At 46.9% G+C, this 105,041-nt stretch overlaps 1 protein-coding gene across 2 annotated transcripts; it reads left to right on the top strand.

Annotated features, from left to right (window-relative positions):
• Positions 1-38,490: 38,490 nt before the first annotated feature.
• On the top strand, positions 38,491-99,846 carry BUB1B (BUB1 mitotic checkpoint serine/threonine kinase B). 2 transcript variants are annotated; one of them, XM_075530868.1, is made up of 23 exons: positions 38,491-38,654; positions 42,397-42,543; positions 48,220-48,279; positions 49,339-49,483; positions 50,965-51,161; positions 56,326-56,495; positions 58,606-58,820; positions 58,966-59,057; positions 71,762-71,991; positions 76,813-76,925; positions 77,333-77,448; positions 77,892-77,941; positions 79,648-79,708; positions 79,795-79,900; positions 80,730-80,986; positions 82,111-82,241; positions 82,797-82,937; positions 87,963-88,063; positions 93,218-93,367; positions 94,079-94,221; positions 96,897-97,068; positions 97,959-98,065; positions 99,352-99,846. In XM_075530868.1, exons 1-23 carry the CDS (start codon positions 38,632-38,634, stop codon positions 99,548-99,550), a joined length of 3,126 nt encoding a protein of 1,041 aa, XP_075386983.1. In that variant the 5' UTR covers positions 38,491-38,631; the 3' UTR covers positions 99,551-99,846. The 2 variants fall into 2 exon arrangements, with proteins under 2 accessions (XP_075386983.1, XP_075386984.1); XM_075530869.1 differs by having other exon boundaries at positions 77,336-77,448.
• The last annotated feature ends 5,195 nt before the right edge of the window (positions 99,847-105,041 follow it).

Raw genomic sequence — 105,041 nt, forward strand, 5'->3', positions numbered from 1 at the left:
TGAAAGTTCTCCCCATGGGGTTTTCAGTGGCTGGTTTTCCCAAAGCCGACCACCCACCCATCCTTTCTTCTAAGGTGCCTCCAAGTAGACTTGAGTCTCCGACTTTCGGACTATAAACTGAGCATATTAACTGCACCTCCCTGGGTCTCCTGCATAAAGCAAACCAGATGAAACACTCAGGCCAGGGGCCGCAAAATACGATGTTAGACCGAGGAGTGTGTTCCTGGGAGCAGGGGCAGGCTGGATGGTTGGATTGTGGGCTGCATACTGGGATTTAGGAGGGGTGGCCACGGGCAGGGAGGCTTAGGTCAGATTACAGGTCAATCCGGAATGCCAGGTTGAGGAATCTATACTTTATTCAGGAGGCATTTATAGACTTTGAATGACTTCACCAAGCCCAATTATTTAGGAACAGGTCAGCGAAGAGTCCAGCAATCAGTGAGAGAGCCAGTTCTGCAGCAGGCTAGGTGAGCAATGCTGAGGTCTCAGCCTACTAGGGGCGGGTGTGGGGGGGTGGGGACCAGTGACACTTTGACCAGCATGTGGCTCTCTCTGGGTGGGAGACTGTGACAAATCTGGGTTAAGTGGGTCTGAGAGCCTCAGCCCAGAAGAGCCTGGAGTCTCCTTTGTCCTACCCATTCTTTCCCTCAGACCCTCAGAGGGCACCTGAAAGGGCAGACAGACTGGGGGCTGTGCTGGCTAGAGTAAGAAAGTGCTGTCAAGAAAGGTCAGAGAAGAGGGAAAGGGCAAGAGGGAGATTCAGGTTTAGCCAACAACCTGCCCACTCCACCCACCCTCCCTGGGAGTTGATAGACATCCAGCACGAGGTGCTTGAGCCAAAGGGAAGGACATTATTTTACCCAGAGGTTTGACCAAGGGTAGTGTCAGAACCGGTCAGGGTGACCTTGAACTCATGCCACCTATAGTGGGGAGATGAGACCAAACCCAGCCTCCTTGTGGGAGTTTGGAGAGCCATCCACCATTTGCCAAGTGCACACGTCCTGTCCTGCCCCCCTCTCTCTTTGATTCTTTTCTTCTGATTGGTGTTCCTCTTGGGCCATGGTCTCAAGCTGGCCAGTAGAACCTGGGGACACTACTAAGGGTCAAGAGTGGAACTGGTGAGTTGCCAAAACCGCATGGTATTGGTACAATGACAGATGCTCAGACCAATGGAAAAGAACTGAAACCCCAGAAATAAAATCATCAGCTGACAGACAACTGATCTTTGATAAGGGCCCCTAAAATATCAAATAGGAAGCAGATGCCCTCTTTAACAAGTGGTGCTGGAAAAAATAGATATTTACCTGCAGAAAAATGAAGCAAGACCCTTATCTCACTCCATGCACAAGAATAAACTCAAGGTGGATCACAGACCTTGAAGTTAAACCCCAAATTATTAGGGCCATCAATGAGGGAATTGGGGCCAACTTGAGAACTTTGGCACAGGGAATACACAGGCTATCATAAATAGGGAAGGACACAAACACAGAGGAGGAACAAATTGACAAATGGGATATACTGAAGATAAAACACCTGTGTACATAGAAAGAATTCACCAAGAGAGTAATAAGAGAGTCCACAGACTGGGAAAACATCGTTAGCAATGACACATCATAGAAAGGCCTTATTACTAAAATCTACAATACTCTGCTAGCCTACAAAAAGAAAAAAACTAATTGCCCACTTGAGAGGTGGGCAAAGGACTTAAACAGAAGTTTCACAGGGGCAGAAATCCGAATGGTCAATAAACATAAGAGGAAATGTTCCCAATTTTTAGCCATAAGAGAAATGCAAATTAAAACAACAATGAGGTACCACCTGACACCTTCAAAGGTAGCCCAATTCAAAAAATCAGAAAGCAACAAGTGTTGGAGGGGCTGTGGGGAGACAGGAACTCTCATCCACTGCTGGTGGACCTGTAAGTATGTACAGCCACTATGGAAATCGATCTGGCGATATCTACAACAGATGGAAATCGAGTTACCATATGACCCAGCAATCCCCCTACTGGGCATATACCCAGAAGAGGCAAGAAACAAACCAAGGCCAGACATCTGCGCCAATGTTCACTGCGACACAGTTCACAATTGCAAGGAGTTGGAAGCAACCCAAATTTCCATCAACTGACAATTGGATTAAAAAACAATGGTATATACATACAATGGAGTACTATGCATCACTGAAAAGCAGTGATGAACGTATGAGGCACCTAGCGGCATGGGAAGAACTGGAGGAAATCATGCTAAGCGAAGTAAGTCAGGCACAAAAGGACAAGTACAACATGAGCCCGCTGAGGTAAGTATTTTTAAAAAATGCAAAAGGGGCATAGGGAAAAAGCTACTGTATACAAACATTCTTGGGGTGAGGACCATGTAGTATGGCAGGGACCAGATCAAATTCAGGGATGCACATGGTAGGCAACTGGGGAGGAGGTGAGGAAAGGAAAAAAAAAAAGGATGAAAATAAGGAAGAAATGGGGGCATGGGGCACTAATCCATCCAAGGGGAGGGTATTGTTTATATCTCCACAGGGAAAGAGAGAGCAGACTTCAACCCAGTGCCTCAAGGTGTGAATGCAACATTCTGGGCAGGCCGTAGAGTAGGGAACCAGTGGAGAGGTCTGGGAGGCTGGCCCCAGTACCAAATACTAAGTGGATGCCTGCCCTTCCCCCCAGAAGAATTTATTTCAAAGCATGACATTGAATCTGCAGCTTCGGGAGAGGGACATACCTGATCAGTGCACACAGGAGCAGATGAAAGGGGAGTAGGAGAGAGTGGAGCACATCTTGGCCCACCAGCCCCTGAGGACGATGACCCCAATTAGAACAGCCAGTCCACAGAGAGGAGCACATGGCCAGCCCCACTATGATACATGATGTCCCTCACTGACCATGGCCCTGCAAGGGACAGCACCAGAGACACAGTGTGGGGATTGTGCTGGACCTGATCCCACCACACCTAAGCAAAGCACTGGGGGAGTACAGCAGAACAGCAAGGGAATGGAGCGGTGAGGTCCCCAGGGAATGCTGAAGGTAGACTTTGGGGCCAGGGTGTGGTGCTCCAACAGACTGAACTGGAAAACACTCCAGAAGGCCAACAGACGATCCTTGAACTAACTACAAGCTTTTCTTTCTTGTTGTGTTTTGGTTTTGTTTTGTTCTTTGTCAGTGGTTTGTTGATGTATATTGTTGTTTGGTTGTGCTCTGTCTTGTTTTTGTGCATGATATTATCTCCGCAGGTCTGTCTAAGTAAGATAGGCTGGATGAACAAGCTGTAGAAAAACAATGGGAAATGGGATAGGGGGAGGTGGAGCGTAAGGAAGTGGTGTTAACAAACCCAGGGACAAGGGAACAAGGGATCCAAATTAGTGGTGAGGTGGGTATGGAAGGCCTGGTAGGGCATGATCAAGGGTAATGTAATGAAGAGGTATTGCTGAAACCCAGGTGGGGATGGAGCATGATAGTGGGACAGGAGGAAAGTCAAGGGAAATAGAGGAAAAAGCTGGGAGGCAAAGGGCATTTATAGAGTTCTAGACAAAGACATGTACATGCAAATATATATATGAGGATGGGGAATTAGATCTATGTGCCTATATTTATAGGTTTAGTATTAAGGTGGCGGAAGGACATTGGGGCTCTACTCAAGTACTCCCTCAATGCATGAATACTTTATTAAATTGGCATTCTATGATGCTCACCCTCCTGACACAACTGCTGAAGACAAAGTGGGTGAATAAGCAAATGTGGTGAAGAAAGCTGATGGTGCCTGGCTATCAAAAGAGATAGTGTCTAGGGCCTTAAAGGCTTGAAAATAAACAAGCAGCCATCTAGCTCAGAAGCAACAAAGCCCACATGGAAGAAGCACACCAGCCTGTGTGATCACGTGGTTCCGAAGGGGTCAGTTATCAGGCATCAAAGAACAAAATATCATATTATTGGGTACATACCTCCATGATACCATCGCTGAGGACAAATGGGCACATAAGCAAATGTGGCAAAGAAAGCTGATGGTGGCCAGCTATCAAAAGAGATAGCATCTGGGGTCTTAAAGTCTTGAAGGTAAACAAGCAGCCATCTAGCTCAGAAGCAACAAAGCCCACATGGAAGAAGCACACCAGCCTGTGCAATCACGAGGTGTCAAAGGGATCAGGTATAAGGCATCATCAGAACAAAAAAATCTTACCATAGTGAAGGAAGGGGGAAGTGCAGAGTGGAGACCCAAAGCCCATTTGTAGGCCAATGGAGATCCCCTTGCAGAGGGGTTTTGGGGAGGAGATGAGTCAGTCAGGGTGTGATGCAGCACCAATGAAGAATACAGCTTTCCTCTAGTTCCTAAATGCTTCCTCCCCACAACTATCATGATCCAAATTCTACCTTGAAAGTCTGGATAGAGCAGAGGATGTACACTGGTGCAGATAGGAGCTGGAGGCACAGGGAATCCAGAGTGGATGATATCTTCAGGACCAGGGGTGAGAGCAGCGATACTAGGAGGGTAGAGGGAGAGGGGTTTGGAAAGAGGGAACCGATTACAAGGATCTACATGTGACCTCCTCCCTGGGGGACAGACAACAGAAAAGTGGGTGAAGGGCGACATCGGACAGGACAAGATATGACAAAATAATAATTTATAAATTATCAAGGGCTCATGAGAGAGGAGGAGCGGGGAGGGAGGGGGAAAAAAGAGAACCTGATGCAAAGGGCTTAAGTGGAGAGCAAATGCTTTGAAAATGATCAGGGCAATGAATGTATAGATGTGCTTTACACAATTGATATATGTATGGATTGTGATAAGAGTTGTATGAGCCCCTAATAAAACGTTTAAAAAAATTAAAATGAAAAAAAGAGTGGAACTGATGAGTAAACATGAGCCACATCTGTCCTCCAGGGCAACACAGGACCCTAACTCTACTGATCCCCCCAAACTCTGCTTGGTCGAAACCTTGCTATTGTTAGGTGCCAACAGGTTGGTTCTGACTCACTCTGCCCAGTCCCACAAGGTAGAATTGGGTTTTCAAAGCTATAAAACTGCTAAACCTACTGCCATCCAGCTGAGTCTGACTCACAGTGACCCTCTGGGACAGAGCAGAACTGCTCAAAGGTGATCAATCCTGGCCAGAGGCCACTGTCCCATCTTTCTTCTGCAAAGCAGCTGGTAGGTTTGAACTGCCAAACTTTCAGGTTATCACTTAATCCACTATACCAACTGGTAAAGCTCGCTGTTCTCAAGTTGCTGCTGACTCAGTGACCCCCGAGTGAGGTGAGAACTGCCCCCTTCGGATTTCAGTGACTGTGGCTGTTGGCGGGAGTGGAAAGTCTGGTGAGATAGTTAGAGTTTATTCCTCTCCAGGAGCAGCGGGGGTCTCCAACTGCCGACCTTTCAGACTGAAGCCCAAGGAGTCACTGCTACACCCCCAGGGCTCGTGGTCCAGTAGGGTTTTTACCTGGTGTCCTCACCCACCATGCTCTCTAGGGCCCTCTGCTTATCATCTGAGAACCCCTAAGTCTGGGCTAAATTGTTCTCTCTCTCTCTCTCTCTCTCTCTCTCTCTCTCTCTCTCTCTCTCTCTCTCTCTCTCTCTCTCTGTAAGGCATGGCTTCATTGCACACAGAATTTCCTAAAGGAGTCCATACCCTATAAAAGATTCCGAATCACAATTCCAGGGGAAGGAGCACAGCCCACTGGTGGCTGGGGCAGCAGAGGCCAGCTCAGTGGGCTGAGGAGCTTGCGCCATAGAGAGCCGCTGCCTCCAGTGACTTTGTTTGAAAGACCCCCCTCTCCCAAACCGGTGCCCTCCGGCTGATTGTGCAGAACACCCCATGCTGGCTTGGCCTCCTGTGCCCTCCACCTCTAAGGTCACAGAGCAGACCCAGTCTTAGGAGCAGAGCAAGGAGGAGGTTGTCGGGGATCAAGGGGTCAGGGAGGTCAGGAGATGCAGTCTCCATGTCTCATCACATCAAAGTAGACCCCTCCCTCAGTGCCCCTTCTCCCCCTTCAGCCACAGGGCACACTCAGCAGTACCCAGCCCTGCTGCGTGGGAGACCTGAACCTTTACCTTAGGAGCCGGCTTACTCGGCTTTCCACCGGGTCAGCGCAAATGCGCATTGCAGCAACTGTGAGGTTGGAGCACCCTGCCCCACTACCCTCCTTCCCTCCCCCTGCCCCAGTTTGCTTTCTCCTCCCTGACTGATGCTAGCTAGCTCTGGAAAGATGTTCCCCAGAGACAGGCCAAGTTGCTCTGAAGGGCGTCTGTCCTGCCCGAGGCCTGAGAGAGAGGGGCCTTCCCCTGCACCCTGGGGGGACAACCTAAAGAGCTAAGGGGAGGCTGATTCCAGCAGGAGAGCAAGCCCAACTCCCTTAGAAAGTAGGGCGGCCAGCTCGGAGCCCTCTCCATTGTTTCACCTGGCGATAGGATTTCTCCAGGACAAGAGTGCCCTCTGAAATGGAGGTAACTGGATCACTGGGAAGGGAGGGTTATTTGAAAGAAAAAAAACCCAACTCAGCTGACAGCAGAATAATAGGAATTGCCCTGCAGGGCGCCCTGGGGTTACCCAGGTTTGTAACTCAATCCCTAGGGAGGGCTGGATTGGAAACTGATTTCTGAGTGAGGTGGGAGTCTTAGGGAGGGACCCCGCACTACTCTGCCCCCTGACTCTTTCTGCCAAGTGGGCTCCTGACCCTAAGACAGACCAAGCCCGCAAAGAACGTGGGCGCTCTTCCCGACGGGCTTGCGCTGAGGCAGTGACTGGAGCTCTTCCTGCATCATTCTTTCTAGTGGGAAATGGGCGAGGGAGGCCAAGGACTAACACCGTTCCTGAGCTGCACTGAGCGTGTGTGTACACAGAGCACAAGAGGCTTCCGCTAATGGGGAAAGCAAGGGGAGAGAAGATGACGCCCTACTTGCCAATCATGGATCAGCAGGCTGCTGATAGACAAAGTCGAAAAGAAAGAGGAAGTCAGGCGGCCCGGCGGCCCAATGGTTAAGTGCTTAGCTCCTAACTGGAAGGTTGGAGGTTTGCTCCCAGCAGCAGCTCCGTGGTTCCGACTCATAGCCACCCTGCTCACCACAGGAGGACACACCGACCCGTCCTGCGCCGTCCTCACACATGCTCCCGTGCCGGGTCCCCTCGGGGCAGCCACTGTGTCCGTCCACCTGGTGAAAGGCCTACAGGCAGGTCCGAGTCAGAATGGACTTGACCGCACTCAGCAACACAGAGAACGTGCTGGAGGGAATCCAGAGATCTGGGCGTCTAGGGGGCTAACCGAGAACAAAGCCAGCCCCTAAAACCGAGAGAACCTAGAGCTCATGTGCAAATTGATATTCCGTGTGAGTTCCGTTTGCGGGGAGATGCTTGGTAAACATCTGCTGACGGGATGTACGTTTCCACGTCAGAACTATGAACGGCTCTGTACGGGAGGGTGGGGGGAGAGCCACAATGGAGGTTGTAGCAAACGTCCTGTTCGCCCGCGGATGCCTGCTCCTGAGGGCGCCTGGCCTCCCTTCTCCTGGAAGGCGAGGGTGATGCCGTGGACCCATTTGCTTTTCAGCGACCTGTCTGAAGTTGTGGCAGACATATAGTTAACACGACAGCACCACCCCAACGTTCTCCTCCTGTCCAGTTCAGGGACATTGACTGCTTACCGCCGTGTGTGACCCATTTCCAGCATTTTTCCGTCACGCTTTTCAGAAGCCATCTACTCTTTGGTACCCTCAGCACATCCCCTTCCACAGCCTTGGCGCATGAGGGCACTCACTACGTCTGTGGGGGCGAATTTACAGAAAACTACAAGAAACAAGGCCTTTACCTCCTTCTCCCCAGCTCCCAAGCGCTCGGGGCTCATCATGCCCCACCCACGGCCAAGAAGATAGCTCTATTCTGACTAAGGGGGGATAAGCCCAACGCAAAAATGTGCTCTTTACCCTTGTGTTCCTGGGCAAATGCACATTGGTGTGTTAGTACCCACGTCTCAGTGATTTCCGACTGAAGCCAGAGAAGCATCAAAGGCAGCGAGAAAACCTGCCACCCGGGAGAGCTGAGGTCGCGTCACGGCTGGACCACAAGTCCCCCAGGGCCTGAACCAGGTCCAGGTGCTCAAGATGCATGTGGGCTGAGAAGGTGAGTTGAGTTAGTCACCCCTTAGCCACCCCTGTCCCAGCGTGACAGTGAATCAAAGCATTCCGGTAGAATCGAAAAGCATACCTTGTCTCTCCCCACAAGTGTGATCCAGTCTCCTTTCTGGCCTGAAACCCCATCCAAAAGTGGAATGGGGGAGGGTGCCTCACTGGCGATGAGAGAGGGGCGTAACCATCCAGGTATGACCCACCATGTGCTTTGCTGCCCGGAACGGGCTAGAGGCGCAGATACAATCCCTGGGAGGGTCCTTGAGCATATGGGCACCCTCTCCTCCCAAACACATGCCCTCCCCTACATATTCACACCTAAGTTCAAGAAGAAGCTGGGCATGGGAAGAAGGTATGGCAGGAAGACGCCGAGACCCGAGAAGCCAAGGAGAACTAGCCTTCCCAGGAGGATGAGTGCCCCACCCCTCAGAATGGTCTTGATTTTCCTCTCCCAGAGGCACCCTGGGAATAGCTGACACTCACTCCTTCCCTGTCCACCCAAGCATGCAGGTGGAATCGAACGGGCTCTAGACCAGACATCGAGACCTAGCTCTGCCACCAAGAGATGGCTTCCCCCACTCACATTCCTGCCCTTCTGCCTGTGGACTTAAAAGTGGCCAACAGAGCGGCTAACAAGAACAAGGTCATCATTGGAAGCACCTGCTGGCTGGCACAAAGCCAGGGCTCACATTCCCTACATCTACAGCCTTCAAGGCATACCTCGTCCCTCCCCACAAGGGTGACCCAGTCTTCCTCTCTGGCCAAACCCCATCCAAAAACACACTGTCCCCTTGCCTCCGAGAAGGCTTGGTGGCACAGTGGCTAAGGGCTGGCTGCAAACCCCCAGTGGCTCTGCAGGAGAAAGGACCTGGCGTCACCTGCCTCTGCGAAAACCTCGCAATCTAGAGAATCCTCTTTTTGTCATGTAGGGTCCACTCCACAGCACCTAACAGCAATGACAGTGTCTGTCCCCAGAACAGGAAGGTCAGGCCAGAAGCACCCTAGCGAGGCAAATTCCAGACTCTCAGTTGCAAACCCCTCCCATCACCACCACCACCACCACCTGCGCCCAAGTGATTGCATCACCCTCAGGAAGCAGCTGAACGGCCTAGCATCAGCTCTGGGGCCCATTTTCAGTTCCTACTTCTTTCCTTGCTTGCAGCCTACTGCCCTGTCTCCTAGCCCCCTGTTCTGGTCCTGCGGCCTTAGGCTGACATGCATGGTTGGACAAAGGCCTGTGGTCTTGACACTTGGAGGGTAGGATAGGTTGAATTGTGGCCTCCCCCTCCCCCACCCCACACACACAATAGGCGTTAGCTTGGCTGGGCCTGATTCTCTGTGGTTTGGCTGTTACGTAATGATGCAATTGTCCTCTGATGGGATCAGCCAATATGCAACGATATGTCAGGTGAGATGTACCATCCTTGCTCAGGTCGCAGACCAATGTAAGAGGAATTTCCCCTTGGGTGCGGCCTGTCCCACCTTGGTCTTACAAGAGATAAAAGGAGAGGGAGTCAGCAGAGAGGGAGAGACCTGGCGACTACCAAGAAAGAAAACCTGGGAGCAGAGCATGTCATTTGGACCCAAGGTCCCTGTGCTTGGACTCGCCTACACCCAGGGAAAGACTGGTGCCAAGACACAGGGAGACCTCTAAGAAATGTCCAGGCCCACAGATCTTCCCCTATAGCTGGTGCCATTAATGAGGACGTCTCATCTCCTAAACTGGTGATGAAAAAGGCAACTTGTTAAAGCTGCCCACCAGAGCTACTTCTGTTACAGCACCGTAAGACTGAGCCAGATGGATTTGTATGGGACCATCAGAGTTGCTCATCCTTTGTTTGGAGGGCTGCCAGATGGGAGAAGAAGCGGTCTGTCAGGCTGTAGGGACTTTCCAGTCAGGGAACATGCAGAGATCCTGTGAGCTCAGAGGAAACGTTCTCTGGGATGTGGGAGACACCAGAGTGAGGGCATCCCAGACAACCAACATTACCTTGTAACTGCTTTCAAGGTAAGTGCCCACAGGTCTGGGCTGCTGTTCCCTCCAGCTGTTAGGTGTCAGGAAGGGGAGGAAAGCCTGCCCACATGGTCAGATGCCTCCGGTCTGCTGTCCAGAACACACTGTGACAGACTTTACTCCCCTCCCATCACCATGGAATCTTCTGAAGCTGGGGATCGATCCTCACCCTGTGGTTCCTCTTCTGCCACCCAGGTTCCTTGTCTTTCACTGCCTGCCAGCTTCCTTTTGTTCTCTGCTCTTTACAGCGCTGTTTTTTATAGCCTTCCTCTCTCTTCAGACCCTGGCTTCCTCCTGCATTTGCTACCCTTCTCTGGCCTCACCTGGGGCCATGGTAGAAAGTCAGCTCGTAGCTGACTGGCCATCTTTTCCGCCTTTGGATGAAAGTCACCCTCGTTTACTGGGATCATCCCCATTGGAAGTGACATTCCCCATGGCCCAATGAGTGGAGTTGCCATTGGATCTTCTCTCCGGATGAGATCTGGATGAAACCTTGGAATGGTGTCTGGGTCTTTCCGGGCTCTGAGGCTGCTCTGTGCTTGGCTACCCTGACCTATTCTTCGCCAGGCATTGTGAGACCCATGGCAGCCTTAAAAGACTAAGCCTGGTTTACTTGGTTTAGGGACATGCCAAGCTAGAAAGTCAAATGGATATGCACAGGGTCATTCTGGCCTCTCCCCTAGAATAAATCCTAAGGAATGAAGGAGGATCCCAAGGATTCGGAACGTCCCTCCACCCCCATCCCCCTTCACCTGAAATCAATCAGATCAAGGTATGATATTGATTTCAGGTTTCGTGGATCCCTGTTATGGACTGAATTGTGTCCTCCCAAATCTGTGTTGGAATCCTAACCCCTATGGATGTCTTTCCATTTGGGAATAGAGTTTTCTTTGCTATGTTAACGAAGGCATGTCAGCGTAGGGTATGCCCTAAACCTAGTCACTCCGAGGTTGTAAAAAGAGCACATCAGACACAGGGACAAGCACGAGAAAAGGGACACTAGCCACCACATGAAGATGTCCATGGAACCAAGAGCTGAGGCAGGGGAACAACCCCAGGGCTGATAGCCGCGCTCTTCCCTGGAACCAGCTCCCAGTAGCCAGTCCTCCAGGCCTCTAACCCAAGGAAACAGGTTTCCATCAAGACAACCCCCAAAGATCATCTGAGGCTATGTGAAGTTGTGATAAAAAAAAATCCAGTGATCAAGATCAATTCCAGATTTCAAAATTATCAAAAACTCCCAGAAAGCTCCCTCCCCCATCTTTCACGATGTTTCTGTCACTTTCACTGTGTCTATTATATTAGAGCAAACTACCTTTATTTCCCTTCCTTGGGAAGTCTCCACCTGATATGGGGCCTGGCTTTTGCAGGTTTTACTCTAATTTCGTGTTTAATTTCTTGAGGAACGAGTGTTGTTTGGCTTTACTATTTCCGAATCAGCTTGATGGGTTGGGCTTTTGGTTTAATGACTAATGATGCTTAGCATCTTTCCACCTACTTACTGTCCATTGGTATCTTTTTTGGAAAAAAAAGAAAACATTCAAATCCTTTGCCCATCGATCTTATGTCTTTTACTGCCAGTTGAAAGTTCTCTATATTCTGGATACGAGTCTTATCAGATATAAACTTGCAACTCTCTCCTCCCATTTTGTGGGTTTCTGTGTCACTTTCTCATTGGCCACTAATCATTTTTAATTTTGCTGACATCCAGTTGATTTGTCTGTCTTCTTGTGTCCCTGTGCTTTCTGTACCCTATCTGAGAAGACTTTGTTTCACCAAAGGCCATGAAGACTTCCTCGTGTGCTTCTGTCTACCAGGTTCAGTGTGTTGGCTCCTACCTTTCAGTCTGGTACGCATTGTAAGCGAACTTTTGCGTATGGTACAAGGGAGGGGTCCAACTTCTTTTCATTTGTGTTTGGATAGCCAGCTGTCTCCATTCCATCTTTTGGAGAGATGCTTCTTTCCCCTACCGAACGAACCTGGCACCTTTGCTGAAAATCACGTCACCATAAAGGATGGGTTTCTTTCTGGACTCTCCAGTTCTGTTTCTTTCATCTGCATGTCTCTCCTTATGTAAGCAGATGGTCACATCCTTCCCCCTGGGAGCATCTGGTGGGTTCGAACTGCTGGCCTTGAGGTTAGCAACTGAGTGTTAACCACTGAGCCTATAGTCTTTAAGGGAAATGCGATTTACAGAAAAGGACGAATTCGAAGTAACAAGTGCAAACCAATGTGTAGCAAAGTACCACAACATAAGGTATGCTCAGTCTTGCTCAATTAAATCAGTATTGATTAAGCACTCACTGTGTGCTAAGAGGCCCTGGTGATGCTGCTGGGTAGGTAACGGATTGCTAACCACGGGGCTGGTGGTTCAAACTCAGACAACTCTGTGGGAGAAAGATGCAGTTGTCTGCTCCTGCCAAGCTTTGCAGCCTTGGACCCTGATAGGGTCACTATGAGTCCAGATCTGCTCCATAGCAGTGGGTTGGGTTTACTTTGGTTTTCTTTCATTATATGCTAAGTATTACGGTCTAAGAAGATAAAATCTGCTGCATCCAACTGATCTTGGTCATCCCTCCCTTTCTAGACAGTGTCCCTAGAGCAGTGGTTCTCAACCTTCCTAATGCCACCACCCTTTATGGTTATGGTGACCCCCTCCCAACCATAAAATTATTTTTATTGCTACTTCATCACTGTAATTTTACTACTGTTATGAATTGGGTGACCCCTGTGAAAGGGCCAGTTGACTCCAAAAGGGGTCGCGACCCACAGGTTGAGAACCGCTACCCTAGAGTCAGTTCTCTCTCCTCTTCCACTCTAGTCGTTGTCTGGGAGCCATCGAAGGAGCCTGGGCTTCTTAGAGTGTTCACCAACAGGCCTACAATCATACTACAGAGTCAGTGAAAGAAGCCAGGTCATGAAGTAAGAACAACGCTATGGAGTTAGACTAGTAGGAGTTCAAAGTTCAGCACTGGTGCCTGCGGGTGACTTGGGAACGGTGAATCAACCTCTCTGAACTTAGCTGTGTCACCTGTCCAGTGGAGATACCAAATGGTATTCGTGTGTTGGAATGTAGAAGTTGTAATAAGCTATACAAAGCAGATGGTAGGGTGCTTTGGGGAGTCTCTGAGTGGTACGACAATGAACACACTTGGCTACTAAGCTAAAGGTTGGAGGTTCAATTCCACTCAGAAGTGCCTGGGAAGAAAACCCTGGCGACCTGAATCTGAATTATCAGCAATTGAGAATCTGTTAGATCTCTCGGGGGAGAGATAGACCTCGGTCCTTGGCTCCACGCAGGAAAGAATTCATGCTGAAGCCTGGGTTGTGATCCCAGTGGGCTTATAGCGAACAGAAGCAGTTTCAGGTTCTACAGTGAATGGAACACAAGCCAGACAGAGGCCGCAGAACAGTTGCGGGACCATAGCCTGGTCGCTCCAGACTGCAGTGTGTCTGTGCTACACCGTGTAGCAGCCGCTGGGAAACAGAGCACCAGAGCAAAATCTTTTCACTGGGAAGCGTGGTCGACAATACTGGTCAACCCCATTGGCTGGATCAAATTCATCTGGAATTAGATGGTCCAATCCAGGTGTAACTCCCACCTAGGTGTACCACCACTTCCTGGCCAGAAGCTCGAACCTGTGAGCATGCGCAATGGATGCCCCAGTCCTTATGCTGGCTACCTAACAAATCTATGGAGAACATTTCTGCTGTGATACACCCCCCACACACATATATATGATTTATTTTGTTTTGAGAGTCAAAGAGCCACAAGCATAATTTATTAAGAGTGGACAATGCAAGCATTCACTCTGCCCCTGTTGAGGGTTTTTTTAAAAAAATAATTTTATTGGGGGCTCTTACAGTTCTTTTTTTAAAAATCGTTTTATTGGAGGCTCGTACAACTCTTATCACAAATCCATAATACATTCGTTGTGTCAAACATCATCATTCTCAAGACATTGGCTTTCTACTTGAGTCCTTGGTATCAGCTCCTCATTTTCCCCCTCCGTCCCCGCTCACCCCCAGGAACCCTTGATGATTTATAAATGATTGTTGTTTTGTCAGTCTGACACTGTCCGACGTCTTTCTGCTGCCCGTCCCCAGAGAGGAGGTCACGTATAGATCTGCTGCAACCCACGAGTAACACTTGTCACCTGGGACTTTCTTTCTTTTTAAAAATATATTTTATTGTACTTTGGTGAGAGTTTACATAGCAAACTGGGATCTCATTAAACAATTTCTATACATGTTGTTAAATGATATTGGCTATATTTTTTCACCTTATATCAACATTCTTTTTTTTTAAGTGGCTTTCCTGATAGAGTCGTATTCACAAATCATCCACCTCCATATTGTATAGACATCATCACAATCAGTTCTCCCCTCCCCGATGGGCTTTCTTTCTTTCTCTTTTTTTTAATGTAAATTTTATTTTATTGGGGGCTCTTGTAGCCCTTATCACAATCCATACATATATCTATTTTTTTCAAACATCTTTTTTTTTTCTTTAAAAATTTTTTTTAAACATATCTTTACAATATGTCGCCATTATCATTTCCAAAACATTTCTTTCTACTTGGGGTTTTATTTCTTTGGCGTGCTTTGGCCCATGATAAGTGCTTGACAAATGACGGTGATTACTATGTGTTCAGCGCTGTGTGACAATGACAAGACAGGGAGATGACGTCCACAGGAAGAACGGGACCAAACCTGACCCAGCTTTCAGAAGGTGCACGTTCTAACTGGGTTGTCGAGCCTGGCACACACAAAATCCCTGTAGCATGTATCAAACCACACATCGCTTCTCTATAAATCACACAGAAGATCACACAGGGAATAAATGAGGAGTCCTGGAGGCACCGTGATTAAGCACTCAGCTGGCAACCACAAGGTGGGCTGTTCTACCCACTGGGAAGCTCCATGGGAGAAGGCCTGGTGATCCGTTTCTGTAAAGATGACGGTGGAGGAAACCCTATGGGACAGCACTACTCTGTCATCTAGAAGTACTGCAGGGGGCTGGGCTCAAGTTAAGGACACAACAGCAGGAATAGAGAAGACTACCTGGAAGAAGGAGCCCGGATGGAGCAGTGGGTTTAGTGTTAGGCTGCTCACTCCAAGGTTGGTGGTTCAAGCCCACTAAAAGCCAAACCAAACTCACTGCCATCGAAGCTATGCCAATGCATAGCAATCCTATAGGATAGGGTTTCACTGCCCTTGTGAGTTTCTGAGATTGTAACCCTTTATGGGAGTAAAAAGCCCAGTCTTTCTCCTTTAGAGCAACTGGTGAGTTTGAACTGCTGACCTTGCAGTCAGAAGCCAGGTCCCCCTCTAGACCGACTGGATCAGAAATTCTGAGGGCGGGGCCTCTGTGGTTTTAAGAGGCCTTCCCGGTGATCTGGAGGCAGTGGCTCTCCACCTTGGCTACACATTAGAATTACCAGGGGGTCTGTTAAAACCATGTAGCCCCCCTCACCTAGACCAATGAGAATCTCTAGGGGATAAAATCCCCCTATTCAAACCACCAAACTCACTGCCATCAAGTCGATGCCAACTCACAGCGACCCCGTGAGTTTCCGAGACCATAACCCTTAACAGGAGTAGAAACCCACAAGCTTAGTATCCCAATGTATATCCACTATCCTACCAGCGCGCCTATTAGCCTTTATCCCACCAGTAGACTTTTTAAATGTCTCCCCAGGTTATTCAAGTGTATAATTTAAGCTTTCAGATTAAAGTTATAGGTAGTGTGTATTAACAATAAGAAAAGAAGATTCAAACTTCAAAGCTAGTAAATGTATTACTGTAGGTATGGAAGATGTCCAAAAATACTTTTTCCGTAGTGTCTCCCCCGCCCCCACCCCCTGCCCACTGCCCTAGGAGAAGAGATGCACAGGCCGAAACAGCCTCCTTCCCAACCCGAGGTTGAGCTAAGGGTCATGGAGGACCCCAGCCTGCCCTTCTCCTTAGCTGGACTCCATCCCAGGGAAAAGAGGCTGGAAAAGGGAGCCTGATATTAATTTTTTAAAGGTCACTTTATTGGGGGCTCTTACAGCTCTGATAACAATCCAAACATCAACTGTATCCAGCATATTTGTACATGTTGCCATAATAATTTTCTAAACATTTACTTTCTATTTGAGCCCTTGCTATCAGCTCCTGTTTTCCCTCCTTCCCCCACCCTCCCACCCTCGTGAGCCCTTGATAAATTATAAATTATTATTATTTCTGTTATTTGTTCCCCTTGGAGGGTGTTATACGTTGATCATTGTGATCGGTTCCCCCCTTCCTCCCCCTGATATTCATTTTTAGTAACTCCATGTTATGTTCCCTCAGGAGGATGAGTGTCATGTTTACTCATGAGCAGAGAAAATCCTTCATCAACTCTGGTCATGCACCCCCGGAGCCGGGTCTGTGTGGTCCCCACATCCACAGCATGCCTGCCACACCTTTATGCATCCTAGATGCCTGCAAAATTCCAGGCAAGTCTCAGACAGAAAGAGAACCTGGCATGGAGTTTAACCAAGTCGGGGGTGAAGTGGAAGCCAGAGTCCCGGTGAAGTTACCAAGAGACCTCTGCATAAGTGGTTGTGTTGGAGGAAGTCTCTGGTAGCAGTGGATTTTGTCTCCCAGCTACACCACAGGTGGGGAGAACAGCCATTGGGCTGGGCTTGTCAGGAAGCAAGAGTGTCTCTCTACACCCTCCTGGTTTAGTGGGGTGAGAGAAAAGCGAGGTTTTAAATTCTCAGACACAGGTAGAAATCTTACCATGCTTATCATGAGCTACTTGAATGGTCTGGGCCCCAGTTAGTCATTCGCTTCTAAACATCGGGGATTAAATAAGATTAAAAAGGTGCAAAGACTCAGCATGGTGCCGGCCCTGGAGATAGTTAGGAAATGTGAGTTTCCCTTCTCTTCCTGAAAGGGGAAGGAGTAGCCGGGTACGATGGGTCAGCTGCCTGTGCAGAGCCTGTGTGACACCCAGTGTCCCGGCCACCCTGTGTCTGCGTCTGTGTCTGTCAGAAGTATTGCTAACACTGGATAAGGTTTACCCATGAACCTCTTCTCTGACAGCTCTCCAGCCAAGGCGCCAGCAAGCTTGTGGTTCAATCCACTTTCAGTTTCAATCTACCTTCCCAGCACAGATCTTGGATGCCTACATAACAGAACAGACAGTTTAGTTTCGTTCTGAAATTATGATTACACAGAAAACCGTGAAAACCCTGTGACCCCCTGCTTTACCCCCCAGGGTAGACGGCCTCTAGCAGACGGTTCTACTCACCGTGAGAGATTGGGGTTTTCTTCTCAACTCTCATTTTTAGGTTCTTGGTTCCCCATTCTACTGCGAGGTCTAGGGTTGAATTTTTCTATAAAAAAGGATAGGGAAGTCAAGGGAAACCTGCTGTGTTCTTAAAAAAGGAAACCATCCCAGTCTTTCATGGTCTCTAGCCGCCTAGATCGCGCAGGTAAACCGCACATAGCCAACCTGGGGTTCGGAGCAAAATTAACACCGGGCCTCCTAGGACAGCCACAGATGTTGTGCTTCTTTGCATAATTTGCACGCCATGAGCAGCAAGCATGTGCAGTGAATTAATTAGGGCGTCCCGTGGTGACTGTGTTTAATGGCACGGGACAAGCCTGGTCTGGGGGACCGTTCAGAAGTGAGGCCCATGCCACAGAGGCCTGATGTCCTCCACTTATGGCGCTGCCTGCCCACGCCCTCGTCTTTCCCCTCCAGACCAGGGGAGACAGTGGCTTGCTCCCAGGTGGGCCTGTAACCCAGATCCCCCTCAGGCTATGAAGGCTCCCCAGCCTGGAAGGAGAGGGCTGGTCTCCAGGGGGCTCTGTGGGGCTCGGTGAGCTCAGGGGGCACGGTGGAGCCTATAAGGAAATCAACAAGAAAGGTGGGTGAAGGGGGTGTGGGAGTGTGGGGGGCTTGGCTGGCATTGAGTATACCCGCCAGTAAAACACCCCATCTGGTTAACAAGTGGCCAATCTAGCTCAGAAGCAACAAAGCCCACATGGAAGAAGCACCAGCCTGTGCGATCACAAGGTGTCAAAGGGATCAGGTATAAGGCATCATCATCAAAAAAATCTTACCATAGTGAATGAAGGGGAAGTGCAGAGTGGAGACCCAAAGCTCATTTGTCGGCCACTGGAGATCCCCTCACAGAGGGGTCTAGGGGAGGAGATGAGTCAGTCAGGGAGCAATGTAGCCCCGATGAAGAATACAGCTTTCCCCCAGTTCCTAAATGCTTCCTCCCCCCACCCCCCCAACTACCATGATCCGAATTCTACCTTGCAAGTCTGGATAGAGCAGAGGATGTACACTGGTGCAGATAGGAGCTGGAGGCACAGGGAATTCAGGGTGCACAATACCTTCAGGACCAGGGGTGTGAGGGGCGATACTTGGAGAGTAGAGGGTGAGTGGGTTGGAAAGGGGGAACCGATTACAAGGATCTACATGTGACCTCCTCCCTGGGGGACGGACAACAGAAAAGGGAGTGAAGGGAGACGCCGGATAGGGCAAGATATGACAAAATAATAATTTATAAATTATCAAGGGCTCATAAGGGAGAGGGGAGCGGGGAGGGAGGGGAAAATGAGGACCTAATGCAAAGGGCTTAAGTGGAGAGCAAATGCTTTGAAAATGATGAGGGCAAAGAATGTACAGCTGTGCTTTACACAATTTATGTATGTATATGTATGGATTGTTATAAGAGTTGTATGAGCCCCTAATAAAATGTTTAAAAAAAAAAACCCCATCCAAGTTGTTTCCTTCCATCTGCAAAGCCTTTTGTTCTGCCCATCGCAGACCAGCCTGGCTGCTGGACAGTCAGCCCGACTCTTCCAGAGTTTGCATTTCAACTGGCTCTGGGCTTCTAATGGGCGTTCAGCAGGAGCTCTGGCCCAGAGAGCGGGCAGGGCCTGGAGGAAGTCGGAGGGGACAGCACAGTGGCAGTAGGCACAGCTGGGCCAGGAGCTTGAGCAGTGAGGGGGAAGGAAGTCAGGCCTGCCCTGACCTCTGCCCCAAATCTACACTCAGGGAGTTAGTTCTATGCTATTTAACCTTTGAGTCACCTGATTGTGGGGGAGGGGCGGAGCCTAACAGTGGGCAAACCCCCTGGATCCCACATGACCTTCAGGACAGTCATTGCAATGTCACTGCTGAGGGAATGCACCCCCAAGGCGGCAGTTTCCGTGGGGCCCCACAGCTGGAGCATCCAGCAGGCAGGCTGGGATGCAGTCTTCCTAGGGACAGCCTGGGAGAAGGAGGTGTGGCCGCCTGGGGCAGCACTCCCCCAGAAGCACCTCCCTCAGCCCAGTGGGGTTCCTTGCTGAGACCAAGGCCCTGGACTGCAGCCTGCCCGCCTTCCCCTTCACCACCCAGCCCTCCGGCCCCCCTCCCCCACAGTGGGGGTTTAGCACAGACAGGTTCACGTGCAGGCATGGGACAGTGTGTACCTCTCATAGGTTACCAAACTGGACTCACGAATGTCCTTATCTGACAAAAAAAACACTATTATTACCCCTACCCCCACCCACCTGGCGATACAGGTGCCTGAAGGAGGGCAGGACATAGTACTGAAGAGGGTTGGGGCAGAAGCAGCTGGGTGAGAGTGGTGGATGTGGACACTAGGGCAGCACGTGCGGCCTTGAGGGGACAGGCAGGTCCCCTGGGCACCCAGGGAGGCAGCAGCCAGAGGGTTGGAGTCTCTGCTGGAGCGCAGGGGCGTGATCTTGGAGGCGCAGGGCATGGTGGGTGGGGCTGTGCTGAGGGGACCCCAGTCTGGTGGTGGTGGGAGGGCCACCTGAGGCATGGACTGGATGGGCTCCGTGGACTGGCCTGTGACACCTGTGGAAGGGCTGGAGGCCCCCCACTTACCCTCACCCAGCACACAGCACCAGGAGAAAGTAGGAAGATGGCCTGGTAGGAGCAGGGGACCCCACGTGGGAGTGTGTGTGTGTGTGTAGGAGTCAGGGGAGGAGAGCCCCCTGGGGGTACATGTCAGAGCTTGAAAGTCCCCAGGAACAACCAGGAGGAAATCAGCAGGCGCCTTAGCCTGGAGCTGGTGGGAGGGAGGGAGGCCCAGAGGGAGTGGGTGCAAGAAATGAATGGGCTTGCCCAGAGTACAAGAGAGACAGGCAGTCCAGGTTGTCCAGACCTGAAGGGAAGGGGTCCCAGGAAAGAGAGGACAGATGTCCAGAGAGGAGGGAGGAGGTTGCGGTAACCCCAACATGGAGGACTGCATGGGAGGCAGGGGTCTGGGACAAGGAGAACACTGTGAAGCCAGGAGAATTGGAAACCACAGCTCAAGCCCGGGCAGGCTGTGGCCTGTGGGAGGCTCTTCTGCCTGCTCTGCCTGGTCACTGGTGAAGCTGTGTCTGCCGAGAGGCTGCAGGTAAGGAAATGAGGTAAGTTTTACAGGCTGCTCTTATCCCACAGTGACTGGGCCTTTGGAACCTAGCCTGTGGATTAGTGTGCTCGTCTGGGTTGACTAGAGAAACAAATTCATAGGCACTCATACGTGTATTTAAGAAAGAGCTTTCTATCAAAGAACAATTGTATATTGAGAAAATATTCCAGTCCAGTTCAGATCAAGTCTGTCAGTCCAATATATTAACCCTTATGTCTGATACGAGTCCATAAATTCCTCTTTAGACTCATGCAACACATGCAATGACGCCGAAGGCAGGGAGATCACAGGCCGGTGGGTGGAAAGTCTTGGGGATCCAGTGACGGTGGAAGCATCTCGGCGGGTCTCTACGTCTTCTTCGTCAGCTCTCTGCGTGTCTCAGCAGCAGGAATGCGAAGCAGAGAGAATGGGACTGGCCTCCAGTGAGCTCTTTGTCTCCCCTGGGCCTCTAAATGAGGTCATCAAGCTGCAAGCTGATTGACAGGCTAGACTCCACCCCTGCACTCAAGTTGACAGGAGATGATGTCACTCCCCCAGTCAGCGAGGAGTGGGTGCCCTCGCAGTGTTGTGAGGAACTCGGCTTGTGCTGGTGCAGTGGGCCGCTGACCAAAAAGTCAGTGGTTCGAACCAGCCGCTCCTCACAACACTGGATCAAGATGGGGTAGCCGGCTTCCAGATGGATGCCAGCTTTGAAAAGGAGCGCTAATGGCCGCTCAGCTGTGTCCCGTGGGTCTTCACGGATCGGCATCAGCTGGGCAATAATAGGATCTAGCGGTTGCTAGACGCTAGGGCTGCTTTTCTGCATGATTTATCCACAGACCTCCAAAAATGACACTCCAGACTTGCCTTCCCGCAGGAAAAGGCCCCACTCCCTGCCTTTGTCTAGGAAGGAGCCACGGGTCTTCCTTCTAGATTCATTTGCTACTTTCTAAGGTGGGTGTAGAAGAAGTGCCTTCAGCCGCCTCTATGTAGAAGAACTGAACATGACAGCCACGCCGACGAGGACAGAGGGTCCTCTGGGAGCCTGCAGTCCTCAGCTTCCACTGTGACACCCAGGGGACAGTGCTCAGGGTCTCTGCATGGCTGAAACTGAACGGCAGAGCAGAGTCTTACCCGAAGCAACGAGGCGTGGCGTTCTCCCCACGTTGTCCATTTTTGTCCCGTACCCTCCCCATCACAGACATTTGGCCACAAGTTCAGGCTCTCTAAGACTTCCGGAACGAAAACTTCCCGGGAGCAGACAGCTTCCTCTTTCTCCCAAGGAGCAGTTGGTGGGTTTGAACTGCCGCCCTTGTGGTTAGCAGCCCGATGCTTAATTTGCCATTGGTTATTCACTTCTTATTTTAGATGGATTAATCACAACCCTTGGCCTATAATGTTCTGTTCTCTCTTCAGTGATCCAGGCATGGCCCAATTTCACGTTTATTTATGATTATTTGGTTAAAAGATAATGTAACAAACCCACTAGAACTTGAACATAGGTAGTACCTACATTCCTTCTGGGCCTCTCCTTCACCCTGTGTGTTAAAACCATGGCATGGGGGCATCAGACTTCCTCCACCTCATGGAAGAAAACAGAGAATCATCACCAGCATCGATTCAAAGCTGATTCCTGCTCCCCCTTCCAGCCTCTTTACCATTTCTGACACTAGCTATCCATCCTATAGCACCCTCTGCTTCTCAGCGAGAGTTGCTCATTTGTAGCAATGGCCACACAGAACCCAGACGATGTTCGTGTTAGGGTGCTCATTAGGGACGTCATCATTTAGAATTCAGGCTCAGGAATGACTCAAGCTACAGTTCTTCAATCAGGGCCACTTCTTCACAGCCTGCACACAAGCCTCTCTTTGGCCCTCAGCATCTCCAGTATCTCTCAGCCCCTTGGACTCTGTTCTGTTCTGCTGGGGCAAGTGGTACAAAGCTTTTTAGCGTTGCCAACAAGTGCCCAAGTGCACCCGACTCTGACAGTATGCTTCGGTTGAAGACGTCCTCTATTGCTCCCCGCTCCGTGGATCAGCAAGTCTCTGTCTGCCCAGAGATGCTGGGACGCTCTCAGCTCTCTTGCTCTGTGGGTAGACACACCCACTGTTCCTTCCTTGCTCTGTCGTCTGGGAAACCCCACCACACCGTTTCCTGTCTGTCTCCTGGTTCTGCAGCTACCCTTTCTCTGTTGCCTAGCACCATCTCTGGTTCTCTCTTTTCTCTCTGTCTCTCTCTCTGTCTCTCTCCCTTTCCCTCTCTCTCTCTCCTAGACCTAGGAGGTTTCCATTGTCTGCCTCTGAAGGGTGGTTTATTTTAAGCCTAGCTTATTTTATACCTGAGGACACTGCAAAACTGTGGGGGTGGGGGAGGGGTGTGCCCCTTGAAGACCATGTTGCCCAATCTCCATGGTGAGCCTTCAGCACTTCATTTACATAGCCATGGTGTGGGAGGCACTCAGATTATGGCTGGAACCGGAACTGTCCCACTACTCACCCCACCCCGTTGATGACCCCTGAGGTTTCTGAGGTAGTCACACCTACTGCAGCATTAATTCACCAGGCCTCTGGGTTTTAACTGTTGGAATTTGTTTGTGCTCTGAGAGGCCTGAACGTCGGTCAGAGATGCTGCTTCACAGCTGCAGCCACCAACTTGCAGCGAAGTCACAGTGCCCACAACATATTCCGTGTTATTTTTAATTTCATCTAAGCCAGAGTTTCTCAACCTTGACTACACGGTCAGTGTGAATTGGCTAACTCTTCATTGTGGGAAGCCGTTCCACCCACTGCACCGGTGTTTAGCTGTCTCCCTGGTTTCTCCCCACGAGATGCCAGTAGCACCTGCAGGTTCTCCGCATCCCCATTGTGACCATCAAAAAATGTCTCCTGGGGGCAAAAATCGCCCTACTTGAAACCTACTGCTCTAAACAAATATTCAGGACTATTCAGTTCAACCAGTTCTGCAGATAATATGGCTCAAATAAGAGTCCTCTGTGATGCAGTGAATTATTTAATGCGGCCTTCCAGTTAGAGACTGTGACTCCCACATAATGATCAGGTGGGATTATGCAAATAAGGTACCTGTGGATGACCAAAAGGAGTGGACCCCTTGCTGCTAATGCAAATAAGGTGTATGGAACCTGTTGAGGTTATGAGTCAGCCTGAATGGGCCATCGTTTTCCCCCCAGTGGGTCTGCAGTTATGTAATTGCGCAATGTGATGGTTACATAATGTTATTATCCTCTTTTTGTTAGGGACCTCTTTGCTTATGGTGATGGTCCCATTTGGGAGTTGTCTGTCGTGTTAATGAGTCAGATTTGATTATGGTGGGGTGTATCCTGAATCCCGTCTTTACTCATGGGAGTGACTCTCCACGATCTTACTCAAGTGAGAAAGTAGTCTATCGGATGTATGTGAACCTCCAGGTCGGGCTCATCAATCTGTGATGCATCGTTCCTGGAACTTGAGCCTCATAGCCGACTGTCTTGCTAGGTTTCTGGGTTGGGTTTACCTTGGTTCTTTGCTTCGCGGCACTGAGGGAACTCACACAGCAGAAACACTTTTGTGATCCGAGTGAATTTTTATGGAGGAAAGGGAAAGTTTCAGCTGTTACAGTCTCCAAAGGGCACGTGCTATTTCTGGAAAGTGTGCCAGGCCGCTCAGAAGCCGTGCTGGGGTTCACCACCTGGCACGAAAAGCCACGTGGGAAGAATACAGGAAAGGTGAGCAGAAACCCCCACGTGCAGAACTGGGGACTCCCCGGAGACCAAGGAGGCATGCCGGGCTGTGTTCCCTGCCTTTATTCCATCCTGCCCCACTGGTGGGGGGTGGTGTGGTTGAGGGAGTTGACTGACTCCATGGGCGGAGTTAAGCACACCTGCGTGATGTCAGGTGCCTAGGTAGCTTTAGGCTTAGGTTTCACCTGCACGGGGTTTAGTTTGCACATGCCCAGTTCTTGATTTCCCCGTAGGTGTCCAATGGTTGCCTGATTTCTTTCCAATTTCATTGTTGTGGCCCTTTGCAGGCATCAAAGAGTCAGCCTCCTTTCATCCCTAATCTAGGTACCAAATCGCCCCAGCTGATTCACAAGCTTCTGCAGCCTTATGTAAACCAGCAGCCTGTCATCTGACCTGTGTGCATTTAGGTTCACCAGCCCTTGTTGTCATGTGGTTCTGGGGAAGGCCCCGGCTTGACACCTCACCCAAGGGGTCAGGGCTCACCAGCTTCCACAGTGGCATGAGCCCTTTCCTCAATGGTTTGTCACTCCTGTGTGAGGCTCCTGGAATACTGGAACCTGAGTAAGAGAGGAGGGGGAGATGATGGTGGAGTGATGCAGCAGTTTGGCAAAGCTGGATATTTGGGACATTGCCAATCTCCACCTCCTGGGAACAAGCTTTGCGCTTGTCTTTTAAAAATAAATGATGTGCGCACCTTCCCAAACAGAAAGCAATCACAAAGTGTGCCCATTGATGCTGTGGAGACATGCGACGAAAAGCGTGGTCCTCCAATCAGCTTATTGCCCATCCAGAGTCTCGGGGTCCCCCCCCCCAGACCTACTGAATGAGGGTCTGCACTTCAACAAGACCCCTGAGTGACTCCCTGGCACCAGTAGGTTTGAGAAGCCCCGCTGCGGAGCTTACACAAAGAGTAGTGAACACACAACTGTGTTAAAGTGGATCCAGATGGAGGGTTTCTCAAGGCCACTGCTGGCATTGGGGTAGCAGAGTCGGCTGGTGTGTGTGGCTGTGCCACCTTGCAGTCAGCCTTGAGACACTCCTGTTAAGTGTCCGCAGTCCCCAGTCCCCAAGATGACCAGAAACACGCTCAAAGTGTGTCCAGATGCCTCTGGGGGTGGTCCCTGCCAAGGGGCTTTCCTGCAGTGTGGAGGGTGCTCTTGGTAGATTTCTGGGGTGGTTTACCTCCGTTCTTGCTTCTCAACACTGAACGAATTCACACGACAGAAACACTTTTGTAATCCAAGTAACTTTTATGAGGGAAAGGGAACTTTCAGGTATGCAGGCTCAGAAAGTACACAATATTCCTACAAAGTGCGCAAGGCTGTATGGTGGGGGGGGGGGCTGTGGGAAAGTTGGGGACTGAAAATGGAGCATAAGAAACCATGTGAAAAGAACTCCGTAACCGGAGCGGAAACTACCACGTGTGTGGAACCAAGAGCAGGAAGTCCCCAGAGGCCCCGGGAATGTGGCCCTGAAAGGGTCGGCAGGCACGCACAGCTCCATGCACCCACGAGAGATTCCCACCTTCCTCTTGCGGAGCGCACCTGAGAGGGAGGCCTGAGAGGGCTTGGGGCTGGCGCCTGTGTGCCTCACCCTCTGACCTGCAAGGGAACGCTGGAACCAGAGAGGGACTGATGGCCTGCCCTCAGGCTGCTTTTACCCCCTCCTTTCCCTACTGGCTGGGGAGGTGTGGTTGAGGGTGTTAGTCGATCTTATTGGCTGAGTTTAGATGCACCTGTATGATGTCATGTGCCCAGCATTGTGTGTGGGCTCAGGTTGCCCTTTACCTGGGCCTGGATGACTTGCGACTTGGGTTTGAATATGCCTAGCTTTGGATTTTCCCATCGGTGTCTAATTAGTGTGCCTGATTTCTTTCCAACCCTTTTACTGTGGTCCTGCGAGTGAATTTCTGCTAGGGCAGACATTTGGGGAAGCCAACTCCCCTTCATCCCTAATGTGGCTATCTTTCCCTTTCACCTTGTGTGACCTTGGGTGTGGAAGAGTTTGACAGACAACCTCCGTCTGCATGTGGGTCCAGGAGGGGAGGAAAGATGCAGAAGTTCAAACGCCCCAGTGCTCTTCTGAAAGGACAAACGCCAGGACCACGAGCCTGGGGTATCCCGGGCAATAGGAGCACTAGGAGCACAAGGAGTGGAGCCTTGAAAGGCAGGAACCATATCCTCTGGGAAAGATGGGAGCCGACTCAACCAGTCAGACCAGCCGGGCACTTCCACCAGCTCCTGGCAGCTTCCCTGGCTTGGTCAAGATAAAGCAAACAAAGGCAAACAGCTTGGCATCCCAGAGCTGTGCCTGAGGTGAGGAAGGGAATGCATCCAGGTAGGCGAAGTGCCCATGCTGGGCTCTGTCCCTCCCCTCCCACATCTCACCTGGATCTACCCGCCCTTCCCAGCAGCAGGAGGGGTAGGTGGCTCTGCAGCATGGAAATGTGAGAGCTCAGTGGGAGAAGCCCCAGCTTCCACACCAGAGCTGGCAACCTGCCCTGCACCGGGGAACAGAGGGGCTGGGCGCTGCCGGCTCAGCTCCCTGAGCCAGCAGCACCCCCTGCCAGGTCCCCACACCTCTCCAGGCCCCTGTCTTAGCATCACCTGCCTTTCCTCTGACACCCTGTGTATGTGCACCTCCCTTCCTTAAGCCAGGAAAGTCTCTCCCTACTTCGAGCCAACTCAGACTTTAAGATCCCTCTGAGTAGCACTTTCAGACCTGAGGGAGGGCTGTTTCCTACTTTTTGAATTCCTCTCACTCCTGGCAAGGAGTCTTTGGAGGGCTCCAGTGGGAACTAAAGGTTGGCAATTAGACTGCACCCAGGGGTGCCTCAGAAGAAAGGCCTGGAGTTCCACTGAAGCCCCACGGAGCACAGGTCTACTCTGAAACACACACGTGGGAACGGACTGAACCCCAGGCACACTCCGAGGTTATCACTCAGGCGCTGTCTCGTGCGGATTGCTCTTCCCGAGCCGAGCCGTTGTCAAAGGACCCGGCACCCAACAAGGTGTGCCTCTGGATGAAGAAGGAAGGACAGCTGGAGTCCATGCCCAGCAAGGGCCTGTGCTGACTTGTCTCTTCCATGCCTTCCTTCTGTTCTGTGAGTCAGGCAACAACATGGATGGAGCACAGGGCCTGGGAATGGAATGAAAATCAGGAACAAATTGATATGCCCTAGTAGCACTGCCAAGGGAAGCGTTGGGCTGCTAACCATGAGGGCAGGTGGTTCAAATCCACCGGCCCCTCCCTGGGAGAAAGACGAGTCTCTCTGTGCCCATCAAGATTCACCACCTTGGAAACCCTATATCGGGTCGCCAATGAGTTGGAATTGACTCGATGGCAGCGGGTCTGGCTTTGGGGGGTATGGTTCTTAGCCTGTAGGGAGGGAAAGAACACACATCAGAGCTTTGGATTGGGAGAAGGGCGTCTGTTGGTCTGATGTCTACAGTGGAGGAAACCACAGCGCAGGGGATGGGAGAGACACGTCTCTTTTAAACCTGTCCGTGAGCAGGGGTCACTGGTAGTTGGTGTCCTGGGCCTAGGTCTATTCCAGCACATGCCTCACAGTTGGCAGGAGCCAGTCTCTCAAAGACCGCAGCTCCCCGTAAGAAAGCCCATCTGGCAAACCTCGCCACTTCTTTTCTCAGAATGCCCATCTCTTTCTATAACGCCTCGCAGGGCACAAAACAGGAAGTCTGAAGTTGGCATTCTTCTACTTCTTTGTATCTTCACGGAATGCTGGTGGCACAAAAACAGTGAAGTGTTCACCTACTAACCCACGCCCAGTGGTTTGAACCCATTCAGTGGCTTTGCGTAAGAAAGGCCTGGCAACCTGTTTCTGTAAAGATTACAGCCTAGAAATCCCTATGGGGCAGTTCTACTCTACCACACCAAGCCAGCAAGAGTTGGAAACAATTCAGCGGTGTCTTCCATCTTCTGCCTCCCCGCACTAGGACGTGATCCTTTCAGCTCTGCCTGTCGCTGGGTTCTCATCTCCCTGCTTTAGCTTGAGAGCCTGTGTTGGAAGAAGCAATAGTTGAAACTCCCCAGAAGAAATTATGTTCTGAACACCTACATGGAGAAGGGAAGCATGCATGACTCTTAAGAGGCCCAGGTCTTAGTCTTGTCATTTTCCAGCCCACTGGGGAAGGTTGGGATTCTGGAATGTAAAGAGTTGCTCTAGAAGGGTCGCAAACAGGGGATTCCACTTGTCTTCCATCTCAGAGTTGCCTTCAAAGGGGAAGAATACTGGCCAGTCCTGCGTAGGACCCACAAGTCCACACAAGACCCCAAAGAAAAAGACGGGGAAGGAATGGAAGTAAGAAGAGAGGCCCAGGAGGTTGTCGTCGGTGACTGTTAACTTTATTTGGCTGTGATTCTCAATGGTTTGGCCAGCCGCTAACCTGGCTGCTGTTCCAGAGTGTCAGATGAAGTAATATAAATTCCTTCCACGGGGGAACCTGATGGGATCGAGCAAGTAGGCGAGGCAGAGGTGAAAGTGTGGCAGTCCTCCAAAGTGGAACTAGATATCCTGGCGGCGCTTGTCCTCTCTCTTCACCTGACCCACAAATCTTGGGACAAAAGCCTGCGGAAGGCTCGTGCCAGCTGCCTGACCTCTGGACTTTGGACCCACCAGCCCCACAATTAGGTGGCACACCATTGGAGTGAAATAATCTCCCTCCTTACATGTATGCATTTTAATGTGTGTCTGTGTGTGTGTGCTGGCTTTGATCCTCTAGAGAACCCAAACGAGGACTATGTCTCACTGCTTTTAAAAAACGATCATGTATTTTCTTTCCATTGTTGAGACTATGCACCCCAGAACATACACCAAGTCAACGGCTTTTAGATGTGCAATTCAGTGACATGAATTACATTATGTCACATGTATTAGATTACAGCCTTTGAGTTGCATAACCCTTTTTACTCTCCTTTCCTGAGTTGCCCCCCACTCCCAGGAACACAAAGCACACGAGGTGTGTAACTAATCGGTTTGTATCTAACCTCTTCAGTTGTTATAATCAATTTGATCTCCTTTAAATCGATCCTAAGAGAGCTCAATGCTCCAGGCTGACATCCTTTACTAAATTAAGCTGAACTATAGTTTGGTTTTAGGAAGACTTTGGGGACATTTTTGGTTTAAGTTTTAGAGATGATCTCCAGGCAATAGTTTCAATAGTTCACTCAGCTTTCATGGCTCCACAGTTTCTGAATTCCTGAGAACTTGAAATTATGTTTTTCATTTATCCCCGTCTTAGTGTCATACAGAATCTCTGATCAAAATGTCCAGTCCTGGTACCTGGGCACCGTCCAGTTCTTCGGGTCTCATGGCAAAGGGGGCAGTGGTGCACGGAGGCGATTCGCCACACACTGCACCTCCTCCTCGTGTTCCTGACCCTCCTCCTTCCTCTGTGTCTCCTGGCTGCTAGAGACCAACGACTGTACCTTGAATGGCCACTTGCAAGCTTTGAAGGCCCCAGGCACTAGGCTATAAATGAGGAGCTAGAACAGAAGCAGGAAACATGTTATTAGACCAATTAACTGGGGATATTCGGTGACTCTAGACTTCCAAACCGAGGAACTAAATCCCTTTGAGGTGTTTGGTTCTACGTAAGCAAGCTCAGAAGCTACTCTCTTCTTGTCCTGGTGGTAAACACATCTATCACACCACCTCACTGAATTCTTCCCGGAGTTTTCCTACACCTCGCTGGGACCAGCTTTTCCATCGGCAAATCACAAGTCTTGGAGCTTAGTTTATGCATGCCGGCAGACAAAATTGCTTCCAATCCTCCCTCCCCTTCCCAGCCTTGGTGCCTCTGTCCTCTGGCCTTTTCTTGGAAGAGCCGTGCTGAGTGCAGATCTGTAGGAATGCCTCCCAGGACGGGCCCCTCAGAATATGTCAGAAGCAAACTTTGCAGTCAGTCTGCAGCAGGTCCCAGGAGGCAATTTCTGCGAGAGAGAAGACACATGGCTGCTGGAGAAGTGTTGGGGGCCCTGACATAGACACCCCAGACATTCGATCGCACTGTTAGCTTCGCTGTAGTATTTGGCTCCCCTAGGACCCACTCCCACCACTGTTCTCGCCTCCTGGAATCAGTATAAACAAGGCCTCACCGCTGTGGAGTCGCATGAACCCCGGGATGAAAATCCCACTGGCTCTCCAGGCCCAGAGACCTGCAGTCTCGTGGCCAACACACTAGTGATTTGCATGGCTTTGCACAAAGCTGCCCCGCTGGGCAGGTAAGAGTTTACAGCTTTTCAAGGTTTCCTTCTAGTTGGACAGAGAGGGAAAAGGCTCCCCGGCAGGTAGGCAGGCAGGCACTTAGCCCAAGAGCGTACAGCATTCCCACTGGACCATCCCCCAAGTCACCTGGGCATTCTCCAGGGTCTGGCTCTCGTGCTTGCCAACCTGTCTATTTCCCTGCGGTTACCACCTGGCCTCTGCTATGCACTTTCCTTCCTGCTCCCACCCTGTGACTGAGTGGAGACATGTCACCTTTGCTTGCACCTGCTGTGAGGATGCTGATGTCCAGGCCCAGGGCTGCCTCCCATTGCTCTCAGAATGGCCAGTTCTTGAGATACTGGAACTGGGCATAAAAACCATGCTGCTGGAGGCTGGCACCAGGCATAACCGGTTCCTGCAGCCTCTGCCTGCTGACGCTCTCCACAAGCTAGGGCAAGGGCCACTGTCCAAGGCAGTATCCATCCGATGCCCCAATGTCTGTGGGTTAAACCCTCCTACTCCCCCACTCCTCCAAAGTCAACACATTTGCCTGCTGGGAGCCTCTCCTGCTAGTGAGTTCCCGGGGCGGGCAGCTCGACACGTTAAAATGAGTGATAGCTCTCACACCGATGATGCCGGAGACACTGAGTTGCTCTTCGAGATGTTTACTAAGCATTAAGCATGCATGAGATGTTTATTAAGCATTAAAAGTGATGGAGTTCCTTAATGTAGAACTGAGGTCTGGAACACCCAGAGCACTGGGCCTTGAAGTCAGTCGCAGGCGGTCCTCGGAGCATGCTCTGCTCTTCTTCAACGGGTGCTTTCCTGGCGTTTGGCCCACTGCCCGTGCGAAGTGAGCACAGCACACATCCCTGAGAACGTGCCAAAACTTTCTCCAAAACTCTGCTCGGAATAAGGGCAAAAGAACCTAACTTCGTACCGGTGACAGATCTTCCTTACTTCCACATTTTACCTTGTTTCTTAAACACCCTGTCCTAGAACACTTTCTGTCCCCAGCCTCTGGTGCGTTCTGACCTTGAAGTTCCTCGCTGCCAGATGGATGCAGGGTGATAACCAGCATCTCCCCTTCAGGCCGGGTGTTTCTGGGCCAGGCCAATGTTTGAGAGGGCCAAGGAGAAATCGGGGCTTTCTGCAGAAGAGCAGAAGCGTGGTCCAGAAAGGAGCTTCCGTGCAGTTGAAGAGTGAGTTCTTCAGTCCCCAGTTAGCCACAGCGATTGCTGCGAGATGCAGCCAGGCAGCAGGCCAGCCCAGGGCTAATGCATCTTCTCACCCTTCACCTCCTTCCCTCCTGGCAACATGACTTGGTTTGACTCAGTAAGTCTCCTTGTCATTGGTTCTTGACTCAGAACACCTCATCGCTGGTAAATTTCAGATGTCTCTGATGCTCTAATTGGCTGCTCTGTTGCTAGGGCCTAAAGGCCAACATAGAGATGCTCCTCTTCCAGATGTGGTCTCCATCTGACCCTGAATGCCCCCCTTCTTCAGCCACCCCCCCTTGGCCCCCCCTCCCCCGGCTAGTCCCTCCCTCCTCCTGTGGTTGCACAGTAAACAAGCAGTCAGCCCCAGAGTTCCCAGGGGAGCAGGGGTTTTCATCTTTGGAGTGCTTGCCCGCCTGAGCTGCATTTTGTATAATCCGTCAATGCAAACTGGGGGAGAGCAGGCTTTGCACAATCCAGAACACACACATCTCTCCAGGATGCACACGAGGTCACGGGCTTCCTGAAGACGCATCCCTCTAATGAGCCACGGACCTAGAGAGGGATGACTTTGCATATAAGGCACATGGGTGAAACTGGGGGGTGGGGGGGAAGGATGCTGCTAGACCAGCCACAAGTGGCTGCCAATTGTCACTGTCATTGGAATCCCACCTTTAGGTGGGTTCCTTGCTTTCTTCTGCGACCTGCTGTTAAAATACACAGAGCCTTGAAAGGGCGATATATTGAGTACCACAACCCAGAATCTGCTAGAAATGACCCTGTATGAAATAGTCCTATCAAATGAGTTTATATCAACCCACTTGAGAGCCTTAGTGGGGCTGTGGGCTAGGTAACGGGCTACCTGGAGTTAGGTTTGAAACCACGTGTGTTACAGTCTCAGAGGCCCACAGAGGTAGCTTTACTGTCCTATCTATGGGGTCACCAGAAGTCGGCATCAACCCCGTGGCAGTGAGTTATGGGTCAAAATCGACTCAGTCGCGGTAGACCTGGAGTCTAGGTAGTGGGATCCCAGGTGCCCAGTAGTCGGTAAAATGTTGAGGGGGAATAGGAAAGCAGGCAGTGAGAACCCCCCAGTCACCCCAGGGAAAAGCGGTTGCGGTCTGCTTCCATACCCTGTCTTATAAAACTCACTTCCATCAAGTCTGTGTGCAGTAGAAAGCGCCTTCTTTCTCTCACAGAGCAGCTGATGGTCTTGAACAGGCCTTGCAGTTACCACCCAGCCATCACCATGACACCACCAGGATATAGCTGCAGTCAACTCGGGCATGAAAGGTTTGGTTGGGCGTGGTCTTAGGTAGAATGAATATGGCTTCCCAAAGATGCCCAAGTCCCTATGCGCTGAAGCAGTGAATGTGTTTCCTTGCATGACTAAAGGAGCATTGTGGAGGTGATTAAGATTCAGGACCTTGAAGTGAAAAGGTGATCCTGCATGATACAGGGGAGCCCAATCTAATCACCTGGATCCCTAAAAGGAGAGAACGGTGCCATGCTGCTGTCAGAGAAAGAACTGACCTCAGAAGCAGACACGTGTGACATTACAGTAGTTGGCTTCAAATATGGAGAAAGGGACCATACGCCAAGAAATGCCCCAACCCAAATGCACTGCCATCGAGTCATCTCCGACGTCAGTAAGGAAATGAGCCCCACAAACTTCTAATCTGCCATGCGTCCGTCCGGCTGTTGCAGTAAGGAGCCCTAATGGAGTAGTGGTTACACACTGGGCTGTAGTCTGATAGGTCGGCAGTTTGAAACCACTGATGGGGCTTTCTACTCCCGTATAAAGTTGCATAGTACAGTCTTGGAGATTCACAGGGAGCACTCTATCCTGTGAGTTGTTGTTTTGGGCTGTTTCTATGACCTACGGAGATGCATGTGCTAGCAGAATGGAACTGCTCCCTAGGGTGGCCGGCACCGAGATCTGTGCAGAAGCAGTTCACCCATTGGTTTCTTCTGCCTTTCTTCCTGTTGACACTTCTGCACCCTTTTGTGTTACCAGCTGAGTGCAAGCCAGTGAAGTTCTTTGCAGCACCCCGGGACTTTAGATCGCTCTGGGTTTGTTTGGTATTTAATTAACAAGACAAAACCGGTACACCTCTGCTTTTGGTATCTTCAGGGTTGAGCTAGTTAAGGTTGATTGTCTCAATCTGGCCGATAAACACATGTGGGGTTAATTGAAGGACAGAGCGCTAAATGGCTCAGTGAGCTTCACCTTTCTAGTTCTCGGGTTTCTCGCTCTCTGCTGGTCGGACCAGGGTGCAGCTGCCTTAGTCAGTTCCCTGCTTTAGCTGGCAAGGCTCACTTCCTGGGAGACATCCCTGAGGGGAAGCCACATGGACCTACCCCAGTGCAGCCCTGGGTGCTAGAGCAACTGAATGGAGACCCCTGCCAGTGCTGAGATGCTTACACATTCACTGATTTGGCTTTCCTCCTGCACTTGGCATCATTGCACGTGTTTTGTGAAATGGAGGAGGGCTTTGTAGATTGACATTGAGCATATGGGCTAATGTTGGACTTGTGGGCTTGGACAGCACTGGGTTGAGATGCTTTCTTAATGTACACTTACCCTTTATATAAAACTCTCTCTTATACATATGAGTTTCTGTGGATGTTTCCCTAGTCTACCCAGACTAACATGGGAGCAGCAGTCAAGAGACAGAACAATGCATTGCGTTGGGTCAATCTGCTGTATAAGAACTTTTTTAAGTGTTGAAAGGCAAGGATGTTACTTCGAGGACTACAGTGCACCTGACCCAAGCCATGGTATTTTTTCTTGCCCCAGACCGATAGGAAAGTTGGGCACTGAATAAGGAAGACAAGAAGCATCAATGCATTTGAAAGGTGGGGCTGGTGAGGAATATTGAAAGTAACATGGACTGTCAAAAGAGCAAACCAATCTGTCTTGGAATGCTCCTTAGGGCAAGGGTGGTGAGACTTCATCTCACAGACTTTGGACAAGTGGTGAGGAGAGACCAGTTTCCTGGAGAGAGACACCAGGCTTGGTAAAGCAGGGGGCAATGAAAACGAGGAGGATCCTGGGCAACACTATTGACATAGTGCAGTGGGTCTCAACTTTCCTAATGCGGCCACCCTTTCATACAGTTCCTCATGTTGTGGTGACCCCCGCCCCAACCATAAAATTATTTTCGTTGCTACTGCAAAACTGTCATTTTGCTACTGTTATGAATCAGGCAACCCCTGTGAAAGGGACCCCACAAAGGGATCGTGACGCACAAGTTGAGGACTGCTGACACTGTGGTTACAACAATAGGCTCAAACATGGAACAGTTGTGAGGCTGGTATGGGACCACTCGGTGTTTGTTCTGCTGTACATGAGGTCGCTGTGCATCACACTGGACTCTATGGCACTCAACAGCAAGAACAGCACGGCGTCTTGATGGCCTAGTGGGTTAGGTGTTGAGTTGATAACTGCAAGGCCAGTGGTTCAAACCTGCCAGATGATCTCAGGAAGAAGATGAGGCGGTCTGCTCGCATAAAGGCTCACAGCTTCAGAAACCCTACAGAGGGCTTGCTAGGAATCGGAATCAACTTGATGCCAAGGTGTTTATTTTGTTTTAGGGACTCTTTTAATAAACATAGCAAGGTAACCTAGCATCGCAGAAATGAGGTTAAGCCCCACACGTCTATTTCCCAGGAACATCTATTAGCATCTTAGCACCTGATGTAGAAAACACAGCCTTTGGAATATGAACATCTTCAGTGTGATCCTGCTCATGTTTTTAGTATGGCAGTTAGTGGTAGAGAGAGAGAGTGGCACATTGGGCAGGTTTGATGGGCAAGCATGGGGTATAATGAGGTAAGACCGGGTGAAGGCACCCAATGGGGAGAGGAACGAACAGAGAGGAGGCGGACTAAACTTCAGCTCCTACCCAGCTCGTACGGTTGTGCTAATAATTTGTGCTAATCCGGTTGTGCTAATAGTAAGCACAATGCTCCTTGTGCTTCAGATTCACCATCTTCTCGAGAAAAGTTCCCAGACATCCTTCTTGCTTCCAGACTGGCTCAGAAGCTTCTCCTATGAGCTTCCATGGCCCCTGAACTTCTTTATCCCTGGCTGAGGTGCTCTCAAACTCCCTGCCATCAAGCCAAGTTCGACTCCTGCGGACCCTGTAAGATAGAACAGAACTGCCCCTGTGGGTTTCCAAGGCTGTAACTCTTTTCAGGAGCAGAAAGCCTCATCTTTTCCCAGAGGAGCAGCTGGTGGTTTCAAACTGTTGACTTACGGTTAGCAGCCCAATGAGTGTTTCATGACACCACCAGGGCTCCTCTTTCAACTATCAATGTGTATAAACTTAATCTTGACCTTCCTGCCACAGGTGGCTGCTGTTGAAACCCATGTCAACATCTGGGCCCTAGGATGGTTGCCAGCCACAGTCCAGCCTAACAAGAACACACATTCCAAATAAGAACACAGAGCATCATATATGATGACACAAGGTAGGGGCTCAGGCTGATTATGTTCTGTGTTGTACAGTTTACTTGGTGGGTGGGATGGGGAGGGAACCGGACTAGGTTACAAGAAAGACTGAGAACAAAAGAACAAGTACTACAGTTCTAAGATGGTTTGTAGGTGTTCTGGTAGTGTAGTGGGTTACACATTGGGCGTCTAACCACAAGGTTGGTGGTTCAAACCCACCAGTTGCTCCTCTGTAGAAAGACGAGGCTCTCTGTTCCCGATAAGATTTACATTAGAAACCCTCAGGGACATTTCTACCCTGCCCTGTAGGGTGGCTATGAATCAGAATCAACTTGGCAGCAGTGAGTTTGGTTTGAAAATGGTGGGTAGGAGTGGTAAAAATGGGAAAATAGAGAAGTGGTGGATGTGAACAGACCCTTCTGAAGAAAAGATATGAGGTACTGGTCAGTATTACAAGGCAAGGGAAAATGTAAGACAGGGAGAATCTCACTACATCTCCCATAGCCAGGAAGGCTTCCTGCATGGAAGGAGGATTTGGAAGGAAAGAGGAATCAGTTTCCTATGGTGGATGAAGCCCTCAGATGAAGCCTGGAGTTTGGGCCTAGAGTCCGAGTTTCCCAAAGTGGGAGATACCGCTCCCAGAGGAGCCACAAAAACATACCTGCCACCTTCTCCTAGATAATGGGCCTTAGCGTAGCATACATCTTTTTCACTGCAGGTGGGGCAGTGGGTGGGGCCTATGGATGGCGAAGAGGAGCCCGGGTCATGCTAATCACACGGTCAGTAGTTTGCAACCGCTGGTCACTCCATGAGAGAGATGAGGTTTTCTCTTCTGTAAAGAATTACAGTCTCAGAAGCCCACGGGGGATCGTTCTACCACGCCCTAAAGGGTCCCTCTGAGTTGGAATTGACTCGATGGCAGTGTTTGGTTTTGGTGTTGATGCTGTTGATTTTTGAAGCAGAAGTTGAGTAACTTTTTTTTTTTCTGTAAAGGGCCTGGTGGGCCAAATAAGTTTGGGAACCTATGTCCTACACCAGGACTTGGGGATCTTTTTTTCTGCCAAGGGTCATTTGGATGTTTATATCAGAATTTGGGGGCCATACAAAATAACCAACTTAAAAAAGTTAGCCTGTGATATTTGGTCATTTAATTAACTCACTCCTAATGTGATGGTTGGAATTGCTTGTTTTTGATGATTATGTGATATTAGCTGGTTATCAATGTTCCCTAGTCCTGGCTTAGCCTATCAAAGCCTGGATCCACCAACTCTTGTGATTGGTTCAGGGAGGAGGAGAGAATCAGGTGAGACCTGAGGCTGAGTCTGAATCTGGGAAGATTAAGAACTGACTCTTCCACTCCATGAGAATGACAGTACACCATAGGAAGGAGAAAGGGGAGAGATGGAGTCATCCGGTCCTGGGTTAAACGCCATTTGAAATATTTTATTTATAAGATTTCAGTACATATTACAAAATATGTACTGAATATTTTAGTACAAGAATCTTACAAAATATTCTTGTAAATACTTTATTTACAAGATTTACAAATTTACCTTAAATTTCCTTTTTTGAGCGAAAATGGGTTTCTAGTCATCAGCAATCAAGAGTCCTGAGGATGCAGAGGAAGGAGCAGGTTGGAAACCAAGGGTGGGGAAGTCATGGACACCCACTCCCAGTTATGCACTCTGGGAACTACCGCCTCGCCCCCCATCCCGATGGTCATAGAGGACGACTCCTAGGTACCTCTCCTCCTCCCCCAAAATTGAATAGAATTGTGATTGAGGAGACATAAACGCCCACGGAGCCATTGGCGTGTATTTTCTGCCTGCGGACCGTGGAGAAAGGAACACTAGGCCGTATCACCAACCACTTTATAGATGAGGAAAACCGAGGGTCCGAGATGCTATGTGACTTGCTTAAGATTGCTCGTTTGTTAGGACAGGGCAGAATCTAAATCTAGCTTTTCTCAATTCAGGGCTGGGCAGCAAAGTGCTGCGTCAGAGTGGCCTGAGAACCCAGGTGACGCAGCCGAGTTACAGCCTAGCCAGGCATCCCAGAAAAAGGGTCAGGCCGAAGAAACTACACTCAAAATAATATGGAAATCATCGTACTGAAAAGCGTCCCTCCATGAGTTCGGGCCTAGAGCCAGACGCAGAAAGAGGGTATGGCTGGCCTGACGCCAGCAGCCCCCAGGAACTACAGCTCCCACTAGGCACCGCGATAGCCTGGGCGGAGCTGAGAATAAACTACAAGTCCCAGCATGCCTTGAGCGAAGCGCAAGCGCGGAGGCGCGGAGGGGCGTGGTCACGTCGTTCGCGCGGGGCCGTTAAATTTGAAAGTCAGCGGCTAGCCTTGGCTGCGTGTGAGGGCGTTGTTTGCAAGCTTCTGTCCGAAAGCACCGTCTGGTCTCTTGCGCAGAAGGAAGGAGAAGGAGGAGGCGGCCAGCGGCCTTGAGCCAGGGATGCAGGATGGCGGCGAAGAGGGATGGAAGGTCAGTACGGAGGGTGGCTGTTGCGGGACTCCAGGGGCCGGGGGTGAGGAGAAAGCGGCCGCCCGGAGTAGCCGGAGGGAGAAGCTGCACGCCAGGCAGGCCCCGCGGGGCCGCCCCTGCGCTCCTCGGCAGAAGACGCTGGGTGAGCCGGGAGTTTAGCGGGCAGGTGGGACTCCAGCCCCGAGGCCGGGAGACCCCCGCGGGGCGCAGGTGGGGATTTGCCGCGTGCTCGGTGCCTGGCTCCCTGCCCAGCCGTTTGCTCGCTGTTTGACCTTGGGCGTGCCCTCCTCGGAGAGCAACCTCGGGGAATTACAGGTAGTTGCGTAGTAACTGCTTCCAAACCGGAGCTCCCCAAATGGCAAGGCGCTGTGCCTATAGGAACAACGCAGTGAGGCACTGGAAAAAGCTCATCGCTCCGTGTTTTATGTATAGAACAGCCAAAGCCAAACCCCACAGCCGCCAAGTCGATTCCCACTCGCAGTGACCTGGCGGTCTTTGCGGGAGCCGATAGCTAGCCTCGCCTTTCCCCTGTGGACCGGTTGGCAGTGCAGCGCTTAACCCAGTGCGGTACCAGAGCCCCATCCGAGGAGGCCTCAAACCATTTGTGGAAAATGAGTTGGAAAGATAATGAAAATTTCCCGCGAAGTTTTTGAAGCGTCTCTCTATAAGGAACCTTGGTGGCACCGCGGATTAAGCATGTGGCCCCTTCCCAGCAGGCCGTGGTTCTAACCCACCAGCCGCTCAGCCGCTCAGCGGAGGAAAGAGGAGGCTGCCTGCTCTCATACAGACTTACTGTCTTGGAAATCCCCCGGAACAGTTCCGCTCTGCCCTCTAGGTCCTGTGAGCCCGAATCAATTCCATAACTGGATTTGCCATTTGTGTGTACGCACACATGTACACATACTTCTATGAAGGGACTTCACAAAATCCATGGAAAAGTGGAATTGAGAGATAATGGTCTGTTTCCATGAACTTGTGAAGAGAGAGACTGTGTGTGTGTGTGTGTGTGTGTGTGTGTTTGGAATTGCTTGCCTTTTTATTCTGTAGCCCACGTGCCTAAATCAATGCAATGAATATTTTAGTACTGTGTGTGTGTGTGTGTGTGTGTGTGTGTGTTTGGAATTGCTTGCCTTTTTATTCTGTAGCCCACGTGCCTAAATCAATGCAATGAATATTTTAGTACTGTGTGTGTGTGTGTGTGTGTGTGTGTGTGTTTGGAATTGCTTGCCTTTTTATTCTGTAGCCCACGTGCCTAAATCAATGCAATGAATATTTTAGTCACTGTTAATGCAGTCAGTCAACAAAAGACCTATAAGTCCCTGGCCTTAAGTTCTGGGTGGAATGAGGGTAAAGAAGATAATAAAATCAATAAAAGTTAGATGATAGTACTAGAAACTAACCAAAAAGCTAAGAAGGTAAGGAAGGGATGTTGGAGGTGGAGGGGTGCAATTTTAGAAAGATGTGAACAGGAGGCTTCAATGAGAAGGTGGTGGTTGGCTCACGGCTCAGAAGCTCAAGAGTCATCGTTAGCCCTGTGAGGAGGTTTCATCCTGTCACCCTCCTGTCACCCGATGTCATTGTGAGTTGAAATCTTGCCACCACCCAAAAACAAATCGTGACATAGACATTCTTTCACGTGCTGGTTGGCTATTTGAGTATCCTCTTTGGTGACACGTCCGTTCCGGGCCTTTCCCTTGTTTCACTGGGTTACTTTGTCTTTTTGTTGTTAAGTGGGAAAAGTTTTTAATCTACGTTGGATCTTCAGCCCTTATCAGATATGTGAGGGGGCTTCAAAACGTTGGTGGAATTAAAAGAATTATGGAACTTTACCACAAACTTCTGAGGCCTCGATGTAATGGCATGAAGCCACTTCTGACCTCCTCTGCCTCCCAGGGTCAGACCCGCCCCGCCCTCCAGCCTCCATGACCAATTCGGAGACCAGTTGCCCCCCTATCAGCCCTCTTTACTTTTCACCTGGGTTCTCTAGTTCATTGAAAGGACTACACAGAGCTTAGAGGTGCTGCTCACAATTACAGGGAAGTTGACAGGTTACAGTTAGGTGAGAAATGCTCAGGATACAGGTGTATTCTCTGCTCCTGTCTTCAAGTTGGCCTCTGGTCCGCAGCCTCTTTGCCTGGCCTCTGCCCTGCTTTGGCAGCATTACAAACCTCTTTTAGGGCTGCCAAAAAAATGCCCAAAGGGCATGCTACTGCACTACCACCCTCAACCTGCAGGCACTCAGCTCCAGGCCAGGGTCAGCAGACCCATCTCCTCATTAACTTCACTTTCCCTGTGACCTGGGAAGGCCACAGTTCTGTCTCATACTCTGGCTCCTGGTTCTGTTGCTGCTGCTGTTCTGGTGCCACTCCTCTGGTGTCCCCACTGCCTCGTGCACCCCAGAGGTTCAATGTGTCAGAATCTCTGGGTCCAAAGGAGCACTGCACACCTGGCTCTTTTGCTGGTAGTGAGACTTCTACCTTCTGCTTCTGAGACAGTTCATTTTATACTCATCCGGGTGACAATTACAATTAGCCCTGTAAGCAATCACAGCCGAATCAAAATCCCGACCTTAACCAGATCCATCAAGAAACACGGTGGCCATTTTGTGGTGGGAGTACCAAAGGCTGTAGCTATGAGTCATATTAAATAATTGGGTGCATTGCAAGCCTCCTTTATGGTTCCCGCAAGTTTCTCCCAATCTGTAGGTTATCTTTTCACTTTCTGATGAAGTCTTGTGCTTGAAAAAAAGAACTTAATTTTTAAGAGATAACATTTGTCAATGTCTTTTGCTTTTAAATGGAATAAATCCATAATTAAGCCCCTATATGTTAGTTACTGTCTTGCAGAAAATTTGTGGCTTTCATCTCTACTAAGTTCACACATACTCTTCGCTCTGCTTTGTTTCCAAGAGCCATGCTTACAGGCCTTTGTCGGTTTGTGTTTTGCCCGCAGAGATAACATCTTTGTCAGAAGCAGGCGTCTGCCTGACCCCTACCCGACCCCCCAGAGCTGTGAGATACAGACTGCTAACAGGTTGGCTCTGCCTCGGTCACCCTGGTGTCCGCAGGATGGGCGCCACTGGATTTTCAGTAGCTGATTTTCCAGAAGTCGACCACTAGGTCTTTTTCCAAGGAGCCTCTGAGTAGATTTGAAGCTGTACCTTTTGTTTGGTGTGCAGTTGAGTGTGGTAACTGTTTGCATCACCCAGGGCCCCCAAAGTACAGAGTCCATGCCCTTAATGATGTTTGCCCACCCAAAAATAGTTTTTGTGGGGTGCTCTCATTGTGTCTGATGGAATTTGTGGGGCCAGCTGTGACCAGTGAACTGTACTATTGCCGCCTCCTCTGGACTATTTACAGATGTCAGATTTCAGTTGCAACTTGGGGTACTAGTCTGACCAACGCTTGCACTAATTTAAAATTAAGCCACATGATGCTTTCCCTGGTAGGTGTAGCTGTTGCCTTTTGGTGTGTTTTACCAAATTTATTATACTTTTTCCTTTTTTTTCTTAATGTCCTAATCTTTAGTTTGATCGTCCTATCCCCAAGACCTTTACCAAGTTCTCTCTTTCACCCAACAGTACCACAGCCACCAACTTGGACAAACAGGCTCAGAAGCTGAAGAGTATATGGATTTGACCCACATCATGAATAGTCACCTATCTGAAATTGTCTTTAATAATCGACTGCTGTAATAATACCGGTGTTGGTATAAGATATGCTTTTTATTTCGCTCTTCACAGTGAAGCCATGTCTTTGGAGGGAGAAGAATGGGAGCTGAGTAAAGAAAATGTCCAGCCCTTGAAGCAGGGCCGGATCATGTCTACACTGCAGGGAGCGCTGGCCCAGCACGACTCTGCTTGCAGCACCACTCTTCAGCAGCAGAAGCGGTGTGTAGACGGCCGGGGCCCAACTGTCGGTAATGTAGATGTGGGCCAATGCAAGATGCCGCAATGGTGCGCTTCAGAAATGGGTCACATGAGGATCTTTTCTTCATACTACAGCTATCTTAGATTTTCTTAGATTTGATTAAGAGCAAGAGCTATAGGAATTAATTTCACTGTGGAGAGCTAAACCTTGTATCAAAAGAAATGCATCTTAATATAAGAAACAGTAATAACCATGGTAAAGCAACTCATTCTCTGGACTCCCAAGCTGACTTAACTCTTGTAGTAAACTTCCTTGGATTCTGAGTTTTGAGGAAGAGTAGATTTGTAATCTTTTAAAAAAATTATTTTATTGGACGCTCATACAATTCTTATCACAATCCATACACAACCATTTCCCCCCTCTCTTCCCATTACCCCCTCCCTCATGAACCCTTCATAATTCATAAATTATTATTTTATCATATCTTACACTGTACGACGTCTCCCTTCACCCACTTTTCTGTTGTCTATCCTCAGGGAGGTTATATGTAGATCCTTAAGATTGATTCCCCCTTTCTACCCCACCTTCCCTCCACCCTCGCGATATCCCCACTCTCAGCACTGGTCCTGAAGGGATCATCTGCCCTGGATTCCCTGTGTTTCCAGTTTCTATCTGTACCAATGTACATGCTCTGGTCTAGCTAGATTTGTAAGGTAGAATTGGGATCATGATAGTGGGGGGAGGAAGCATTTAAGAACTAGAAGAAAGTTGTATGTTTCATTGTTGCTACCCTGCGCCCTGACTGGCTCATCTCCTCCCCGCCAACCCTTCAGTAAGGGGGTGTCCAGTTGCCTACAGATAGGCTTTGGGTCTCCACTCTGCACTCACCCTCATTTACAATGATATGATGTTTTGTTCTTTGATGCCTGATACCTGGTCCTTTCTACACTTCATGGTCACACAGGCTGGTGTGCTTCTTCCATGTGGGCTTTGTTGCTTCTGAGCAAGATGGTTGGTTGTTTACCTTCAAGTCTTTAAGACCCCAGACGCTATATCTTTTGATAGCTGGGCACCATCAGCTTTCTTCACCACATTTGCTTATGCACATATTTGTCTTCAGTGATCTTGTCAGGAAGGTGTGCATTATGGAATGCCAATTTAATAGAACAGTGTTCTTGCATTGAGTAAGTACTTGAGTGGAGGCCCAATGTCCATCTCCTGCCTTAATACTAAACCTAGATCTATTTCCCCACCATCCCATTTAACTATGTTTACATATGTACATGCTTATATTTAGACCTCTATAAATACCCTTTGTCACCTAGTTCTCTCCTCTATTTCCTTTTACTTTCCTTTTGTCCAACTATCGTGCTCAGCCTTCATCTGGGTCTCAGTAATTTCTCTTGGTTACATTGCCCTTGCTGAATCCCTACCAGGCCTCTCTCACCCTCCTTGCCACTAATTTTGGATCACTTATTGCTCCCCTGTCCCGGGGTTGGTCAACACCATCTTCTAAGCCCCGCCTCCCCCTTGCCCATGCCCCCGCCCCCCAACCATCCGTCCTGATGTTTTCTCCTCCAGACTGTTCAGCCTCTTATGTAGCTAGATCTGCATATGTAATAGTGTGCACCAAAAAACACGGCATAGCAAGACAAAGTGACAAAAGAGAACACAATGATGACAACAAAAAAGAAAACCAATGACCCTTAAAAGAATAAATTGATTTTTTTAAAAAGAAAAATATTACAAAAGAAAGAAAAACCTGTAAATAGATCAATGTCTGATTATTAAAAAAATTATTTTTTTACCTCTAGGCACGTCCTCCAGTCAAGTCCGATGGGGTGCCATGCCCTGGCCCCAGAGTCTGTCCTTTGCACTCCCTCGGGAGCTCCCCTGTTCCTCTGCCGCAGGCCTTTAGTGTTTTGCCTTGGTGTCTCGGGGTCAGTCCAGGCTGATCCCAGCACTGAGTCTCTAGTGTGCCGCATAAGGCCATGGGTCAGTGAGGGATGGCGTGTCTCATAGTGGGATCAGCCATATGGTCCACTCTGTGCATTGGCTGTTCAGAGCAGGGATATCGTCCTGCAGGCCTGGTGGGCCAGGATGTGCTCCACTCTCTCTTCCTCCCTATTCATTTGCTCTGTGTGCTCTGATCAGATACGTCCCTCTCCCCTAGCTGCAGCTTCAGTGGCTTCCTCTAAAGTAAATTCTTCTGGGGGGAGGGGCAGTTGTCCACATACCTGGTATAGTGTAGATCTGTAATCTTTTATGTGTACTCAATTAGTAACTTCCTAGGAAAGCCCCACCCCTGCAACTTTTCATCTTTTTGAAATGTTTGTAAAAATGCATATAACAGCCATTTCTGTGGAGTCAATCCAGACTCAGTGACCCAGTAGTACTGCCTGGAGGGATTCTAAGACTGTAAATCCTGTAAGGGCAGACGGCCTCTTTTACCTGAAGAGCGGCATGTGAGTTTGAACTGCCGACCCTGTGGTTAGCAGCCCAACTTGTACCCCATTGCACCAGGGTTTCATACAGCTGTTGCCAATTCCCAGAAAAACATATGCCAATTCAGACGTTTCTACATGTACAATTCAGGGACATTGATTACATTCTTCTGCTTTGCGACCATTCTTAGCCGCCTTTGTCTCCCCTGCTAACATAAAGTCACCATCCCCTGAGGTTCCTATCTCATCTTCAAGTTGCTCTTGCCACTCTAATTTAGGAGTGTGTTCTTGAGAATACCTCCCCACCCCACCCATAATTGTGGCCGCCAAAGAAAATGTAAATGTTAGGGAAACTGGATTGATGTAAGATAATTTTTCAATAATTTAACTAACAAACTTCTCTGGAGAAAGGCTGAAAAAAATGCTTAGAATTTGGACCTATAGAACTTGCCCTCTTGTGCTTAATACATGTTTTGATAAAAATGCCTCTCTTTTAAAAAATAAAGGAGCATTATCTACCCTCAATCTCTGCCATCATGGGCAAGTGACATCCTGCTTGATTATAACAGTGATCACCGTTGTCCATCTCATGGGGCTTTTAAAAGGCATGGAGTTGTGTTTGTTTTTCTCAGAGTGGCTTTCTCAACTGCTCTCCTGGTTTCCGCGACATTATGTTTCCCCACTTCTCTAACTGCTTCCTTTTCAGTGTTAGTTCATGCAGCGTTTTATCTAATTCTCTGCTCTCTGCCTTCGGTTCTTCCACATTCAGATTTCCCACAGTTGTTCCAATACAGTTTATAGCTCTTCCTTGTGTTTCAGACCTGTAACTTACACTTATTAAATGATGACAGATGCATTCTTTCTTTTCTCTCATAAATGACCTTCCTTTTTCTACATCTCCCTTTTGGTACCAAAGCTCACCTGGAATTAATTTACTCACTGCTCTTACACCCTAATTATTTTATTTAGTTGGTTACTAAGAGCTGAGGGTGATTTTTAAAATATATATATCATTTAAATGGAGTAAAATGCTCAGATTTTTAAGTGTCCTTGTTAACCAGTTTTGACAAGTTCTGTTTCTCTAGAAGTGCTCTCTTTCCAGTCAGTCCCCTCCCTGGCTCTTATGAAGCAGCCACTGGATATGTTAGGTTTTATTCCTTTCGTTGCTTTTTTATAGATCCACTCACCAATTGGTGGACATTTAGATTTTTTTCCAGTTTAGGGCTGTTGTGAATATAGTAAATGTGAACATTCTTGCATAAGATTTCTTTATGGACATATTTTTATTGCTTTTGGGTAAATTTACATTAGAGCAAGAAATCGACTCAATGGCAGTGTGTTTAGTTTTTATATTAATTGCCTAGTGATACTATAACAGAAATACCACAAATGGGTGGGTAGTGAGCTATAAGGAACATGTATTTAGTTTCCACAGTTCAGGAGGCTAACTGTCCAAATTTCGGGTACGGCGCTGAGGGAGGCCCTTCCTTGTCTGCTCAGCTTCGAGTTGTTGGTTCCTGTTGGGTCTACTCCAATTCAGGCAATCCTATCCATGCACAACAGGACAGACTCCTGCCGCTCTCATGATTGGTTGCAGATAAGACGGTTGTGATCCTTAGGATTCCCATTGGCTGATGTTAGAAGTCGCTTACCAGGTCTGTCTTCCGAGTCCGTCGTAGTTGGAATGCTGCTCACCATCCAAGCAGCACACATTCCCCATTGACAGACTGCTGGTGGCTACGCATGAGGTGCATCGGCTGGAGAGCCGCTCGGTCCGCCTGTCTACAGCTAATGCCCCGTAGCAGTCCCTGGTGTTCCTGCTTTCCTCTTTCCCCAGTGTAAGTCTCTGGATTTAGAAGTCATCCTACTCTGGAATGTACCATGACACAGCAGAAAAATCCCCTTTCTAAACACAGGTTCAGTGGGCTACAGTCAACACATTTTGGGGGTGGGGGACAAACACTCCATAACAACGTGCAGGCTTCTCCATCTGCTTCCCTTTATCCCCTCTTCCTGACTTGTTGGTTTTCTCACGTTCCTCTGGATAAACTCTCTGACCTTCCCTAGTCAGTTGATGCCATACTTGTTTCCCTCTCTGGGAGAGCTCCCTTTCCTTCTGTGAACGTCCTCACTGGTCACTTTTGGCTACTGTAATGCACTGTATTTCTTTGTATTGTTAAATGTTCCCTTGTTTATTTTATTAGAATAGGGGTTTCTTTTTATCAAAAATTAAATTCTTTTAATATCAAACATAGCCCCTTACTATTGAGCATTTATTCAGATTGTAGTTGATTACCCCAGTACTCACCCTCAGTTCTAACTTGTCGATCTTAACTTAGTCTTAGCCCTCTGCTGTTTCCTGAGTCTTTACAAAGTCAGATTTTACATTTTCCTGTAGGCACTCCCCAAGTGGTATACGGTCTTACTAGTTCTTGACTAATCAAAGCACTATTTGAAGCCGTTTTACATTTAACATGGATCAGATTTGAATGCCATAGATACAATTCTTAGCCCTATTTTACAGGTGAAGAACCAGTCTAAGGAGGTTGTGCAGTGTTCCTCACCTAGTGATTGGTGGAGCTGGGGTGTGGACATAGAATCTTGTCCCAGAGCTTTTGACTGCTGGACAGCACTGCCTTCCTGTATGTTGTCTTTGAACTCTCTTATCCCATTCCCCATGTGTGGGCCTCCTTGGCTAACCTGGTTACTCAATAACAGAATCCTAACAATTTCTGTTGTTTTTTCCTTGTTTTGTAAAACCTTAAACTCTAGGGCAGTTATCTAGAATGATAAAACCCAAACCAAATCCACTACCATAAAGTCGATTCTGGCTCCTATCAACTCTGTCCAGGGCTTCTGAGGCTGTCAATCTTTGCATCATCCTCCCAGAGAACCTCCGACCACGCAGTTAGTCGTACAACATTTACTCAACAACGCCACCAGGGCTCTACAAAAATACCGTGCTGTCTGGGTTGGTACTCAAGGGCAACAACATCAAAACCCATTGCTGTCGGGCTGATTCTGACTCACAGCAACTCTCTGTACGGTTTTTGAGCAGGTTAATCTTCGTGGCAGCAGAAATCCTCATCTTTTCCTATTGGATTGGTTGGTGGGTTTGAACTGCCAACCTTTCTATGAGTAGTCCAATGCTTACCCGAAAATTGATAATGAATGAGTTAAAGTTGAGGTGGTCTGTGTTCATGTGGCTTTTGTCATTGTTGCATATGTTAACATTTTCTGCTTAATTTTCAGGGCATTTGAATCTGAAATTAGATTTTACACTGGAAATGACCCTCTAGATGTTTGGGATAGGTGAGTCTTTTTACCTGATAAGGGCAATAGAAACTTAGCACATGAGTTCTTGTGGCCCTGCTTCTCAAACTGTGATGGATGCACAGAGCAACTTGTCAGAGTAGTGAGGGGGCATCATGGGGGCACCCTGATCGGATCAAATTCACTGCCATCGAACCAATTCCAACTCAGAGCAGGCTTAATGACCCGGGACTGTGGCTCTTTGGGAGTAGAAAGGAGCGGCTGGTGGTTTAGAACCGCTGACTTTGTGTGTGCAGCCCAATACGTAACCCACCAAGGCTCCTTTTGTGGGACGAGCCCTAGAATCGTAGTGTATCTTCCTGAGGTGTTGGAGTGAGGAATTTTGAATTCGTGGTGTGGAATTTTGACTCGCACCGTTCCTCTCCCATCCTCAGTAATCTGCCAGAGACTTTGGACAAGTTGGAAGGATGCAGGTGCAGAGCATTTCACCGAACATGCTTCTATAACGTTCAGATATGTGTTGCTGAACATCTCTGTGGACAAAGTCCAACAGTATGGATAGCCATAATCCCATAAGTGTTTTATTTTTATTTATTTAAGGGAAAGTAGCTCTCCTTTTGTTTATGATTTCTATTTGATGGTTTTAAAGACCCCAAACCCAGACTGTTGTAGCTCTGGACCACAACTAGGATATAGATATGACAGGACTTGGGGGCGGGCTCTCAGGCTTTGTGTACCGTGCACGCAGGTGGGCGGGCGGGCAGGACTGGGTGCGTTCCTTTTTTTCACTCACGTCCTCTTGCTCTGGACCCATTGCCGCCGCTGCCGCCGGTGCCTTTTCCTCCAGTAGTGGCGGCAGCTGCAACCAGGACATTCAGAAGCAGGTTCCCATAAGGTCTTCAGAGTGTGTTTGCAAAACACTGTAGTCCAAATCATAGAATGTCCTATCTCATAAAGTATTGTGGACATAAAGCAACACATAACTGTATTTAAAACTTTTAGATATTTCTGCTTATGAAAATCCAGAATGGGCCTTTGAGTCAAGAATAAAGTACATGTTCAAATGTAAAATACTCGTTTCTTTTTCTTCTCATTCAGATACATTAACTGGACAGAGCAGAACTATCCTCAAGGGGGGAAAGAGAGTAACATGTCAGTATTACTAGAAAGAGCCGTGGAAGCACTACAAGGAGAAAAACGATATTATAGCGATCCTCGATTTCTCAATCTCTGGCTGAAATTGGTGAGTCTCTCAAGTGCCATCTGAGTTTAAAATCGTAAATCAAGATATTTTCTCTAAAGGTATCTGGTGCCATTTAAAAAAGAAGGAGAAGGCCAAACCTGAGCCATTTAGTAAACATTTGATATTTATTAAATTGATTCTAATTTAAAGATGGAATTGAATAGGACACAATTTTTTTTTATCCCTTTAAGCTTGACCTCAGCTCTATCTGTCTTTCCATGCAGCACATTTGTTGATAACTGGTCCATGCAGTGGTACTGGTGGAGGGTGTGCGGGTGCCAACAGATGGCAGTACTACCTTTGGGGAAGAGTCTCAATAGGTGACGCAGGTATTTTAACTGAGCAGAATAGAACTCCCGAGGGGGACGGAGAGTAACAGGCTAAGAGACGTAGTAGGCCATTTCTGTCCTTACAGGTTTTCCGCCCTAGCACATACGCCAGGCAGAAGGCTGCTACAAGACCGTAGAAACCTTTAAACAAAAATTCAAAATATGGAACTATGCCCTCCATCTAGGTCTTATATAGATTTTCAGTATTTTTAGCACTTCTGAAGAATTCAGAAACTTACACCATATCAAAGTGACGAATTAGACTCCAATCGAGTTGTTTTAAGATATTCATTGAGTGTGGGAATTGAACAGGACTGTCAAGTGTGTGGGGTAAGGTTTCCTAGTGAAATTGTCATAGATTGAGGATTCCTTGGTACCACTGAAGGATGAGTGAGTCAGGGGAGGCTGCCAAGGAAGTCCTTGGTACTCTTTCTTGGACTTTCCCTCACCAATGCCGTTGTCAGTTTTCTTAAAGCTTCTTCCAAGGAAAATCCTATGATCATTCTGTCGTGATTATCCCTTTGGACTCCCCCCAAACAGTCATCCTTACCTTCTAAGCTGACCTCCCTGCCCCGACTTTAACTGGCTCAGCAGATCGATCCCCTCGGAAACCATTGGTTTTGACGGCATCCAAATGAAATTCTGACAAGTGTCTCACTGAGAAAGTGTGCCTGCAGCCATCCTCTGATCACGGAGACATGTGTGAACACATTTTTTTTGGAATAAACCCATGTATGTCTGAGCTGGTATCTTAATAGCAATACTTTTTTACCTACCCTGTACCTAGCCTAACAGGTGAATGCAAAATTGTTAGCTAGCTCGGCATTGAAGACCTGTACGTTGTTTGCTCCAGATCAGTATCTTGACTGTACCTGTGTGTACTTTCCGCCTTCTCATCTTTGCTTAGGCCAGTTTCTCTGCCTTCCCATCCTCCACCCACTGAAAATCTGTTACTCCATCCAGGCCAAACTCAAATCAAATATCACTCTTCTTGGATTCTTTGCTCCGTTTCCTTTTCTCACAAAGGAAGCTCACGCGTGTCTTATTTTTAGCTCCTCTCAGTGTATATTTTCTTCAGGGCAGGAACTACATGCAGTATCTCAGTAAGTGCATTGAAACTGATGAACTATTTAACTTTTGACTTTGTTACAGGGGAATTTATGCAACGAACCGTTGGATATGTACAGTTATTTACACAGCCAAGGGATTGGTGTCTCACTTGCTCAGCTCTACATCTCATGGGCTGAAGTCTATGAAGCCAGAGAAAACTTTAAGAAAGCAGACGCGAAATTTCAGGAAGGGCTTCAACGGAAGGCTGAACCACTGGAAAGGCTACAATCCCATCACCGGTAAACAACTCTGAATTAGTAGTAATAAGTAGTCCTCTTTGCATCTGATTAAAATGCTGTTTAATGCATTAGCATGTGTCCATAAATACTATTCCAGTTTCTAAGAAGACATTTTCAGTGTTTTACTTAACATACAGGAAGATGCAGTCTCCGGTGTCCGCGTGTGGGCGTTAACAAGTAAATAGAGTTGTGGAACCATCACATTCAGGACGGGGGACTGTTCCCTCCCTCTTTGAAAGTGTTGTCTCGCGCTATCTCCTTAGTAGTTAGCATCTGCTCTCACCATCAAACCCTGGCAACTACTGATTTCTTCTCCAACCTTGTAGTTAAGTAACATTCTGATTTTTCCACAATGTCACTTAAGTGGAGTCATACAGTAAGTAGCTTCGGGGGCTAACATAATAAGTTTCAGATTCCGTCATAAGTAGTTTGTATCAATAGTCTGTTCCTTTTGCTTACCAAGTAATATTTCATCGTAGGATTATACTACTCATGAGTTTATCCATTTGTGAGTTCCCAGATGTAATCATTAGGAATAAAAATGCTATAAAATATTCATGTACAGGGCGCTGTGAGGACACAGGAGTTGTCTTGGGTAAATCCATAGGCGTGGGATAGCTCGTTTATGTGGTAGGCATATGTTTGCCTTTATCAGAACTGTCCCTTGAGGGCACGTACCGTTTTGCACTCCCTTCAACAGTGGATGACTGCAGCTGCACTTGGTCTTCTCAGCTCTGTGGGTTTGAAAGGCATTCGAATAGGTCTGTAATACACAAGGGGCTTCCAAGATTTGTGCACAATGGGATTTTTCCACAAGCTCTTTGAAGCCTCCTCATACTCTAAATAGAGCCTTTTGTCAGAGAAGTGATTTGCAAATATCTCCTTCCAGTCAATGGCGTATCTTATTCTCTTGTCAAACTCAAAACTCACTGCCATCAAGTTGATCTTGACTCACGTGACCTTTTATGGACCAAAAGTTTTCATTATTATTAAAAAGTGAATTTAGCAGGCATCTTTTGTGACTGTGTTCTTGTACCTGAGGAATCTTTGTGTACTGGAAGGCCCCAGATTCTCTCTCCCCTGTTTCGTCTTGAAGTGTTACAGTTTGTGTTACATTTAGATTTATGATTTGTTTTATATAAGGCACGTGCACCCTTTCCCACTCCCTTCATGAGGGGAGGAAATAGACTCAAATTCAGCATCAGCCCAAGGCTGACTCCTGACACCCGCTGTCCCGCCTGCAGCACTCTGTACTTCTGTGCTGGGTTGTTAAATGGTGCAGGGCCCACACAGAGAGCCCAGACCATGCACACGGTCAGGGAGTTTCTTAGGGAAATCACAGGTTACAGCTTGCGATGAGACTCAGGAAACGTGTACACAAAGTGTCCCTTCTTCCGTGCAGAAGAGCTCGCAGGTTCTCTTGGCGCCACACTTTTCCCTGGTTTGTTTGGCAAGTGTTACAAAATCCTCCGGCTCTGCTAATAAGTGCCCAGAGCACCTCACTGCCAGGAACCTCCTTCCTGAAAGCTACGGCTCTGTGCTCCCTGGCTGGGAAACACACCACACCACATCACACCACACCACCGGTGACCCTGTTCCTGGTGCTGCTTGCGCCGTTTCTCTGCCTGTGCTCACCACACTGCCCCTGAAGCTGTCTCCTGGGTTTGGCAAGTTTTCAGCTTGTGGATGCCGGGCTCAAAGACTGTCTGCTCGCCATGCCTCTTTTTTATGTTAATGAGGTATCCTCTTGCTCTGATCTGGGATTGGCTCTCGGAAGCCCGGTGGGAGGACCAAACTCACCAATCACCCACTAGGATTTCATTCTCTATTTGCATGGTTTCACCCTAACAGGTTCCTTTGTGCCTTATTTGCATAAACAGCAAACTCCAATTCCTTTGGTGGGCTACAAACACATTATTCACATAGTCCTATCTAATCTGTGGCGGGCACAAAACCTTGCACGGCTGGTAAACGATTGCCATCTAGTCAATTCCCACTGACAGGGATCCCATGTGACAGAAATGACAGAGTAGAACTGCCCCGTGGGGTTTCTGAGACTAGCTCTTTACAGGAGCAGGTAGCCTCATTTTCCTCCTGCAGAGTAGCTGGTGGATTTGAACCACCCACTTTGTGGTTAGCAACCCAGTAACTAACCCTTTGTGCCAACAGTGCTCCTTCACATGACTAAAGGACCGTGTGAAGGCATCTCAGCATGGGTCAGGGTCCATTTGTGGTGGTGGGTTTTGCATATAAATTTCTAACTGTGCCACTGCTATTTGTTGAAAGACTAAATCTTTGCACCTTTGTTAAAATTCAGTTGGCCCAATTTATGTAGGCTTATTTCTACATTATTTTGTTCTGTTAATCTTTGTGTGTCTCTTTTAGTGTATACTATATTACTATAATTTTATTGTAAATTTTGAAATTGGGTAATTAAATCTTGCAACTTTTAGCTTTTCTTTTTTAGCAATTCTAGTTATGTTTAGAATCGATTGAGATTTTGACTAGGATTCTGCTGAACCTATGGATAAATTTGGGAAGAATTATAATTCTTGAATGTATAGATAGAGGAGTGATGGTGGTGTAGTGGGTGTTTGTTCAAAACCACTGGCTGCCTGCCCCTCAGGGGAAAGAGGAGGCTTTCAAATCCTGCAGAGTCAGGCTCCGAAATCCACACAGCAGTTCTTCCATGTCCTACCTGCTCACAATGAGTTGGCAACTACTCCAAGACAGTGAGTTGCGCGAGCAGGTGAAACCAGCCTTTTATATGTGTCATCTCTGTTCTTTGTTCTCTTCATTCCTTCAGTCAAGTTCCCTTCTAACATCATTCCCTTCAGCCTAAAGAGCTTCTCCAGCCATTGCTTTTTCAGTTACTCTCTGCTGTCAGATTCTCTTAGTTTTTCTTCATCTGAGACTATTTGCTGCTGGAGGAGGTTTTCATTGGGTATAGAATTCTGGGCCAACACATTGTTTTAGCACTTCTAAGGTTTCACAATCTTTTGACCTCCATGTTTTCTGATGAGAAATTTGCAATCATTTGAATGGTGTTGGCTTTTTTCTGTGTTTAAGACTTAATTTGTAATTTGTCCTGCAGTTTGATTACGACGGGTCTAGATATGATTTCCTTTACATTTATTCAGTTTTAGGTTTCCTTGGCTTCTGAAATTTGTAAAGTTTAAATTTCACCAAACTTGAAATGTTTTTAGTCATTGAAAAATGTTTTCTTACACCTATCTCTTAACCTACTTCTAGGACTGTAGTGCCTCAGGTATTAGGCCTTTTGATATTGTTCCTTGAGTTCTTGAAGCTCTCGGTTTATTTAAATAGTAATAATTTTTCCCCTTCCCGTCTTTGGTTTCCATTATTTGTGTGCTGCTTTGAGTATTATTGTTATGTAACTGAGATATCACACAGGTCAATAGTTCTGCCGTTCCTTTGAGCTATGCGCTCACCACCACAGTCAACTTTGGAACATATTTTTCTGTTTGTTCTCAGCTCCTCACTTCTCCCCCTCCCTTGCCGTGTCCCTAGGAAACCATGAACCCAGTTACTGTTTCTGTCGATTTCAGCCCATTTATATTGATGTTTTTATGTTAACTTACTCATTTCTCTGCCTTCTTTGTGATGCTGAATCTGTCCAGTTAGTATTTTATATCAGCTATGATAGCTCTCAGGTTTAAAATGTTCATTGCATTCTTTTTTGTTTTCTGTTTTACTACTGAGAACATCTATCTTCCATGGATTTCAAGTGTCTCCCTTTCCCTCACCGGGCATTGGTTGAGATTCCCACAACAAAACCCATTCCCAGCACGCCAGTTCTAACTCATCCCAAGACTTAACATTTTTAATTGGCGCAAACAGCCTCTTATTTCTTCCTCAGAGTGGTTGGTGGGTTCGAACTGCCAGTCTTGAGGTTAGCAGTTGAATTTCAGCATTTGAATCATCTTGTGGTTGGCAACTGTTGATTGTCTTTTTCATTGAGAATTGTTCACATTTCCTTGGTTCTTGGTGTGTCAAATAATTTTGCCTCATATCCTGAACTTGTGGATATTTTGTTTTGACAGTGTGAGTTCTGTTGCTAGTCTCTGGAGAATGTGGGTGCTGTCCACTTAACCTGGAGATGTCACATGTTCTTTCTTGCTTTACATAGGTTACACTGTCAGGTCAATTAAAAATACTTTTCTAGGTTGTTTGGGCCTGTGACGTATGTGTCCTAATCAGGTTAGGGATGAGTCTGGGACTTGGGCAGGGGTTCCTCATGGGTTAGTTTTCACAGCCTTTTCTCTGCGGACCCAGGACTTGGGCCAGCTCGTACCCAGAAGTAGGAGACGTCTTCTTCAGCTCATTCCTCGGCAGTGGTCCTCTCACCCTATTGCTCCCGGAGTCCCCCATTTCCAGCCCTTTGGCCAGAGAAACGAGGCTCCTCCAGAGCTGGAGCCCCATGCCCTTGCAGCAGTCTAAGACCGTGAGAGACAAGGGAGAAAGAACAACAAACCAGACAGGAAGCCCAGCCTGACTTGGTTTGCTTCTTTAAGCTTTGACTCTTTCCCACACTCTACCTATTTTGTTTGTTTTTTAGAGTTCTCAATGAGGTGGTTTGTTTTTGTTTTTGGGTCTGAAAGTTTAAATTTTGACAGTGGTGGGAGAAAGTAAGTTTCCCATCAAAACATAGTGGGAAAAACTCTGATCTTAATAAATTATATAATCTTAGCCATCCTAATTGGATCTTCGAATCAACCTAATGGCAAAACTCGGAGAATTAATCATTGATTACTAGATCAAATTTAAACACTTGACAACATTGCCATCAAGCCCATTCTGACGCATGGTGGCCTCACGGGACAGAGGAGGACTGTGGTACAGGCTTCTTCAAGGAAGCGCACCGCCCCTCTCCCCTCGGGTGCAGCTGATGGGGAGGGAAACCTTTTGGTTGACAGTCAAGCAAGTGTTTTGATCATAGACATTGAAAAAGGGGCTAAAATGATTCTAGCCAGACGTGCTCTGATTTCAAGATAAATATATTTTCCCCTGAGAATAAAAACTTTGTTTAGGGTATTTATTTTCCTTGTCCTGCTTTTTTGTGTTTTGTCTGTTTGCACAAACTAGAAAATTTAAATCCAGCGACTACTAGTCATGTCACCAACAGTGAATTCTTTTATTTTAGACGCTTCCAGGCGCGAGTATCTCGACAGACTCTGTTGACACTTGAGAAAGAAGAGGAGGAGGAAAGTGCTGGGTCTTCTGCACCACAACGAAGCACTCTGGCTGACTTAAGGAGCAAGGGGCAAAGGACAGCAAGGGCGCCTATCAACCGTGTAGGGACTGCTCTCAGGGGTGAGTGTGGGCAAGTGGAAACTCAGTCGCAGGTGGTAGACAAGTTAGAAGATGGGCTAACTCTAAATCTATCTATCTATCTATCTACATATATATATATATATATATATATATATATATATATATATATGGGTACTGACCTAGTTTTCTGGGTAGTAGGTAGCAAAAAGAAGAACGTCTAAGGATAGCTAAGTTACGATGTTCAGTAAAACCAAAATGTGTCAGCAAAACCTGGCTTTTAGGAAGTATCAACATTTTCTGGGATTACGGGTTGTAAATAAGTAACATTATGATAGATATGTAGTATTTAAAGAATGTTAAAAAGCAAAGTTGTCCCTTGATGACTGACCCAACCCATTGCATTTTGGTATTTTCAATAGCTTTGTATGCATTTGAAAGCTAGATAATGTATTAGTCTGGGTTCTGTGGACAAACAAAACCAGTGAGACACACACACACATTTTAAAAATGGTTTACACAGTTGTAGATTTAGGCAACTAAATTATTTAGTCCAGGTCTAAGTCCAAGAGTCAGGTGTTAAGCTGGAGGCCTTTCCTGACTCATAAGCTTTGAGGGTCAGTGAACCTCAATTAAGCTTGTCAGGAACACCACAGGTTGGTGGCTGTAGAGGCAGATGAACCCAAGATCAACAGTTCATGTTTGTGACTGAAAAGGAGGACAAATCCAAGGTTGGCTGGTCAGAGAGTTGCTGCAGATAGCTCCTAGAATTAGAAGGCAATATGGCAAGCCATTTGGTTCAAGTCCAAAGAACCAGAGATTGATGAGCCAGATGTAGGCTCCAGACCCAGCAAAAAGCAAGCAAGTGTGCCCACATTGTCCACTTGCACAGTAAATAGATCACACTCCCAAGACGATGTCTTTTCAGTTGCTTCAAGGACTGTGACCTGGGTAAGGGGGTTGCTTTCCATGGCTACTCACAGCACATCTCATTGTGGAGTTGATTATATTGTGTTGGGATAAGGGATTACTGCTAGGCCTTACCTGCCAAACCACTGGGAATCCTGGCCCAGCTAAATTGACACAAAACCTAATAATCACATGGATTCTGGAAGGAAGACTGAAGAAGATTTGATGACTTTGAATTATGGGATGAGCAATATTGAGTGGATTGCCATAAAAATGAACAGATTTGTCTTGCAAGATGTACAGCCAGTATACTGTGCTCCTTAGAAGCAAGGCTATTGAGACCGTCTCACATACTTTGGACATGTTATCAGGAGGGAACTCATCCTTGGAGAAAGACATCATGTTTGGTAAAGCAGAAAGAGAGTGAGACCCTCAACAAGATGGAGTGACACAGTGGCTGGGCAGTAGCCGTGAGGGTATTGTTCACTGGTACTTGGATAGGGAGGGTCACCACGAGCTGGGATCAGTCTCAGGGACTCTGACAACAACAATTCAAAGAAGACACGGAAGAATATAGTAGGTATTCACCAGAGGGAGGCTTACATGCACCAGTGCCCCAGAGAATGGTGGTAACATGGTTAGGAATTTCTTGTGCCTTTGGGGACCAAAAGTTGAACTCTTGATATACCCAAAGATGATCAGCAATAAACTAGTTAATTAGATTTTTAACTAAATAGACATTTTTTGTCTCTTCCTCCTTTTCTGGTGTCAGTCTATTTTGGGACCTAGATTGATTAACTGCTGAGTCTGCAGTTAAGCAATCGAGAGTATACAATCCTGAGGGACATTTTATCCGTTTCATGGTGAAGCCCCAGAACAGACAGCACTTCTATTAACTACATTGAGAGAAAATCTTACACTGGCAGGTGGAGACTTGGATTAGGTTAGTTTCTGATAAAAATGGAAAATATTAAAATGATGACTGAAAAAGATGTAGAATTTTTTGGGAAATCTTTTCATAACCTTGGAGGGAGGGGTAGAGAAAGGGAAAGGTAGTGCTAGAGTTAAAGTAAATAACGGAATGGGTAAAACATGGACTAATTGGTCGTTTAAGAGGTTTTTAAAAAAAGTTATTAAAAATTTTCTTTGATTCTGTGGTAGTTGTTCTTGACTCAGGGAAGAATAAATATAACTTAACTGGTTGATAATTAAAGTTTTTATTTGAAGTTTTTACTCCTTTTAGCCTCGAGCCAGAACAGAGGACTCCAAATTGCAGCTCCTCAACAGATGCTTACTAATTCTAGAATTACTGTTTTCGATGAAAATGCTGATGTGGCTTCTAGAGCAGAGTTGTCTAAGCCTGCAGTCCAGCCGTGGGGGGCGCCTCCTGTGCCCAGGGCCAAAGAGAATGAGCTGCAGGCCGGCCCGTGGAACACAGGCAGACCCTTGGAGCAGAGGGTGAGTACGCCCAGACCCATGTGCTTGCCAGCATAGCCAAACTGCAGGCATGGAGTACGTCTCTTAATGCCTCTTGAAATGTTAGACCAGCTCTGTGGATTGAGAACGTCCGACCGTGGTGATTCTGATTTTCTTATTGTCACAGCCTCGTGGCAGTACAGCTTTCGGGGCAGCTGTGGCCTCTGCGCTTCCCAGTTTTACCCCATATGTGGAAGAGACTACACAACAACCAGTTATGTGAGTGTGATTACTAAATAATTCAAAAGTAGAAGCATTTTCTTTTTCTCTTTGACCATGAGGATTAAAAAAATTTTTTTTTATTAGGGGCTCATACAACTCTTATCACAATCCATACATCAATTGTGTAGAGCACATTTGTACATTCTCATCGTTCTCAAAACCTTTGCTCTCCACCTAAGCCCCTGGCATCAGCGCCTCATTTTTTCTCCTCCCTCATGAGCCCTTGATAATTTATAAATGATTATTTGTCATGTCTTGCTCTGTCCGACGCCTCCCAGAAAGTGGGAATTCTCTAAGCGTGAGCAGGAGTGCCTACCCGAGTTCCGAAGAGTGCTTTCTTTTTCACTGGTGTGAGAGTAGCCAGACAAAGTTTGTTTCCTTTATGTCTGCGTTCCTTTGAGTTTTCCAGGATTGAAATAGTCTAAGACTGTCACTGTGCGCCACCTTTGTTACTGACAATAATTAGAAATTGTCGTTGTTTCCCTCTCATCCAGCTCTTTCATTTTGGACCTTGCCCCTCTCCTCTTCCCCGTGTGTATTTTTATTTGTAAGGAAACAGGATTCAGGTCACTCTCTAGATTCAGGCTAATATATGACACTGCTGAGTTCTACCCGTTTGGATTCTGCGTGCCAGTGTAAGGGATTTTTAGGAGCGTTGGGGGTGTCGTGGTTACGACTTGCACAGCTGTGTCCGTCATCGGCACTTTGAAACCGCCAGCAGCTCCGAGGGAGAGACTGGGATTTCTGCTTCGCTAAGCAGGGGCAGTCTGGTCGCCCGCGGTGCGGCGTCATTGGCTCCACGCAGTGACTGGTTTGGTTTGGTGTGTAAGTTTCTTGGTCACTCTTGCAGAGCCCCCTACGTGTGAAGTGGAGTGCAGGGGAGTACAAAGGGAGGTTCTGAACAAGCCTGTCTTGAGAAGAGCTCAGCCAGCAGGATTGCCTCCGGAAATTTGTGGGCATACTTATGGATACTCTTTTTGCTGGCCTTCCTAATTATTTTGCCAAAATAGGAATTGTATAAGAAATCCGCAACGAGTGTATAAGGGTGCTTTGCTCAATTGATATATGTATGGATTGTGATCAGAGTTGTCAGTTGTGATAAGATTGTTAATAAGAGCCCCAATAAAAAGATTTACTAATTAAAAAAAAGAAATCAGGTGTTGAACACAGTGAGCTTTATTTCTGTTTTATGTAGACTATATTCCTGGTATTTTCGACCTCTTTGTAGTGTTTTTCTTTAGATTGTGCTTGCTTTTCCTTTTTTTAAATCACTGGGGACGCGCGCAGCTCTTAATCACAATCCATACATCCATTCGTTGTATCAACCACATGTGTGCATTTGTTGCCATCGTCTTTCTCAAAACATTTGCTTTCTATTTGAGCCTTTGGTATTAGCTCTTCATTTTCCCCCCTCCCCTCATTAACTCTTGGTAATTTATAAATTATTATTATAATTTTCATATCTTACACTGACCGATGTCTCTCATCACCCACTTTTCTGTTGTCTTCCCCCCCAGGTAGGGGTTATATGTAGATCATTGTGATCAGCTGTCACCTTTTCCCCCACCTTCCCCTTATCCTCCTGGTATCACTACTCTCATTATTGGTCCTGAGGGGTTTATCTGTCCTGGATTCCCTGTGTTTCCAGTATCTATCTGTACCCGCGTACATGCTCCGGTCTAGCCAGATTTGTAGGGTAGAATTGGGATCATGATAGTGGAAGGGAGGAAGGATTGTGCTTTTCTTAATGATGTTTCGAAGCTCTTCATAGATAAGAAAATTAGCCAAAATCTATGATATAAATTGACACTATTTTCCCCTGGTCACTTTTCTTTTGACTTTGAATAGTGGTCACCATTATGTGTTAAACTCTTGTGTCGTCAGATTGTGTGGTCATTTGTGCCTTCTGTGTCCCCTTTGTTCTTTGCTGGGTTGATCCTAGCCTAACAACTTCCCTATTTACAGTAAAAAATGGTGTGGGGGCAGCACCTGAGTCCATCTAACGTCATAGGGGACAGGTGTCGAGATCAACAGCATCAGCCACTCAAGACGTGCCTCCACCCTCCAGCCATATTCCCAGTTCTTACCCCAATTTCCTCTCGGTAGCACTTTCTGCTTCTCTGCTGCTGCAAGAGTTCATTACAGTGATGACAGAACTCACAGGTGGTACTTGCAGTTTGGGAAACACCAGGTTACAATTCAGAATCAGTAACTACTCAGGATGCACTTCCTCAGTCAGGACAGCCTGGGTTGTAGGTTTGCCCAGGGCCCGTGCCCCTTTAGTCTTTGCCCTGCTCAGGCTAGTGTTGTGAAACGATTTTAGCCCAAAGGCACCTTACTCTGCCAGTTAACCTTGACCCTAAGGCATTGGGCTCTCGTTCTCTGGGTTGGCAAACTCAACTCCACCCGGTGTCTGACGACACTCTGCTAGCAAGCCCTCTGCCAGAAGACGTTCGGCTCTCAATGTGTTGGTTCTGCTCTGGCTGGTTCTCTTTTTCCTGCTTCTCACTACTTCTCACCATCTCTGATGTCACAACTCCTGGTTTCTAGCTCCTGGATCAGCAGTTCTCAACCTGTGGGTCGTGACCCCTTTGGGGGTGTGTGTCAAATGACCCTTTCACAGGGGTCTCCCAATTCATAACAAAATTACAGTTATGAAGTAGCAACGAAAGTAGTTTTATGATTAAAGTTTTATGTATTAAAGGGTCGCGGCATTAGGAAGTTTGAGAACCACTGACCTGCATGGAGGAGGTTCTCAGCTTAAAGACCCAGGGTCCAAAAGACACTCTCCACACCTGGCTCTTCTTTCTTGGTGATTGTCAGGTCCTCCTCTCCACCTCTAGGACGGCTCATATATGAGCAAACTGGCCAATCCCCTCCTTAGCCTCCCAGCCATCCACCTTATTTGCATGGGTCTATCCCCCAAAAAGGACCACGTCCCTTATTTGCATTATTAGCAAGCTATCCAGTCCCCACAATCCAGTCAGCCACAGACTTTTCACATCTGAGAGCCCTGCCATCCATTTGGTGGGAGTTACAAAGGCCATATCTCTCTAGTAACTGACTGCACCACACCTGTCTTCCAGTTTTACCCTTCCCCACCCATCCTCCATGCATCTCTGTAATGCAAACGTGAGCATCACTTCCCTGATCAGCTAGTGCTGCCTCATAAGCCTTAGAATAACTCTAAGCTTCTTCACCCTAATTATAGCACCCTTCCTGATTCGACCTCTTCTCCCCTCTATGGAGTCACACTGCGCTAGTCTTAATTTCCGAACTTGTCTACAGTCATCTCTCAGCTCTTCCCCTGGCTAATTCTTGAGGGACGTTATCCCTTCCAGGAGAACTTTTGTGAAGCGAAGCATTTCCTGTCATTCCTCACTTATCCAGAGCCCCTCCATCCGTTCCGCCTTAGCTGTGCTTCTGTGTTCTGTATCACTGTTTGCCTCCTGTCCCGGCCCTGCTTGTTCCTTCCCATCCCCTTCCTCCCCACCAGAGAGCAGCCTCCTTTGGATGGCGACTGTGCCTTCCAGCTCCAACGTAGTACCTAGCAGAGAGCAGGCATTCAATTAAGTACTTTCAATTAAATACATGTTCGTTGCATGATGATATGGATGAACTTGTAAAACGAACTACTTCTGGAAATAAATTTTGTGTAGTGAAGTTGCAGAGAGTATTTAAATAACTAATTAAATACACAACTTAATTTGGATGCCAAGAAGCATGCCTGTTTCGTTATCCTTAATTTGAAGTTGTTTCTTACAGATTTTTAAACTGAATTTTTTATTTTTAAATGTTTAATTGTGATTTAGGTGGAAATGTACAGAGTCAGTTAGTGTTCCATTCAACAATTCGTACATATTTTGTTACATGAAATCATTGCTAGACATGCCCACAGTGCAGCGACACTCAGCCCACTTCCTCCCCTTGTTTCTCATTTCCATTTGCCTGTCCTGTGCCTTCCTGCCGTGGCTCTGGCCAGACGTTTCCTTTTGACGTCATTGATTGATCTAAGTGGTGTCTGCCATGACCTGTTACTGTTCACCTTACAAGGGTGAGTTCACTTTCAGGCTTGCAGGGGGACTTGGTGCCAGAGCCTCAGCAGTCCCACCAGTCTCTCTCAGACCAGTAAGCCTGGTCTGTTGAAATTTTGTGTGTTCTTCCCTCTCTAATCAGGACTTTCTATTGTCGTCCCTTTCGGAGCAGTTAGATGTGGTAGCTGGGTCTCTGAGTGTTGAGGCTGGTGTTTGTTTGGTCCATGATTATTTTATTTAGGATTAATTTTATATTTATGGGAAAGTTGCGAAGTTAAAATAAGAGAATTTCTTATACCCTCTATCTGTTTTTCCTTAATGTTAACATTTTACGTAAGTGTGATGTATTTGTCATGCTTAGAAACTAACTACTAAGAAATTGACATCAACGCAATGCTATGAACTAAAGTCTAGACTTCATTTGGATTTCACTAGTTTTTCTACCTGGGTTCTTTCTCTGGTCTTCGTTGAGGCAAATGGAAGAAATGATGTAAAAGAGCTCAACAGAAAATTTCAGAGGGTAGTTCAAGAAGACAAAGTAAAGCATTGTAATGAAATGAACAAAGACCTAGAGTTAGAAAAGGAAACACTGCTCAGCATATTTTAAACTGAAAGAACGTTAACAATTCAAGCCTCAAGTTGCAGCATTGAAAGATTTATGGGCAAAATACTGAATGATGTAGGAAACATCAAAAGAAGATGGAAAGAGTACACAGAGTCACTCTACCAAAAAGGAGCTGACAGTCGGCCATTTCAAGAGGTAGCATGTGAACCGGAACCATGAGGAAGAGATCGACATACACTGAAAGCCTTAGTGAGATGCAAGGGTCCACGGACTGATGAGATTCCAGTTGAAGTGTTTCAACAAGCTGATGAAGCACTAGAAGCACTCACTGGTCCACACCAAGAAATTTGGAAAACAACTCCCTGGCTGACTGGGAGAGATCCGTAGTTGTGTCCATTCCAAAGAAAGGTGACCCAACAGAATGCACAAACTAGAATGATATCATTGATATAGCACATGCAAATAATAATTTGTTTAAGATCACCCAACAAACGGATGCAGCAGTCCATTGACAGGAGCTGCCAGAGGTCCAGGCCAGATTCAAAAGAGGACGTACAACAAGGGCTGTCACTGCTGATGTCAGATGAATCTTGGCTCAAAGCAGAGAATACCAGAAAGCTGCTTATTGGGCTTATTGACTTGATAAGGCATTCAACTTTGCAGATCATAAGGAACTATGGATAGCCTCGAGAAGAGCGGGGTTCCAGAGCACTTGTTGCGCTCATGTGGAACCTGCATGTACATGGACCAAGAGGCAGTCGTGAGAACAGAATAAGGCCGTACTTAATGATTTAAAATCGGGAAAGCTGTATGTCAGGATTTTATGCTCTCACCTTACTTAGTCACCCTCTATGCTCAGCAAATCATCAGACAAGCTGGCTTGTGTGAAGAAGAATGTGGTTTCAGGAAAGGAGGAAGGCTTATTTGATGTGCAGATGACACAACCTTGGTTGCTGAAAGTGAGGAGGACTTGAAGCACTTGCTGATGAAGATCAAGGATTGCAGTCTTCAGTACGGATTACAACTCTGTAGAGAAAACAAAAATCCTCACAACTGGACCAACAGGCAACATTGTAATAAATGGAGGAAAGATGGAAATTGTCACTCATCCTTTGGGATCCACAATCAATGCTATGCAGATGATGCATTGCATGGGGTACATCTGCTGCACAAAGACCCCCTTAAAGTGTTGAAGGTCAAGGAGGTCTCTTTAGGACTAAGATGTGCTTGACCCAAGCCGTGGCATTTTCAGTTGTCTCGTAAGCACGTGGAAGGGCATCATGCTTGGTCAGGTAGAAGAACAGTGAAAAAGCAAGGCCCTGACAAGATGGATTGACACACTAGTTGCAGCAGTGGGTTCACACATAGGAACCCTTATATGAAACTGGAAGCACAGGGCCCGGCTTTGTTCCAGTCTGTTGTACATAGGGTCTCTGAGTTGAACCGACTCAACCGCACCTGACAATACCACATCGCATTTCGCAAGCTGAATTTCCTTTATACATATTCCCTCTTTTTATTTGTTTGTTTTAGCTCTTTGTTAATTGGTTGAAGATTCGACTCAATAACTCATCCACATTGTTGCATGTCATTTGTTATAAGTCCTACAGTGTGACACCACTCATCCCACTTACACCCTGTCTCCTGTTTCCATTCTTCCCACCCCCCCCCCCCAACTCTTCCTGCCTGTTTGAACTTTGTCCTGGGCAAGTGCTCCTTTCTCAGGTGTTCCAATGAGTATACACCTGCCCAGTGCTCGTGGTCACCATGCAGACTAGGCCATGGTTTAGCTGAAAATAAGCCACAGGTGTGAGTGAGTTAGGTTCTCCTAAAAGGTGACCACAAGCCATCATCTCAGTGTCTCCATAACTTTTTTCTTTTAAAATCATTTTACTGGGGGCTCTTACAGCTCTTATAACATTCCATACCTCAATTGTATCAAGCATATTTGTACATATGTTGCCATCATCATTTTCTAAACATTTTCTTTGTACTTGGGTCCTTGGTATCAGATTTCTTGGTATCCCTCCCACCCTTGACCACTTGATAAACTATAGTTTTCATATCTTACACTTACCTCTGTCTCCCTTCACCCATGTTTCTGTTGTTCATTCCCCTGGGGAGGGGATTATGCATCGATCATTGCAATCAGTTCCCCCTTCCTCTCCCCACCTTCACCCTACCCTCTTGGTATCGCTACTCCCAGTTCTGTTACTGAGGGGGTTATCTGACTTGGATTCCGTATGTCGTGAGGTCTTATCTGTACCAATGTACATGCTCAGGTCCATCCAGACTGAAAGGCAGCCGTGGGGTGTTATGATAGTGCAGGGTGAGGAAGCCTCAAGGAACCAGAGGACTATTGTGTGTTTCATCCATGCTATGCTGCCCCCTGGTTGACTCATCTCTTCCTTGTGAGCCTTCTGTGAGCGGATGTCCTGTTGTCAATAGATGGGTTTGGGGTCTCAACAACGACCCCCCTGGTTCTCAACAATGTGTTTTCTTTGGGGTCTTCTGTTACCTGACTTCTGACACTCATGATCACACAGGCTGGTGTGCTTCTTTCATGTGGGCTTGTTGTTTCTGTGCTGGATGACTGCTTGTTTAATTTCAAGCCTTTAAGACCCCAGATACTATGTCTTTTGATAGCCGGGTACCATCCACTTTCTTCATCACATTTGCTTATGCACCCAGTGTGTCTTCAGCAATCATGCTGGGAGGGTGAGCAACACAGAATGCCAGGTTGTTAGAACAAAGTGTTCTTTTGTTGAGAGAGGCCTTAATCAGAGGCCCAAAGTCTGCCCACTTCCTCAATGTATTGTCATATATTACACACACACACACCCATATATACTCATGTATAAGCCGAGTTCTTCAACACATTTTAAAAAATCATTTTATTGGAGGCTCATACAACTCTTATCACAATTCATACATACATCCATTGTCAGCACATTTTTACTGCAGTTTTTGTGGTGCCTCAGCTGATATTTGGGTCGGCATATACTCAACTGTATATTGCCAATACCAATTTTTATTAATTACTGTATTTACATAAGTGCACACCTATGTTTATACCTCATCTATATCTTTGCTTCTTAGATCTTCTGTTTCCTTTTACCTTTCTCCTGTCCCACCATCATACCCGCCCTTCTTCTGTCTCTTAGTAATTCCTCTCAGCTAGATTGCTGTTGCTCCAACACCACCAGGATCTCTATGATCTCTATGTCCTCCTTGTTGCTGCTTTTAATTCCCTAGTTGTTCCCCTGTCCGTGGTGTTGTTTGCGCACCGCTCCTTTGTCCCTGCTCCTCCCCTCCCACGCAGGCCCTTCTTGGGCTTGTTTCCCAGGCCTATCTTTTATTGGTAGGCCAAACAACAGTAACAGACAAAACAAAAAGAAAACAAAAGATTGAATCCAAAAAGGAAAAAGCTTAGATAATTCCAGGTCTGTCCACTGACCTTTATGACTATCGTCCCCACTGGTCCTGGGGAGTTCCGGGAGCTGCCCCTCTTAGCCTGAAGTCTATTTTTAGGGCTCCTCAGGGGTTTTGTGGCTTGGCTTTGCCCCCGTTGCTGGTCTTTTATGTTCCCTTCTTGATCTGCCCTCCTGTGGGGGTGATCAGACCAGACACACTCCCCGCCATGTGTCCACAGTATAGTCCTCTCTCATGGTGTGCTCCAGCGAGAGGACCGCCCTACAGTCCTCTCTATGTCTCACCAGCTCCGTGCAGGGACGTCATCCTCAGGGATTGGCGTGTCAGTATGGGGTCTGGTCCCTCGCTCTTTTTCCTACTTGGTTTGCTTCTGTATGGATGTAGAAGGCCGGCCCCTCTCCCCAACCTGTAGGTTTAGTGTTGCTCTCTGTAGCACTTTTTTTTTAAGGCGGTTGGGGAGGTGGGTATCAATTTGGCTCTGACTGGGGCCGCCCTGTAGACCTTTCTTGATCATGAGTTGCTCCATGTGGTTACATTGTCCTCAAGGTTTGGTGCGCCATAGTGGGGTCTGCACTCACACTCCCATTTTGGTGGAGACATCAGCAATATTCCCCCTCTTGAGTAGATTGGTGCCTTACTCCCCCAATACCATTTCTTCCTTTTTTCCCCTCCCTTCCCCCCGCCCTTCCCCTTCTTTATGTTGGAATGATAGGTACATCCTTGGGTTTGGTCTGTGTGGTAATCAGTGTTTTTAGTGAGGCATAATACTCCATTGTGTGTATGTGTCAGAGTTTTCTGATCCCCACGTCTACCGATGGAGATGTGGGTGGTTTCCAATTCTCAGAGATTGTCAGTTGCGCCACAGTGCATATCGGAGCTCACGACTGGTCTTGGTCTGTATCTTACCTCTTCTTCTGGGTCTGTGCCTAGTAGAGGGATTGCTGGGTCGTAAGGTAACTCAATTTCCATTTGCTTTAAATATCGCCAGATGGCTTTCCACAGCGGCTGTACATAGCTACACGACCACCAGCAGTGGAGGAGAGTTCCTATCTGGCCACATCCCCTCCAACATTTGTTGCGCTCTGATGTGGGCTTTCCTCAAGGGTGGTATCTCATATTGTTTTAATTTGCATTTCTCTGATGGGTAATGATCAGGAGCATTTTCTCATATGTTTATTGGCCATTCAGGTCTCCTCCCCAGTGAAACTTCTGTTCAGGTTTTTGTCCACTTCCTCAAGGGTTAACTGGTTTCATCTTTTTGCAGGCTAGTAGATTTTAGCAATAAGCCCTTTGTCTGTTGTCTTGTTAAAAGTCCTCTCCCACTCCGGGCTGTCTCATACTCTTGGTGAAGTCTTTTGACACACACAGGTGTTTTATCTTTAGTATATCCCACTTGTAGATTTCAGCTTCATCTGTATGTGTGTGTGCCCTTTCTTATTGCAGCTAGCCTATGTATTCCCTGGGCAAAGGTTCTTAGGTTTGTCCCGATTCCTTCCTTGGTGGTCCTGATTATTTGGGGTTTTACTCTAGATCTGTGATCCACTTTGAGTTTGTCCTTGTGCATGGGGTGAGGTAAGGGTTTTGTTTCATTTTTCTTTGGTGGGTATCCGTTGTTTCCAGCACCACTTGTTAAGGAGGGTCTCTACCTCCCACTTGATGCTTTTTGGGTCCTTGTTGAAGATCAGTTGTCTATATGGTAATGGTTTTATTTCTGCGTGGTCTGTTCTTTTCCATTGGTCTGAGTATTTGTCATTATTCCAGTACTGTGCTATTTTGACCACTGTAGCTGTACAGGAGGTCTTAAAGTCAGGAAAGGCTAGCTCTTCCACTTTGTCCTTCTTGAGGAGTCCTTTGCTAATTCTGGGATTCTTCCCTCCATATGAAATTGGTGGTCAGTTTTTCCAATTCTTTGAAGAAGGTTGTTGGTATTTGAATCAGGATAGCATCAAACTGACATAGAGCCTTGGCTAAGATTGACATCGTTACTATATTGAGTCTTCTGATCCACGAGCGTGGGTTAGTTATTCTTCCATTTGTGGAGGTCACTTTTGGTTTCCTATAGTAAGGTCCTGTAGTTTTCCTTGTATAAGTCTTTTGGCTTTTTTGGTTAGGAATATCCCTAAATACTGCAGTTTGTCCTTGGCTGTTGTGAAGGGTACTGCCTTCTTGATCTCTTCGGTGGCCTTGTCTGATGTATTTAGCAAACTAATAGAGTTCTGTTTGTTGATCTTGTATCCCTCGATGCTTCCATATTCCTCTGTAGTTGTCAGTGCTCCTGTTGGTGGAGTTTTGGGGCTTTTCAATGTACAGAATCATGTTGTCTGCAAATAGCAATAGTTTCACCTCCTCCTCTCCCAGATGGATACCTTTAATGGCCTCCCGCTGCCTTATGTTGTTGGCTAGGACCTCCAGTACAATGTTGAAAAGTGGGGACAAAGGGCATCCTTGTCTGGTCCCCTTTTTTCAATGGGATTGCATAACTTTTTAAAAGTGTAAATTGTCTAGTTTGAAAACTTATAATAACAATTCATTTTGGATAGCTATTTTAAGAAAACATAAATAACCATGTACAGATTGTGATAAGAGCTTTATGAGCCCCAATAAAAAGATTTTTTTTAAAAACCAAAAAAACATAAATACCAAAACAGATGACTGCTGTGAGTGTGTTTATTTGTTGTGCTATTTATGAGGTACATAAAATAGAGTTGCATTTCAGACCATTATAACCAGTTGTCAGTCTTAGTTGTTACCGATTGAGCTGTTGATCTGAGTTTTCCGGCTGCCCCTGTCTGCGTCCTTTCTATGCTATCAATCCTCCATACAGCTGCTGATCTGATTCCCCTTTCCTTCAAATGTGTACATTGCTTTAATTACTAAGTATTGGATTTATTCCTTATTTTTAAGCTTTGGGTAAACTTGCTATATAAGTAACGAACACCGAAAGCCAAAATTTTAGGTGTAACTACAAAATTAAGGAATTGAACTCTGGTGGAAATCCAATTATTGCACCTCAGCTTTTTTAGTGGCCTCTTTCTTTCTTATTTCTTTATTCTTGTAGACCAGTCGTTTGCAGCTCTATCTGCATTTAAGACCACTTGTGAATATTTCTCAAGCCTTTTAAGACACCTTTAAACATCAGGTTGACTCAGACGGTGGCAACTCCGTGTGCATCTGAGTGGCACTGTGCAGTGTAAGGTTTCTTTCAGTAGCTGAGCCTTCACAAGGAACTTACACGGCCTTTCTTCTGAGGCGCCTCCGTGTAAACTCAAAGCTCCGACCTTGCAGTTAACTATCTGTACCCCAAGGCCTCCTTTAACAGTTTGATTGAGTATGTCACCTATTTGAAGGGTACAAGTCATTGAGTCTTGGCAGCCCCTTACCACCTTAAATTGGGGAACATTTTCATCACCCCCAAGGAGAGCCCCCCAACCATTAGCAGTCACACCCCACTTCCTCCCATCACCACTGTCCTAAAACTCAGGAAACGGTTCATTGATCTGTCTTCTGTCTCTATCAAACAAAAGCAAACCCACTTCCATTGAGCGCATTCCGACTCCCAGCGACCCTATAGGACAGGGTAGAACTGCCCCTGTGGGTTTCAGAAACTAACTTTTTACTGGACTAGAAAGCCTTCTCTTTTTCCCTCAGAGCAGCTGGTGGTTTTGAACTGCTGACCTTGTTAACAGCCTAGCATTCCACTCACTGTATACACCTCCAGGGCACCTTCTGTTTTTTATAGATTTGCCTGTTCTAAGCACTTCATATAGGTATAATCCTACAGTATATGGTTCTGTTCTGTGTGCCTGCTTTATTTCACTTAGAATATTGTTTTCAAGGTCCATACATAGTCACAACAAGTATTAAAATCTCATTTTTCTTTATGGCTGAATAGTTTAGTCCACGGTGTGTATATGCCACATTTTCTTGATCCATTCACCTGTTAATGAAGACAAGTCATCTCTCTCTCTTGGCTGTTACAGGAATGCAGTGTGAACATTGGTATCCCAGTGTCTCTGTCCCTGTCTTTAGTTCTCTTGAGTGCATGCCTAGACTTTAAAGGTCAAGGTCATATTCCTTAACATTTTGAGGAACTGCCAGGCTGTGTTGCAACAGTTTTACCTATCAAGCAGCAGTGGACAGGAGTTCCAGTTCCTCTTCATGTTGTTATTGACAGATACATGTGTGTACACACAGGTGCCGTTCTAATGGGTGTGCAGTGGTCTCTGACTTGGTTTGATTCGTATCGCCCTAATGACTAGAGCAGTGGTTCTCAACCTTCCTAATGCCATGACCCTTTCCTACAGTGTGGTGACCCCCCCCCCCAACCATAACAGCATTTTCATTCCTACTTCATCACTGTAATGAATCAGACCACCCCTGTGAAAGGGGTTCACCTGAGGGAGAGGATTTCCTTTCATGTAGTGAGTTTTATTAGGGTGGTAGGAGTGTAAGCTATTTCTTAGACGGTATACACTATTTACATAGACCTTAATTTATATGACCAATTATCCTCTCATCATACTCAGAACATAATGGTTGATGCCCCTTGTAAGTTATTTTTAGCATCTTTTTTAAAAATTGATCACAGTTTTGACATTGCTTATGATAGTTTTACTACTGACCTTGACCACCCTGTGTTTTGTTCACAATAACTATCTCGATTCTGTTAGGACACCATGCAAAATCGAGCCTAGTATAAACCACGTCCTAAGCACCAGGAAGCCTAGGAAGGAGGAAGGAGACCCCTTACAAAGGGTTCAAAGCCATCAACAAGAGTCTGAAGAGAAAAAAGAGAAGATGATGTATTGTAAGGAAAAGATATATGCAGGAGTGGGAGAGTTCTCTTTTGAAGAAATCCGGGCTGAAGTTTTTCGGAAGAAATTGAAAGAGCGAAGGGAAGGTATGTGTATGGATCATATCACATTTGTGAAAACAAGTTAACTGTATTGTAGGAACCTGGGACTGAAAGGTATGACGTGTGAAGTAAACGACTCGATTATGTGTACCTCTATGGTTGTACTGTTTCCATATTTACGATGAACTCCCCTGCTACATTCCTCGGGGAAGAAGACCAAGCCTGTGTTCAGACGGCGAGGTGGGAGAAGCAGTGACCTGTGGGAAGTGTTCCCCATGCACTAGGCAGGCAGCTCTGACCCCCGGTGCGCATGTGTGTGCATTGTCAGGACTCCTTACTCAGGACTTGCTCTAATGTTGCCTGAAATACCCCACTTTGCCGTTGACACTCTGCTTGAAATTTCCCCAAGGTCTTAATTAGGTTAACTCCTCAGTCACATTGGCCATAAATCATTATCTTTCCAAATTATGGCAGGCTTTGTAATCCATTAAGAAGCCCTAGTGGAGCTGTCAGGCAGGCACTGGCCTGCTAACCGATAACGTCAGGGGTTCTAACGTGCTCCCTGGAAGAAAGATAAAGCCGTTTGTTGCCGTAAAGATTTAGAGCCGTGGAAACCTTATAGAGGGTCACTGTGAGTCAGAACTGATTCGATGGCTGTGGGTTTTTTTGTTTTACAACACTGAGAAACGAGAATTTTGGAAATGGGGCCAGCAGTTTGGATTTTAGAACTTGGAGTGTTTGGGAGTGAGAGGTAAGGAAGAACAGGTGGAAGGTAGGGAGTGTGGTCGTCAGGGACTTGAGGGGAAGCAGAACGTAGAAAAGGAGGGGTGGTTATAGAAATGGCATGGCAGAGGGGTCCCCTGACTTCACGAAGCAGAGAGAGAATCCCCGTCAGCCCCCCTTCAACCTTGTTATTAACTCAGGACCCTCCTGCCGCTTTCCCCATTTTACTAATCCATGCAGTGGCCACACAACTTGGTCTGTATTTTCCATTCTATTGGGAGTTCCTACAGATCCATAATTCAACAATCCATAATTCAACTAGGTCAAGCATGATTATACAATTGTTGCCACCGTCATTTTCAAACATTTTCTTCCTTCTTGCAGTTTGGTGTCAGCTCCCTTTAGCCCCCCCCCCCCCCAGGAACCCTGGTCACTGTGTTAAATGTTATTGTTATTTTCCCCATACTCGATCTGCCAGTCTATTATTTGTCCCCTTGAGTTGGGCTATTTAATCAGCGTTTCTATCAGTTCTCCCTTCCCTCCTCCCCCTTTGTCTGGACCCTCAGGGAATCATTACTCCCGTTACAATTCTCACAGGATTTATCTATCTTGGATTTCATGCATCAAACGTGCTTAATTATATACATAAACACACTCTGGTCTAACAGGATCAATGAGGTAACACTAAGACCATAATAGCAGGGGGAAGAAATATAGATATTACACAATCCATACACACATGCTTTGTGTCGAGCACATTTGTCCATTTGTTCCATCATCATTCTCACCATTTTCTTTCTACTTGAGCCCTTTGTGTCAGCTCCTCAGTTTTCCCCTCCCTCCCCACACCCTTCCTCCCTCATGAACCCTTGATAGCTAATAAATGATTATTATTTTTTCATGTCTTACACTGTCCGATGTTTCCCTTCACCCACTTCTCTGTTGTCCACAAGGAGGGTGTTATATGTAGATCATTGAGATTGATTCCCTCTTCCCTTCCTGGTATCGTTATTCTCATTATTGGTCCTGAGGGGTTTATCTGTCCTGGATTCCCTGTGTTTCCAGCTCTAATCTGTACCAATGTACATCGTCTAGTCTAGCCAGATTTGTAAGGTAGAATTGGGATCATGGTAACGGAGGCATGGGCGGAGCATTAGAGAACTAGAGGAAAGTTGTATGTTTCATCAGTGCTATGCTGCATCTTCTCCCTGAGACCCTTCCCGTAAGGGGATGTCCAGATGCCTACAGATGGGCTTTGGTTCTCCATTCTGCACTCCCTCTCATTCCCAAATGATAGTGATTTTTTTGTTCTTTGATGCCTGATACCTGATCCTGTCAACACTTGGTGATCGCACAGGCTGGTGGGCTTCTTCCCTGTGGGCTTTGTTGCTGCTTCTCTGCTAGGCGGCCACTTATTTAACTTCAAGCCTTTAAGGCCCCAGATGCTGTATTTTTGGGGGAGAGGAAATATTAAAGAATTAGAATAGTTATGTGTGTCAGCAGTGCTATACTGTACCCTGGATACATTGTCCCTTCTGTGTGACCCTTCTGTGAGGGATTGTCCAATTTCTGTACAGGTGGTCTTTGGGTCTTCACTTTGTCTCTATGCTCCTTGATGTCAATTTGATTGCCTATTTTTGAACTTCTGATACCTATTTCTGTCAACACCTCATGATCACACAGGCTAGTGTGCTTCTTCCATGTGGGCTTTGTTGCTTCTCTGCTAGATGGCCGCTTGTTTACCTTCAAGCATTTAAGACCCCAGATGCTGTATCTTTTGCTAGACCATCAGCTTTCTTCACCATATTTATTTATGCGCCCATTTTGTCTTCAGCATTTGGGACAACTCAGATAATTCTTATGATGATGTGGCTTATCAGGAAAGTAACAGGATAAATTCAGGATCAAGAATAATCAGGATACAGTCAGGGCAGCTTCTGGGCTGTGCCCACACAGGCCTTCTCTCCTTGGCCGTTAGCCTCTCACCCTTGAACCTCTTGGGCTGGCCCGCCTTTGCCCTCCTCAGCTGAGTGTTGCACGGTTCTTTAGCTCCACCAGTAGCCCCCATCCTCCAGGAGGCCTGGGACCGAGGGCATCCGCTTTCTCACCCTGGACCGAGAAGCCAGCTGTGCCATCTCCTGCCAGTCTCCTGGTTTTGCTGCTCCTGCTGCTGCCATTTTCCTTCCGCTGTGCTTGCTGTCTCGTGCCATCATCAGGGTTACAGCTCTCGCTCGCTCGCTCTCTCTCTCTCTCATTCTCTCTCTCTCTCGCTCTCTCTCTCTCTCTCTCTTGCTCTGTCCACATGGTGATCCATGTCTAAGTAATGCACTCATTCTCAGCTCTTGTTCTGGGAGGTAGTGGGGTCCCCCTGTCTGTCTCTGGGGTGACTTATCTTGCACTAGAGGGATGGCAAAACCGACCAATCCTTCGTTAGGGTTCCACACATCTTAAATATGCAAGTTTCTACACTCCTCAACCCAAGGGTTCATGTACCTTGTTTGCTTTACGAACAAGCTATCCAGTCCCCTGGGGCGGGGCAAGCACCTCATTTGCACAGGTCTTCTCAGCATTCGGTGGGAGTTGTAGGACCATGATGAGAAAGAACCATTGTGCCAAAGGAAGAATTCAGAAATAAGTTTCATCGAGATATTTTCACGAGGATTTGTACCTGGTAAAAAAGAAAGGTTTCTTTTTACATGAATATAGAGAATAATTTATTATTGTAGCTCAATTCTCTTAAGAGAAAGAGGCATTTGTAGAGCTAGCTAGAAAACTTAATTATCACCTGCAATTTCCTTCTGAGGGAAAAGCGTGTCTGAATCCCAGTGGCGGGTTAGAAGCGCGTTTCTGCGCAGCACACGGCCGGTTAGAGGAGGACTGCCGTCCTTTGTTGAAGTGTAGGAATGTCACCAAGTATAAGCTGGGAACGGAACTGAATGCCTAACTAAAAAGTACTGTTTCTTTGGGGAAGAAATTTACCATAGTACCAGGCAGATTGAAGCAGAATGAAAATGCATTTTATTGTCAAAGGTGAACCTATTTTGGGGTTATTTTGGATTTGAACAGGTTAAAGAAATATTGCTTTATGAGGGTCACTTAAGACTCATTTCCTAATTTGGTTTCTGAATCTAGATCATGACCTATAATTTTCCATCCTGATACATTTTGTCAGGAGAAAGGTGGGTCTTTCTACTACCTGAAAGAGCTACAGTCTCAGAACCTCCCGGGCAGTTCTACTCTGTTCTGTAGGGTTGCTAAGAATCGGCAGTGACTCGATGGCCCTGAGTTTGGTTTGGCTTTTGGTTTTATTTATTGTTTTTGTCTAAACTCTCATGCCTGTAATACAGTTGGTTGTATGTTTTGTATTCATCTAAACCCCCAGGCCTACAATAAAGTGAATTCTTGTTGCCATTGATTGCTGACTTACTTTCAGGAAAGAGAGAACCACAGCCAGTCCCCCAAACAAGAGGGCTCTTTGTCTCCTTGCTGCTTCCCACTCGTTTCCCCTTCCTCCTTCAAAACCTTCACTTAGATTCATTCTCCAATAGTTTCCTCGCTCTTTTTCATGTGTTCACTTCAGGCCTTTTAATCATTCCCCTTCATTCACTAATAGACTGAGCGCCTGGTTCAGAAGCTTCCTGCCAATCCCTGCGCCCTCAGTACCCTGACTCCCCGGCTCCGTGCCCAACCCCCATTAGCAGCCTCTCCCCGCCCCTGCCCGTGCTCTCAGTGCTCAGGAGCTGTGCCTGGCACACAGGACATACTCTGTGACTGACTTCTTCTTTTTAATCGACCAAATGCATTTTTTTAAACACTAGACCGCAAGTTGCGGTCATGATTTTACCTCTAAAATTGTTGTCTCTGATGTTGGCATCAGGAGCCCCGGCGGCCCTTTGGGTTAGGTGTGTAGCTGCTGGCCATAAAGCCTGTGGCTCGAACCCGGCAGCTGCTCCCAGAGAAAGGTAAGATGCGTAGCCCTGCCCACGGCAGATAAAGCCTACGGGTTGGAATTGGATAAGTGTCAGCAGGCTTTGCTTTGTTGGGTAATGTTAACTTATATTGAGGACCTGAGACCCAAAGATGGTGTTTGCTAGAGTACGTTGCTGTGAGGAGTAACGTCTCAGCCAATTCGACTGTTTCTAGCGGAGTTGCTGACCAGTGCAAAGAAGAGAGCAGAAATGCAGAAACAGATTGAGGAGATGGAGGAAAAGCTAAAGGAAATCCAGACTACTGGGCAAGGAAGAGTGGATGGCCAGGTAATTCCCTGCTGTAATCCATCAAATGAAGTTTAGCCGTATGGAAGTGTCAGCACGAATCCCCAAACTCACATGCACAGCTCCTCGAGGCTCTTAGTTATTAGCAGCTGCAAAGTCGGGCAGGAACCTAACTTAGCAGGTACGGAATTTGTGGCGTGTGACATAAGTGATGCAATTTACTGACTTCTTAGTTATACTTAAAATAATTGTTACTACTTAGCTGCTTAAATCTAATTACTTTCTGTTAAAATTGGGCTTAAAAAATTCTGTTAGTCTTTGACATTGCTTATTGACTTGAACATTACCAGTTGACCCTAGAAGCGTTCATGGGTAGTTGAGGGAAGGATAGGGTAGGAGCTTTCTGGGTGGGAGAGGCACACTGGTTTTTCTTACTGTACTGCAAACAGCAGGAAGAGAGGCTGCCTACGAAGGAGACGGCTGACCGGGGAGCTGCCTCTGCGTCTCTGGAAGCCCCAGGAATGGCGCTACCCCCTTCTCTTGGTCCCGTGAACTCTCGCCCAAGGTAAGAGCGCAGTGGTGGAAGGGGCACTGCTGCAGCAGGGCATGTCGGGCCAACCTTTGACTCTCAGGGCTTTGAAGGTCTCTGTAACGTCAGCATTGCTGAGAAGGGACAACTTTCCATTAAAATGAATACATGTTTTTCACAGAAATGATGAAAAATAAATACTTTACAAATAAAATCACTCATTTTTTGCCAAGAAATGACTATTATTAACATAGGTGTAGCTTTCCTTTTGTGTTCCATTTTTGTTTTTTCTAAGAATGTCAAGTTTGCATTATTACCAGAAATATTTCTATAAGTTTTAATGCTTACTGGTTTCATCTTAAAGAAACTGAAGTAATTTCTTTGTCCTAGAGTGCAGATTATATTTAATGAAAAACTCTTGGACTTAAACAGTTCTTAATGTAGTTTCTGAGCAGATTTTTAAACATGTTTCTGCCTAGGGAAACTTCACTTGCAAAAAACATTGATCAGGAACAGCCTCACTCTAAAGGTGAGTTGTCTTTTGAAATCTCATGAACATCTTGTAGTAATCTATGCATGTCATGTAGCAAATGCATCTTTAATAAATGACAGATGCTTTTCTTAAGTGTGGGTAAGGGGTTAAAGGAAGGCAGAGAGACTAAGGCATTTTATCTGAACCATGGAATTGAGTACAGCCGTGTGAGCTGAGATTGGTTTAGGCATATTTGAAAAGTATTTTCAGTTTCTCATTGTTTAAGTATTTAAAATTCTTCAGGGCTTTGAAATAATGCAGTTTAACTTTCACATTAGCTAATATTACACTTACTTAGCTGCGGGTCAAAATCTTCTGCTCAGGCCCTCTCTGGATAACGTTGCAGCTGGACTGCCGTACGCCGAGCTAAGCCTAGTCAGTAGTCCCAGTGGCCACGACTGGGAGGAACGTGGGTTTTTGTATTTTGGGTTTTTTTAAATGACTTTTTGTTTGACTTTAAGTCGAGAGCTAAGTTATTTTATTTTCAACTTGCTTCTCTTTTCTAATCAGAAACATGTTAAAAGTGACACAAACATGAATGTCCAACCATAAGTAGTTGGTGTGTATGGGGGCGGGATTATGGAATGAAGCCCAAATCTGACAAACTTCTAATCAATTTATTGGAAATACAAAGCATGGAGGAAGATGTTAAATAACAAGGGTGTGTGTGTGCGTGCACAGTTCAGCATTGGAGGACAGACAGCCGAGTTTCTTCAACAAAAAATTACTTTAAAATAAGAAAAGTGGATGGGAAACCTGGAAAAATAGAATTTTAAGAAGCATGCTATGTACAAATATGCTTGTTACAACTGATGTGTGGAATGTAATAAGAGCTGTAAGAACCCCCAATAAAATGATCTTTTTAAAAGAGCATTCTAACCAAATCAATATATATAAATCTTATTCCGTATCTGTAAGTCAAACAAAATTTTTAAATTATTGTTTTATAAGAAGTGGTAATTCACAATGGAATAAATATATCATCTTAAGCCAAAAAAAAAAGTGGTAAAATATGTAACTTTCTGGCTAGATACTTAATCTATGAATGATTTTGTAGGCATGATCAGCTATTGTGAGATTTTAAAAATGAGGCTCTCTTTCAGAAGTAGATACTGGGAAATTTCTAGATAAGTGATAAGATGTCTTGGGTGTGCTCAGTCAGAGTCACCTGAGGTGGGCAGGTCTCCTGGGAGTGGTGTGGTGGGGGTCCAGATGGAACAAGAGCCACGTGTGAGTCCTTGTGGAAGTTTTTAGGAGTCTCTACTGTGGTGTGTTTGAAATTTTCCTTTTTCAAACAAACAGACCCACAAAGCACCAGATTGATTTTGTGCTTTCAATCAGACACTAATTTATCTCAACGGCTGTGGGCTGCACTGCTAGCCACAAGGTCAGCAGTTTGAACCCCCAGCTGTTCTGAGGGAGAATCAGGAAGCTTCCTGCTCCCTTTTATATATAGACACACACATACATACAGCGATCAGAAGGAGAGTAAAGCATACAGCATCCAAACCAAAGGACACTTCTGCTCTGTCTCAGAGTCACTGTGAGTCTGAATTGACTCCATGGTAGTTTGTTTGGTGTATCGAGTTCCCTTCAAGAGTAGAACATTTACTTTTTTTTTTCCTTCCCAGCACACTGCGGCTACAGGAACAAAATGAACATTTACTTTTAAAAGTATTGATTTTTAATACCTTTATTTATAGGTCCCAGTATACCATTTACCATATTTGATGAATTTCTTTCTTCAGAAGAGAAGAATTTAAGGTTTGATTGTTTTTTTAAACCTAAAAGGATTTCTATTTTTACCTCTGTCAACAGAAAAGTATTAAGTGGAATATGTCTTCTTCCAGTCTTCCTACAGATCCATCAGAGCCTTTAGCCCAACGAAGACCCCTTGGAATTCTCAAAACCGTGGAAAGCATGCCCTCAAATGAAGATGCGTCTCCAGATGTTTGTGTAAGAGCAGTTAGCCCTAACCTAACATGAAAGGGGCAGCAGATTCTTGAACTCCGTGCTCCACAAAAGTGAAAGATTAGACTGGAGTCCTCAGCCTGAAATACCACCCAAGAAGATGCTCAGCACCATTGGTCGTGGTGGTGTGCACATCAAAACTGGGCTCACTACTTCCCCCAGCCGAAAGGCTGTAGTTCAAAACGGACCAGACAAGGGATGGTGAGATGGATGTGGAGGAATTAACCCTCTTACTTTGCTGGTGGAGATACAAAATGGCGTGCCTGCTCTGGGTCCGTTTGGCAGTTCCACAGAAAGTGAGCCATGGGCTTCCCGTAGGAGGCAGACATTCCCCTTCTCATAGACCCAAGAGAACTACAAACATTTTGTCACCCAAAAGCTTGTACATGAATGTTCATAGCCGTAGTGCACATATTCTCTGAAAGCAGATGTCCATCAACTAGTAAGTGGATATGCAAACTTCGTGCCTTCATACCACCAAGTTCGTGATCACGAACTCCTTCTGAGAAGTAGTGTGCATGGTGCCACGGAGGGCGACTTACAATCTGGCGGATACAGATTCTCAGCGTGTTCTCTAGGCAGAGGCAGTGGACAAAGCAGAGTATTGTCTGTGTGTGCTCCCCGTAGTGTATTGTTAAATGAAATGATAATTTGCTTTCCCACACTACACCTTTTCCTTCAAATGTGACCAGGTGTTTTAGGGTTCGTCTTCCCTAGAGATGTGGGTGTGGGGCTCCTGTACCTGTGTAGAAAATCACTGGGCAGGCTCATTGAAACACCTCAGCTAAACTTCATGTTCTTTTATGTAATTCAGGATGAACTTACTGGAATTGAGCCCCTGAGCGAGGATGCCATTGTCACTGGTTTCAGAAATGTAACTATTTGCCCCAACCCAGACGACACTTGTGAATTTGCTCGGGCAGCCCGTTTTGTGTCTACTCCTTTTCATGAGATAATGTCTGGTCCTGAGAGACGCGTGCAGGAAGAGGATGCAGATGGAAGGAGCTCCGAGGACTCGCAGACTTCTTGTGGCCCTATCTACAACCAGACTCTCAGTGTCAAGAAGCTGAGGTGAGCAGGGGCTTACAGGATGCACACACAGGAGTGGCTGCCGCTCTCCCTCAGTCTGTGCGTGCGTTTCTGTGCCAGTTACTGAGGTCACAGACCAAGCTCTACCTGCCAGAGACGCCTGTCAGTGGGCTTAGGAATTGATCGGACTGTGAGAATTAGAGGAGGTACATGTTGGTGGCTGTGAGGTGAAGAGGCCCAGGAGGAGTCTGACACCGTGAAGGGAATGCTACAGTAGGATGCAGGGCTGGGAGAGGATGAGGTTAACTCTTCTCTAATCATCAGTTTAAGGTCAGAGCAGGCTAGCTTGATAGGGATTTGTAATCGGCGGCTAGAGATGTAATAAGGAAGTGTGCCTTCTGATCAAGAGGGAGAAGAAGTGAAAATGGATTAGAGAGTCAGTGGTAGGGAGTGAATGGTAGAGCGAGGGCCTACTGCGCCATGTGGTGGGGCCATGTTTAAAAGTCGGTTCATTAGCCAAAGTCAGATTGTAGGAGTATCCTTTACTCGCGATTCTCCTTTGAGGTTTTAAAACTGCTTTTCAAGCTTTGCTGCTTGCTTTTGATCACATTTGCCAGCATAAGTTGATCTTTGCTTTTCCTTTCTCAACGTTGTCAATAGTAAAAAGAGAAGAGAGTTCGTATCTTTGTCAGTGTTTCTCAGCTGCCGAGCGTAGCTGTAGGGAGAAAGGATGGCTGGCCTACCCCAAACAAGCCGTCATTGTAACCGTAGGGGGCAGGTGGCTCTGCTCAGACACAAGTCAGAACCCACTCAATGGCAACTGGCTACAAAACGGAGAGAAGTAGAATAAACACTTAGGACAATTTCGGTAAAACACAAATTCAGATACTTAATTGTAGGCATTGCTTACCAATCAAGATAGATGAAATTACCTCAGTTCTGATTATGAACCTCTTTCTGTTTTGGGAAAACAATAGACTTTAGAGAGTCCCTGGGTGATGTCTTAACTAGCTGAAAGGTTGTTGGTTTGGACCTACCCAGAGGGGCTGCGAAGACAGGCGGGCGATCTGCTTCTGGGGGGCAATGAGACTGTCACATAGACAATGACAAACGTAAGTTGGTGTATACTATCCTTACAAGAGTGGACTCACTCACGGTTCTTCCAGCCCAATTGTGGAAGATAGTCATGAAGTCACACACTCTTCTGGGTTTTCTGGATCTTCTGCCTCAGTTACAAGCACCTCTTCAATCAAAGGCCTTCAGATTCCCGAGAAACTGGAGCTTACTGAGACTGCGGGTAAGGTGGAATGCACCTGAGAGCAAACACCTGCATCCTTGCCTCTGAACATTTATTTATCTTGCACACCCAACTATCTTGTTAGTTTGTTTTCTGTAGAAATCGCCTTAAATTGTGACATTCCTAGAATAAATTACTACTAATGAATGTAGTATCCCAAAGATGACATTGTACACTAACAGTATCAATTGTATAATCTATTTTCTGCCCTTCTACAATATCCAGAAGCCTTGGTGGCTCAGTGCTTAAGTGCTTGGCTGCTAAATGAAGTTCAGCAGTTGAGCCCACCAGCTGCCCCACGGGGTTGTTTGCTCCCTAGAGATTTACGTGGTTGGAAACCCTATACAGAGTCTCTGTGAGATTGACTGGGCAGAACACAACAGAGAAACAAAATGTTTATGAATTTTGGGATCGAGATTTTATACAATCTGTAAATCTCCACCCAGTTCAAAATAAAAAGTTAAACAAAGAAAAGAACAATTATAAAATTTAGGCATTAAGTTTTGGGGATATTGTTTACTTAAGGTTTTTTCTTTTTTTCCCCTCCTCCTCCAGAACCCCTTACTCAGGCCTGTTGGTGGTCACAGCATCGCATCCAACTACTGAACTCCCTCCCAGAGTTGAGTGCTTCTGCAGAACTTTTCGTAGAAGACAGACCACTGCCTACGTTAGAAGTAGATAAGGAAATTGAATTAGGTAAAGTATCGTTGAATGTATGTCCTTTTGTGGGGAACAGTTCACAAATACAGATCAGAGGTCTGAGCACTGTAGCCACTCCCAGATCATAAGCAGCAGCAGCATGCCAGCCTGGTCTCTGGCTTGGGGCAGGTTCGCATCTTGTTAAAACATCCTGTTTCTCTTCCTCTGCCCCCACTATTACTGCCTTTTATCTGTGTCTTTGAAAAGCCAGTCAGTGCCTTCAGTTAACCCTCCAGATGTCTTTGAATAGATTGTCGTTTTTAGGAGCCGTGATGGTGTTATGGGTTAAGTGTTGGCAGCTAACTGCAAGGTTGGCCGTTTAAGCCCACCAGCCGCTCTGCAGGAAGAAGTAGCTGTCTGCTTCCATCAACATTAACAGTCTCGGAAAACCTGTAGGGTCACGATGGGTTGGAGCAGACTGTGGGTCTGGTTTTCAGTCCACTGAGTTGGCTCCAGCTCCTAATGACTCTGTGAGCGTATTGTCACGGCCACTGTTTCCTCGATCAGTGGCCCTCCTTCACCAAGCTCGGGGTCAGAGGACGCGCGGCAGTCTTGCCAACCTTGCTTAAAAAGAGCATTCTTGCTGTACTTCTTCCAAGACAGTTTGCCTGTTTTTCTGGTGTGTGGTCTTCAGTATTCTTCACCAACCTCAGTTCTTCGTTGTACAGCTTTTACACGCAGAGGAGGCAATTAAAAATACTGTGGCTCGGGTCGGGTGTGCCTTAGTCCTCAAGGGGATAGTTTTGATTTTTAATATTTTGTTTTGTTTTTGGAGGGGGCACCCGGATATGAATCGGGGACCTCTTTGATGATTTTTAATATTTTAAAGATTTATTTTGTGTAGATTTCCCCAATGCAATCAGTTGTTTGTGTTCTTGACTGCTGTTTCCTTGAATATAGATTGTGATCCAGTAAAATGACATCTTGATAGCATCAGTCTTTCCCCCATTTATCCTCGTGGCCCATTTTGTGAGGAACTTTGTGTATTTTGTCAGGATGTAGTCCGTACCAAAAGCTGTCGTCTCTCATCTTCATCAGTAAATGCCTTAAGTGCTCACTGCCTTCAGCAAGCAACGCTGTGTGGTCTGCAGATTGCAGCTTGTGAAGGTGCTTCCTTCCATCCTTCGTGCTCCTCAGATTGTTTGCTCAGTTTGCGGACGTGTGGTGAAAGGATGCAGCCCTGACGTACTTCTTGTCTGATTTCAGCCCGTTCAGTGTCCTCTGGGTCTGTTTGAAGGACCGGAACCGCCTTTTGCTTTATGTACAAGTTCTACATGAACACAATTAAGTTCTGAAATTCCCATTATTTGCTATGTTACACATAATTTGCTATGATCCATACAGTTAAACACCTTTTCATAGTTAATAAAACACAGATAAATAACACCCTTTTCTCTCTCTCTCTCTGCCAAGATGCATCTGATGACATCAGCATCGTTGTGGTTTGACTTTCTGCTTATTCCCTGTTAATGTACGGCCGCAACCCGTGTGAACCAGCTGCAGCATGATTTTACTTGTATGCAGGACTCACGGTAGTCGGCAGTGACTTCCGCGTCCTGGAGAGCCACCTTCCTTTGCAAAAGGCACAAATACTGATCTCTTCCCATTGGTTGGTCTTCCAAGAGTGGGAACTTTCAGTGTTGTATCCATTGTTGTAACATTCCATTGGTGCTCCATCACGTCCTGAAGCCATGTTTTTCACCAGTGTCTTCAGTGCAACCTGAACTCTGTCCTTGAGTTTGTTGGTCATATGCTACCTCCTGGAATGGTCAAACATTGATGCATCTCTTCTGCTGCATTGACTGTCTTCTCTCCATCTTCTTTTGATTCTTCCTGCAACATTCAATGCGTTTGTAGAATTTTTTGGCAGCTTAAGGTTGAAATTTTTTTGTTCGTTTCTTTCAGCTTAGAAAATACATAGCATGTTCTTCCCTTTTGGTTTTCTTTGTATATTTCCTTAATAATGCTTTCCTTTGCCTTCTCAAACTCCTTTGAAGTCTTTTTTTTCTCCCAGTTTTATTGGCACATAATCCATATTATACAATTCAATGGTTTAATCATGTCAAGAAGTATTTTACAATGATTATACTGCAATCAAGCTCAGAACATTTTCTTCTCTCTCTCTTTCTCTCTCTCTTTCTCTCTCTCTGTCTCTCTCTCTCACACACACACACACACACACACACACACACCACCCCATGATTAAATCACCTTTAAAATGAGTTGTGTAATCACATTCCGTTCAAGTATTCCCTCCCCCCTCCCCGCATTCATTGTTCACTCCTGAAATCCCCTCAGCCTCTCCATTTCCCTCCACACCCACCCCTCCATCCCTACAATTTCTTGCATCGGTTATTATCTCTGTGCATCCATCCCTTCCATGCTTCACAAACTGATAAACCAAACAATAAAGAGCAAATGAGGTGGTAAGGATAAAACACTAGCAATATAGAGATAAAACACCAACAATAAGCAAGAAGGGAAAGACTTCCATCAATATTTTAAAAGCCAGAAAATGAATTTTTGTCATGGAACGAGTAAGAGATCCTTGCACCTAGAACAGATTCCGGTTGGGTCTAGAGGGAGCATAGAGTTCGTGCCAACATAGTGAGGATTACAGTGATGTGTGTTTCACAGTCAGGCTGTTCCTGACCGTCGCCCGTGCCTGGGGGGATCTGCCGGGCCTTAAGTGACGAGGTGCCCGCTGTCTCCCTCAGCCTTCTCCAAATGGCGGTCACGGCTGTAGCTCTGAGAGCTTTCCCTCCGCACCTGAGCTTTGTTACGGTCATCTTTGGGTCACACCAGCTCGTGTGCTTCTGCCTGTGTGCCTGACTGACCCCTCGCTTAGGCGTCCTTTGAGTGCTTCAGCTCAGCTCTTCCATGAGTGATTCCTCTCACTCACGAGTACAGCCTCCCGTTCTTTTCTCGTCCCTCCTTTTAGCGCCCTCTGCTCTCCTTAGCTCCGCTCATCCTCGCTTATTGGTGTGTGTCAAATCCGTTCTTGAGACGGGCTCGAAATGCAAGTGGAGTATTCTCTAAGGGTATACTTTGACTCTGATGAACTTGTTTTAATTAATCGTCAGCTTCAACTTGAACTTGCATCTGTTCATTTGGTGGCCTGTTCCATAGTCGGCCCATGGCTTTTATTGAGCTTCTCCATCTTCTCACAGACGTACTCAGTGTGATTCCTGTATATTCATCCTTTTGTGAGGTCCACATGGATAGTCCCTGTGTATGTTGTTCACAAAAGATAATTTACAATCAGTCAGTTGTTGGTATTTCACAATTCTGTCATGCCATCTCAGTATTTTTATCACCAAGGTCATAGTTTCCTGCCTCTTAGCCTTCTTTGTTTCACTCACTAGTAACTCTCGGTGCATCTTGATTGCAAGTTTGATTAGATTGTGGACACATGTTGAAATCTCTGCAATTTCTTAATCTTTTACATTCGTAGTTGGTGTGTTTGAATAGTAGTCAACAGTCTTCTCTGCAGGCATCGAGCTATAGCATTGTGATTTTAGGTGCATCTTGAGATGTGTATTTTGACGGTTAGGGCTCAGCTACTGCTTCTGAAGTTGTCGTTTCTGGCATAAGAGACCATGTGCTAGCCAGTCCATTTCCGCTTACTACAACACTAGCATTTGATCTTCAAGCGCTCCACTTCAGTGTTGACAACCTGTAATTGGCCTTGGGTCAGACATTCTGTGTTCTGATTATTAAAGGATGTTTGCAACTGGCTCTTTTCATATTGAGTAGTCATGGCCCAGCCACATGTGGAGCTTCTGAACGCTTTACTCCGTCCGTGACAGTAAGAATGATTCTGTTTCAAGGAGGCAGCTCTTCCCCAGTCTTGCCCAGGGCTTTTATGTGGCGTCCTGGCAGACAGTGGTCCCTGCTAACTGTCAGCTGCCACTGGCCAGTGTCTTCAGGAGTAGATAGCCACACCCTCTTTCCATTCTTGTAGCCTGGGGGCTTGGCTCAAACCTCTTCCCTGTGCGTGAAATACCGGCAGTGTAGCTTCCAGCGTCAGGGCAACAGGCAAACCACCAAAGTACAACCAATTGGCAGATGAGTGTTGGTTTTGGTGCAGACATATTACATTTTAAAAACCAAGTATACACAGATCACCAAAATTGACTCTGATGATGATGAAGAATTGGATGATGTTAGCATTTTGTCTATTGCAGTACAAACTTCTCTTTTGGGAGGTTCTGGAAAATTCCTAGGGGTGAGGATGACATTTCTCATTAGAAAATCGGAGTTGGGGGGGGGGGGGAAGAAAATCGGAGTTGGGGGGGGCGGGAAGAAAATCGGAGTTGGGGGGGAGAAAATCGGAGTTGTCTGTGCGGTCCTTTGCTTTGTCTCTCCGTATGTTCGCTGGAAGCATGGAACCACTTCCTGTATCTGCCGATTGACTTTGGCAAAGGGCTCAGCCTTTGGCAACTAATTAGTGTAGAAAACTCTGGGGAGCGGGGAGGGGGGAAATGGGGAGCTGATACCAAGGGCTCAAGTAGAAAGCAAATGTTTTGAGAATGGTGATGGCAAAAAATGTGCTTGACACACAATGGATGGATGTACGGATTGTGATGAGTTCTGTGAGCCCCCAATAAAATAATTTAAAAAGAAAACTCAGTCTGCACGGTGCCGGAGCAGTCACAAATGGCACATTCGTAGAGGGTGTGTCTGAGAATGGTACGTACTCCAGCTTTGAACCTAGTGCTTATTCTTCGTGACATGCCGGGACTAAAACTAGGCACCAGTATGGTTCACTACCGTTAGCGTGTGTTGTGCGTCAGAGACAACCTCTATTGACACTGACATGTTGGTAAATTCAGTGTCCCAGTAACTGAAGATTACGTGTTCCACTCTTTCCATTTTTAGCAAATGATTTTGTGAAGTGTTGTAGATGTTACTAACTGGCAAATACATCAGTACCTCTAGCCTTGACGTCAGGAGGTAGCGACTAGAGGTGTCACATGTTCGCGGTGATTTTTAATGGGATTGCTCCAATCTTCCCCACAGGAAATGAGGATTATTGCATTAAACAAGAATACCTAGCATGTGAAGATTACAAATTATTCTGGGTGGCACCCAGAAATTCTGCAGAGTTAACCATAATAAAGGTGGGTAACACATTTTGTTATTTCAACAACTTTCTTACCAATGTCGGTTGAATCAATAGCTCCTATTTGGACACAGCTGGTTTTTACCCTTTTTTGAAGGAGTACTTTTGGTCCAAAGGCACCTTCACGTTTTTTTTGTGTATGAGCAAGTCAAGTCATCAAGTGATCAATCACCACCATAGGCCAAATCAGATATCCAAGGAGCAGTTATGTAAATCTTTCGGTTCCTTCGGACAGACTAGGTAGTGTATCAACTCTTAACTTTTTGAGGAAATAACTTTTTGAAGTGTATCTTCTCCGATCTAGTTATATTCTTGGCTTCTCATAAAACACATGGTCACCTTGAAATTTCCTTTCGCCACTTTCCTCGGGGCTCGCTTTAACTGTTTAGATGCACAAAGGCCTGTATCTCCTTTTCCTCTTGTTTTCTTTGGGGAAACACATCCTTCAGTAGCCTCCTGAGAAAGAAGGCTTGAGATAAAAATGTTTTAAAAACCTTGCATGCCAGGAAAGTCCATTTTCTGCATTTTTTCATCTGTGTGATAGTTTGGCTAGAAATAGAATTATAGGTTGAGTCTTAGAGTTTTTGTTTAGTAGCCTTTTGTCACTCTGATGTTTGAACTTTTATGTGAAACAATGCTTCCATCTCTGAATCGTGGTGAGATCTTCCTGTGGGCCAGTATTCTGAAACTTCGTGGGTATATGCCGTGGTCGGGGTTACTCATCCATATGCTCAGCACTCCCTGGCCTTATCAACCTGGATGCTCTGCCCTGAGCCCAGAATACATGTTCCCTGTAATGTTCTCATTTCTCTCAGGAATGAGAAATTTTATTAGGAGATGGGGGTCTGCTGAGCAAATCCTCTACAATTCTTAACTTACTCGCTTATTCTCTGCCCTTTTGCGATAGTTTCTAGAATTTTTCTCAATTTTATTATTATCTTTTTCCAGTGATTTTTATTTCTCTCATGTTTCTTTTCTTTTTTTTATGTTTCTAATTTGCATGAACTTATTTTTATTCTCAATTTTTTTTAAACAGCTTTCAAAAAACTATTAATCATTTTATTGGGGTCTCTTACAGCTCTTATAACAATCCATAATTCAGCTGTGTTAAGCACACTTGTACATTTTTTCTTTTTTTTTACACTTGTACATGTGTTGCCATCATTATTTCCAAGACATTTTCTTTTACTTGAGCCCTTAGTATTAGCGCCTCTTTTTCCCCTCCCTCCCCTGCCTTCTTAGGCGTGTGAATCCGTGATCAATTATATTTTATTGTTATTTCATATCTTACACTGTCCGTTGTCTCTCTTCATTCACATTTCTGTTATTTGTCCTCCTTTGTAGCAGTTTTTATTGGTACTTCATCCACATGTCATACAATTCAATAATTCAGTCATATCAAGATTTGTACAATCATCACCACAATCAAATCTAGAACATTTCCTTCTTCCTTGTACTCCTAGTTGTTTGTGTAATTTTTTTTTATTTTGGCAAAAATATATGCGGCGAGCATTCTCCATTTCAGCAACTTCTGTATATGTAATTCAGCGTCATTGATTATACTCTTCATGTTGGACAACTGGTATTGACATCCTTTTCCAGTTGTCCCACCACCGTTCACATGAACTCAATGCCCCGAAGCAAAACCTCTTCCTCCTTCACCGCTGGTAACCACTGGTCAACTTTGGTTTCTTTTTCTTTTAGGTAGTTTTCTCAATATAGTAGGATACGCTTCCATCTTAAATTGCTTTTTACGAGTTGTGTGTGCATCATCACTCTCAGAATATTTGTGTTTTGTTTTTAACCGTAGCCCTAACCCTACGAAATGTTTTTATAAGCATTCTGTTCTTAACAACAGCGTTCTTTAAATCTCTTCAAAGATGAAATTTTGAAAATGATGCTTTAAAAACCCTTCCCCTGCCTTATCTGTTTCCCACTAGGTAAGTGTGTCTTTCTTTCATATTCTCTGCCCTATAGGACATGGACTCAGTGACACTGAGTTTGGTTTTTTGGTTCCGATTCCAAACTCACTGCCATTGAGTCAATTCTGCCTCTTAGCCGACAGCTTGGGAAACCAAGGCCCAGAGTCCACACAGAACTGCCTCTTGAGCAAGTCAACCCAGGAACTGCCTCCGGGGAGGAAGTGTGGGGCTGAGTAGACTTTCTTACTCTCTTTCCGTGGTCCAGGGTCACACATGCCCCACCTGCCTGCAGGGATCACCTGCAGTGCGCCTGCCTGTTGCCATGGCCACGGGGTCAGTGCCCTGGAGGACAGAGTAGAGCTGCCCGTGAGTGTGTGAGCCCCTTGGCCTAGAGAAGTCGGAAACCTCGGCGCTCTCCCCTGACAGAAGTTCACTTCTCAATAATTCATCTTAGGAAGAGCTGGACAATCGTCACCACAACCCATTTTAGAACATTTTCTTCTTCCTGGTACTCATTGTTATCAGCTCATTTCCCCCCAGGTTCCCCAAGAAACCATGAATCCAGTTGAAATCTAGCATAGGAAAATCTATAGAGACTGGCTCAGGAGGGAGGGAGGGGAAAATGAGGAGCTGATACCAAGAGCTTAAGTGGAGAGCAAATGTTTTGAGACTGATGAAGCAATGAAAGTACAAATGTGCTTGTCACAATGGACGTATGTCTGGATTGTGATAAGAGTTGTATGAGCCCCCGATAAAATGATTAAAAAAAGAGAACTAATTGCTTTTAGATTGGGACTAGAATTAAGTAGCCCCAAATTCATTCATATATCTAAGGTTTGTTTGTGTGTGTCTCAGGGTCACTTTAGAGACGTCATTAACATTTCATGATAGAGAACATTATCAATCACCCCCAGGGCATAAGGTAATTCTATCGATAGTGTCTCTAATTTAGCTAATGTTAGAGTTTAAAACACTGTTGAGAAAAGAAAATTATACAAATATAGGCCGGCAGTGAACTGCAGTACATGCATTGTTGACTGTACAGATTAAACTCTTCAATGAATGGACATTATTTACACAAACTATGGGGGTGATGATAAGGCAAAACTTTTTTTTAATCATTTCATTGGGGGCTCATACAACTCTTATCATAATCCATACATATACATCCATGTATCAAGCACATTTGTACATTCGTTGTCCTCATCATTCTCAAAACATTGGTTCTCCACTTAAGCCCCGCCATCAGCTCCTTCTCTTCCCCTTCTCTCCCCACCCACCCCTCCTTCATGAGCCCTTGATAATTTATAAATTATTATTTTGTCATGTCTTACACTGTCCGACGTCTCCCTCCCTTGATCCACTTTTCTGTTGTCCATCCCCAGGGAGTGGGTTATATGTAGATCCTTATAATCAGTCCCCCCCCTTCCCCCCACATTCCCTCCACCCTCTAGGTATTGCCACTCTCACCACTGGTCCTGAAGGGACCATCTTCCCTGGATTCCCTGTGTTTCCAGTTCCTATCTGAACCAGTGTGCATCCTCTGGTCTAGCCAGATTTGTAAGGTAGAATTGGGGTCATGATAGTGGGGGGTGGGTGAGGAAGCAATTAAGATCTAGAGGAAAGTTATATGTTTCATTGTTGCTACCCTGCACCCTGACTAGCTCATCTCTTCCCGTGACCCTTCTGTAAGGGGTGTCCCACAAAACTTTGAAAACTATGTATGGACATCAGCAGAACCGTGCCTACCAGATTAGTACATGACTACTGAAGCAAGGAGGACATTAGCATTGCAAGTGTGTGGCAGGCCTGGAACCCGCAACTCGGATCCACAGCAAAGCCCATCATCCACTGGCATTCCTGTAGCTGCTGTGGCAGTCATCTGCTTATTCTCACACAAGGGAGCTGCCGCCGTAAGGCCAAGGGCTTCAAGTGAGACTCAGGGAAAGTCCAGGTCACTTAAAGAGGCTTCCCTGTCGAGCCCTGGTGTGGCCCATGAAGCAGGCTGGGCACCATAAAAGGGTAATCTAAAGTCCCTGTAATCTATAGCACACGGCTGGGGTCACCAAGTGTTGGGTAGGAACTGGGTAAAAAGTGTCCAGTCAGGAACATCATACCAGGCTTAGTATCCCTTTGTGTTTCTGTATACATATTGTGGAGCCTTTTTTTTTTTTTTTCCAAATGGGAGATTGCCCCTCCCCTTCACCTGCCAACAGAAAGTCGTCTTCTCCATCTACTCATAGTTAAACGTGGGATACTAGGAGGCTTCTCTGAAGTTCTCTGTATGCACAGGCCCTGACAGAAGGGACCCTCACTGTACTGTAGGGTGATGTCACTTAGACACCGAGCATCCCACCCTCTACCTCCAGTACTCGCTGCTCAGAAGACTTGTAACCTCCTGCTGGAGCATACAAGCCTGGCTGCCAGCTTTCCCAAAGCCGAAGGAAGAGGGAAGTTAGTCTGGGAAGAGGGGTTGGAGCAGCAGCCTGCATGTGATCCTGGGATATATAGCGTTTCTGTTGTTTTCCATGAAGTATTGTACTTCATTGGTACTTGGCATTGTCAAGTCCAGAGCCCCTGCTTTATGCTCTTTAGGAAATAAATGTCTGGCCTTCAGGAATGGGAGCGAGGCGGTTGCTTGCTGGGCTGCACAGAACAAGAGGGAATCTGGACTATGACTTCTTCCCACAGGGTGCTCAGCTGCTCTTGTTTTAGCCCCACCCTCCCCTCCCAGCAGTAATTGGTGCGGCCGATTACTTACTTTAGGGAAATGATCGTGTAATTAAAATTTGGTTGCGCCTTAGCTTTCTCTATTGCTAGAATCAGCTTCCCTTGGGCCTTCTAAGTGGATGTTCTCTCTTGTTACTCTGTTCCCAGCCTCCAGTCTTGTGTTGTTATTACATCCTCTTCATTATGGGTGTGCGCCTTTAAAAACAGCCCTTTATTGTCATTTCTATTGGACCATCAGAAGGCCCTGTGGTACACAGAGCTAGGCACTGAGCCACTGACCACAAGGTCAGCGGTTTGAACCAGCCACTCTGGAAGAAAGATGAGGCTGTCTACTTCTGTAAAGATCTAAAGCCTTAGAACCCCAAGGGACAGTTTGCTGTGTCCACCAGGGTCGCTGTGGATCACTGTCAGCTCAGTGGCCGTGAGTTTGGAGTTTTTGGTCTTTTAAACATAAGCATAGATTCTCATTACTCTTATTTTTAAACTATAACATCTTACAGGTGACTTCTCAACCTGTTCCTTGGGACTTTTACATCAGCCTCCAGTTAAAGGAACGTTTACAGGAGGAGTGCGATCACGTATGTAGCTGCTATCAGTACCAAGATGGCTGTATTGTTTGGCACCAGTACATAAACTGCTTCACCATTCAGGTTTGTGCTAACAGCTTATGCTTTAAATTCCAGGTAGAAAGATGTGTGCTCCATTTAGCAAAAGGATTGATTAGAGAATTTCTCTAGGTCTCCTAGCAATTAGGCTGTACATGAAAAGCCTTGGTCATTTTCTTCCCTCAAGTTATTTTGACCATGTGCCGTGTGGGGTTTGCCCGTTTGACTTCTTGTCGTGTCCGTTTTAAATATTCCAGAAATAGAGTGTTGTGTAGAGCTGCCGTGCACTGGTCACGTCACCGTGAAAGCCAGCCACTCACGACCACTCTTGTTTTGTCTGGGCTCCTCCCACTGGATTATTATTATTATTTTAATCTAAATACAGTTTTATTCTTTAGTATGGTCTTCAAAAGCTTTTACTGTAGATTTGGATAGTGGCGTGGAGTCAAAATTGATTGAAGTGAATTTGCGGAGCATCTGTCATGGGCCAGGCCCAGCCTTGGTACACACCATCCCCTCACGAAACCCTTCCAGGGGCTCTGTGAGACTCGGCCCTGGGGAGGGCTAATGAAGCCGAGTACAGAGTGGCCTTCGGAAGGGAGGCGCAGGAGCCTGTGTCTGCTTTTGCAGTTTCATGTGCAGCGTGCACCCTAAATGACTGCATTGAGTGTACGTGGACGGTTTTAAATAGCAGGACATTGATGTGTCTTCCGCTCACTTTGAGGAGGAGTGAGTTTCCTGTCGTTCTCGCTCCAGGACCTTCTCCAGCAGAGTGACTTTATGACCCGCGAATTGATGGTGTTGATTATTTATGACCTCCTGGTGGCGGTGGAGAAGCTACACAAAGCGGAAATCGTCCACGGTGACTTGAGTCCAAGGAGCCTGATTCTCAGAAACAGGTTGGTTCACTTCATCTGAGGTTCCTGGCGGCTTTCTCCGGACCGACGGATAGCATTCTTGACTACACTTCTTAGTAAATGCCCTATTGAATGAAGTGCATAGTACCTGAAGGCAGGGTTTGCTACCTGACAGTCAATAATGATTGGGAATCGTTTGAAATCATTCAAAGAAACACATTGAGAAAAGCATTGATTCAGATGGAAGCTTGAGCCGCTCGTAAGCACTGGGGTGAGGAGACCTGGTGGCCGAGTCGCTCTGCATCGCATGGGCTGTGATGTGCAAGGTCCGCAGTTCTGAACACCAGCCGCTCCCAGAGAAAAACAGGCTTTCTCCTCCCGTGAACAGATCCAGTCTCAGAAACCCACAGAGGCAGTGCTGCTACCCTGTTGTATAGCGTCGTTTTGAGTTGGCATCGACCCAATGGAAGTGAGTTTAAATGTTAGGATGAGTTGTAATCAAGGAGAGAGCGACCTTTCTTTGAAGAATATGGTGTAGATTGTCCAGCCCTGGGCGTTGGGCCGTGCAGCTGGAGCGAGGAGGCCAGCAGAACTCGGGTCTGTCCCGTTTCTTGTGGTTGGTGAGGTGATTGCTAGCAGAAGGGGGAAACCAGAGTGTGAGGCAAACTACCACCAGAGAAGGGTTTCACGGGCGGCGAAGCCCAGTCTGACTGTCAAGGTCAGCAACCGCACAGGACAGCAAAGACGGAGAATAGGGAAATACGAACAACTGAAAATGTTGAGGAATCTTCAAGGCAAAAATGGTCCATGTTTTAGCTTTTGTGAAAAGGACTAGAGTGGACCTCGTAAGACCTACGTAAAGTGGCCTGCTTAAAAGACACCTTGTGTCTTAAGGAAACAGTTGAAATGTCCCCTGAATTCATTGACATTCAACATAATGTAAGTAGAACAACTTTGTCTTTCACCTGCCTTCTGAATCTGAAGAGGAGACTGAATTAGACTCTGACTGACAGTTGACAAAGAATTTTAAAGAACCCCATCAATGTATTTCTGCGTCTGAACCAAAATTACCCATTTTCTTTGGGTAGCAGGCCCCTTAAGATTTCCCCAGCCGTCTCTCCTTTCCCAGGCCCAGTTCCTATATCTAGTCCACTGCATGCATTTTAGATTCTTACTCCCCACCGGCTGTGGGGACCACCTTCTCCCAGGTGCTTTTAAAGGGGAGAGCCTCTGGGGTAGCAGTCATCCTCCTCACTGTTGTCTACAACACCGACGTCCTGAAGGGAGCTCTCAGCCTATCCGCAAAGGGAGGCCTGGTTCCCTTAGGGACTGGGCGCTGGCCCTCACTTCCACTGCCGGGAATGCTGGGAAACCGCCCCGTGGGAGAGGACAGTGCCCTGTACCACAGACCGGAGAGTTCACATCGACACACGAGAAATTAGAACCACTTCATTTCTACATTTCAGTCGTGTTGTTGATTGAGTGGAATATCTTACCACTAGTGAAGAAATGGCTAATTAGATGCCTAAGAGACTTTTCAAGGTATTATTAATCTAAAAAACATTTTTCCTACTTTTTCCAAGTTTTAGAAATATTTGAGAATTATAGTTTTCTGGTGGCCAAAAAAAATTGAATCTTGTGACAAGGAAAATGAAAGCTATTGTCAGTTTGAAAGTAAACACATCATTCTATATTGTGAGGTTGTTGACTGGAATTTCAAAATCTGTATTTTGGGCTAAAGGCTCTAGCACTAAAGTAAATTAGTGACTTGAGAGGTGTGATTTATAAAAGCAGAGGAAAAAGGATGCATGAAAACCATTCTTTTCTCTCAGATAAATATCTCTTAATTAAGAATGGTATCTTTATGGCATGGAATAGATAAACACAAGAAAAATGCAATTAGTTGGTAATAAATCAGTGTTAGAAAGCTTTTTTTAAAAGATATAAACGTTAAGATTACAACTAATTGAAGAATGAGCTAGACTTTGGTGTTAGCATCGTAGCACACCCGGGCGTTGCGCCAGTCCCGGCTCCTGGCGAGCGCGGAGGGCAGAGGAGAACTGCCCCAGCGTGCCTCCGCCTTCTCCCTCAGAGCCCACATGGGACCCGCTACTCCGCCAGGCCTCCTGTTGGCGTCATAGAAACCGATGCTTTTACAGTAGAAAGACCAAACCAAAACCAAAGGCAAGGCCATCGAGTCAGTGCGGACTCAGAGCGTCCTCTGTGGGTGTCCAGCTGTCACTGTGTCTGGAAGTAGAAAGTCCAGTGTTTCTCCCTACCAAAAGACAGCCTTGTAATATTTTCAGTTACACTTTGGAAAGGCTTTCAATGGTGCTTGGTAAATCTAATCTGAAAAAGTAAATCTGTGACACTTAGGACGGTGTCCTAATTCTCATCGGTGCATAAGTTGCTGTTGTGTGGATGGACGGGTCTCTGTGGTCCAGGGCAGAGAACTTCCCTGGAACTTGACCAGTGCTCTGCAGTGGGTGTGCACTATGGTGTCGCCATGCCAGGTGGCTGTCATTGGGCCTTACTGCTTGGGGAGCAGGTGCGGCCACTGCTGCTACAGGTGCACGTCCACCACTAACCACTGGAGGGAGCCGTTGGCACAGCGAAGACACCTGCAGTCCCCTTTCTTTCTCTTTTTGAAAGCCCAGCTATGCAGCTTCTTTTCATGGCCTATTTTTATTATCTCTTTCTCTGACATCTGGGCTCAGAATCCACGATCCCTATGATTTTAATAAGAAGAACCAAGCTCTGAAGATACTGGACTTTTCCTACAGTGTGGACCTTCGGGTTCAGCTGGACGCGTGCCCCCTCAGCGCCTTTCGGACTGTTCAAACCCTGGAAGGACAAAAGATCCTGGCTAACTGTTCGTCCCCCTACCAGGTAAGTGTCAAAAGCCTGGGCAGATACGGAGCGGGCTGAAGGTCGGCCTCGTGTCCCAAAGCTGTGACAGCTAGTGTGTGCTGGGATTGCCCTGCCTTGAATGGATGGCCTAGTTTCACATATGACCAAGTCAAGCAAAATATGCCATTTTAATGCCACGGCCCAAAGAATATGCACACACATGTGCAAACAGGCGACTGAGAAACCGTTTCTACCTTTTACCACCCATGTGGTCTTTCATAAAGTCATTCTCTGTCACGTTGTCTATCAAATAAGGACAGGCTCTCTTCCGTGTATGCATCAGGCTTGTTGTGAGGCGTCCATGACTGATGTGTAAAGTGTGTGGTATGGTGGCTTTGTATGCAGACTGACTCAGCTCTGCACATAAAGGACATTTGCTGATGGACGATGTACCCTGAACCCAGACTCGTCACGTGGACATGTTGAGAGCACAGCTGGGGGCCATTGCATAGGCAGTAGCTCTCTACATTTGAATTTGGTACTCCCCGTATTTTTCCATCTTTTGTTCTTCAAGATAACCCCCCCTCTCTTTCTCCCGGTATTTTTTCATCTTTTGTTCTTCAAGATAACTCTCTCTCTCTCTCTCTCTCTCTCTCTCTCTCTCTCTCTCACACACACACACACTCACACACACACGCACACACACACGCACACACACACACACACAGGATAATCCCCCGAGTTAGCTCTTCATCACCTCTCTGCAGGAACTTCTCCCTCTACTATCAGGGAAGGAACCATCTCTAAGACGCGTGTCCTAAAATAAACTCCGTTAATGTAAGCCTGGGCCTTTCAGCTGCCCGCAGAGATGGGCTGCCGGGAGAATAGCAGATAATTCCTTGAGCTGATGGTGCTTTTTGTGATTTCAGGTAGACCTGTTTGGTATAGCAGATTTAGCACACTTACTGTTGTTCAAGGAGCACCTACAGGTCTTCTGGGATGGGTCCCTCTGGAAACTTAGCCAAAATATTTCTGAGTAAGTATTGGTGACTTCAGGGCGTTGGCCTTTCCAAACAGCTCTTGCGTGGTGCTTCCCCTGCGTTGGTAGTCTTGATTTTCAACCCCGTGCCGGACTGTCCGCGTGCCGGTGGACCCTCATTCGGAGTACAGGAAGGGAGTGCTTGTTAGAAATAGGACTCGGGCTTTAGGACCTCATTCTGCACACAGGTGTTTCACAGAGGCTGAAATTAGAGCGCACCAGAGAAGCCTCTCCGTTTCAAAGTGTTGATAGAGAAACGCTTTGTGAGAACTTTGTTTACCCAGGGGCAGTAGTAGTAGTTATAGTAGCTATTGTTATCAAAACTTAATAAGCACCTCTTGAAGGAAGCTAAAATTTTAAATTATACACTAATTTTAGGCTATTTCTTTAGTAAATACGTAGACCCAAATGGGAGAAAGATGAGCCTTTCTACTCCTGTAAAGATTGACAACCTGAGAGACCTACAGGGGCAGTCCAGCCTGTCCTGTGGAGTTATTCTGAGTTTGCCTGTTTTAGTTTTAGACCCAAAGCATCAGAGAATCGGCCGGAGCTCTTTGATGATGGAGTAAATGATCTCTTACTAAGAGCTGTTTGATCTCAGACCCTTAGTGCTCCCTCAAGCCTACTCACAAGATTTCTTAAAGAGCTGTGCACGCCACGTTAGCATGTTCTAGTTAATGTAACCTCCCGGCCTAAGTTGCCAACACCTCACTTATTTGGCAACTCTGTGTTGAAGATTGAATACCCCCCCTCTTTTGTGTGCTCCCTCCCAACAGTTTGTCTTTCGAATATTTTAAAAATACACCTGCACACTAATGGAAGGTGGATCTGGTTGATTCAAGGATGTTTGTAAGGTCACATGGGGTTTCCTAACTGCGCTGCCTCTGTGACAAGTTTCTCGGACTTCACTAACTAAGGACAGCTGCCATACCTCTAAGTGCTAGTTAACTTTGGTCCAGCCTAGGGTTCTCAGAGGACTGTGAGGCCAACAAACGGCTGGACCCGGCCTGTGGTCTCTTTAGTGGCCGAAGTAAGCACTAGGGACATTGGCGGAGAGGAGACAAGAGACTGGCCCCTCTACGGGCCTGCAGCGGGGCTCTGTTCCCGCTCGCCCTTTGGTGTAGCCCCTCCAGGCTTCCACAGGACCCTGTCAGTAACACCTGCCTCACCGTAGCGCTCTAGGCATGAGGAGAAATCATCGTGGTGCATACAGGTACTCCCCACAGAGAATCCTAAACGTTGATGTGCCTAATCTTGACGGAAATGGTTTTGCATGTTTCTAGGCTAAAAGACGGTGAGCTGTGGAATAACTTCTTTGTGCGGATTCTGAATGCCGGCGATGAGCCCACCATGTCTGTTCTAAGGGCGCTTGCAACAGACATGGACGGGGTGTTCGATAGCATGTTTGAGAACCAGCTGAACAAAGCCTTGTGGAAGCTGGGGAAGTCGATCAGCCCCGGTCTTCCTCAGGGGTCTGCCTAAGCAAGTGGCTGTGCTGTGGGACCCCAGAGCTGTGTATATTGTCCTTTCATTTAAGACACTGGTGAGATGCACTGCCCACGCCTCTCAACTCTTGGTAGAGGTGTTTTTTTTTTCACAGTGCAACTGCCCTGGGCCTGATGTAACTTTAACCACAACTGTTCCTATTTTCCCAGCTCCACCTTGTCCTTGCACACATCTGCCTCCATTTCCACCCCTTGTCCCTCTGTGGTATGTACCCATGGGATCACCGTGTATTTTGTAAATAATAAAGTCGTCGTTAATTTGTGTTTCTAACATTCATCTCTGGTTTGTACACTAAGATAATTCGTGATTGTGCAGAAAAGGTGTTTCACCATCTAAATACATACGATGGGAGTGGGCGGCCCTTGGCCCAATGAGCCACAGTGCTTTCGCACTGGTGCCCAGGTTGTTAGCTAGCCGTCCGTCTGTCCCTCCTTCCATCCATCCCTCCATCCCCCAGACTTGGAGGTCCTGTGATGGGGTTGAAAGCAGACAGACTAGCTGACCATACCTGTAGTTGCTCCTGCCCTCCCAGGAAGTGGTCTAGGTTGAAAAGGAGATAAGATGCTTTAAGCGTCAAGTGGCCAACTATTTATGTACGTCATAATTTCCTGCTTTCACTTTTGCCCACCAGGCCCTTGGTCTCTGACCTCGTGGTGCTGCTGGACATGGGTCCCTTGGTCAGGCTTGTGGCACTTAGAGAGGAAATGGGAAGATTTGCAATGGCGTCTGCAGAGAGCAGGCTTGGAGTGGACAGCGGTCAGCAAGGGTGGGGAAGGGGTTTGCTGTTGGGAAGGCTCGGGGTGGCGGCGTGGAGTAAGGGAGGAGCTGTGACGCTCAGGTGATGTGGGGGTGAGATGATGGTCTGGGTGAGGCTCCGGGCACTCACGCCGGGGGATGAGCTATGTGAGCTGGTCTCGGGGAGGAAGCGGCAGGAATGAACCACCCCCGGCTAAGTGATGCTCTGGGCCTCCACAAAGACCGGAAAACGGAAACCTGCCTCCACGAGACGTCCGCACCAGTTTAGTTGACGTGCATAAACAAGACTGAGACCGTGCTAAGCTCTGTGTCTGCAGCTGGGCAGGACATGTAGCTTCAACCCAGGCTTACCTCGCCCGCCTAGTGATGTCTTCAGGCTCCGTTTTTGTTTGCAGACGTGCACTTACGATGGGAAGACTGACAGAACACGCCCACGTGGCTAGAGCTGCTTTAGAAAGCACGCTGGTAGAGGAGGCACCATTGGTCACACGCACACACACAAACACACACACCCCACCACCGCCAAGCCCTTTAGGAGAGAGGAGAAAGCAATATCTGACCACCTACAACCTATGCTCTGTCGGTTTCCCCTTACGTTCAAATTACAGCTGGGCACATCCCCGTGTCCTTTCTGCTCTCTGTTGCCTTGGAAGAAGGCACCACCTCCGTCGCGAGTGGGGCAGACACAGCAGCATATGGTGGACAAGACAGGGAAGTGTCGCCTCTAATTTAGAGCACCGTGATCGCCGCCATCCTGGGACTGCTGGGCAGCTGTGTGAGGAACCGCCCACCCGAGCTGGACTGCTCTGACCAGCACCAGGCCTGGATCCAGAAACGAACAGCCATTGCTACCACAGTAGAACTCCAGGCTCCGGCTGGACTGCTACTTGGACGTGAGGACGCAAGCCTTGCGGAGGAGAGGCTGGCGTCGTAACGCTGCCTGTGTCTTCAAGCTGGCGCCGTAAGCAAGGACAGTAAAGGAAGCGCTGCTCTTACAGCTGAGCGTGAGGAAGTTCCCCGGCTGCACTCAAAGTTTCTAAGCTGGCCCCTAAAATTCTACGTCCTTGGTGAAATCTGAGTGTTTTGTTTTGATACGGCAAAAGTCACCCTTAATGGGGTGTCTGGTTCCCCCAAAGCAAGAAGCTGTGGCTGAAAGGATAAAGGCGGCATCAAAATCAGCACTCAAAAAAGGTAGGCTCCTCAAGACCAGCTCTTGAGATGACTGGCTGGCGTGTGACCTGATCACCACCACAGTCCACACAGCACCTTTTTGCAGATTCCAAAAGAACCCTTCCTCCTCCGGTGAACTCAGAGCCGCGCCCGGGGCCACTGCACGACTGGCTCCCGGCCTGGACTGCTCTGCCCTCACTGCTGCGGCCAGCAACAGATCCATGCACTGTCTCACACCTGCGTTACCTCGTAGCTATGTCTACGCTTCTCCCTCCAGCCAAATCCTGTCGCTGCTGTCCTTAGCCCTCCAGTGGTGCCAAAGCCAAGACTGCCATGGCCCCATAGTGGTGGGTGCCAGCATGTCGACCTCAACTCACAGCTGCCCCCTGGAGACAGGATAGAACTGTCCGGAACGAACCCAACGCGAGCATCTTCCCAGAAGCAGCTCTTTTCTCTGCAGCGTGGAGTGCAGCATGCCAGCCTTCTGGTTAGCAGCCAAGCACTTGGCCATTGTCACACCTGGGTTCTGTTGCTGTGGCCCACAGCTGCCCCCACCCCCACTGGAGGCCTGTCTTTTTTCTGCCGTCACTTCATGGCTTGTTCCACCCCGGCCCTCCCTCTCCTGCTCCTCAAGCATGCCAACTAGAACCCCGCTTGTACCTGCCATTTCTTGTCTGGAAGGTTCTTTCCCAGACCTCCAACCTCCACTGTCTCCGAGAGGTCTTCCCTGAGCAGATATACAGAAAGCACTGACAGCCTGGCAGCATCTGGCCACGCGTTGGGCTGCCGCTCCTCGGGAGAGGAGACGAGGCTGCCTAGTCCTGTCCAGAGCACAGTCTCGGACATGCACGGGCACGTCTGCCCGACCTGGTGGGGGGGGGGTCACGACGAGTCAGCATCCACTCGGTGGCAGCAGGTTTTAGTGGTGGCTTTACCCCTCATTCTCCCCCACCTTGTTTCTCACAGTGCCTGTCGTCCCCTCGCATTCCTCCACCTCTGACAGGGAGCAGTCTCGCCATTTTTCTATGGCCCCTTGTAGAGGAAACGACTTACACGGTCCTCCGACAGACTGAATTAGTTTATTGTGCCAACCTGGCCGATAAACACGGGTTAATTGAAGGGTGGAGGGATAAATGGCTCGGTGAGCCTCGTCTTTAGAGTTGTGTGGTCTCTTGCTTTATGATGGTCAGACCAGGGTGCAGCTGCGTTAGCCAGTTCCCTGCTTTAGCTGGCAAGGCTCACTTCCTGCAAGACATCCCTGAGGAGAAGCCCTGGATGTACCCTGATGGATGTACCCTGATGCAGCCCTGGGTGCTGGAGTAACCATGTGGAGACCCCTGCCAGTTCTGAGATGCTTATACATTCAGTGACTCGGCTTTCCTCCTGCAGTCCGTGTCATAGTGTGTGTTTTGTGAGATGGTGGAGGACTTTGTGGATTGGTGTTGGACATATGGGTTAATGTTGGATTTGTGGGCTTGAGCAGCACTGGGTTGGGATGTTTTCTTGATGTGCACTTACCCTTTCTAGAAAACTCTCTCTCATACGTGACTGTAAAGTACCCAGGCTATCACAAAGACTTCCTCCTGCAACACTGTCCAGCTTTCTGTCTCCCACCAGTGGAGTCTGTGCTCCGACACATAGGTATTGGCTGTTTCCCGTCAGAACCCGGGGACCTGGAATAGTGCCTGGGAGAAGACAGCGGGTGATTTTATCTGACATGTAGTATGAAGAACACCTCAAAATAAAAGTGGAAGCCAATCGAAACAAGCAGCTAAGACGCACAGTCCGTGAAAGAAAATGATTTTAATGGCCAGTCTCCGCGAGAAGACGTTCTGCATCCTTCCTAATTAAATTAAATGCACAGTAAGCCCGAAGTGCTCACCATTCGCATCGTGCACAGTTGGAGAGCGAGCAAGGGGAAAGGCACTGCGCCCCCGGTTGGAGGGCAGATGGGTGCATTATCAGGGCGATCCAGCCACACTTATGACATTTAAAGATTCCCTTGGAGGAATTTCCTAAGCGTTGATCCCGTAGAGGCCGTGGCACAGGCGCCCATAGACAAAGCACTCTATAACCGTTGTCCTCCCCTTCCACGGCTCCTTCGTCTCGAAAGGGATAAGCAATGTGGCAAAACCGTGGGAAACAGGAGGGAGGCCTGAGCTCAGCAGCGGCAGAGGTGTTGTGAAACCAGGGTGGCAGGGGCGGGGGCGGGCCTGGCCAGTAGATGTGGGGTCTGTCTGCCTAATGGCCACCAGCCTCACAGGTGGCCGAGCGGGAGACCAGCTCTCAAGGATGACTTCCAGACCCTGGCTGAGGGCACAGAAAAACTGCTGGAGGAGAACTGAAGCAATTGCTCTTGGCTGGTGGACACTGGGAAGGAGAGAACAGGACGAAAGCTTTTACTGATCTACCTTCCTGAACACTGAGCTCTCTGACCACGCGATGTATTTTTCTTTTAAAAAAGAACAGTGTAAGATATGAAATAATAACTATATAATTGATCAGGGAAGCTCAAGGGTGGGAGGGAGGCGGGGACAAGAGGAGCTTATACCAAGGAAATGATGGCAGCATATGGGCAAACATACTTGATACAACTGATGTGTGGAATGTTTTAAGCAGTTCTCAGTCTGGGTCACTACCCCTTTGGGAGTCGAACGACCCTTTCACAGGGGTCACCCGATTCATAACAGTAGCAAATGACAGTTATGAAGTAGCAACAAAAATCATTTTATGGTTGGGGTGGTCACCACAACATAAGGAACTGTATTAAAGGGTCGCAGTATTAGGAAGGTTGAGAACCAGTTATAAGAGCCCCCCCCAAAATTATATACATATACACACACACGGAACCCCCACCCAATTCACAAAATACACAAGGTTTCAAAAAGTTCATGGGAAAACATATCTGAATCCCATTTTCCATGAGCTCTTTGAAGCCCCCTCCTACCTCCTGGGAGAATCGAGGCCAGAAGGGGTCTGTGCATATGTCATCTTCCCCGACTTTCCATTATGAAATCAGAGTGCATAGTCGATGTGTGGCTTGTTCTGCTTGGAGATTTAGAAAGCTTGGTCTTCCAGTGCACCAGCCAGGTTCTGGAGTAAGCAGAAAGAACCCCCCCACAAGCACCTCGCAGGCGTCTGCTTGGGGCTGCTGAGGGCTCACTTGTTCCTCAGTGTTTGGGAATGTTCCTATCGGAGAGATGCCAATGTTTGGAAACATGATGAAATGATATCAAATTGAACTTTTTTTCAAAATAAAATCACTTTTGTGACTTTTTTCTAAAACCTTGGGTTTTCATGAATTGACCTGTAATTAAGAAAAGAGTAAATGGGAAAGTTGAGATCAGCTGTTTGAAGCATACTTTTTTCCCCTGTCAAAGCACCTTCAATAATCTTGCTGCAATGTACACAGGGGTGGATGATAGATGAGAGCTCACGACACAGGCCACCCAGGAACAGGAATGGGAATAGCAATGCCAGATGGGAGAGGAAACCGATAATGATCGACACACCACACTCCAGGGGGACGAGCAATAGAAAC

This window comes from Tenrec ecaudatus, chromosome 14 (assembly GCF_050624435.1).
Source record: "Tenrec ecaudatus isolate mTenEca1 chromosome 14, mTenEca1.hap1, whole genome shotgun sequence".
NCBI classification, from domain to species: Eukaryota; Metazoa; Chordata; class Mammalia; order Afrosoricida; family Tenrecidae; genus Tenrec; species Tenrec ecaudatus.

What these genes read in the sequence shown, in the direction of transcription:
- BUB1B (XM_075530868.1), top strand. Translation starts at nt 38,632, where the DNA reads ATGGCGGCGAAGAGGGATGGAAG. An exon ending in GCGGCGAAGAGGGATGGAAG is followed by an intron (nt 38,655 to 42,396) that starts GTCAGTACGGAG and finishes CGCTCTTCACAG; the next exon opens with TGAAGCCATGTCTTTGGAGG. An exon ending in TCAATCTCTGGCTGAAATTG is followed by an intron (nt 49,484 to 50,964) that starts GTGAGTCTCTCA and finishes ACTTTGTTACAG; the next exon opens with GGGAATTTATGCAACGAACC.